We start from the raw sequence: 144,179 nt of genomic DNA on the forward strand, positions 1-144,179 counted from the left end.
AGCAAGGAGGTCTACAAACCTGACTCAGTTACACCAGCTCTGTCAGGAGGAATGGGCCAACATTCACCCAACTTATTATGAGAAGCTTGTGGAAGGCTACCCAAAACGTTTGACCCAAGTTAAACAATTTAAAGGCAATGCTACCAAATACTAATTGAGTGTATGTAAACTTCTGACCCACTGGGTATGTGATGAAAGAAATACAAGTTGAAATAATCATTCTCTCTACTATTATTCTGACGTTTTACATTCTTAAAATAAAGTGGTCATCCTAACTGACCTAAGACATGGAATTTTTATTCAGATTAAATGTCAGGAATTGTGAAAAACTTWGTTTAAATGTATTTAGCTAAGGTGTACGTAAACTTCCAACTTCAACTGTACTACATACATTAATGACTTTGACCTCCATATAGATCTTTTTAAGTTTTTCTGTAATCTGAGATTGTGTGACTTCTTTAATAACAGTGAAATTTACATGACTCCACTTGAAATGTCATCCTCAGTGAGATATACACATAGGTCTACCATGTTAATCAATAGACTTACCTGCCCTACTGTGAGCCAAGCAGGAGATAGAGCCATCAACCAAGCTAAGGTACCGGACAACTCTGAGAGAAACACATTTAGAGCAAAAAGTTCATTCATACCTCCCCCAAACGCAATGCATCCGTAGAAACCTTCTGCAGGATTGTTGAGAATTATGTAGGTGACAGACTGAAAGACAAACAGAAACACAAATCCTATGATAACCTGAGTAGAGACGAGAGAATGGCTCTTAAGGACTTACAATCAGATCCTTCTATTATCATAAAGAAAATTAACAAAYGAGGAGGAATTTGCATACAAAACAAATGTGACTATGTGAATGAATGTTGCCGACAACTATCTAAAGGTGACTTCTATCACAAACTGAATCATGACCCTACCCTAGAATTCCAGCATAATATCATATCTGGCAAGTGGTACCGGAGCACCAAGTCTAGGACCAAAAGGCTCCTCAACACCCCCCCCACCACCACCACCACCACCACCACCACCACCTGTACAGTGCTGCTACTCGCTGTTTGTTTGTTACCTATGCATAGTCACATCGCCCCCACCTACATATACAGATTACCTCAACTAGCCTGTACCCCTAAACACTGACTCGGTACCGGCGCCTCCTGTATATAGCCTCATTATTGTTATTCTTATTGTGTTACTTTTTATTATTTATTTTTATTTTAGCCTACTTGGTAAATATTTTCTACTTCTTGAACTGCACTGTTGGTTAAAGGCTTGTAAGTAAGCATTTCATGGTAAAGTCTACACTTATTGTATTCGGGGGCATGTGGCAAATAAAGTTTGATTTGATATCCACAGTGAAAATCTATTTGGAATCATAACAAATCACCCCAAAAATTATGTGAATTTCTATATGTGAAATTTCCTAAGATACCAACTTTTTATACAGTTTCTAAATTACACAAACAAGTGTCTCCTCCCACAGGTAGACCCATTGTAGCAGCAATTGACTCTGTGACGTCCAGTGGCAATTTTTAGAATGTAAACTTTGGTGGGGCAAAAAAAAAAGAAGTGGGATGCACGCCAGCAAATCCACTACACAACACTAAACAATACATTAATTGCACTATAACGGTGACAAACGGTGCCCACAAACTGTTAGGGCCTACATAAAGCTGTCCCAACAGCAGAGTCCCAACAGCAGTCCCAACACCTTACCACTGCTAGACCTGGCTTTCAGCTGAGCCTTGTCTGGCAGCGAAACAGTTCATTCAGCCTCATTTACTGCCTTTAAAAAAAACATAGCTGATATGGCTGACTTGCTTAAACAAATGTGGTTTCTACTGACAATTGAGATGTGCAAACTATGGCATAAGGGGACGACAAGCGGTTAAGAGGCAATCCGTAATTTCAATTAAGACATTCATGAGCGAGCGAGCGACGGAGATAGTCAATATAACTACTTGTTCAGCAGTTTTGAAATGTACAGCGACAGAATTCAGAACATGGGCTGTTCTTACAGTGTACTCCCTGTACAACAAGTCAGAACTGTAGGATAAATAAAGTGGGCATTTAAACAGACAATGAAAGCTCTTACAATATTCGATGATTACATTTCTCTAAAACAGGTTAAAGGCTACATGTGCACCACCAAGTTAGAACAGTAGCTGAAATTAAGAGGTGAAAATAGACCAAATTATTAGGGTGAGGCACATTGAACGGCTTTTGGGTCTTTGCGTGTCCCAAAAAATATATAACACTATTTGACACGTTAAATAAGCTTTTAATTTGACATGTCAAATAACACAATTCTATTATAGAATGTTGTGTGTGCTGAAGTTGCACCTACAAGCCAAGCGCCACCCCTACTATCAGTAGCACTGTCAAAGCTGTACCAAACAAGCACACAAATACCACAAAGGATGTGTGTACAATACCGCTTTGGTGAAAATAGACCAAATTATTAGGGTGAGGCACATGGGCTACTAACAGCTTAGTATACAACATACACTTAGTACTACTTTCTTAGCTACAGTATACATATCTTCCTGACATATTACATCATTTATGCAGCAGCATACAAGACATTATTGGACTCACCTTGTGAAGGTGGTGTGGTGGTCCTTTGTGGGCAAATTTTATCATCAAACTTTGTCATCAAAGTCTGGTATTCTCTGGATTTATGGTGGGAACTCTGAGAAAAAAACACAGCCACTCCATTGAATAGCAAGCTAACGTTAGTGGTTGCTTTGCAATGCTTGCAGTTAGCTACTGATTCCTTCCAAACGACTCATTGTTGAATTTGCAATTTCCAACTTGTGTAATCTTTATGTCCAATGGCCCGAAATCTATAATTTCTCTTCATTATTTCTCATCAAATGACAAGGATTAAAAAGGATTTGCCAGTAGATTGTCGACTTGATTCATGATGATGACTGCTAGCTAAGACTTTGAAAGTAAGATGTTGACATAATCAGTCCAATCAAAGCTACTGTACATATAACTTGATTTGATGTCATTTTATCTTTGAACAATGACCTTGAGCCTTCTTGGAATGGCACTCTATGGCAGCCCCCAAAGGGCTGAAATTTTGGATGTCTACCCTTACGAAGGACTTAAACTTGGCGATGACGTAGTGTCCCCATGAGTGACAGAACACTGAGCCAATCGCGGAACAATTCTCCTATTTCTGCTGGCTTGCCCCACCACCACAGAAAGCACTGAGCTAGGCTGAAACACCTGCATTTTGGAGCTGCCTTATTCAAGAAAATAAAAAAGAGACCATGTGTGTATGCAGCTTTATTAACATTGTTTGCAAACTGATATGTGACACGTATTAATGCCAAAATAACATGCATAACAGGCAAGCCCGCCCAAAATGTTTTGGCAAGTGGCAAGAAAAAGTATGTGAACCCTTTGGAAATACCTGGATTTCTGCATAAATTGGTCATCAAATTTGATCTGATCTTCATCTAGGTCAAAACAATAGACAAACACAGTCTGCTTAAACTAATAACACACAAACAATTATACGGTTTATACGTTTTCATGTCTTTATTGAACACACTGTGTAAACATTCACAGTGCAGGGTGGTAAAAGTATGCAAACCCTTGGATTTAATGCCAAAGGAGGTTGACCCTCCTTTGGCATCAATAACCTCAACCAAACATTTTCTGTAGTTGCGGATCAAACCTGCACAATGGTTAGGAGGAATTTTGGACCATTCCTCTTTACAAATCTGTTTCAGTTCAACAATATTCTTGGGATGTCTGGTGTGAACTGCTCTCTTGGGTCATGCCACAGCATCTCAATCGGGTTGAGGTCAGGACTCTGACTGGGCCACTCCAGAAGGCGTATTTTCTTCTGTTGAAGCCATTCTGTTGAAGCCATTCATGATTTACTTCTGTGTTTTGGGTCGTTGTCCTATTGCATAACCCAACTTCTGTTGAGCTTCAATCGGCGGAGAGATAGCCTAACATTCTCCTGCAAAATGTCTTGATAAACTTGAGAATTCATTTTTCCGTCGATGATAGCAAGCTGTCCAGGCCTTGAGGCAGCAAAGCAGCCCCAAACCATGATGCTCCCTCCACCATACTTTACAGTTGGGGTGAGGTTTTGATGTTGGTGTGCTGTGCCTATTTTTCTCCACACATACTGTTGTGTATTCCTTCCAAACAATTCAACTGTAGTTTCATCTGTCCACAGAATATTTTGCCAGTAGCGCAGTGGAACATCCAGGTGCACTTTTGTAAACTTCAAGCTGTTTTTTTTGGACAGCAGTGGCTTCTTCCGTGGTGTCCTCCCATGAACACCATTTTTGTTTAGTGTTTTACGTATCGTAGACTCGTCAACAGATATGTTAGTATGTTCCAGAGATTTCTGGAGCTAACACTAGGATTCTTCTTAACCTCATTGAGCATTATGCGCTGTGCTCTTGCAGTCATCTTTGCAGGATGGCCACTCCTAGGGAGAGTAGCAACAGTGCTGAACTTTCTCCATTTATAGACAATTTGTCTTACCGTGGACTGATGAACATCAAGGCTTTTAGAGTTACCTTTGTAACCCTTTCCAGCTTTATGCAAGTCAACAATTCTTAATCGTAGGTCTTCTGAGATCTTTTCTGTTCGAGGCATGGTTCACATTAGGCAATGCTTCTTGTGAATAGCAAATTCAAACTCAATTGTTGTGAGTGTTTTTAAAGTGCAAGGCAGTTCTAATCAACATCTCCAATCTCATCTCATTGATTGGACTCCAGGTTAGCTGACTCCTGACTCCAACTAGGTTTTGGGGAAGTCATTAGCCTAGGGGTTCACATACTTTTTCCAACCTACACTATGAATGTTTAAATGATATATTCAATATAGACAAGAAAAATACAATAATTTGTGTGTTATTAGTTTAAGCACATTATGTTTGTCTATTGTGTGACTTAGATGAATATCAGGTCAAATTTGATGACCAATTTATGCAGAAATCCAGGTAATTCCAAAGGGTTCACATACTTTTTCTTGCCACTGTATATTATTATTATTATTTATTTTGCTAAAAATGGGGTCTCCGCCCCACCTGCCCTGAATGACAGGTGGCCAKTCGTGACGTCCAACATTTCTACGTTTGTGGACCACCACATTAAACCAATGGTTGAGAATCTCCCATCTTATGTCAAAGACACCGGTCACATGATCTCATTGATAGAGGGCGTTGGAAGGATACCGGAGGGCACCCTGCTGGCAACTTTTGATGTGAGGAGCTTGTACACTAACAGCGTACACACTGGAGGCTTGCAGGTGCTACAACACTTCCTTCAGCAGAGAAACCCTACCCTTGCTCCATCCAATGATTGCATCTTGCAACTCACTGAACTGGTATTATTCAAAAACTACTTTGTATTTGAGTCAGACTTTTTCTTTCAAATTCGAGGTGTAGCCATGGGCTCCCCTTTTGCCTCTAACTATGGGAACCTGTATGTGGGACAATTTACAAAACAGAGACACACCACCTACTTTCTAAAATCATCCTATGGAAGAGATACATAGACAATGCATTTTTGCTCTGGGAAAGAAGTCAGCAGGAACTAAATGAATTCAAACTCTGTTAAACGAGAGCTCTGAATATCTCAAATTCACCATGCAGACTGATGAGAGAAAAATWAATTWCCTGGACTTACGGATCATCAAAGAGAATGATGCATTACATACAGACTTATACACAAAGCCCACAGACCGCAACACCATGCTACGGGCAGATAGTATGCATCTACTTCCCCTCAAGAATTGTATACCATATAGCCAGTTATGCAGGGTTAAATTAATTTGTGGCCATCTGTCAGATTTTGACAGCAATGCTAAGAAAATGACAGATAAATTCAAAATGAGAGGCTACAAGGACAAAACTCTTAATGCTGCAATGATGTATATATCTCAAAAACCAAGAGAGTAATTGCTAAAATCTAAACCAAAGAAAAACAACGCAAGTGTTTTGCACTAAGTACACCAAGTGTTCGGAGAAAATGAAAGCAATCCTAAAAAAGCACTTTTTTTTTTACTGTACTGTATAAGGATAATGAAATTGTAAGACTGACATGCTCATAACCTGTCATTGGATACAATTTTTTTTTWAATTGGGCATATCAAGTTATAGTCAAATACTGCATGGAAAATTATATTTACCATCTATTATTCAGCACTTCAAAAATAACTGTGTATCTAGAATTTTTTGCTATTGGATTAAATGTTAGTAAAGATTACTAAATGGTGAGCCTATCATTCATTATCTGATGTATTGGTGACTAAACAAAACACAAACACAAACACTTTTGAATCATCTGGCCATAGAACATTCTTCCAAGAGTCTTGATGGTTGATTATGCCTGACGAAAACCAAACGGTGCATTCCAGAGTAAGAACCTCATACCAACTGTCAAGCATGGTGGCGGTAGTGTGATGGTTTGGGGATGCTTTGCTGCCTCAGGACCTGGACGACTTGCCTTAATAGAAGGAACCATGAAAGCTAGACTTAGATGACAAAGTTTCATGACAAAATTTGCTCACAAAAAGGACCGCTGCGCCACCATCCTGTTCAAGCATTCACAGCACAACAAGGTGAGTCCAAAAATGTATTTTATGCTGCTGCATAAATTATGTAATATGTCAGGGAGATATGTATAATGTAGCTAAGAAATTAATACTAAGTTTATGTTGTGTACTAAGCTGTTAGTAGCCTATGTGCTTCACCCTAAGAATTGGGTCCCTTTCCCCCTCATAACTTAGCCTACAGTTCCGACTTGGTGGTGCACATGTAGCCTATAGCCTGTTTTAGAGAAATGTCATCAAATATTGTAAGAGTTTTCATAGTCTGTTTATATGCCCCCTTTATTTATCCTATGGTTTTAAGCTTGGAAAAGAGACCCTTAAACACAGACTTGGACCACACACCCTCTCCACCGAATAGCAGGCAGGGGAAGCAAAATAGGTATTGCTTTGCAACGCTTGCAGTTAGCAACTGATTCCTTCCAAACCACTCTTTGTTGAATTTGCGATTTCCAACTTGTTGTGTGATGTATGTCCAATGGCCGATGAGCATTGATACGTTTTATCTATAATTTCTCTTCATATGACAAGGATTGAAAAGGATTTGCCAGTAGATTGTCGATGTGATTCATGATGATGACTGCTTGTCAAGCTTGCTAGCTCAGATTTTGAAAGTATGATGTTGACATGATCCTTTCAATCAAAGCTACGGTAGATTTAACGTGATTTTACATAATTGTATCTTTGGCCAATGACCTTGAACCTTCTTAGATGGGCACTTCTAATGTAAATCTATGGCAGCACCCAAGGGGGCTTGAACTTTCAAGCTATCCCTGTAGATTTTGCAGTGACACGGTCCCCATGAGCGACAGAACACTGAGCCAATCACGGAGCAACTAGAGAAGATTACCAACCCCTATGCTCTGTATTTTCCGCGGCTGACCCTCCACCACAGAAAGCACCGAGCTGGACTGAAACACCTGCATTTTGGAGATGCATTATTTAAGAAAAGCAAAAAACACCATGTATGTATGCAGCTTTATTATGAAAATATATATATTTTTTACATTGTTTGTCTGCAAACTGATATGTGACACGTATTAATGTCAAAATAACATGCAAAAGCAACAACAACAAAAAATTGAGTGCGGCCTTGTTCTGGGCTCTGTGGGATGTCATACATACCAAACAGAAACAGCTATCAAATGGAGTCACATGCACAACTCTCCCCCAATTAAGTGATGACATACTAAAGCACCATATTAAGGTTGTTGTTCCCAAGACATATTACAAAGTCTAGTTATTATCAGAATTGTTTACAACAGGTAATTTTGCAACGCAAAAATGTGTAACTATTTACCATCTGGCCAGCTMGTAGTCCTAAAAACTGGAAATGAGTTACCTCTGGTTTGTTCAGCCATTCCTATGGGGAAAAATGTGGGTTTTCGGATAATGCGCCAAATAAGGTCTGAGTCGAACACAGGCTTATGAGATTTTATGTTTTATTCTATGAGATAATATCAATCAGTTAACACGACCATTATGAATTTACCAGACCTTATTTTCGGTGTAAAAAAAACTCCATTAATTTCCTCATAGGCTTTGTCAAACATTTCAATAACTAAGACCACATCCTTTCGTTTTAATGGGAACAAATGAGCGATGGGGGGCAGAGCCAAGCATGAGCTAGCGAGATCCTCTTGGCGCGTTCTAGCATCATCTGCATATTTCCGTTAGGGAACACCTACTCTGTGAGGTGCGCGTGTGCAATAACTCAATTCGCCTTTGCACTCCTCCGAAACAACGCGATTTTTTCAAACTTTTGCAATGGGTAAAGTCTACAAACCTGAGTCCACTCTGTTCATAACATATTGTAGTTATGGGAACATATAATTGTATTGAGATCAAATGTTCCATTGGTGAGAAAATGTGCAGAATTTCGGCCAAAATCCATCTAATTTCATCCTCTCCCACTGCCCGCCAGTGGGCTAGTATGAGTGGAAACTTCACATTTATACATCCAGTGAAATATCTGTTTCATTGTTGTATCTGTGGCTTTGTCCAACGAACAATGGCGGAATTAGTGCCTACAAAAAGACGCCATTACTAGGTTTATGGCTCTCTTTCGGGATGACGATATCTATTTTGCAATTTTTGAGATTGGACTGCCCTCTTGTGGATTTTCCGAAATAATTTCAAGACAAAATTCGAACGTCATAGTAATAACGTAGCCTGCAGTAAAATTGCAACATTATACGATTATAGTATCTTGGTATCATCTTCCCTCCTCTGCGCAAGGTCATGGGCAGGTCACAGTAACTGGTAGACTTGTGCTTGTAGCATTAAGGAGGGAAATGGTATAACCTTTTTTGTAAAGTTGTCATAAAACAGAATGGCAAATAATGGTGACAAATACATATTTACCCTCCAAAATTATAGTGGTAGCCTATAGTCCTAAATCAACATAAATGTATATGACGAATTCCCATAAAATAAAGAGCAGTATCATTCAAGACACCAAGTGGCATTTAATTAGAACAAAACAAAATATAAAAAAAAATGTTTAATGGCAATATTCTTAAGGTACAGAGCAATATTAATTATCAAAATGTTACATAAAATMATGCCCCAAAAAACCTTGTCTAGAGGTCATATTTTACTCAGACTTTACAGTTACTATGTTCATGAAACTATCAGACTAAAGTTATAATACAACAGGGAGACATCATTTGAATGTAATTTTAATTGGATTTTGTCCCATTTATACGGAAAAAAACTCCACAAGTTCAAACTTAATATGCTATATCACCACGGTGCTGATCTCAGACTCAGGCTCGGGTTCAGGCTCATCCTCGGGGTACAGTCTGCAGTATTTGTCAACCATGACTTCCAGGTCATGCTTAACATGAGAGTTTATGTGGAGCACGGCCAGACTCTTGCACCTGTGTTTGATAGGTGTGTCACTGAGATAAGTCTGCAGGCGTTTCCTGGATGTCTCAGAGCTGCCGCTGTCCTCCAGCATCAGAACAGGCAGGGTGGTCAGGACCTTCAGGAAGCAGTTGACGTTGGGGAAGAACTTGACGTCCGACAGCTGAAGTGTCTCGTGGATGGTGGAGGGCAGGCGGACCTCCTTGCTCCGGTGCTTCCATTTGATCTTCCAGCAATGCAGCTCAGCGGGCAGCGTGTCTGGGTTGGGGAGGTCCTTGCGATACACATCTGCATGGTTCTCCTCTGAGGTGTTGAACTTCATCTGGCCCATGATGGCAGGGACCAGTGACAGGCACTTGAGGGCTTTGAGGTTGCTCTGGGAGAAGATGTCGTCCACTTCATCGATGATGCCGCGGATCACCGGGACCGTCACATACTCCTTGAAGTAAGTCTCTGGCGGGATCTCGTCTGTGTCGGGCAATCGGTGCTTCCGGAGGAACAGACGAGGCACCTTCACAGGGATCTCCATGGTACCCGCCAAATTCACAGCCTCCTCAAACCAAAACTCATGGTAGACCTCGATGTTGTCYAAGACTTCATTCAGAGAGTGCAGGACAGCTGTTAGACTGTTGGCAGCGAAGAACACATCAAGGGCCTCCCCTTGCAGGTTTTTGCCGAAGGCTCGTGTGAAAGAAAGCGCATTTTTCAGGATGACCAAGGTGACAATAAACTCAAAGTCAGCCAGGGTCTCTGCGATTGAGTAGGCGTCCCCAGTCATAGCATCAGGGAACTTGACATTCTCATTGTCCCGAATGCAATCCATGCACAGCAGGAGGGACTCGAGCAGGTCCACAGTCAGTTCAAACACGTTGTGCTGCACTGTCCAGTTAGAGCTGCAGGCCTCCTTCAGCTCGGTTGCCTTCTCATAATTTCCCTGGTGGTAAACAGAGATGGCCTTCTCCAGCTCAGCCTGCAAGAATGGAGACTGCTTAAAGAAGATGCCAATCTTTCTCAGGGTTGCCATGACAACCTGAACACTGGGGAAGGGAAGGCTGTTGGCCAGGTGTATATTCAGTGCGCAGGTGGAACAAGGCGTGTGCATTGCCATGGGGTACTTTCCCATCAGTCCGACTGCCACAGCTTTCATCTTAGTGGCAAAGGTGCCGGTGGCTACATGGGCCTGGCCACGGCAGTCCTCCATCCTCAGCCCCCACCCGTCTGTCACTTGAGTCTCCAGCTTCTCTACCAGTGAGGCCTCGTCCCCCTCGAATGGCAGAAAGTCCAAGAACTCCTCCCTGAGAGTGTTGGACTGATCTACAAACCGCAGAAAGAGAGGCAGGTGTCTCTCCCCAGCGAACTCCACCAGGTCCCCTGTGACCAGTGAGAAGAAGCGACTCTCTCTCACCTCCATGAGGATCTCCTCTCTGACAGTGCCCTCACAGACGTCTAGGAGCTGGCTCTGCTGGGCCGTGGAGAGGTACTCCACATTCACTGCTGTGGCCTCAAACCGTCTCCTCAGAGCCTTATCTCCAGCATTAATGCGGTACTCCAGTAAGGCCTGGAAATTACTGGGATCTCTCTCCAGTCCTTCTGGGACATTGGTCTTCAATGGGATGTTCTGCTTTCCTAGCATGAAAACAATCTCAAACAGAGACCTCAGGTAATCTCGGAACTCCTTCTCCTCTGGGGATAGCTTGATTTCCTCCTCAGCGGCATCTTGACCCTCAGTTGCCTCAATGTCTTTCTTTGAGTGGAGCTGTTCAATGGAGGATGCCACTGCAAGGAAACAAAAAAATGAAATTCGATATAAGCTGATGTTTAAAAGGTGTATGGATACAACAATACTTTTAAACAAAAACAATGCAACTTACATCTTCTCTCTTTAATTCTCCTTATGTCTTCTTCAGTCTGTTAAAACAATTATTTGAAACATAAGACAATGTAACTATGTTAACTATTACATTGAAAACAGACCTACAGAAATATAGCCAGTAGTAGTTAACAGAATTTGTTTTTTTTTAAGCAACACAAGGATATAAAGTCCTAGTAAAAAAAGAAGCGATATTATACCAATTCTTTGATCCGCTTGCGATGTCTGCTATGAGGATTTTTGAGGTGGCTTGTTAAATCAAATATGGTTGGAATAGCAGTATCCTTCAGTACTGTTCTGTAAGGGCTCTGAAAAACAATAATGTCGACAAAACAAGTTATTCAAATACATGAATATCAAAACACACAGCTCCTAACCTATCAAATGTAAGATTAGGATAATCTCTAAAAAGACAGATTGTTCAGTGAGGTAGACATGTTTCAAAGAAAGACCTTTGTGGTTTGAAATGCACTTACTGTTTTACAAACCATAGCRGGGTCAAAGTGTTTGGCACACAGTCTGTAGTGTTTATTGAGTTGGTCTGATGTTTTCGCCTCCAGATCCGCCCGGCGACAGTTCTCAACCCAGAGCCTACATCTGAACAAACCAGAATAGGAGGGGTTAGGTGGAATMTTCTTATTGGCCTAGTTACCTGTAAACTATTAGTTTTAAAGAATCATGGTCCAGACTGAAGACGATGATTAATGTATTATTTAGGTGTGTTGGTGCTGGGGTGGTACCTAATGTATATGTCCAAAAGTTTCACTAGAGGTACGATGGATCTACACCACAAATGCCATGGGGGCTAACTTATCTGTACAACTCAGCTACAGGCGAATGTCAGCACTGTAAGCCACACACACCACTTGGCTCGCTGCAAGTGAGCTGGCTAGGTAGCCATTTTCCACATATTAAAGTTAGCTATGATGACTAGCGTGCTACTGAACACAACATAGCTACATTTAGCAAGGTAGGAGTTCATATTGTGACGGTCAGACGTTGTCATACCTTTCTGGATCTCTTGGAAACCTGAAAAAAGCCAAATCGGATTGAGTGCTCTTCCTGGTACAATTTGGAGCCGCGCAAAAATTGGGCATTGTGCATAAACGTTTATTCGATTTCAAATGAATTTAGTATTCAGACATATGCTTTGCGTTTGAATAATGTATATTACACAAGCTAGCTACCTGTTACTTTGAAATTAACCTAAAAGGCGCGCAACAGTGCTAAGCGTGGCCTGGAGGATTTGAGAAAGAGGAAACCGAACTGCTTCCGTTCAACAATGTACGTCACAATGATGTCTTGTCACGTGCTCATTTGTGTTATCTCTACGCACAGATCCAGGATCAGCTCTAACTAACAACCATTACACATTTACATTGTAAGGGTTAAAAGTAAAACGTACCTCGGATCAGTGTAAAAACCCGTGAACAGAGGCTTCCAGATGACCGTGCGTCTTCTACGTTACACTAACGATTTCGTTACACTCGTGTAAGAGGTACCCCAAATTTGCAAAAATATAGCTAGTTTGTCATGGCAATTGGACATATAGGAAATATAGTCAACTTTAAACGGCTACAGTTCGGATTCATGAGAAGAAAATAAACACTAATGTACTTGTAAACGAGCGTGAATAAACACAAAACACATACTTTATATGCTTCATCTGGCTCGTTGGTCTAGGGGTATGATTCTCGCTTAGGGTGCGAGAGGTCCCGGGTTCAAATCCCGGACGAGCCCTCTTTTTATGTGTAAAATTTAATGTGTCAACGTTGTGGATGGAAACATGGTGAATTCGCTATACATGTGCATGAGTTAAACCCAGCAAAAATAGAACTCACTGCGTCATAAAGTTATTGTTCAATCTCTGTTATTCTATGTAGTTGCACCAAATGTACCACTTTTCACTACGTTGTTGCTATGTTACAGCATTCAAATACTTGTATCTTACCATTACTCTTCAAATTTAAAAAGATGGGCTCGTCCGGGATTTGAACCCGGGACCTCTCGCACCCGAAGCGAGAATCATACCCCTAGACCAACGAGCCACAGCGTAAAACAAGCTGATCTACATGATTATAAAATAAGAAATTCCACGTGATAATTTGACTAACATTAAAGAGTTCATCAGGACACTTCAATTATAATACAAATAATTTACATCTCATCTACACCCATTACATGTAGCTTGCTGTTGTGTTGAGAATCACTCGGCTTTCTTACAACACTAGTACGATAACGTTGCCGGTTTGTTGTGCTGATCAGTGTATTAATGAGTGTGAATCGTAATTTTAGGCTACACAAAGGAGTTATGGTGTTAAACAGTTATTATTATTCAGCAGAAAAGTGTCCACTATCATGGTAATTTATTTGGTATTTGTGCAGGTATAAATAGCATTGAGACAATAGTGTATTCCTGGAAGAAATACATATTGGTGTGTGTGAAGATAAGTTGAGGAACAGAGGCTCACAACAGTTCAATTAACTTCTTTTTATATATCATACATAAGACTGTCTTAATATAATACAAAGGGCATTGTCATATACACAGCAAAGTCTTGACTAGATCTTACAATCTGTGGATACATGGACTTATCCTTTTCCCCATGCTGTTCAGTTTTATAGTGCATGTTGCATGTACAAAAAATTTGATGAAATAAAAAATAAAAATTGAAGGAAAYGGTATTCAAATGAAATCAGAGGACTTGCGCTTCTTTCTGTAGGGTGAGGGATGTCAACAAGTACTCAAATGTGTGAAACCCAAACATAACAGCCTTATTGAAAATGGAACCATTTTTTCCCCACCATGTGCTTCTCATACAACCAAAATGTAAGGTTTGTGGATGTACATGCACTTACAATATACCCTGTGAAAATTAAGGTTTGAAGATATAGCTTTCCCTGTTTGATTCAAACCCTACCTCATAGTGTTGTCCTGATGTAGTCAAGTACCTCTGACCAGAGACCATGATACACCACTGACTAAGAAAACTGAGATCTTGCCACTGAATGGTCACCAAATTGACAAACAATCATACCAGCAGGAGCAAGGTAGTGAGTTCTATACTTCCTTTATTAAAAAATATAAATATATACATAAATTCTATTTCAACTATTAAAAAGGGGCTGCATGTCATGACAACTGCTCTAGATCAAAGGTCATTCAGCATGATCTGAAACAGGCTCACACTTAAGAGTCACTCAAGTAAATTTTTTTAAATATTTTTTTAAACCTTTATTTTGGAATGTTTAGTACCAGTATGAGTGCCAGCAAAACCACTGTTACTTTCTGAATCTCAAAAATCATGAGGGGTATGAAAAATGATTGTGATTAAAATTTTAACATTTAGATAAAATCAAAATATCATTACAGGTAGCTTTGCATTTGAGTTTGTGGTTATACCAAACATGATTTGTCCTTGTGATGGTCTCTCCCCTGAATTATGATGACAATAGAATGGTGTCCTGCAGTCTGTGTGTGTTTAACTAAGAAGGCTGTTATGAGCAGGACTTTGGTCTTGTTACTTTTCCGGAGAAGACCAAAAAAAAAAAATGCATTAAAAAAAATAAGCACTTCAAAATCCCTGATATAAAATAAACTGAATGAAACATGTATTTTATTTACTGTCGAGTTCTACGGACATGCATGTCTGCCTAAGTTGAGCACCATCCTCAGGACATTAGCAAGAGGGCTGACTGGTACCCTTTCCATTTGAATAGGACCAYGCTCACAAGGTGCCCTGCCAAATAATTTTGAAACAATTGTCTGTACACTGCCAGGGTAATGAAACTAAAATAGTCTTGAGTTATGGCAGTAGCTAGCATGTCGACCAAATTATGTATGAAAGGCAGCGAAACCCTTAACGAATAGGCAGTTAACCCACTGTTCCTAGGCCGTCATTGAAAATAAGAATTTGTTCTTAAATGACTTGCCTAGTTAAATAAAGGTAAAAAAAAAAAAAAAAAAAATTGGTATACGTGGGGGAAAATGCAGAAATAGAATGCAGTTGTCTCCATTGAACCATGAGCTTTTAATTCTGCTACTCTGGAGCCTGCAGAGTAACTACCAATGTCGCTAAACATACTAAGGTTAAAAGAGAGACTCCACAAATTAATCAACCAAATAATATGGAAACAGGTTTGGTAAAACATTGCAACCTTAACTGTTAAAATATACAGTAGCTAAGTTCAACAACGGGTTCCCGTTTTGCTAGAGCAATATATTGCTGCTGTTTTGTATTGACGTTAAAATAAGATCTTGATAAACGGAGTCAAAAGTGGTGAACTGCTACATTATTGGTTACAGACACCTAATATGCTTTAAAAACAACTGCTTTGGTATAAAAAATATCCAAAGGGAAAATAAATTATTGTAAAATTCACAGCATAATTTGAGGAGGAAAAAAGGCAGTCACTTAACTCGTTTTTTTTCTTTTCAGTTTCCGTTTAAGATGGAGAATTTGTGCAGGTGTTCAGATGAAGAACTACATGCAGATTTGGGGGGGGGGGGTAAGCAAAGGAACTCTGGAAAAGATAGTTCTTTCCACTGTGAAATCCTTAATCTGTGAACAAGATTTTGAGGAAGTAATGTTTAGGAGATTGGTGTGTACAAGAAGACCCTGTAATGTGGGGCCCCATTCATGAGAAATCTTTGTAGAGAAAGGCCTCAGAAATCATTCTTAATTACCTTTTTCTATGATGTTTATTCTCCTTAAAGAATTAAGGGCTGTCTAGAGAAAAAAATAGAGGAAAGCCATGTTAATTCAAATGATAATGTCCAGCTCTGTCCCATTCCAAGTCCATGAGTCGTAAGGCCAAAGGGTTATCTGAGAACCAGCCACTGACTGAACCAGTCTTCCCCGCGCTGGGCCGGATCCTTTTCTTCTCCAGAGCCAATCTCTCATCGGTGCCAGGCCGGGCCCAGCTCACCAGGCCCCTGGACTTAATGGGGGCAGCGCTCCCCTCAGAACCTCCCAACATCTTTCACCTGCAGGGTATTCCCTCCACTGTCTGGGCCAGCGCACGCTATAGGAACTCCACTGCTATGTGCTCCCCTCTCACAGAGTTACACAATACCGACAGACAACACGAAATATCACTGCAAACACTTCCTCCTGGTCAAGCTACATGTTTTAAAAGCAGCTCTTTTGTGAAAATTCACTTTAAAAAGGGTAAAACAATCAACAACCTGTGGAACAAAAATGTCAGAAATTCCACAGTTTTAAATAAGAGGATGTGTTAGCATTTCATTACTGACAGCTACCTGTAAAACTGCTTCCAACTTTATCCCCAATGCTCACCAGAAGATTTTGCCACGTAATACCAGATGGTGGTTATTTGTTACATGAATTTTGTGAAATGGATTGAATTTTACTATGGTTATTTTGCAACATTACTATGTGTAATGATTGCAAAAGAAAAACGGAAACCACATTCTTTTAAAGGATCTTCTCTGTAGTAGCGGTTCAGTGATATTTCCCTTCTGACGTGAGCAGCTTTAGTTCGACACACCTGTAGTAAAAAACACCACCTTAAAAATGACGCACAGGGGGAACACACAGCCAAATGTCAGTGCAGTCACGAGCTGGCCATGGAACTCTGCTGCACACATACTCCAGTCATGGGAGACTCCTCCCGGTCCATGCCCTGCCTCATGCCCAGGTGGCCCTCTGGTAGGTAGTGAGCCGGCCCAGTGTTTGTGCCCATGGGGTACGCGGGGTGGGCGGCCATGCCAGTCTCCTGCCGGGGGTTCGAGAAGGCGCCCAACCCCATGCTCAGCCCGCCGTGGTGCCCAAAGGGCAGGTGGCGGAGCTGGTAGGCCTGGTTGCCATGGTTCCCAGTGGAAGAGGAAGATGTGGAGGAAGAGGAGGCAGAGGAAGACAGGGAGGTCATGGACAAATGGCCATGCACCACCTCCATGGAGTCCTGTGTGGAGGCGCTGTGTGTGGGGGAGGTGTAATGCCGTGGGCGGGGCCTTGTGGCCATCACCTGCGCGTGGTGATGATGGGGGTGGGAGTGGGGGTGCAGGGCCTTGGGGTGCTGAGGGGGGACATGGAAGGTGGTCTCCTGGACTGGGTGGGTCTCTCCGGCCACTGGCTCTGGTCCAATGCCGCCTCCCCTCACCAATGGGGGAGGGTAAGTCTTTCTTGCCTGTGAGGCCCACAGATACAGAAATCAAATCAATTAATGTCTCTCATACTGGCTCTGACTTTGCTGATAGCTACTTTGAGGAAACATGTACTTAATATGACTGATGTGGTTGTCCCACCTAGCTCTTAAGATGAATGCACTAACTCAGTCACTCTGGATAAGAGCGTCTGCTAAATGACTAAAATGTCAATACTCTTGTCAAATGCTACTTGGAAAATGTCATACCATTACATTCCCAGTGCATTTAAATAATATTGACTATATTAGGACTTACAACAGGTTGTCTATTGATTAATTAGCTTCTTCAAATGAATGACAAAGACATGTCACCTGTGGACAGAGGGTGTCACCATCGATGGCTGGCAGCACTGCCCCAAAGTGCCCTCCACTGTGTAGGTGGTGATGGGTGGGGTCGGACCTTGCTCTGCCACTGGTACTTGTCCCAGATGATCCTCCTGCAAGAGAGAGACGAGGGCACAACCTCAGCCCATCACATCTAAAAAATGACAACCTAACAAAGGTTTAAAATAGTATATATATTTTTTAAGCACCATCAACTGTTGGGTTTCCCACCAGTGCACTGAAAAGGCACCACTTTGAGATATGAGCCCACAACTACAATATTCCGAGGAGAGAAAGAGGGTCAATTGAGCCCGGGAGTGTTACCTGAGCTGGAGGAGGTGCTGGAGGTGGTTCCAGAGGACTGGGACTGCTCCAGCGCTGGGCTGGTAGACACGCTGCTGCTCGTGTTGGTCCCCTCGTCTGCAGTCTTCTTGAAGAAGCTGTGCTGTAGGGCGTAGTAGGGCTGTATGCGGCTCTTGGGGTCATAGTCCAACATCCGCAGGATCAGGTCCTTGAACTTCAAGTAGTCAGCGACGGCATGGCCAGACTCCCCCGCCCGCCGGCCACCTGGACCCCCGGCCTCCACACCCAGGATGGAGTGGAGCTTTCGAGAGGCTGGAGGCTTATACTGCTCAGAGGAAAGACGAGGGGGTGTCAGGTACTTGAACTCAAATACACAACACTACCAAAAGCCACTGTTAGGACACCATATTGAGAGWGGAACTGCAGAACCCTCACCCTTTTGCCATCTTTGGTCTTCTTAACGCTCCATGTGCCATCTGATAGCTTCTCAAAGAACTTCCTGGCTTTTGGGGCTAGGTCCATAATATGATTGGGGGGGATACCTAGAACTTCAACTATCTTATTCATCTGGTCCACCTGAGAATTATAGAACAGAACAAAATACTGCCATGGATTAATGTTAATTGCGTGTATCAAATTCATTTACTSAGAGTTGGCTACATTTAAAAAGATCTCCAGCTAGTCAGTCAAGCCTACTGTACCTCGTTGGCGCCACTGAAGAGGGGCTCTCCGGTGTGCATCTCTACCAGGATGCAGCCCAGGGACCACATGTCGATGGCCAGGTCATAGGGCATGCCCAGCAGCACCTCTGGGGAGCGGTAAAAACGACTCTGGATGTACTGGTATATCTGAGGAAGGAGAAAGAGTKAATCACAACCCATTCTTAAAGATAACATTACAGATATCAGCATTACAAGCTTGAGAACAGAATATACGTCAGAGGTATACAGAACATATGCAAGAAATGAGACTTGTGAAAGACAAGGTTAAACTCTTTTGGACCAAGACAATAAGTAGTAGATTAGCATACCCTCTGTCCCAGTTGGCAGGAGCTGCCAAAGTCCACTATCTTGATGGCGCTCCTCTTGGGGTTGCACAGCAGGATGTTCTCAGGCTTCAGGTCACAGTGGATGATGCTGAGCTCAGGCGTGGCCAGGAACAGCAGCGCAGTGCAAAGCTGCTGGGCAAACTTCCTGGTCAGGTTGAGAGAGACGCCACGGAAGTTGGTGTTCCGCAGCAGGTCGTATAGGTTGTACGAGAGCATCTCAAACACCAGGCAGAGGTGGTTCCGGAACATGAAGTGACGTTTCAGGTGAACTACATGATAGGAAAAGGAGACATTCTGCCAGTCAAGTTCGGCTGATACACATACAGGAGAGATTGGTGTAAAACATAACAGTACTCCATAATGGCTTGGACAACAGACAAGCACTAGAGTGCATTACCTATGTAGTATTTCATCTCAGTGTCATGTTTGTTCATGAGCTCTAGGAGACGCACTTCAATCTGGGCTTGATTGAGAAAAGCTTTTTTGTTCTTGATGATCTTGATGGCAACCCACTCCTGCTCTGCACGGTCATAAGCTTTTACAACCTACAGCAATCACAAGGAGAGAAAACACCAACACATACAGTACCAGTCMAAAGTTTTAGAACACCTAATCATTCAAGGGTTTTTCTTTATTTTTGCTATTTTCTACATTGTAGAATAATAGTGAAGACATCAAAACTATGAAATAACACATATGGAATCATATTTGAGATTCTTCAAAGTAGCCACCCTTTGCCTTGATGACAGCTTTGCACACTCTTGGCATTCTCTCAACCAGCTTCATGAGGTAGTCACCTTGAATGCATTTCAATTAACAGGTGTGCCTTGTTAAAAGTTAATTTGTTGAATTTCTAAATGCGTTTGAGCCAATCAGTTGTGTTGTGACAAGGCAGGGAGGTATACGGAAGATAGACATATTTGGTAAAAGACAAAGTCCATATTATGGCAAGAACAGCTCAAATTAGCAAAGAGAAATAACAGTCCATCACTACTTGGAAGACATAAAGGTCAGTCAATCCAGAAAAAGTCAAGAACTTTGACAGTTTCTTCAAGTGCAGTCGCATAAACCATCAAGTGCTATAAAGTGTACATCAAGTGTAAACTGGCGCTCATGAGGACCACCACGGGAAAGGAAGACCCTCTGCTGCAGGGGATAAGTTCATTAGTTACCAGCCTCAGATTGCAGCCCGAATAAATGCTTCAGAGTTCAAGTAACAGACACATCTCAACATCAACTGTTCAGGAGACTGCATGAATCAGGCCTTCATGGTCGAATTGCTGCAAAGAAACCACCACTAAAGAAGAGACTTGCTTGGGCCAAGAAACACGAGCAATGGACATTAGACCGGTGGAAATCTGTCCTTTGGTCTGATGAGTCCAAATTAGCGATTTTTGGTTCCAAKCCCAGTGTATTTGTGAGAKGCAGAGTAGGTGAACGGATGATCTCCGCATGTGTAGTTCCCACCATGAAGTATGGAGGAGGTGTGATGGTGCTTTGCTGGTAACACTGTCAGTGATTTATTTAGAATTCAAGGCACACTTAACCAGCATGGCTACTACAGCATTCTGCTGTGATATCCCATCTGCTTTGCGTTTAGTGGAAGTATCATTTGTTTTTCGACAGGACAATGACCCAACACACCTCCAGGCTGTGTAAGGGCTATTTGACCAAGAAGGAGAGTGATGGAGTGCTGCATCAGATGACCTGGCCTCCACAATCACCCGACATCAGCCCAATTGAGATGGTTTAGGATGAGTTGGACTGCAGAGTGAAGGAAAAGCAGCCAACAAGTGCTCAGCATAGGTGGAAACTCCTTCAAGACGGTTGGAAAAGRATTCCTTGTGAAGCTGGTTGAGAGAATGCCAAGCGTGTGCAAAGCTTTCATCAAGGCAAAGGGTGGCTACTTTGAAGAATCTAAAATATATTTTAATTTGTTTAACCCTTTTTTGGTTACCACATGATTCCATATGTGCCATTTCATAGTTTCGATGTCTTTACTATTATTCTACAATGTAAAAAATAGTAATAAAGAAAAACCCTTGAATGAGTAGGTGTGCCCAAACTTTTGACTGGTACTGCATTTTCTTATGTTTTAATCACACTAGCTACACAAGTGATCACGAGAATAATGTTGAATCATTTACAAAAGWGTACCTGTCCAAATGACCCTTTGCCGATCAATGAGTCAATCTCATAGCGGTCCATCCACTTTTCCCCATTCTTGACAATGTAATCGTAGTTGTCATCGTCATAGCCATCGTTGAAGACCTTCCTCTCTTTCTTGTGACTGGAGTCTTCACCCTGACCCGTTTGGTGCCGCCGCTTCTTTTTTGCATAATACACCTAGAGTCCAGGAAAGAACCGCAATACAGACATTAGCATATGTACGTCCTTATCTAACTGACTACACGAAAAATATTCAAAACTATACATTTTTATGCTGTGGCAATTGCAGTACATTAAACAGCAGAAACCAGTCTCACCTCATTGATCTGTTTATAGGTTTTGATAAGGTCTATGGAGAGCTTCCGCAGGGGAGCCAAAGTAGGGTCACGAAAGCACTGGGGCATGTGCCTCTGTAACAAATCACAAGAAAAGCATTAATATCTCAGACAAAAAAAAAAATGTGTATGAACTTTTCTTACAATTTGCAATCAAAATGATAGGCTACTTAAAGTTCTGATTTCTACTGGGCAAGTGTGTGTTAYAGTGTATGGCAAATTGAGAGGTTTGTGGGTTGCTTGTATACCGGGTTGGCAGTGAGCTGTTGCGTCTGGTCGCTGTACGGTAGGACCGCAGCAGTTTGGTCAGTGCTTGGCTGGTGGCGGTCACTGTACTGCTGGTGCGTATGGGGCATTGGAGCAGCCATCTGAAGACCAGCAGCGTGGAAAGAAAAAGAGGGCGCAAGCCGGACGGACGAAGGTTTGCATGCTGAAGTCTCTCCTCCTGAAAGAAGTCAACATTTACACGAGTTAATGCTGAAAATGTTGTATATATATATATATATATATTTAAACTTATACAAACTTTCCCTGAAGTAGTGAGAAATCAATTTGATTTTTCAGACTGATTACTCTATCAATGGCAGGTTTCCTGCAGTGACAAACTGATCTAAAATACCACATCAAGGGGTCTAGAAGTGTAGGCACACAGCGTTACTATGTAGTATGAATCTCAATGATTATCAACTGAAATTCGGAAATGGGATGTTGGTAAATTCTAACTAACATTTTACAGTCAGTGTAATTTCTCTCATATAATTGACATGAGTAGGAAGACATAGGCCTAACTCTTACTGTTAAATAGCGCTATTATTCAAATTATATATGGTATGTTTGTTGTATTAGCATKCATGAGAAGGTGCCGACAGAACAGCGGGAGGCTATAGAATATGTACTTTAAGATCAGGAATAAAAARGCAATATTTATACAGCCTGGGTAGTTAATCAACCTTCTCTTTATGTGAAATCAGAAAAGTATTACGTAGCTTGTTCATCTATCAGCATCTCACCAGACAACAATTCACTAGCGCTACACAGTAACCACTATTCAGAATCCCAGCAACAGCACCTAATTAGCATAGCCTATCACCACAGAGATACAGTGTGATTTGGCAAGCCCATCAATGCACAGGCCAATCACAACGCAGTATGCAAATAGCCTACTTTTGTTGCCAGGGCAGAGCAGCTCCCATTTTCCAATGAGAAAGCAAGAAATAAACAAGAAATAAAATTGAACTTTGGCACACTTAGAGGCCTCTTTCAGTACACTAGAGCCTGACAGCAAAATAGCAGCACAGCCTAAAACCTGCACTCCATCTGAGAGCACTAGAAACAGAGCTGACCCAGCTGTGGAGGAACAAATATATCCAGACTGATAGATATTATTAGGAGAACCTTGGAAATAAAGATGTACAGTAGCTACATTCCAGGAGAATCCAGTTTAGAATTATACAATTGTAATATGCCATTTCTGACACATCATACAATAATAAAACATGTATTAAGTATAACTGATCATGGGGGTGACCTCAGAATCTGACAAAAATCAAACAAGGTAGCCTAGAATAACCCCGTTTCTCACTATATGTAGTACAGTACTATTCCTTATAAATTGTGATTTATATTTCATGTATAATATTGTACATTTAATATTATATAGGCAATTATAGAATTATATCTGGGGCTGGTCAGTTCACCCTTGTCCTTTGTGTAACTGTTCAATAATAATGCTTGCCAGTTGTTGAAGCATCCTTCCAAGCTCACTAAATGCAAAAGATTCATCTGTAAGGATGACTGGCATTTCTTTCTTCTCCACTTTCTTGGCTGACATCTTGAGGTGCACCATGGTTTATTTTAAACTTCACTCCATTTAATGTAATCCCAACTCCAAATTGTAAATTGTCAGAAGACTGCCTCCTCCCCATCAAAGAGAAAATATTGCAGATATTGCAGCTAACCTGGATGCATCGTCTCCTGTAAAATTTCATATCATCCTGGGAGGAGAGTCCAGCAGCAAACCACAACCCACTATGAAGAACAAAAAGAGATAAGTATCATTGACTGTGCATTTCTGGTGGGATCTACTTTCCAATAGTACAAAAACTTTGGTGGAAAAAATAGGGAGGAAAAATACCAAAACATTGCAAAGGCAATGGATGACTCACACAATGTTTTTTAGAAAATATATATTGTAAATGTAACATTCTGTAACTCTAGAAAATAGAAAGCTCTAATCAATCCAACAAATCACATTTCCCAGTCAGTCTGGTTAATTTCAGTGAACCAATYACTCAAAGATTGTGTTCGGCATGTTGACAATTGACCATATAAATCTAAGCTGAATAAAGCTGTTGACTTTTTGCAAGAACAGTTCAGAAACATGGTTCACACCGAGACAGGTGCCATCCTAACAAGCAGGTCAAAACAGGTTGACCATTGTTTTGGACCTAGTAAAACTAGAGATCTCCTCTCATAATGTCTATACTCATTGTCAAAGCCATTAACTTGATATGCCTGTGATGAAGACGACCCGAATGCCTCAACAGCAACTAATTAATAAAATAAACAAAATATTACACTATGTAGACAGTCAGCTGAAGTATTATCAGGGTGTGAAGGGTTGCTAAATATGATATGCAGTATAAGCCTACATTACAATGCAAGTGGTTTGAATACAAACTGTACACCATTTAAATTATTCAGAACAGTGCATATAAAGTAGAAATAACGCATCCAATTGTTCCTCGAAGTAAAAACATGGTAATTGCTTGTAAAGCATAAACGATCATAAAATCCCCTGTTTTCAGGACCGTCTTCTGAACAGTTCCTTTCCTGGCTATTGAGTCGAGGCATGAACACAGGCCTAGTTACATTGATATACCGRTATAATACGAATTGTGTGTATGCATCTTCATATCTAACTATGTCTATCTTATGACATTATTTATTAAAAACGATTCCCTCAGTTTTGTTACATACTTGCACACTCAAATCGGGCTGTCATCAGTTCAAAATAAGGAATTGTCAACTGTTAGCTAACTACTCACAGGTGATGGAGTGGTTCTCGCCATGGTTGGACTTTGGAAAGGAAATCATCTGTTTAGTTTAGCCTTCTCAAGAGCAGAAATGTCAACGGCAAAGTCTGGCTTCGTCCACAATGACAAATACTACCTAGCTTGGTTGCTCATTAGCTAACGTTACCCTTCTAGCTTTGGTACGTTAAGGCAAGCCACCCGTTTCCTCTCGCCAGAGTGATTGCAGTGACGATGTGTTCTGCGAGCGAGCTGTATGGGCCTACTAGCAAGCTACGCGTTAGATGACCAGCTAGCTATGTGGCGAGCTTGCCAACTTGTTAGCAAGCCAATAACGTAAGATATGGGGCCTGAATTGTTAACTGGCTACCTTGTTACTGTTACCTTGCCCACACCTTTCTAACAGGTTAGCCATGTTAACGACCGTAGCTAGCTAACGAGCCTTGCTTGCCCATAAACCCTTAACGTTTGCTAGCTATTAACTTCCGTTAGCACTTCGACGTAACGTTAGCTAGCTATTAACTTACGTTAGCACTCTGACGTAACGTTAGTTAGCCGCTAGCTACAACTAAAGGTACAATGTTGTTAGCTCACTAGCTAGGTTTAAAACATGTTAGGTGTAGCTAGATCCAGAGCGCTAACGTTAGTTAGCAAATATGTACTGGCTAATGTTAGCGACATTCGGATGACATCCTCCGGCCAATGCAATGGTTGCTGATCGCTAGCTAGATAGTTTATTAGTTAGCTACCTTTATTACACAACACACACAGTCAGCTTCATATACGGGCTCACCTCTGATGGCACGATCTTCATTTAAAGTCAAATAACCTGTATGATAGGGCAACTTATCCAGCTTGAGCTTCTCCGCCCTCAGTCGTCGGATAAGTTAACGGTAGCAGTCAGTCAACTCAATTCCCGTAACGCGAAGGTGAAAAGTATCCCCCTCTGGCCAGCCAAGTAAAACTCCTTGACGATCAAATGCGTTCCCAACCAAGAAAATTAGTTATCCACCCAACTTCGACCTGCATCAGCTGATGACTAGCGCCAGCTAGCTCGTATGCTCGCTAGCTAGTTGACAAAACGAACGTGGCTACTGCTGTTGACTAGCTAAGGTTAGCTAACAAGATTCTGTAGCTAGGAATTCAATAGCTAAATAAAAGGTTGCTACATTCAGATTGTTCCGTTTTCTTGCAAGCTCACCACGGGAAACACGGACGTAGGCAATCATAACGAATAATAATCAAAATCCCCCAAAATATGAAACAAATATCATGCCCTAAAATATACGCTTATTTTGGACAATAATTTTAATGTCAATTTTCACAAAATGGCGCGCGTCCCAAACCTGCGCAGTGAACCGGCCCGGTAGACCAGAGACACTGACAACTATAAATGCYGCTCCCCCTAAATATATTTAAACTATGCTAAATCATTTGCTTCTTAATTGTCTAAATTCGATCCATTCGACGCATTGTCTTCAACACAAATGTCAATGGTATATCCAGTGATTGCATTATTCCGGCGGGAAGGGAGAACATTTGAAAATAATCCACAAAAAAACCTTCTGACAAAATGGCGACGGCCTGAGTTGTTACTATGACAACTGTCAATCAAATTATCCAATCCCCGGATGAACCAATGACGAGAATAATTCAACCATAGATTCAARGTTGCATGCTGTCATAACTTGTCAATCAATCAGTAATTCTAATGAAGAAATTGTTTCAATTTAACTATAACATTCTAAAGTAGAATAAAATCATCTAGATAGGATTTCTAAATTAAATGCATGAATAGGAATTTGCCAAACTTTCTTGCATGCATTTTTGAGGCAGTCATAAAACTGTATGTATGACTGCAAAAATAAATGAGTAGAAAATGAAATGCAAGACATGCAGACCTAGTCTTCTTCATTGTAAATAAGAATTTGTTCTTAACCAACTTGCCTAGTTAAATAAAGGTTAAATWAAAAATAAATWAAAAAACAGTCAGATTGACYTCATGATTCCTGAATATGAACAAGCTGTGTGATATTGTTGCATAGAACACAGCTATAAAATACATTCCTTATCAGGACAGAATTAAATTCAGTTTTTATTTTAGCGGCTGTTGTGCTTTACAGCAGAGACTAGAGGTATAAAGGGCACCCACATGTAGCCTATACTGTATGGCTGTCAGCTTAACGGTTCTCTAAGGTTCCATGAACTCAGTTTAGCAAAACCTGATGCTTGACATGAATTTACTAGTAACATTTACATGTGATAAGATATTCATAAATCAGATCAAACTACAGAAAGTAACCTGATTTAAATATCCAAGTGGGATCTTATTTGTAACATTTTTTATCTCTCTGAATGATGATGAAGCAAATCCATGTGCTATGTTCTTTGGCCAATGGATGGCAGCATACGTCCTTGCTATGTGCAGTTCTGGATTTCTGATTATCATGGTTTTGTATGATTCTGATTCTATATTGATTTATCAGAGTCATGCTATTAGTGTTGAGGAATGCTCAATAGTGGTCCAATTGTAAAATATGGATTTATGGATGATGAATAGAGATTGATTCTCTGGGATTTTGGTGTGTATATGTACCTATTCTCAATGATGACCGAAGGGCGATCATTTTTAGGATTTATTGTGAGTAGAATGACAGAGCCAACAAAACATTCTTTAACAACTTTCTTCAAAATGTAGGCTACACTTTATTTTAAACAAAAGTACAAAAACAAAAGCCAGTATTTACAATACTTGCATGGCAACATTTACCCTCTTTGGTCTTATTTCCAATTTGATGGTTTCAGATTAACTACAATGTAGGAAACAAACAGCCAGCTGACAGTATGAGATAACATGTGGTAAATCTCATAGAAATCCACAGAATGCTTACATTATAATTATTATTGTCAAATACCTGCAAGAAAGTACCATCAATTGTTCAGTACCTTTAAAACTAAGTGGTGGAATTTGTGAGAATAATTGAATATAACTAACAGAGATGCTAAATGTGTAACCTTGAACAATATAAATAGCGAAAAATAACCTAAACAAATCACAATTACATCCAGATCTGATATATTTACAGGTTCATTAAATGCTGCTCATAACCCTGACCTAAATTGTGAAGTATACAACTGCTGGACAACTTGTCTCTTTCCACATAAAAAATGACATGAAAGCACAGAAATAAACACTATGAACACAACTGAGATAACCACTACATTACAGAATATGTCTTATGTTCAAACTAAACACGACCCACTGATACACAAACAGATGGTAAGAGTGTAATGGATGCCTAACAGCATCACTCAATCTCCTGATACTTTTGATGGTAATAATGTTTAAAAAATAAATAAACAGGAACCATGAAACATGTCATGAAATAATTTGTACAACAGATCCTCTACTTCCTGCAATGCAAGGCGATGCATCTTGGTATAATGCTTAACTCATATTACCTTACAACACCCAAAGCTGTTTATGTAGCCTATACCCTTAGCCCTTTCATTAAAATTTTCTACAATTTATTTTCCCAGTGGAGACTACAAAAAATGGCAGTGAATGTGCCATTAAAAACAGACAAAATGCACTGACTGTGGTTGTGTAGATGGGTGTTTGGTTGTGTTGATGATATGGAACTGAGACGTAACTGCGGTGAAGACCTTCAGCTCTTCGGGATGCATTGAGAGTCAGGGAGGTATAGGCCAATGTACACATCCTTACAGAAAAGGCAACTGGTCCAGTAGTAATTCTACCAGCAATAATGTTAATTAAATCCAAGCCAAACACTCCAATTGTCATTTTTCTCAATTTGACCAAATCCCTCTTAACCAACACTTGAAACAAAAACTATTATAGTAGGAAAGTTAATGCATTTTATCTAGAGTGTAGACAATTTAGGCTTATGTACAACACATATCTGTTCATTTAGCCAGTTTTTTTCATTCAGTATTGAGAGGAAACAAAGTTTTGTGTATAAGTCCGAATCCAAATGGTCTTCATCCAATTCAATGCCCCCTTTCAAATTTTAACAGAAGTGTGCAAAATCTTCTAGTTGCTGCTTCCACACTGCAGAAAAATAAAAAGTCATGATGTTAACGGCATATTTTAATCTAAAACATAAGAAGCAAATATTATAATATTRAGTAGTAGATGTGTTTTTCAAAACAAGTTCTTTACCTTTTTTTTCTCTCATTCTTTAAACATTTATTTTCTTTACACCTCAACTTTCTGGCTGTTCTCCTCCAGCTTCTCTTCTATTTTCTCCTCCAGTTTCTTGCTCTCCTCAGTGGATCCATCCTCCTTCTCACCAGTCTTCCAGCTGCCTTGCCTTTTAACACAAATCAGATTGTTTAACACTAATCACAGCCCTCCAATAATAATACATATATCACCATAACATGCTATATAAGAATGGCATTTTGAATTGATGCACTTACTTGGATTTCTTCATGTACAGCCAGTATGCTAGACCCACAACTACAGTGGCCAGGAGCAGACCCACAATAACTCCCACCACCAACTTTGTCGTGTCACCCTCATCTGATGAGTCTGTAAAGGCACAAAGAGAGAGGAAAAACATCAGAAACTAGGAGAGAGAACACTGCAAATGAAGAGACTGCAAAAAATAAATTTCCGTACATGTGCATAAACAGGGTTGGGTAGGCTACTTTCTGAATGTAATCCTTTATTTCAATTTCTTTTGAGTATTTAGTAATTTGTATTTCACCGGCCTGAACTACTTCATCCAATGTATTTGGTAACAATATACTTAATGGGCATGTCATTTTTTCCCAAAAATAAATAAAATACAAAATACTTTCTATACCATTTTTTAAAATAGCGGTCCACAATGTTGTGTCCCCCTTTCACCCTACATTGGTATCAGAAGTCTGCTGGCACAATGGTGTGACAAGAGTGTCTGATAAATGACCAAAATGTAAATGTAAAATGAACACTTGCAAAATATTTATATTTGGTCATTTAGCAGACACACTTATCACAATACCTATGTAAGAATGCTGTTCATTGACTACAGCTCAGCATTCAACACCATAGTACCCTTCAAGCTCATCATAAAGCTGGAGGCCCTGGGTCTCAACCCCGCCCTGTGCAATTGGGTCCTGGACTTTCTGACCGGCCGCCCCCAGGTGGTGAAGGTAGGAAACAACATCTCCACTTCGCTGACCCTCAACACTGGGGTCCCACAAGGGTGTGTGCTCAGCCCCCTCCTGTACTCCCTGTTCACTCACGACTGTGTAGGCCATGCACGCCTCCAACTCAATCATCAAGTTTGCAGACGACACAACAGTAGTGGGCTTGATTACCAACAACGACAAGACAGCCTACAGGTAGGAGGTGAGGGCACTCGGGAGAGTGGTATCAGGAAAACAAACCACTCATTCAATGTCAACAAAACAAAGAAGATGATCATGGACTTCAGGAAACAGCAGAGGGAGCACCCCCCTATCCACATGGAAGGGACAGCAGCGGAGAAGGTGTAAAGTTAAGTTCCTTGTCGTACATATCACAGACAAACTGAAATGGTCCACCCACACAGACAGTAGGAGGCTGAAGAAATTTGGCTTGTCACCCAAAACCCTGACAAACTTTTACAGATGCACAATCGAGAGCATCCTGTTGGGCTGTATCCCAGCCTGGTACGGCAACTGCACCGCCTTCAACCGCAAGGCTCTCCAGAGGGTGGTGTGGTCTGCACAACGCARCACCGGGGGCAAACTACCTGCCTTCCGTGACACCTACAGCACCCAATGTCACAGGAAGGCCAAAAAGATCAAGGACAACAACCACCCGAGCCACTGCCTGTTCACACCACTACCATCGAGAAGGCGAGGTCTGTACAGGTGCATCAAAGCTGGGACCGAGAGACTGAAAAACAGCTTCTATCTCAAGGTCATCAGACTGCTAAACAGCAATCACTAACTCAGAGTGGCTGCTGCCTACACTGAGACCCAATCACTGGCCAATTTAATAAATGGATCACTAGTCACATTAAACAATGCCACTTTAATAATGTTTACATATCTTACATTACTCATATCATATGTACTGTATATACTGTATTTTATACCATCTATTGCACCTTGCCTATGCCACTCGGCCATCGCTCATCCATATATTTATTTGTACAGTCGTGGCCAAAAGTTTTGAGAATGACACAAATATTAATTTCCAGAACGTTTGCTGCTTCAGTGTCTTTAGATATTTTTGTCAGATGTTACTATTGAATACTGAAGTATAATTACAAGCATTTCATAAGTGTCAAAAGCCTTTATTGACAATTACAGGAAGTTGATGCAAAGAGTCAATATTTGCAGTGTTGACCCTTCTTTTTCAAGACCTCTGCAATCCGCCCTGGCATGCTGTCAATAAACTTCTGGGCCACATCCTGACTGATGGCAGCCCATTCTTGCATAATCAATGCTTGGAGTTTGTCAGAATTTGTGGGTTTTGTTTGTCCACCCGCCTCTTGAGGATTGACCACAAGTTCTCAATGGGATTAAGGTCTGGGGAGTTTCATGGCCATGGACCCACAATATCAATGTTTTGTTCCCCGAGCCACTTAGTTATCACTTTTGCCTTATGGCAAAGTGCTCCATCATGCTGGAACAGGCATTGTTCGTCACCAAACTGTTCCTGGATGGTTGGGAGAAGTTGCTCTCGGATGATGTGTTGGTACCATTCTTTAATCATGGCTGTGTTCTTAGGCAAAATTGTGAGTGAGCCCACTCCCTTGGCTGAGAAGCAACCTCACACATGAATGGTCTCAGGATGCTATACTGTTGACATGACACAGGACTGATGGTAGCGCTCACCTTGTCTTCTCCAGACAAGCTTTTTCCCGGATACCTCAAACTATCGGAAAGGGGATTCATCAGAGAAAATGACTTTACCCCAGTCCTCAGCAGTCCAATCCCTGTACCTTTTGCAGAATAGCAGTCTGTCCCTGATGTTTTTCAGAGAGAGAAGTGGCTTCTTTGCTGCCCTTCTTGACACCAGGCCATCCTCCAAAAGTCTTCACCTCACTGTGCGTGCAGATGCACTCACACCTGCCTGCTGCCATTCCTGAGCAAGCTCTGTACTGGTGGTGCCCCAATCCCGCAGCTGAATCAACTTTAGGAGACGGTCCTGGCGCTTGCTAGACTTTCTTGGGCGCCCTGAAGCCTTCTTCACAACAATTGAACCACTCCCCTTGAAGTTCTTGATGATCTGATAAATGGTTGATTTAGGTGCAATCTTACTGGCAGCAATATCCTTGCCTGTGAAGCCCTTTTTGTGCAAAGCAATGATGATGGCACGTGTTTCCTTGCAGGTAACCATGGTTGACAGAGGAAGAACAATGATTCCAAGCACCATCCTTTTTTTTAAGCTTCCAGTCTGTTATTCAAACTCAATCAGCATGACAGAGTCATCTCCAGCCTTGTCCTCATCAACACTCACACCTGTGTTAATGAGAGAATCACTGACATGATGTCAGCTGGTCCTTTTGTGGCAGGGCTGAAATGCAGTGGAAATGTTTTTGGGGGATTCAGTTCATTTGCATGGCAAAGAGGGACTTTGCAATTAATTGCAATTCATCTGATCACTCTTCATAACATTCTGGAGTATATGCAAATTGCCATCATACAAACTGAGGCAGCAGACTTTGTGAAAATTAATATTTGTGTCATTTTCAAAACTTTTGGCCACAACTGTAGAAGCACAAGCATTTCGCTACACTCCCATTAACATCTGCTAACCATGTGTATGTGACCAATACAATTTGATTTGATTGTGCCAGCAGACTTCTGATATCCACAGCGACTTACAATCAGTGCATTCAACTAAGGTTGATGAACAACAACAACATCTCACAGTAATGGCAAGTAAAATGCTCAGGTGGAACAAACTTAACTTGAGTCCCATGGTCACGCCGGTGCATTTTGGACTTCTAACTCTTTTTAAACATTGTGTGTTTGAGCTCCAGACTACTGCTGCATTAGATTCTTCTATTTCTTTTGCATCCGCTGATACTAACCATTAGTGTGTGTAATTAACAGGGGCTGTGCTAGAGTGGTGTTTGTGAGACAAGGGTGGATCCCAAAAGTGGTTCTTCTCACAAAAATGTCTGTAAAGTCAGAACGGTTTGAGCTACAAACTATTGACCCATCTATACAGACCACAGGAGAATMGTGGCACCTTCATTGGGGAGGACAGGCTTGTGGTAATGGCTGGAGCGGAATAGGTGGAATGGTATCAAATACATCGAGCACATGGTTTACATGTGCTTGATGCCGTTCCATTAGCTCCGATCCAGTCCTTATTATGAGCTGTCCTCCCCCTCAGCAGCCTCCACTGGCTGAGACTCTCACTAACACATTTTTCTCTATGATGCTCAAGCCATTGTTTTGTGTTCTACCTGTAGCCATGGTTGTCCTGAAAAGAAAKTGGTAAAACACTTCAATGTGAGGATAAATATGAGGGCAGTGCAAGCAGATTAATGAAAGCAGTGAATTTTAGCTTTTTCACTGTGGGAGTCCTAGGACCAATGGAGTTAAACGTGCCTTTTTTCAAGGCTGAATTAAATGTCATTATGAAAATAGAAAGGTGTCATAATGTATGTTTTCACAAACATCCTTTCTAAATGTAATCCAAGAGATAATCATCTACATTTTTGTTATTTGACAAACACTCTTATCCAGAGCGATGTACAGTAGTGAGTAGTGATTTTCATATTGGGCCCCCATGGGAATTGAACCAACYACCCTAGCAACACAAGTGCCATGCTCTACCAACTGAGCCACACAGGACCATATAGGTTTCCCAAAGTATCTGCAATCTGATTACAATATTTTAGCTGGTAACGTAACTAATTATAGTTTGGGGTTTTTGTAATCAGATTACATGTAACTGTTAAAAGTTACTGCCCAAACCAGTGTATAAATGTCAATAAATGGCCTCCAGAGTGGTGCAGTGGTCTAAGGCACAGTGCTACCTGTGCCACTAGAGATCTTGATTCGAGTCCAGGCTCTGTCGCAGCCAGCCGCGACCGGGAGACCCATGGGGCGGCYCACAATTTCCCCAGCGTCGTCCAGGTTAGGAGAGGGTTTGGCCGGCAGGGATGTTCTTGTCCCATCACGCAGTAGTGACTCCTGTGGCGGGCCAGGTGCAGTGCATGCTGACACGGTCGCCAGGTGTATGGTGTTTTTCTCCGACACATTGGTGCGGCTGACTTCCGGGTTAAGTGGGCATTATGTCAAGAAGCAGTGCGGTTTGGTTTCGGAGTACGCACGGCTCTCGACCGTATGGGAGTTGCAGCAATGGGACAAGACTGTAACTAACAATTGGATACCATGAAAAAGGGGTAAATATATATATTTTTTTAAGTGAATGAATACATATGAATGAATGAATGAATAAGGTATACACAAACATGCCACAAAATTAGATGGTTGTTATACAATTTGTAACCTTCTGTATTATGATTTAAATAAATGTATCACTGACTACATACGAACAGTATGCAAACCCAGTTTATCCCTAAGCCATGTGTGAAAATGTGATCTGTTCCTTGTGAACGGGTAATAAATACAATTTTGGCAAATGAAAGGATAGATAACATTGAGAGATTTTGTCAGGATGCTGGTGGCTCCACTCCTTCTGATCCTCAGAATGTATATGTTTATCTTAACAAATATTTCCAACATCCCCAGCACCACATCTTGTTGTTGAACAGATTTTCAGCAGTGGGGAAATTTCTGGCTGCTGTTAATCTGATATTGTGCTCTGAAGGGTATAATACACAATAACAGATTCCACTTTCTCTGGGAATCCTACATATTTTCTACAGAATCCCTCCTCTCCTCCCTCTTGCTACAGGAAATGATAAAGAAGACCATCACAACTTACCTTGTTTATCCATTCTCACCTCCTCAAATACTGAAATCAGATATAAAGGGATATTAACGTCCAACCCAGAAATCAATTAAGTATACTGTATAATGTCATTGGTCAGACAGTGCGTTATTGGCTATGTTAGACTCTAGCTTGAGTGTAACGCTGTGAGTTGTGTAGATTTTCCGGTCGCATGCAAACTGAGAACGTGACGCAGAGAGGGGAAAGGATAGAGTCCAGCATCCCGACAAACAGACCAAAAGTGAAGGAGTCGAATTAAAAAGGGACAAATGCTTTTCAAAACACACAAAGATGAGTGAGATATGGCTGTCTATACTGATTTATCTATTCAGATACTGCAGAAACCAAAGGGAGATTATTATTGCCAAGGAGCATGCATAGTATGCCCAGTATGCATACTAGCATGTTTTAGGTTGGCTAGAGACAAGAACTAGGTCCCCATGGCCAAGGTTCCCTCCATAAAACAGTTCCATATTATTTGACTAATCATCATGCATACAGACAGTGGGTGAGTTTGTTAGCGTCGGAAGAGGGTGATAGACCAGACCCACACAAGAATTAGTGAGTTACCCTTTAGAGAGGAAGGAAGGGGATAGGGCAGGGAATTGTAGGCCATACCACCACACTGTACTTACAGGTCGACACATTAATAGTCCTGGTGTCCTGGCCAAGCTCATTGGACACAGTGCAGACAACGGTCAGGTTGACTGTAGGCACAATGGTCAGCTTGTGTGTGATCTTTCCATTGACATAGGGACTCTCATCAGCCTGAAAATCAAATAGATGCAGTTAGTTAGTGTACAAAGGCTTATCTTATATCTTGTGTATCTGATAGAGATTTAACGATGGCAGAACATAGCTGCTTCCTCTTCAGTAATAGCACAAAGATGCCTATCATATAAATCTATTGCGAGGAATATATGGAATCTTATATTATTCCATGGCAGAATGAACATTGCTAGAATAAAATAAAATACGTGCATTTTATGTACTATCACTAGGAGGTGGTGTTGTATTTTTGTGAGGCTCAACCTACTCCTGATAAGGAGTATCTTCAGGGCATAGAGGGAGGTGACTAGAGAAACCCCCAGACACACAGGCAAACAGTGTGCGTCTGCTATGAAAAGAGCCTGCACTAAGCTTACATTTGATCTCTTATCCTATTTACTGTTTTAAAGAACTCTTTATCACACAATAAGAGATGAAAGACTAAACTTTGAATGCACTGGTGTGTTTGTCCCCAGATGCGCAGAAATGTGAGCTGTGACTAAATTACTGTGTGTGAGTGACTCAGCCTTAGAATAGTCATTGAAAGAGGTCAGTGCCACATTGGATTGGATTAGTCATGCAGACCCAATGGGTGTGTGCATGGTCATGAGCCATGACCACACACATGCACCCACACACAAAAAGAATACACACACACACACACACTGACAGCTGCACATCATCTCACGCTGGCTCATTGTGTAGCTGTGCTATCAGTGCACACACAGGTACGCCAAGAACAAAAAGCCTTTGTCTTCATGACAGACTAATGCATAATAAACGTGGTGTGCATCTGAGAGAAGGAAACCTATCTACAAAAACACTGAGCCCATCCATTTGGAAAGTGTCAGTCAGAAAAGTTTCAAGAATACAAGTTACTTAGGAAGTCACAAATAGTAACATAGTGAAAAATATTATGGGGGAAGTTTCTGTCTGTCTGAAATAGAGTGTGGAGAGTAAAAAACCACAAGCACTGATTCACTACAAAGACATCCAAAGGTTAATTGACTGTAAACCTCACAGATTTAGAGTTCCCTGGCTTCCTGACAGATTCCAATAAAAGGAAGCTTAAATGGACTCTTTTTATAAGGTCAGGAGCTGCTTTCATATTGGCAGTAACACATCCGGAAAGATGGCGAGGATTTGTGTGTTCCATTCCGTTCATGTGGTGACACGCCACACAAAAATGGGTGCATGGCACAAAGTGTTGCTTTGAGAGAATTCCAGATAGACTAATGATTTTGTGAGTCTTTGCTGCAATTCCAAGATAGATAAGGGTGTTGTGCTTTTTACAGTAACTGATGGATAAATACAGTATGTGTGATCTGTATAATGACTGTCTCTATGGGTGTGAAGTCTAATGGCGCCTCCTGTGTGTCAGTGGAGTGTCCTGGCGCCTTAGTGAAGATGTCTGTGTTTGTTCATACCGAGGTACCGTTGACGCTCCAGGCCACAGTGGGTTTGGGGGAGCCCTCAGCCTCGCAGGTAAGTACCTTATGCTGGCCGTCCTCGCCGCGCTGCTTGGCCACCCGCCGAATGACTGGAACACCTGCAAGAAGACGCACGGCCTCCTCAGCTACACCAGAACGAACAAGAAAATGATCACACCATGCCATGCCACAACACCACATGAGGTATGGACAACACAAACAAATATGGAGAAAGCCTCTCCCTCAAGTGAGACTGCCATCCACTGGGGAATCGGGATCTTTGAATAAAAATCTCTATCATTAGGAACAAGTACAAAAATCGATTTTTGTGAAACAGCGTTGAATGTGCCCAGTAACAACAGAAAAGCCATATCTGAGTAACTGTCACAAAGTTTTTACCTTCAACGACCAGCTCAAAAGAGGCTTTCTTGATGAGAGCACCCATGGTGACCACAACCTCATACTTTCCAGAATCAGAGTAGGTCAGCTTGTCAAATGTGGGACTACTGTCCAGCTTGCCATTGTCCTGAAATGAATGAACAAAACTGACAATTACCAGGCACTCTTATTCAGAGCAACAAGTTTAAGTGCCTTGCTCAAGGAAGTATCAACATATTTTTCACGCAGTCGGCTCAGGTATTTGAACCATCAACCTGTCGGCTACCTTCACCTACATTAAAAGGATGAAAAACACGGGAAGTCTTCTTATCGCTTTGAGAAGGTTTTATCACCCATTTCTAACCAAAAACATAAGTTTTGGCCTTATAATAACTTTGGTACTGTTTAGTCTTACCTTAGTCCAAGACACCTTAAGTTCTCCAGATGCATGGGTCTGCAGGGTCAGAGCCAAGCCTTCGCCAAAGCTCTTCATCACCTTCCCTGAGGGGCTCAAACTCATATCCAAGTCTGAAAGGGAGAAGGGAGGAGGACACACTGTAAACAGGCAGTTTAACAGTCTGGAGGAGACGGGGCCACAGCACTCCTGTTGAAAACCATATCAGCTCCCTACAGAAGCCCCAGCACCTCCTCATTGATCCAGCTTATTTAACGCATTAAAGGACCTGAGCTCTCCAAGCATTTTCACCTCACAGCGTGAGAGGAGATGCTCGGCTTCTATTCTCTATAACAAACCGTATGTCCTTTCCTGCTGAGGGATGAGGTTGCAAACGGAAATATACTCTGACAATGTTCCCCTTTGAGAAAACTAACCCTAATGAGGTTATACAGCCGGACATAAAATTAATTATGAATTAGATGATGAGAAATGCAATCTATAGCAGGAGGAAGTGGGCTATCATTATGGCTGGTATTTCTCATGAATTCATTGCTGGCCTAGCATCGTTAAAGAAATTGCTGGCAGTATCTCAGTTGAAGATAATACGTAACTTAATTGAAGAACGCATAATCAATAACTTAAACCATTGATCAAGATATCTGTAGATAAAGAGTGACTTACAATTGATGGTAATGTTCTTGGAGTCTTCCATCTTGGCATTGTCAATGATAGAACACTTGTATTCCCCTGTGCTTTCACGTGTGACATCAGTCACAGTATAGGAGTCAGAGTTCTCCACCTTCACCACCTTTCCCTTTAGGAACATAAGAATACATTTGGAAACTCTCAGATGGGCTTGAGTCTAGGTTAATGTAGCGCTTTAAAGACAGGGTGGATGGTGTAGGATGTGTAGAGTTTGACGAGGTATAGGTTTCGACTGGGTTAAAGAGGACAATAGTAGTAGAAGGCAAGTAATTAATGGGATCAGAGTAGGAACTAAGGGCATACAGTATGCCAGGTGGGGTTTCTGGTTGTGTGGGAGGATAGTGGAGTCATGTCATTGAGAGCTTGCCTGAATGTGGAAGTTGAAGCTGGTGGGAGGTGGGTTCCCGTCGGCCTTGCACTTCAGAGTCACYTTGGCTCCTTCCATTAGGGGCCCTTTCGAAAGGACATGCAGACTGATCCTCTCTGTGGGGTCTGTTGGGAGAGGACAGAGAGACAGAACAGGAGAGAGAGAACAGGAGCAAGAGAACAGCAGAGAGTGAACAGCAGAGAGGGAAAGAGCGAGAGAGAGAGAGAGAGAGAGAGAGAGAGAGAGAGAGAGAGAGAAAAGGGGTCAGAGAGGAGGAGGACACAGTCAGGCTGAGACCTGGCACAGTTTAAAAAAATGATTTCACCTTTATTTAACCAGGTAAGCTAGTTGAGAACAAGTTCTCATTTACAACTGCAACCTGGCCAAGATAAAGCAAAGCAGTGCGACACAAACAACAACACAGAGTTACACATGGAATAAACAAACATACAGTCAATAATACAATAGAAAAAGTCTATATACAGTGTGTGCAAATGAGGTAGGATAAGGGAGGTAAGGCAATAAATAGGCCATAGTGGCGAAATAATTACAATATAGCAATTAAACACTGGAGTGATAGATGTGCAGAAGATGAGTGTGCAAGTAGAGATACTGTGGTGCAAAGGAGCAAATAAATCAAATAAATAACAGTATGGGGATGAGGTAGTTGGATGGGCTATTTACAGATGGGCTGTGTACAGGTGCAGAAATATGTGAGCTGCTCTGACAGCTGGTGCTTAAAGCTAGTGAGGGAGATATGAGTCTCCAGCTTCAGTGATTTTTGCAATTCGTTCCAGTCATTGGCAGCAGAGAACTGGAAGGAAAGGCGGCCAAAGGAGGTGTTGGCTTTGGGGGTTACCAGTGAAATATACCTGCTGGAGCGCGTGCTACGGGTGGGTGTTGCTATGGTGACCAGTGAGCTGAGATAAGGCGGAGCTTTACCTAGAAAAGACTTATAGATGACCTGGAGCCAGTGGGTTTGGCAACGAATATGAAGTGAGGGCCAGCCAAGCCAACGAGAGCATACAGGTCACAGTGGTGGGTAGTATATGGGGCTTTGGTGACAAAACGGATGGCACTGTGATATACTGGATCCAATTTGCTGAGTAGAGTGTTGGAGGCTATTTTGTAAATGACATCGCCGAAGTCAAGGATCGGTAGGATAGTCAGTTTTACGAGGGTATGTTTGGCAGCACGAACGAAGGATGCTTTGTTGCGAAATAGGAAGCTGATTCTAGATTTAATTTAATTTTGGATTGGAGATGCTTAATGTGAGTCTGGAAGGAGAGTTTACAGTCTAACCAGACACCTAGGTATTTGTAGTTGTCCACATATTCTAAGTCAGAACCGTCCAGAGTAGTGATGCTGGACGGGCGGGCAGGTGTGGGCAGCGATCGGTTGAAGAGCATACATTTAGTTTTACTTGCATTTAAGAGCTGTTGGAGGCCATGGAAGGATTTGAATGGCATTGAATCTCATCTGGAGGTTGGTTAAAACAGTGTCCAAAGAAGGGCCAGAAGTATACAGAATGGTGTCGTCTGCGTAGAGGTGGATCAGAGAATCACCAGCAGCAAGTGCGATATCATTGATGTATACAGAGAAGACTCGGCCCAAGGATTGAACCCTGTGGCACCCCTATAGAGACTGCCAGAGGTTCGGACAACAGGCCCTCCGATTTGACACACTGAACTCTGTCTGAGAAGTAGTTGTGGTGAAGCAGGCGAGGCAGTCATTTGAGAAACCAAGGCTGTTGAGTCTGCCGATAAGAATGTGGTGATTGACAGTGACCCTGGACAGACAGGGCTTCTGAGACCATCACAGGGAGCAGACTAGCCAAGCTAGTGAAATCCTCAGGGCTGTACACTCCATTTCTGAGTGTGTCCCTGTGGCAATGGCTGCTTTTGAATGCAGCGGTGGAGCTGTTCGAATGGCAGTCACACCCCAAGGCTCTAGACAAAAAGCTCCTTTCAAACGTCAATGGTACTGCTCCAGACGAGCCAAATTGCCCACATTTCTTTAAAAACAGGATTCAAACAGCATCTGAGCCCTGTCCTATTTAAAGGGCCATCTAGAGCAAATAACACCGACTATGCTATTCCTTGAACGCTATGCTCCAAATCACTCCCACAACAGACTCATGCTCACCTCATTTTTAAATTAGTGCCATTACGGTGTCATTGTTGTTGTCTGTCTGGGCTGCAAGAAAAAAGCCATAGAGGCACAAATTATCCAACTATAACTTGAAAATAAAATAGCCATCAATCTGGTTGTCGATACACTAACTGCTGACTGCTGAGGCTGATAGCAGATCAAAAAGCCTTCCTAGGACAACCAGCGGTTAGGGAAGTTGTGTCGGTTAGTTGAGGCAGTTACGGTAGTTGGGGTAGCTTGGGTAGTAAGGGTAGTTGAGGCAGTTTGAGGTTGGTTTGGTCAGTTTAGGTCTTTGGGGCAGTTGGGCTAGTTTGGGTAGTTGGAGTAGTTTGGTGGCTCTCTGGTTACTTACAGGTGACAGTGAAGGAGACTGGAGGGGACAAGGTATTCAACGCCCCGCAGGTGAACAGAGCTGCTGTGTCTCCCTTCTCAGCTGTGTACTGCAGAGTGGAGGAGGTGGTGGTGAGGCCAGTGACTTCGTCCACCTTTACGTTGGAACTGATTATAATGCCTAAAAATCACAACAATACTGATTAGAAACAGACACATTTATGAGTATTGAAGAAAATYTGTAGCTCTAGAGGTGATATTTCACTGCTCGGTTCTTGTGGAATCTCACACCGAACAAGTGAAATGTGTGAATGTGCAATCTTCATTATTTACCACTTGTAAATAATCCATTAGAATTTCAATAACGTACCTTTCCCATCAGCCACCAGAGGTTTCTTGTTCTTGAACCATGTGATGCTGGCAGCTGGGTTGGCATCAGAGGTGCTGCATTGCCCTAGCTGTGCAGATGATAAAACAAAGTGAGGAAAAAAAGCTGCAAAATCCTCTTTTAGAACAATCCACAAGGGCACACGAAAGGTTGGAAAATCCTTATGTTATGAAAGTAGCCCAGTAAAATTCCAATATTTTTGTTGCTAAATTTATCAAATATCTATGCAAACTATCTCTCATCTGTGTTGGCTTTACTGCATTTGTGAACTCCCCTCATGTAGCATGAAATGCCCAAAGCATTTTAAACCCCCCCTTAGATCCCATGGTTGTTTTAATTGGAGGGATATTCTGCTGTTTACTAATTCATCAGGATCACTTCAAATCTCTCATCATTCCAGCAGCACCGTCCTTCTTTAGTTTGCCTCAAGATACTTCATCTGCAATGAAGGATTTCCCTTGATATTCCTGCTTAATATAATGTAGGCATAAGCAAAGCACATGATGAACCTACCTGGGTTGGTTTGCCAATCTCCAACTCCGTGGCTAGGGCTGTGATCTCCACTCCGGTTGGAGCCTCTGTAGAACACAGTTCATAACATTAACTAGCTGTAGGCATCTCAGAGAGCACTCACTATCACCAGGGCTAACCATAATAATATCACACAGCACAGCATTGAATTGTACCTCAAAGGCCCATTCCATAGCATGCATTAGTATGGCTGCACTATTGCCCTTATGTACCCACTGTGGATAAGGAGTTTGACTGGGTATTCTGAGATGTCAGCCCCAGCCACCACCATGCAAGTAAAAGTCTTCTCGTCCTTCAGTGTTGCTGCAGCAATCAGCAGGCTGGAGTTTTCGGCCATGCTGACACGGTCCTTGTACTTGTCAGTGGCTATGACGGAGGCGTCCTGGTCTTTAAGCTGGGTCAGCAGGTCTCCATCGTCCTGTAAATATAAAACAGTTTGGGTTTTAAAAACTTAGCTAATGGAGCTGCACTACTTTAAGACTGTCTTGGTATAAAAACCATTGAACAAAACATGCACCCACTAATGGTGCAGGAGCTAAATAGACAATTTGTGACTTATTAATAGCTATTTTAGAATATCAACCACACTGTTGCTGCTGTGGAAGTTTGAAGGTGTAAAGAGGACATGTATACATATAGTATACAAAATATTATATCTCCTTGTGGTCTTCACAGTGGAAATACACTTAAAGGTGTATATGTGTGTCCAGACAGGGTGGGGTTCAGATATGTGTTTGTCTCAGTCTCTATCAGTCTCTCCAACATTAGCCCAGTGAACTTTAGGCAGGAACACCTGCTCTTTCCATGACATAGACTGACCAGGTGAATTCAGGTGAAAGCTATGATCCCTTATTGATGTAACTTGTTAAATCCACTTCAACAAGTGTAGTTAAAAGGGGGGAAATAGGTTAAAGAAGGATTTTTAAGCCTTGATACAAGTGAGACATTGATTGTGTGTGTGCCATTCAGAGGGTGATTTTGATTTTATTTTATTAGGATCTTTTAGTCTTTATTTGGACTAATCTTCCAAGAGTCCTTAAACATTAAAATACAGTTTATAATACAATCACATTTTCACATCTAACACACTGTTACAAACAACAGACATATAACACTGACATATTGACCAGATAAATACTCTTACTGTAACGCTCGTCTTCCTCCTCTTCTGAGGAGGAATAGTAGGAAGTATCGGAGGACCAATGCGCAGCGTGGTGAGTATTCATTTTAATAAGAATACTTAAACAACGAACAAAACAATAAACCGACAAACGAACGAAAACGTAACAGTCCCGTAATAGTGAACACAAACACAGGAACAGGAACAATCACCCACAACACACAAAGACAAAACAGGCTACCTAAATATGGCTCCCAATCAGAGACAACGACTAACACCTGCCTCTGATTAAGAACCATATCAGGCCAAACACATAGAAACAGACAAACCAGACATACAACATAGAATGCCCACTCATATCACACCCTGACCAAACAAAACATAGAAACATACAACGCAAACTATGGTCAGGGCGTGACACTTACAGTCTGAAAAGATAGATTTGTTCCTTCATCTACCATAGCCCTGCACAACCTACCCATTTATTATATTTAAATGGTTCTAAAATATATATATATTGAAAGGTTTCTGGTTTGCTCAGATAAATTATTCAATTTCTTTATTACTCTGAATCTAAATGTTATTTAGCATATTTCTCTTTTCTGCCGGGATAACACATAGATGGTGGACAATCTATTCCTAGTATTGACTGAATGTCTGTCTCTTACTAACTGAATACTTTTGTGAATGGAGTTTGGCCGTTTTAAATGGTGTACATTGTGAAATAAAATAAGCATGTTTTTTTATTGATTGATGACCACCCAAGAGCATTGTGCATGACTACAACAGAAGAATCATATCTCCACCTTAAAACCTTCTTGCTGCTTTGTTCTGTCCAATCTGCAGCCTCCTAATCTCACCTGCTGATTAGGAGATGATTGTGGACTTCAGAAAACAGCAGAGGGTGCACCCCCCTATCTACATCGACGGGACCGCAGTGGAAAAGGTGGAAAGCTTCAAGTCCCTTGGCGTACACATCACTGACAAACTGAAATGGACCACCCATACAGACAGTGTGGTGAAGAAGGCAAAACAGAGCCTCTTCAACCTCAGGAGGCTAAAGAAATTTGGCTTGTCACCTAAAACCCTCACAAACTTTTGCAGATGCACAATTGAAAGCATCCTGTCGGGCTGTATCACCGCCTGGTATGGCAACTGCACCGCCCGCAACCACAAGGCTCTCCAGAGGGTGGTGCGGTCTGCCCAATACATTACCGGGGGCAAACTACCCACCCTCCAGGACACCTACAGCACCCGATGTCACAGGAAGGCCAAAAAGATCATCAAGGACATCAACCACCCGAGCCACTGCTTGTTCACCCCGCTATCATCCAGGCGAGGTCAGTACAGGTGCATCAAAGATGGGACCAAGAAACTGAAAAACAGCTTCTATCTCAAGGCCATCAGACTGTTAAACAGCCATCACTAGCACATTAGAGGCTGCTGCCTATAGGCATAGACTAGAAATCACTGGCCACTTTAAGGAATGGAACACTAATCACTTTAATAGTGTTTACAAATCTGGCATTACTCATCTCGTATGTATATKATGTTTTCTATACTATTCTACGGTATCTCATTCACTTAATAATGTTTTTCATATCTTGCATTACTCATCTCATATGTATATATTGTATTCTATACTATTCTACTGTATCTTAGTCCGTTCCGCTCTGACATCGCTCATCCATATGTATATAGTCTTAATTCATTCCTACTTAGATTTGTGTGTATTGGGTATATGTTGTGTAATTTGTTAGATATTACTTGTTAGATATTACTGCACTGTTGGAACTAGAAGCACAAGCATTTCGTTACATCTGCAATAACATCTGCTAATCACGTGTGTGTGACCAATAACATTGGATTTGATTTGATGATGCATTTCCCCAGACCACAGAACAGTAGTTCACCTAACTCCCAATTAATGCTTGGGTTGTTAGCTTAAGAATCTTTCCCGGTAAATATTTAGCTATCCTTCTGATCATGCATGGAGTTTTTTATTTTTTACATATATTAGTTATATGAGACGACCATGATAAGCAGTTGTTTAGCTGCACACCAAGTAGTTTGGTTTCTGCCACTTCCTCAATTCGTACTCCCCCAAGCTTAATTGCATTCCCATGCTGTGTTGGCCTTTTCCTGGTGGAACAGACCAACATAACTTTGGTTTTCTTGGCATTCAAAACAAGTTTGTTCCGGAAAACCCACTACCTGATATTTCCAAGATCTACTTGTAGCTTGCTGTACCGATTGTTTGCTGTACCGATTGTCTTGCTGTATAAATTGTAGTATCATCTGCAAATATAGTAGCGTGAGTTTCAGATAAAGCATAAGGAAGGTCGTTGATATATATTAAGTAAACAAGTGGCCCAAGGCAGCTGCCCTGCGGTATTCCACAGTTTAAACCATGAGGGGAAGAAAACGACCCATTGATATACTGTAGGTGGACTGTTTCCTGTCAGTTAGATATGACTGTACCCAATTCAATGCTGCCCCCTTAAACCCATAATGCAATATTTTTGTCCCAGTTATTTAGTGATCCACTAAATCAAATGCTGCACTGAAATCTAAAAATAGTACACCAACAAACCTGCCATTATCCATAGCATTCATGTCAACCAATGCAGTGGTAGTGGAATGTTTTTTGTGATAAGCATGCTGATCATCTGTGACCAGATCATTATTTTCCAGATGCTCCCAAATTTGTCTACACACAATAGTAGACTGGCTATTGGCAGGAGTAATGGGTTCTTTGCTGTCTTTCGGATTGGACACAGTTTAGCATTCTTCCAAACATTTGGAAATTTCCCCTTTTCCAGTGACCAATTAAATATGTATTTCAGTGGAGCTGCAATCTGGGGAGCAGTATAGTAAAGTCAAAAATTGTCCATAAGATCATCATCTGTAGATTAACCATAGGTAATGACTTTAATAGGTTTAACACCTCCTCTACAGACACCAATGGTAGACTAAAATAAGTTTTTTTTGCTCATAATACGATCATCAATCCATTGGCTTGTTTGCAAGAATGGGTGTTTACATTATCTCTCAGTAAATGAGTTTTCTCTGTAAAAAAAAATCTGCAAAATGATTGGCAATATCAGCTGGTTCTGTTATTGTTCTCCCGTCAACCTCCACACTAGATGGGCATGATGAAATAGATTTACCAAGTAAGCCCATAACTGTATTCCATACCTTTTTWAAATAATTTTTACAATCAATAAAAGCATGTTTGTAAAATATATATTTTCTCTTACGATTTAATTTAACTGCATAATTACGTGGTGTTCTAGGGAGTTTTTCCTAACCACCGTGCTTCTACACCTGCATTGCTTGCTGTTTGGGGTTTTAGGCTGTGTTTCTGTACAGCACTTTGATATATCAGCTGATGTAAGAAGGGCTATATAAATAAATTTGATTTGATTTGATCTATAATTAAGTTCACCAATTTCAAGTTTTTGGGCAAGACAAAAGATTTAAGTGCCTATGAACGGGATATGGTATCGGTTTGAGTATGTCAAGAACTGCAACGCTGCTGGGTTTTTCACGCTTCTTGATACACACAGTTTCCTGTGTGTATCAAGAATGGTCCACCACCCAAAGGACATCCAGCCAACTTGACACAACTGTGGGAAGCATTGGAGTCAACATGGGCCAGCATCCCCGTGGAACACTTTCGACACCTTTTAGAATCCATGCCCCAACGAATTGAGGCTGTTCTAAGGGCAATTGGGGGAGCAACAAAATATTTGGAAGGTGTTCTTAATGTTTTGATACACTCAGTGTATATGAACAACTTACGTATTTCCATTTGGTCATGAACAGGTCCTTTGGTTTGGGGGCTCCATTGTTGCATGGCACCTCAATGGTCTCTCCATACAGGCCGATAACTGTATCCATACCGCTCACTGAGAGAGAGTGAAAAACACATGGTTATTTACTCAGTCAGTGGGAAAATTTGATTATATTTAACACAGCCCGAGATCTATTTACATTCAAATGGATTCAGGTCTTACTGATTTTTGTGGGGAATTCCAGCTCATCTTCATAAATATATCTAATCTAACAGGTTGTTAATTGACAGGTGTCTGTCTACCTTATAGCACATTAACGAAATGCACAAGGGTAGCCAACGTTTGAAATTGCTTATTTACAGCCACTTTACTTCACAACCTTTCCCGCCCCCAATATGTTGCTGTGGAGACAAAGTCCAGCATGAGAGAGAGAAAAAACAGGGGACTGAGGGGAGGGATAGTCACACAGGCATAGAGAGAGAAAAAAGAGGTCCTCCATGGTTCAACTGATTACAAGGTGTTGCTCAGCTAGCCATAAACAGCACTCACATTTCAGCCTTTCCAGAGTTCAGGTCAGGGTTAGGGGGTGTGTAGGAAAGGAAATGACATAGGAGAGCCATGGAACCAATAAAACCCCTTGAACGGAGGCTAAAGGACGGCAATTAACATACTGTACCTGCTAGATTTACTGGTAAAAAGCCTTAACCCCATACGTAAACAATTAACTAAGTACTCAACTGTCCAGATCCATTTTACATTCAAACCTAAATTGATCACCTCCATTGCAACATCAGGGGATCTAATCTTCTCAACAAAAGCAGCAGCAGCAGGGTATGCTATCTGTATAGACGCTCGCTACACTGTTTACACATGCCACTTCAATATAGTGTTGTTTTTTCCCCAATGAAAAACACATAAATATTTATTTTTTTGGCAGAGTTGAAGTTCCTGTCAGCAAGCAGTAAGTAACCATTAGAAGTGTTTTCATTTGCTTCCCATGCACCGTTGAATTTGAATCCCTTTTGAATGGGAGTAAATGCTTTTACCATGGTTACCATGGAGTCCACACAGATCTGTCCAGAGTGACCAGTGGCATCCTGCATCCTGTACTGTATGTGCACACCAGATCTAATAGCCCAACGTGTGATTTTCTACACTCAATACCCATTCTGTTACACGTCAAACTGAACACAGTAATAGAACTTGGTAGATCTGCAAATACTGGACAGTGACAAAGGGAGTTACAAGGATTTACAAAAACACAACCTTATTCAATATAAATGTTTAACCAAAAGTCTAAAATCCAAGTTCTAAATATTACACCCCCACAAAACCATACAGTATAATCTCAAACAAAGCAGTTGTGAAGTTATCCTATTTCCATTGGATAATAACTACTCCTTGTAACTCATATTCAAATATGTATTTTTGAATAGTCAAATAAAGCCATGTTCACCCTCTTGGAGAACTTTAAATGAGTTTGTAAAAAAAAAATACTATCTGTCCAGACTGCAATGGACCACAATGGGAACGAATCACAGTGTGCTAAATTACACGATTACAGAGGATAAAGCTCCTGCTGCCTGTTGAGATAAGGTAATCCAAGAGTAGGTGACCATCAACATGACACAATGGTAACCATGAACTGAATAATCAGCCATTTAAATTACTGTCACGATCGTCGTATGGTGGAAGAGAGGAGGACCAAAGCGCAGCGTGGTTAGAATACATTCTTCTCGTTTAATGACACGAAACGAAGAAACCTTTAACAAACTAAACAAAAAACAACAAACGACGAACGTGAAGCTATATAAACAATGTGCTAACATGCAACATAGACATAGACAATAACCCACGAAATACCAATGAATATGGCTGCCTAAATATGGCTCCCAATCAGAGACAATGCTCAACAGCTGCCTCTAATTGAGAACCAATCTAGGCAGCCATAGACATACAAACACCTGACTAGACACTGCCCCATAAACATACAAAACCCCTAGACAATACAAAACACATACATCCCATGTCACACCCTGACCTAACTAAAATAATAAGAAAAACAAAGATAACTAAGGCCAGGCCGCAAAACCTGACACTGAAGGGGAGGGTCCGGGTGGGCCTTCTTACGGCGGCGGCTCGGGTGCGGGACGTGGACCCCACTCCACCATAGTCATTATCCGCTTTGGTGGCGCCTCTGGAGCGGGACCCTTGCAGCGAGTCCCGGCCTGAAGACCCTCGTAAAGGGCGTCACTGACGGAGGGGCAGTTCCGGACTGAGGGGCGGCTCCGGACTGGCGGGCGGCTCTGGCACCTGACTGGCGGGCGCTCTGGCAGCTCTGACTGGGGGCGGCTCTGGCAGCTCCTGCCTGGCGGGCGCTCTGGCAGCTCCTGACTGGCGGGCGGTTCTGGCAGCTCCTGACTGGCGGGCGGCTCTGGCAGCTCTTGACTGGCGGGCGGCTCTAGCGGCTCAGGACAGACGGGCGGCTTTGATGGCAGGACAGACGGGCGGCTTTGACGGCTCAGGACAGCGGGCGGCTCTGACGGCTCAGGACAGACGGGCGGCTCTGATGGCTCAGGACAGACGGGCGGCTCAGGCGGCGCTGGGCAGACGGGCGGCGCAGGCGGTGCTGGGCAAGACGGGCAGCGCAGGTGGCGCTGGGCAGACGGCAGCGCTGGGCAGACGGGCAGCGCAGGCGGCGCTGGGCAGACGGCAGACTCTGGCCTGCTGAGGCGCACAGTAGGCCTGGTGCGTGGTGCCGGAACTGGTGGTACCGGGCTAAGGACACGCACCTCAAGGCTAGTGGGGAGCAGGAACAGGGATACTGGACCTGGAGGCGCACAGTAGGCCTGGTGCGTGGTGCCGGAACTGGTAGTACGGGCTGGGACACGCACCTCAAGGCTAGTGCGGGGAGGAGGAACAGGGCGTACTGGACTCTGGAGACGCACAGGAAGCTTGGTGCGTGGTGTTGGCACTGGTGGTACTGGGCTGGTGCGAGGGACTGCCACAGGCGGACTGGTGCGTGGAGAAGGCACCGGATAGACCGGACCGTGGAGGCGCACTACAGGTCTCGAGCACCGAGCCTGCCCAACCCTACCTGGCTGAATACTCCCGTGGCCATGCCAGTGCGGCGAGGTGGAATCACCGCACCTGGGCTATGAACACGTATGGGAGACAATACGTAGGGCTGGTGCATGTACCCCGGCCCAAGGAGACGCACTGGTGACCAGATGCGTAGAGCCGGTTTCATGGCACCTGGCTCGATGCCCACCCTAGCCCGGCCGATACGAGGTGCTGGAATGTACCGCACCGGGCTATGCACACGTACCGGGGACACCGTGCGCATCTCTGCATAACACGGTGCCTGCCTGGTCGCTCTCTCTCCACGGTAAGCACGGGGAGTTGGCTCAGGTCTCCTACCTGGCTTAACACCACTCCCCGTGTGCCCCCCCCCAATACCACCGCCTCTCCGCTTTCGCTGCCTCCAGCTCAGCTTTGGGGCGGCGATACTCACCAGCCTGTTTCCATGGTCCCTTTCCGTCTAGTATTTCCTCCCATGTCCAGAAATCCTGACCTCGCTGTCTCTCCTGCTCCTGCCCGTTACCACGCTGCTTGGTCCTTGGTTGGTGGGTTATTCTGTCACGATCGTCGTATGGTGGAAGAGAGGAGGACCAAAGCGCAGCGTGGTTAGAATACKTTCTTCTCGTTTAATGACACGAAACGAAGAACACTTTACAAACTAAACAAAAACCCGACGAACGTGAAGCTATATAAACAATGTGCTAACATGCAACATAGACATAGACAATAACCCACGAAATAATGAATATGACTGCCTAAATATGGCTCCCAATCAGAGACAATGCTCAACAGCTGCCTCTAATTGAGAACCAATCTAGGCAGCCATAGACATACAAACACCTAGACTAGACACTGCCCCATAAACATACAAAAACCCCTAGACAATACAAAACACATACATCCCCCATGTCACACCCTGACCTAACTAAAATAATAAAGAAAACAAAAATAACTAAGGCCAGGGCGTGACAATTACTAGCCTTAAAACCCCACTATGTTTTTATTACAAATGACGTGTGCACTCCATTTAATGTTTAGTTTCAAAAACAGAACATTAGTAGTAGAACGGTGTGTAGAACTACTTAAGAAGTAAGGCATAAGAACCCAGGGATTATCGCCTCGGGCCTAAGAACAACCTTTAGTCAGGAGTTATCACACGATAATCCCCTGGTTCAAGAGCCTTATTGCTTTCATAAAACGGTTGCCAACATATTTATACAAATATTAAATAAATGTTTTCATTAAAAACATTATTTTAACGAGTTAAATCTTTTTTGCATTTTGAAGTTGCTACCCAAGTGGGCTGGTCATTAGATATTTTCTCATGTTTTGAACCAGTCCCTAATTCTAATATTTCTATTCATTCGGCATTGCTATGCTAAACAAATCACTGGCATATACAGTGCCTTCAGAAAGTATTCATTTCCCTTGACTTATTTCACATTTTGTTGTGTCACAGCCTGAATTCAAAATTGATAAAATATTTTTTTCTACAGACAACACTCCATAATGACAAAGTGAAAACATTTTTAGCAAATTTATTGAAAATGAAATACAGAAATATCAAATTTCCATAAGTATTCACACCCCTGAATCAATACTTTGTAGAAGTACCTTTGGCAGAGATTACAACTGTGAGTCTTTCTAGGTAAGTCTCTAAGAGTTTTGCACACCTGGATTGTACAATATTTGTCCAATATTATTTTCAAAATTCTTCAAGCTCTGTCAAATTGATTGTTGACCATTGCTAGACAACCATTTTCAAGTGTTGCCATACATTTTTAAGCAGATTTAAGTCAAAACTGTAACTCGGCCACTCAGGAACATTCACTGTCTTCTTGGTAAGCAAATCCAGTCTAGATTTTGCCTGCTGAAAGGTACATTAATCTCCCAATGTCTGGTGGAAAGCAGACTGAACCAAGTTTTCCTCTAGGATTTTGCCTGTGTTTTGCTGCATTCCGTATCTTTTTTATCCTGAAAAACTCTCTAGTCCTTAACAATTACAGACATACCCATAACATGATGCTTGAAAATATGGAAAGTTGTACTCAGTAATGTGTTGTATTGGATTTTCCCCATACATAACACTTTGTATTCAGAAGAAAAAAAACGAATTGGTTTGACACATATTTTGCAGTATTACTTTAGTGCCTTGTTGCAAAAATGATGCATGTTTCTGTACAGGCTTCCTTCTTTTCACTCTGTCAATTAGGATATTGTGGAGTAACGATAATGCTGATCTATCCTCAGTTTTCTCCTATCACAGCAATTAAACTCTGTAACTGTTTTAAAGTCACCATTGGCCTCATGGTGAAATCCCTGAGTGGTTTCCTTCCTCCCAAGCAACTGAATTAGGAAGGACACCTGTATCTTTGTAGTGACTGGGTATATTGATACACCATCAAACGTGTAATTAAAAACTTCACCATGCTCAAAGGGATATTCAATGTCTGCTTTTTTTATTTTGACCCATTTACCCATAGGTGCCTTTCTTTGCGAGGCATTGGAAAACCACCCTGGTCTTTGTGTGGTTAAATCTGTGTTTAAAAATCAGCGCTCGACTGAGGGACCTTATGGATAATTGTATGTGTGTAGTACAGAGATGAGGTTGTAATTAAAAAATTATGTTAAACACTTTTTCTGCACACAAAGTGAATATGTACAACTTATTGTTTGACTTTTGAGATGGTTTGGAATGAGATGGACTGCAGAGTCCTCTAGCATAGCGATGCAGTGCCTTAGACCGCTGCGCCACTTGGGAGGCCATCTTGCTAGTTAACTATAGCTAACTAAGCATTCATTTCGTTGCCTTTAACTTGCTGTGCATAGATCTCCCCCGAAACATGAATATTTGAGCCAATATGAACATGTCTAATTAGATAACTTTCTTTGAAGTAGCCTACCTTAACCATTTGATCCCTGATTTATTGAATGAGGGAATAACTTTATAAAGACAAAAGTATTTGGTTGTAATGTTGGAAAAGCCTAGCCTGCACACCCAGGAGCTCTCCAGATGGAGGGTTGACCACATGTTGACAACATGTGACTAACAGTGCAGTTCTAAATATATTCTATGTTATTAATTACACGTTGGATATATTTATATATGTATATGCACTGAGAGTACAAAACAGTAAGGACACTGTCATAGTATTGAGTTGCACCCCTTTGTCGGGGCATGGGCTCTACAAGGAGTCGAAAGCGTTCCACAGGGATGCTGGCCCATGTTGACTCCAATGCTTCCCACTGTTATCATTTTGGCTGGATGTCCTTTGGGTGGTGGACCATTCTTGACACAAACCGGTGCCCCTGACACCTACTACCATACCCCATTCAAAGCGCAATTAAATATTTTGTCTTGCCCATTCACCCCCTGAATGGTACACATACACAATCCATGTCTCAATTGTCTCAAGGATTAAAAATCCTTCTTTAACCTGTCTCCCCTCCTTCATCTACAGTGATTTGAAGTGGATTTACCAAGTGACATCAATAAGGGATTATAGCTTTCACCTGGATTCACCTGGTCAGTCTATGTCATGGAATGTTTTGTACACTCAGTGTATATGTATGTGTACGGTTCCCAGTAGATATTGTTGGCTTCCAGCGATGTCCCTTTGTATGTATGTTACTGCTTTATGAGTGAGTTAGTTAGCATGTTCTAAATGCAATGGTTGCATTAGCTCCCTGCTAATTCACAGTTATTTCCATGCTAACAGACAAATCACAAATCTACAGCCATCAACATATTGTTGTTCTGCACATCTAATGTGCTTCCTTGTGTCTATCGTCAGAATAAACACCAATCAACTGGGGCTGCTGACTGGACAGTTTTTTCTAAAAACGCAATGGAAGAGAGTTACGAAGTACGGWCACATCTGTTACACTGGTGCCGAGACCAGTCTTCTTGTCTTCGCGGGGCAGCTGTTACATGAGCATAGTGTCACAACCATACTGTAACACATTATCCGGTAACACTTTACTTGACACCCAGCGTCATAACATGYTATGACACGGTCATTACCATGTCATAATATACTCAAAACACTGTCATGACCCTTATCTTTACACCTGAGTTACGTTCAACAAGGGAAATAGTTTGGCTAACGTTAGTTAACATATTCCATTTGTTTTGTGTTAGCCGCAACCGTTCGCTAACATTAGCTTACAGTCTGAGAAGATAGTGTGCGGTGAACGTAAGTGTCTGTTTCAGGTCTAAACTGCCGCTAAAAATAATCAAGTGGCTTTTTACTATATTTAGTAGGAATAGCWAAGTAATTTTCAGTTTGAATATTGTCGCTAAAAAGCCACAGTAACACTTACAAAAAGTAGCTGTTTGATGTTCACCGTAACATTTTGCAATGTTCATTTCAAATCGCTCAACTGAAATTGTTACTCTTGCAACATGTTCGCTGCAAAAAGAAGCCTTTTTGAACTCGCCTGTGTTGTGACATATTTAAGCAATAAGGCCCAAGGGGTGTGGTATATGGCCTTTTATATTACAGTTAACATTTACATTTAAGTCATTTAGCAGACGCTCTTATCCAGAGCGACTTACAAATTGGAAAGTTCATACATATTCATCCTGGTCCCCCCGTGGGGAATGAACCCACAACCCTGGCGTTGCAAGCGCCATGCTCTACCAACTGAGCCACACGGGATCTAAGTTAGTTAAGGGCTGCTATTAAGCACAACGCAACGCGGAGTGCCTGGATACAGTCCCTAGCCGTGGTATATTGGCAATATACCACAAACCCCCGAGGTGCCTTACTGCTATTATAAACTGGTTACCAACGTAATTAGAGCAGTAAAAATAAATGTTTTGTCATACCCGTGGTATACGGTCTGATATACAGCAGCTGTCAGTCAATCAACATTCAGGGCTCAAACCACCCAGTTTATAAATTGTATTATTTTATGGCTAGGTATGACACCTACATAAAATAGTGTTTTTTCCCTGCCAAGAAGTTTCCTTTCATTTGAAAGTTTGTTTTATAAGTCTTTTGTTGTAATTAATTCTTTACAGTCATGTTTTTTTCAGCTTATTTTAAATAACTTGTAGAAAATACACTTTATGACACTGTCATAAAGCATTATGACCATCCTCTGTTACTTTACTTGGACTAAGAAAATGCACTTTATGACACTGTCAAGAAGTATTATGACCATCATTAACCAGATTGGCCTATCACATACATGCTAGAGGTCGACCGATTGTGATTTTTCAACGCCGATACCAATACCGATTATTGGGGGACCAAAATAAGCCGATACCGATTAATCAGCCAATTTTTATATATATATATTTGTAATAAATGACAATTACCACAATACTGAATGAACAATGAACACTTATTTTAACTTAATATAATACATAAATAAAATKAATTTAGTCTCAAAAAAATAATGAAACATGTTCAATTTGGTTTAAATAATGCAAAAACACAGTGTTGGAGAAGAAAGTAAAAGTGCAATATGTGCCATGTAAAAAAGCTAACGTTTATGTTCCTTGCTCAGAACATGAGAACATATGAAAGCTGGTGGATCCTTTAACATAAGTCTTCAATATTCCCAGCTTCTTAGGGATCGGCGTCCCGTCAACGGGACAGTTGTAAATCATGCAGCGCCTTGTGTCACCATCGCAGATTTTAGAGAAACAACAAATGTCGGTACATATAAGGGTCTTATATCGGCTGAAAGCTTAAATTCTTGTTAATATGTCCAATTTACAGTAGCTACTACTGTGAAAAAATGCCATGCTATTGTTAGAGGAGAGCTCCTGACAACAAAACACTTTTTTTCACCACGATAGGTTATAAATAAATAAATTCACCTCTGAAGGTAAAATGTGTACTTCCATTATGAAATCTTGCTCTGAATAATCATCCAAAGGGTCCCAGAGATAACATGAAGTGTCGTTTTATTTGATAAAATCCCCTTTCATATCCTAAAAAGGTCCATATAGCATGCACAATCGATTTTGTATTTCCACTCGTTCAATTTGCGAAGAAAGGAATCGGAAAGGAAAATCGAACCCTAAACGTTGTTTCAACCAGTCAAATAACGTTCGTATGTATTTCTCAGAGATCCTAGAACATAACTAGACTTCACTATATCATTAGGGGTGCAGTATATCCTATAGGACATCATATTTGTTCAGAGAGCCACGCCTTCATGGCACGCCGATGATGTGGGCGGTCTTCACTTGAACGACTCTAACTTCGTCAAATAAGCACCAATTGGGGTCAACAAAGCTAGCTAGATAGCCAATGAGCTGGGCTTTAAGGGAGTATCCGGAAACCCTGTATATGTCAAAAAATGTAGCTACTAACCTTGTATGATAGCATGCCTTTTCCTTTTGGACAAAAATTATAAGAATATTCAGAGTTATGAAGTTATGAAAACTGGTTGTTTTGCAAATGTTGAACTTATAATATGGCTACTAATACTGGAAAAGCTWAATCAAAGTCGAAGTATACAGATTTGACGATATTCTTGCAGAAAAATGTAATATGAATGCAAATGTATCCTTCACGATTTGCCCAAATGTACCTGGGTGACTTCACACTAAATGTCATGTAGTTCGCTCATTCCTCAAGTTATCTGTCTGAAACTTTGCACATACACTACTGCRATCTTGTGGACACCATCGGAATTACAACCAATGTGATGGCTAGAACTGGGAKCTTTCTCTTGCATTTCAAAGATGGTCGTTTTTTTCTTGATATTTTCTTATACCAGATATATTGTGTTATATTCTCCAACATTCAATTCACATTTCCACAAACTGCAAAGTGTTTCCTTTCAAATGGTACCAAGAATATGCATATCCTTGCCTCAGGGCCTGAGCTACAGGCAGATAGATTTGGTATGTCATTTTAGGCWAAAKAWWWTTWWAAAGGGGCCTATCCCGAAGTTTTAGGTTGTAGTTATTATAGGAATTATAGAACTATTTCTCTCTATACCATTTCTATTTCATATACCTTTGACTATTTGATGTTCTTATATGCACTTTAGTATTGCCAGCCTAATCTCTGGAGTTGATAGGCATGAAGTCATAAACAGCGCTGTGCCTCCCAGCATTGCTAAGAGCTGCTGTTTGAACGTATCCTTACAAGCCTGCTGCTGCCTACCACCGCTCAGTCAGACTGCTCTATCAAATATCAAAATCATATACCTAATTATAATATAATAAACACACAGAAATACGAGCCTTTGGTCATTAATATGGTCAAATCCAGAAACTCTCATTTCGAAATCAAAACGTTTATTCTTTCAGTGAAATATGGAACCGTTCCGTATTTTATCGAARGGGTGGCAWCCCTAAGTCTAAATATTACTGTTACATTGCACAACCTCCAATGTTATGTCATAATTATGTCAAATTCTGGCAAATMAATTACGGTCTTTGTTAGGAATAAATGGCCTTTCAACAGTTCGCAACGAGCCGGCGGCCAAAACTGCTGCATCTACCCTGACTCTGCTTGCACTGAACGCAAGAGAAGTGACACAATTTCCCTAGATAATATTGCCTGCTAACATGAATTTCTTTTAACTACATATGCAGGTTTAAAAATATATACTTGAGTATTGATTTTAAGAAAGACATTGATGTTTATGATTAGGTACATTATTGCAACGATTGTGCTTTTTTCGCGAATGCGCTTTTGTTAAATCATCAAGTTGAAGTAGGCTGTGATTCTATGATAAATCAACAGGCACCGCATTGATTATATACAACGCAGAACAACCTAGTTAACCTAGTAATATCATCAACCATGTGWAGTTAACTAGTGATTATGTGAAGATTGATTGTTTTTTATAAGATAAGTTTAATGCTAGCCAGCAACTTACCTTGGTTCCTTGCAGCCACAAGGTCTTTTTGATGCTGCACTCGCGTAACAGGTGGTCAGCCTGCCACGCAGTCTCCTCGTGGATTGCAATGTAATCGGCCATAATCGGCGCCCAAAAAGGCTGATTACCGATTGTTATGAAAACTTGAAATCGGCCCTAATTAATCGGCCATGCCAATTACAATGATCATTTAACATGGTCAATTTCAGAAAATGTTAAAATAACATAAACATACTGTAGACAAATAGGCTATGGTGTAATGGAATGTTTTGCCTTGTGTGGTAGGTTTTGTTGTATTTGACACTCTTATGTAGGTGTAATAACCAGCCATAATATAACACAATATGTCACAACAGGTCTAGATATATGTGTCATGACAGTGTTATGACCATATTATGACAAGTTATGTCACGTTAAGTCAGCTGTTATGACATATTATGACATGGTTATGTCCTCTGAAGATTTAAATGCCCATTGCAGTCAAACATTTGATTTCCTGTGTTTTATATACATTTCCCCACTACGAGGTTGGAATAATACTATGAAATTGTGAAAATGCTGATAATACCCTTTTATTGTAAAAACTGTTTGAAAAGGCCGGCTGAAATTTCAGCCTGTTTTGGTGAGATAGAGTTTTGGCCTGCCTGGTGACATCACCATGAGGAAAATTAGTTAATAGACCTATAACAAAGAGAGTTCCAAACCTCTCTGCCAATAACAGCTCATTTTCAGTTTTCCCCTCCCACTCAGACCACTCCCAGACAGTCCTAGCAAAATTATTGCATGAGAAATTTATATTTTTGTTTCTTTTTGATAATTTTAATTGAAAATATTCACAGTATGTTACTTAATTGTTACCCAGAAATTATTTGATATTAAAATAAAAACAGCTGCATTGGACTTTTAATAWGTTCAGATCACCAGTTCTGATGTGAAATCATCCAAGTAAAATCCTCAGGTTCAAATGAGTTAATACTGCATACAGTGGAAATGAGTTAATACAGACAGACAGACAGACAGACAGACAGACAGACAGACAGACAGACAGACAGACAGACAGACGACAGGACAGGACAGAGACAGAGACAGGACAGAGACAGCAGACAACAGACAGACAGGACAGACAAGACAGACAGACACAGACAGACAGACAGACAGAAGACAGACAGACAGACAGACAGACAGACAGACAGAGACAGACAGAGACAGACGACAGAGCAGACAGACAGCAGAGACAGACAGACAGACAGGACAGACAGGACAGGACAGACAGCAGACAACAAAGGAACAGAGGAGGAAACCCCCAGACAGAAGACAGACAGACAGACAGACAGACAGCGGCACCACAGGACGGGAGATACTTTCATGTTCCTGATTAAGGTGGCTATGTCCCTGAGGAGAGACAGCTGAAGATAGCTCCGATACGCGCTCACTGGGGAAATCAGCTCCCCCCCCACCACACCCCGCCTGCACTCCTCTCCTTTGCCTCTCTCTGTTGTTCCTCTTCCTCTCTATCTCTCTCTCTTTCTGTGCCACACACCTCTTCGGCGAGAGATACAAAAATAAGCTCACACTTATTAAGTGCTGAAACTGATGGGCTGTGCAATGAATGGTGATCCCGTGGCGCCTGTCCACAAAGGCACCATGGCAAATAGCTGGGAATGCAGGGGTTAGAGAGCAGCTAGGAGAACCACTAGATCAATACTGGTTGCAGAAAGGCCAGACTCCTACAGTGTACACTACTTGTATAGGCAGCAGAAATAAAAGGAAACTTAACTTTGCATGACAGTTTTCTTTTCCTTCCATGTATTCGTGAATTATTAAGCAAGCACCACGGAATTTTGAATCCCATATCCCTGGAGTCTCTTGKGAGAGCACAGAGAACAGTAATTTAACAAACTCTTTCATCTAGAATCTGAAGAAACAAAACAATACAGAGCAGTTTAGCCTAGCCTACCATTTCCTCACAGCTGTTCAGTACTATGAGCTAACTAATGTAACTAGATTGGAATGTGAGGCTGAGGATAAAAGCTGAGCTACTGTATGTTTGTCTTGTCCATACTGTATCAATGGGGTTCAGTCACTGATTCATCAAGCTCATTGTAAGTCAGTTACAATGGCAGGGTTTCATATGCTAATTTGCACAATGATTCCAAGTCAATGTTATTCAACTGATTCCTGTTCTTAGGAAACATTTTTGACATGCATAGAGCAACCAGTTGAACAGGTTTGTGACACACAGCTGCACATCTCACTCTTTCTTTCTATCTCCCTCTCTCTGTCTCACTCTCTGAGGAAGGGGTGTAATCATCTCGCTGATGGATGACTGACAGCACACTTGCACAACAACCTTATCGCACAGGGCCCTTTTTGTTCAACGCACCATGCCACTATATCATGGGAGCACCCGACCATCTGTGTTGTGTTCTTTAGTGTCCATTCTTCTTGCCCGATGCTGTCCACTGACAAGCTACATGTTGTTCTGCCTGATTCTGTCCCCTGACAAGCTACATGTTGTTCTGCCTGATGCTGTCCTCATGACAAGCTCACATTGTTCTGCTGATGCTTGGTTCCCGACAAGCTAAATGTTGTTCTGCCTGATGCTGTCCTCCTGAACATAGCTTCATTTGTTCATGCCTGATTCTGTACCGCTGCAAGCTGACATGGTTGTTCCTGCCGATCCGTCTATGACACCTACATTGTTCTGCTGATCTGTTCCCTGACAAGCTACATTTTTCCTGAATGCTGTCTGCATGACAAGCTAACATGTTTGTCCTGCTCGATTGCTTGTTCCTGACAAGCTACATGTTTTTCTGCCTGATGCTGTCGTCCTGACAAGCTACATGTGTTCTGCCTGATTCTGTACCTGACAAGCTACATGTTGTTCGACCTGATGCTGTGTCATGACAAGCTACATGTTTTGCTGCCTGATTCGGTCCCTGACAAGCTACAAGTTGTTCTGCCTGAATCTGTCCTCATGACAAGCACATGTTGTCCCCTGATGCGTTCCCTGACAAGCTACATGTTGTTCTCTGATGCTGTCCCCAAGCTACATTTGTTCTGCCTGATTGCTGTCCCTGACAAGCTACATGATGTGTTCTGCTGATGCTGTCCCCTGACAAGCTACATGTGTTCTGTGATGCTGTCCCCTGACAAGCTACATGTTGTTCTGCCTGATGCTGTCCCTGACAAGCTACATGTTGTTCTGCCTGATGCTGTCCCCTGACAAGCTACATGTTGTTCTGCCTGATGCTGTCCCTGACAAGCTACATGTTGTTCTGCCTGATTCTGTCACCCTGAACAACTACATGTTGTTCTGCAGACTACATCCAGTCCAACTAGGTTAATGATTAGACATGACAGGTAAAGGCAACTGAACCATAGCAGGCCTGCGCGGCCTTTCTTTAAATTACTATAGCGCCGCGAACGCCTTGTTTTCTAACAATCATCAAATAAACTTATTTATATAGCCTTCGTACATCAGCTGATATCTCAAAGTGCTGTACAGAAACCCAGCCTAAAACCCCAAAAGTAAAGCAATGCAGCTGTAGAAGCACGGTGCGTAGGAAAACCTCCCTAGAAAGGCCAAAACTAGGAAGAAACCTAGAGAGAACCAGGCTATGGAGGGGTGCCAGTCCTCTTCTGGCTGTGCCGGGTGGAGATATTAAACAGAACATGGCCAAGATGTTCAAATGTTCATAAATGACCAGCATGGTCAAATAATAATAATCACAGTAGTTGTTGAGGGTGCAGCAAGTCAGCACCTCAGGAGTAAATGTCAGTTGGCTTTTCATAGCCGATCATTAAGAGTATCTCTACCGCTCCTGCGGTCTCTAGAGAGTTGAAAACAGCAAACAATAATATCTGTGTCACTATCGCAAAATTGACTTGCTAGTGTAACGGTTCTCGCTCTGTTCGTCTGAGGAGTAGCATGATCGGACCAATACGCAGCGTGGTAAGTGTCCATTTTAATTTATTAAAATGAACACTGAAAACTACAAAATAACAAAGTGAATAATACCGAAAACCGAACAGTCCTGAAATGTGAAACAAACACTACAAACACACATGACAAACAAGGCTACCTAAATATGGCTCCCAATCAAGAGACACGACTGACACCCTGCCTCTGATTGAGAACCAACTAGCCCAACACATAGAAATCTAACACAAACAAAACATAGAAAACAAATAGAATGCCACCCCAAACTCACGCCTGACCAAACTAAAATAAAGACCACTTCCACCATAGTCTCGACCCACTTCTGTGACACTTAGGAGCGGCGACCCTCGTCACGACCCTGATTGGAGACCCTAGTAAAAGGCACCACTGACTGAGGCGTAGCCTCCGACAGGAGGGCGCTCGGCACTCCGGACAGGAGGCGACTCCGGCAGCTCCGGACAGGAGCCGCTCCGGCAGTTCTGCGACTGACGGCGCTCGCGTCCGGACGGGCTCGGCAGGCCTGACGGACGGGCGGCTCCTGACTGACGGCGGCTAGGACAGAGGGGTCTCAGGCGCTCAGTTGACAGCGGCGCTCAGGCGGCTCAGGCAGCTCAGGACAGACGGCAGCTCAGGACAGACGGGCAGCTTCAGGACAGACGGGCAGCTCAGGACAACGGGCCTCAGGAAGACGGCGGAGGACAGAGGCGTCTGGCGGCTCAGGACAGACGGCGGCTCAGGCAGCTCAGGACAGAGGGCGGCTCTGGCGGCTCAGACAGACGGGCGGCTCTGGCCTGGAGAGAGAACCTGGAGGGAGGAGACGGAGAGACACGCTGGTGCGTGGTGCCACAGGACCACCAGGCTGGGGAGACTACAGGAGGCGGTGCTTGGAGAGGCACCGAAGGACTCGGGCTGTGTGGAGCACTGGAGCTCTGGTGCGCAGCCTTGGCACCACTCCCCGTAGGCTGGATGACTACTCTAGCCGGACCCTCCAGAGTGCAGGCACAGGTTGAACCGGCTGTGGGTGAGCAACTGGAGATCTGGTGCATACTACGCCCACCTCTCCCTTAGGCTCAATCCCACATTCGCCCGGCACGAGCGGAGCGCAGGCATAGGACGCACTGCACCCTCCCAGCGCCCCGAGACACAGCACGCAGAGCCGCGCAGATACCCTGACCGAAACGGCGTACCGGAGACCAGACACGCTGAGCCGCACAATACCCCTGGCTGGATGCCCACACTCGCATGACACTTTCGGGGCTGTCCTATAGCGCACCAGGCTATGGCGCGTACTGGCGACACCGTGCGCTTAACCGCATAACACAGTGCCTGACCAGTAACGCGCTGTTTACAATAAGCACAAGGAGTGGGCTCAGGTCTCCAACCTGACTCCGCCACACTCCCCGTGTGCCACCCCCCCAAAAACATCTGGGGCTGCCTCTCGTCCTGTCGCGCTGCCGTGCTATCTCCTCATATCGCCGCCGCTCATCTTTCGCTGCCTCCAGTTCTTTCTTGGGGCGACGATATTCCCCAGCCTGTGCCAGGTCCCTTACCGTCCAATATCTCCTCCCATGTCTATGAGTCCATAATCCTCTGCTCCAATTTACCACGCTGCTTGGTCCGGCGTTGGTGGGTACTGTAACGGTTCTCGTCTCTCTTCGTCTGAGGAGTAGCAAGGATCGACCAATACGCAGCGTGGTAAGTGTCCATTTTTTATTAAAACTGAACACTGAAAACTACAAATAACAAAGTGAATAATACCGAAAACGAAACAGTCCTGAAATGTGAAACAAACACTACAACAGGAAACAATCACCCACAACACACAATGAAAAACAGGCTACCTAAATATGGCTCCCAATCAGAGACAACACTGACACCTGCCTCTATTGAGAACCATACTAGGCCCAACACATAGAAATCTAACACAGAACAAAACTAGAGAAAACAACATAGAATGCCCACCCCAACTCACGCCCTGAACCAACTAAAAATAAAGAGATAACAAAGGAACTAAGGTCAGAACGTGACAGCTAGCAACCTGTTGTCGTATTCACGTGGCTGTTGTCACCAACCAGAAACTGGATACAGGGTATTCTGTCATTGGACTTTTCCAGTTTTTTTTTAACTTCATTACTCAAAATGACGGCGCAGAAGGGGACACGACTGTTCACTGTAAAATAAGCTGCATCTATGTTGGTGATGTGTGGCTCAGTTGGTAGAGCATGGTACTTGCAACACCAGAGTTGTGGGTTCGATTTGCATGGGGGACCAGTAAAGAGAGAAAAAAAATTATGAAATGTCTACACTCCCTACAGGAAATTGATCTGGACATGTCCTTGCACTTTGAAAAGTAATGAGGTGAGTGAAGTAAGTAAACAACAGATATATGTTTGGTGTTGTCGATGTTTGATGCTGTGAAACCTGGGCAATAACACTCCGATTAGCAAATCCTGTCATGTTAACTTGGTTGGTACAGGTGAGCACATTAGCGGCAGAGCTCGAATGATTGCTCTCTGTCTCATGGAAGTAGTTGCAGTGTTTAGCTGTATATTGTCAGCGAACTAGTTGGTTGTTTTGTCTTGTTTCTACCGATGTAATTCATTTGGAAACAGCCCAAGTTAGTCTGTCAGGCAAGAAAAGTTGTGTGTTGCGGTAAATTAGGGCTGCGCTCACAAAGTGTCAAACTCAGTTGACACTTTCACTAGCTAGCCATACAGACGACCAGCTAACTAGCCACCGGAATGAAGGCTTGAGTCATTTGTTTTTATTTGTTGGGTTTAGGTTATGGTTTGTCATGTTTGCTAGGTGCAGATATTCATAGGCTATACATTGCTTTGTTTACCTATTATTTGACAGCTCAGCTGTCGTGTTAGGGTAGTAGATGCCCGTGCAGAGCTCATATTATGAGTTGGATATTTGTTTATAGTTAACAAGTTGCTTGTTTAGGCTAGTTTCTACCGATGCATTTCATTTGGAAACTGTCCCAGTTTAGTAACTAATCAGCTAACACTGGCAAACTCTGTAGTTAGTCTGTCAGACAAAAAAAGGAAGAGTTAATTGGAGGGGAGAGAGCGAGAGAGAGTGTGTGTGTGGGGGAGGGGGGGGGAATATGAGGCGTGTAACTGTATCACACAATTTATTATGGAAAGACCTTATTAGGAAGATAGTATGTGTATGGTTGTGAAAAAGAAAGAGGAAGGAGTAGAGCGAGAGGAGAGTGAAGGGAGAGAGGAAGAGGAGAATAAAGAGGAGGGAGAGGAGACTGGAGGGAGACAGATATGGAGAGGAGGAGGGAGAGTATGAAGCAGAGGGAGAGTACAGAGCAGAGGGAGAGGAGGAAGCAGAGGGAGAGGAGGAGGAAGAGGGAGATTACACCTGAGAGGGGAGCCTACGTATCCATGGAGTGTGTCTCACCCTTGTACCACACAGCCTGGGCCATAAGTGATAGTGGCAGGGGTTTTGGAGTTGTTTTTAAAAGTGGTAGGAACTTATATCTGTTCCAGAGCTTGTAATGGATTACAACAAGAAAATGGGAGGGGGTTGACCATCTTGACCAACTGAGGAGCTATTACAATGTTGGACACACAGGCAGAAAATTATGGAAGTATGTGTTTTGGGGGATGCTCAACATTGCCATCATAAATGCATACATTGTGTCGGGGACCCTGCAAAGGCCCCTTCCCAGAAACTGCAGGCTTTGGTCACTGAAGGCATTCACAATGCAGCTTGTGCATTCACTTTGTGATATGGCTACAGTGGTAGGAAGAGGGGAGCCAAGCTTGTGGCACCAGGGTGTGTAGACTGAGTTGTAACTCATTTGAAAGCAGGTGAAGTTTGAAGGGCGATAGAGAGGGTGTGTGGTCTGCATCCGAAGTGGACGCAGGGCAAAGAGTTGGAGATGTGTAGAAACATCCTTTGTGTGCTCTACGTGTTCTGAGCCACTTTGCAGGATGGGGCAGTGCTTCCAGAAGTTCCATGACATGTTGTAGACTAAACACTAAAGTGACCGTGTGAAATATTTTGTCCTACAAATATTTGATTGTTTCTGAACTGTTGTGTTTTGTGTCTTCTCTCTTTATCTGCCTCTATCTAATACTTGTTGCATTCACTGAATTGTTGTCACAGTAGGCTGCTATTTCTACATTTTGTGTCAGGCCTGGTCTGTACTAAATATTATTGAGAGAGGTTACCTACATTCTGAAATAGTTGTTCACATTTTTACATTATTACAGAAGTAAGAATTGTTGTCAATCAAATCGTCTACTTTGTGTCGGTTTTCAAATACTTTCTGAAAATTGGTCACATTTTGGATAATTGTATTTATATGTAAATAATATTTAAAAGTATAATATATTATACTTGGTACATGTTGAGTGAGTCATTTAATCAAATGTACTACAATGAAATACTCTAGGGTTTTTTGTTGTGTTGAGTGTTAATCCTTTTTTGATAGTGAGTGTCTTCACACAATGGAAGACAAAATTTGTGTTATTATTATTGACATGAATGTGGTATCAGGTTGTGCTCTTTAAAAGTAAGTTAACTTGTAATTGTCATTTGTTCTTTGTTTTTGAGCTATGTCTGTTTGTTTGAAACGTGAGAGAAAATGAGCTTTATCTTGTAAATTCTCAGTAATCTACAGCAGTATTCTACAATTCTATTGGGGACTAAATTAAGCTGGGGTTTTATCAATTCAGGTCATCAATTCTATGTCTGAGGGGATTATGACAGAAACATTTCGTACTGAGATTCTGAGACGCAGAAAAATGAGGAGGAACCCAAGGTTTCTTTCTCACTTTCAAAGCTAGGCTATATATTTTGCAATCAATTATTTATTGAAAAGGGTACATTTTAATGTTCATGTAGTTTCTTTAACACTGAGACCAAAACAAGTGTTTCCCCGGGCTCTGTTGAACTGTGCAATGATGAATCACTCCTCTATAGGAGATGTGACTTACTGTAGATTCCACAGATATTAGAGTCAATCATGTATGATGACAAAACCTCCAGATGGATATCATATATTAGATCAATATCTGGCCATCTTTCACTGACTATGAAAAATCCGGAGAATAAAAAAAAAAAAATATGTTTTCACAAATGTAGTGCCTTTATCTAGTCCTGTATTAGCTAGCTGTCTGTAACCCAGGCAACAATTATTTTTCAGGACCCCCAACCCCAAACTACTTCCCGCGGCTATGACCTTGTTTAGTGATTGTAATGCCTATGGGGTCTGGATGAACACAGAGGGTTCATGTGAATTCATAAAAGGTAAATAAACCAAGTGCAGAGTGCAATCTATCTGCAACATTGGCTTTATTTTTTACACAGAGCTAGTGTAGCAACACTTAGGCCTACAGCCCCATTTTCAAAACAACTGACAGAAATGCCAAATTTGCAGCCTCTATGACGAGTAGTAAAGAATATGTTGTTGATGATGCAAGAAGGGCATTGTAAGAAACACAGTCCTTGTGAGTTCCTGTGTACCAGAAGAAGAAAATACCAGAAAGGAAAGATGCAGCTATAGTGAATACTCTATTCACTGGCCACACCAAAAAATGGTTGTGTTACAGTGACAGTCACTCCAGAAAAGTACAAAACATATTGAACATGCAGCTCTTAGAGGAGAAGGGGCATATAAATTGAGTTCTCTACTTCAGCTGAAAAGGGACTTCTCCTGAGCTGCTGTGCCTGTTTGTGATGACTGGTGAGATCTTGATGTAAATAAGTAAACACTGAGGATAATAGCGAATGATATTGCCATTCCTATTTTCCATATCTTCAATTTAAGCCTGCTAGAAAGTGCGTGACCTCAGGCCTGGAGGGAAGCAAAAGTTATTCCCCTACCAAAGAATAGTAAAGCCCCCTTACCTGGCTCAAATAGCCAACCAATCAGCCTGTTACCAACCCGTAGTAAACTTTTGGAAAAAATGGTGTTTGAGATCAAATGCTATTTTACAGTAAACAAATTGACAACAGACTTTCAGCACGCTTATTGGGAAGGACATTCAACAAGCACAGCACTGACTGATGATTGGCTGAGATAAATTGATGATAAAAAGATTGTGGGGGCTGTTTTGTTAGACTTCAGTGCAGCTTTTGACATTATCCATCATAATCTGTTGCTGAAAAAAACGGATGTGTTATGGCTTTACTCCCCTTGCTATATTGTGGACAAAGAGTTACCTGTCTAACAGAACACAGAGGGTGTTCTTTAATGGAAGCCTCCAACAAAATTCAGGTATAACCAGGAATTCCCCAGGGCAGCTGTCTAGGCCCCTTACTTTTTTCAATCTTTACTAACGACATGCCACTGGCTTTGAGTAAAGCTAGTGTGTCTATGTATGAGGATGACTCAGCACTATACACGTCAGCTACCACAGCGACTGAAATGACAGCAACACTTAACAAAGAGCATAAGTTAGTCCTAAATATTTCAAAAGCATTGTATTTGGGACAAATCATTCACTAAACCCTAAACCTCAACTAAATATTGTAATGAATAAAGTGGAAATAAGAGCAAGTTGAGGAGACTAAACTGCTTGGAGTAACCCTGGATTGTAAACTGCCATGGTGTCACCTGTCTTTGTGCTTGTCTCCACCCCCTCCAGGTGTCACCCATCTTCCTCATATCCCCAGTGAATTTATACCTGTGTTCTCCGTTTGTATGTTGCCAGTTCGTTTTGTCTTGTCAGGTCTTACCAGCGTGTTTCCCGTTTCCCTGCTTTCTCAAGTTCTGTTTCCTAGTTTCCCCGGTTCTGACCATTTCTGCCTGCACTGACCATGAGCCTTAGATTTTAAAAAACAGAAAAAAATACACCTTATGGAACAGCGGGGACTATACGCCTGCCGTTCTGTACCTGCCTGACTCTGACCTGTTTACGAACCTCTGCCTGACCTGACCCCGAGCCTGCCTGCTGTTCTGTACCTTATTGACTCTGCCCTGGATTACGGACCTCTGCCTTTGACCTGTCTTTTGCCTCCCCCTGCTTGGGCCAATAAACATCTGTGACTCTAGCTGTCTGCATCTGAGTCTTATCCTGAGTTCTGATACATGGTCAAAACATATTGATACAAAAGTAGCTAGGATGGGGAGAGGTCTGTCTATAATAAAGCGCTGCTCTGCATTCTTAACAGCACTATCATCAAGGCAGGTCCTACAGGCGCTAGTTTTGTCACACCTGGACTACTGTTCAGTCGTGTGGTCAGGTGCAAAAAAGAGGGACTTAGGAAAATTGCAAATGGCTCATAACAGGGCAGCACGGCTGGCCCTTGGTTTTACACAGAGAGCTAACACTGATGAACGTGACAGAAGATCCCACCACACACGGACCAAGCAGCATGTTCAAGAGGAGCAGGGACTGGTCCGGGAGAAAAGAGAGTGGAGGACATCCTGGACCTGGGAGGGGTAATGGCAGGGGACAAGACCCTGCCATAGAAGCAGGCGGAGGCAGTGAAAGAGGAACGGCGACGATACGAGGGACACGGCTAGCACGGAAGCCCGAGAGGCAGCTCCCACCTTTTTTTGGGGGGGGGGGGCACACGGGGAGATTGGCTGAGGTGGGTTTAGACCTGAGCCACCTCCCCGTGCTTACAGTGGGGAGCGTGTGACTGGTCAGGCACCGTGTTATGCAGTGATGCGCACGGTGTTTCCAGTGCGCATTCATAGCCCGGTGCGCTCTTTTCCAGCTCCCCGCATTTGCCGCGCTAGAATGGGCATCCAGCCAGGACGAGTTTTGCCGGCTCACGCTCCTGGTCTCCAGTACACCTCTTCGGACCAGGAAATCCTGCGCCGGCTCTACGTACTGTATCGCCAGTACGCCTTCACAGCCCAGTGCGTCCTGTGCCAGAGCTAAAGTGAGCATCCAGCCAGGACGCATTGTGCCAGCTCTACGCTCCAGACCTCCAGTGCGCCTCCCACAGTCCAGTACGTCCTGTGCCTCCTCTCCGCACTGGCCCTGAGGTGCGTGGTCCATCAGCCCGGTGCCACCTGTACCGGTCCCACGCATCAGGTCTCCAGTGCGCCTCCACAGTCCAGTACGTCCTGTGCCTCCTCTCCGCACTCGCCCTGAGGTGCGTGTCATCAGCCCGGTGCCACCTGTACCGGTCCCACGCATCAGGTCTCCGGTGCGCATCCACAGTCCAGTATGTCCTGTGCCTCTTCCCCGCACTCGCCCTGAGGTGCGTGTCATCAGCCCGGTGCCACCTATGCCGGTCCCACGCATCAGGTCTCCAGTGCGCCTCCACAGTCCAGAGCTTCCGGCGACAGTTCCCAGTCCAGAGCTTCTGGCGACAGTTCCCAGTCCAGAGCTTCCGGCGACAGTTCCCAGTCCAGAGCTTCCGGCGATGTTTCACAGTCCGGAACCTCCAACGACGGGCCACAGTCCGGAACCTCCAACGACGGTCCACTGTCCGGAACCTCCTGAGACGGTCCACAGTCCGGAACCTCCTGATACGGTCTACAGTCCGGAACCTCCTGAGACGGTCTACAGTCCGGAACCTCCTACGACGGTCCACAGTCCGGAGCCTCCAGCGACGGTCCCCAGTCCGGGCTCTGTGCAGGCCAGTCAAGTTCTTCCACACCGATCTCGAAAAATGATTTCTGTATGGACCTCGCTTTGTGCACGGAGGCATTGTTATGCTAAAACAGGGAACTGTTGCCACAAAGTTGGAAGCACAGAATAATCTAGAATGTCATTGTATGCTGTAGCGTTAAGATTTCCCTTCACTGGAACTAAGGGCCCTTGCCTGAACCATGAAAAACAGTCCCAGATCATTATTCCTCCACCACCAAACTTTACAGTTGGCACTATGCATTCGTCCAGGTAGCGTTCTTCTGGCATCCGCCAAACCCAGACTCATCCGCCGGACTGGTAGATGGTGAAGCCTGATTCACCACTCCAGAGAACGCATTTCCACCTCCCCAGAGTCCAATGGCGGCGAGCTTTACACCACTCTAGCTGACGTTTGGCATTGCGCATGGGGATCTTAGGCTACGCGCTTCAGAACTTGGCGGTCCCGTTCTGTGTGCTTGTGTTGCCTACCATATTGTGGTTGAGCCGTTGTTGCCCCTAGACATTACCACTTCACAATAACATCACTTACAGTTGACCGGGACAGCTCTAGCATGGCAGAAATTTGACAGTGCCTGTGACGGTGCCACGTTAAAAGTCACTGAGCTCTTCAGTACGGGCCATTCTACTGACATTGTTCGTCTTTTGAGATTGCATGGCTGTGTGCTCGATTTTATTCAACTGTCAGCAAGAGGTGTGGCTGAAATAGCCAAATCCACTCATTTGAAGTGGTGTCCACAGAGTGTATGTGAAAACAGCGCGTTTCTATGAACTGTGGTTAAAACGATAACAAGAAAGGTCCTAAAAAACGTTTGTCTGTGACATCAAAAGGTAGGATTAAAAGTACAAATAAAACTGTGATTTTCAAAACCTGCAACGAGTTTCTAGCATGAGGGAGGGTGTTTTCTTGCTCTCCACATCACTGCGAATCTCATAGTGTTTGAAAATGACTGTTTTTAAAATGTTTTAACTTTTTATGATGTCATCGGGTAAAACTTTTTAACTTTATATTATTTTCTACAAAGCATAGAAATGCGCCGTTTTCACATATGTAGACAGTGACACTGGTATTGTACTGGAGATAATGAAAATGATGTTGAAAAGCGGTGGAATTGCCCTTTAACACATTTATTGTATCACCCTACAACACAGGCACCAGCAACACCTGCTGAAAAGTCTATTCTAGATTCTCCATCACCAGAGTTCATTTTGAAGAGTAAACACAAAGAGGCAGACAATACGAAGCCTCTCTCTGTCGCTTGTCTCCTCTGAGCCCTAAGCCATCGCCAGGTGATGCAAACAAATTACCCAGCAGTCTGTGCATTGTTTGTGAACAGGTGCCTCATTTTCCTCCATTGCCCTCCCATGAGAGAAGCCTTCCACATCCCAGTGTCACAGAGAAGAAAACAGGCCTTGATATTCACACAGGTTCCAGCTCAATAGCATTCAAGCTCAGGAGTCACTGAAAATAAAAAATGTATGTTACTGATCTTTATTGCCAACAGTAAATGCCTAAAATAGCTCAGTTGATTTTACAGTGATGAAACGAGGAAAGCATTGGCAGATCATTTCAGTAAATGATTAATACTTACATTTTCCATTTGCAACCTGCAATCTATCCTATGCTCATTTAAAGAAGGCTTTGAATCTTGCTGACAGCGCAATCGAGAGAGAAAATCTTGTATCTCTAACTTCCAATTAACTGAAATTGTTTAATTAAAAATGTTCACATGCTAGAGCAGAGCACTCACTTAGAAAGAGGAATATCTGGGGATGCTGTTTACCTTGGAGCTGAGAGTAATTAGGAATAAATCCTTACCATAAAGCTGAATCATTTTTTATTTATTTTTATGTATAGTTTAGTTTGATAATTGTGTTTTATAGGGGATAGTTCACTCCCAAATGACATTTGGCAGCTACCTATATTAGTATAGTTGGATTTATGTAAGAATACAGACAGAGTTCAAATTTGGGACACTACAAAGCTATATCTATGCTGTGCTATGCCATTATGTCTAAGGACTGATGTGCCATACTGCAGTACAAAAGAGAGGACATTAGGGTGAATGAGGGTGTGTTCGCGTACGTACGTATGTATGTATGCATGTATGTATGTGGACGAGACAGACAGGAAGAGACAAAGCACATTATAAGAAAAAAGAAAAGCCACCAAATTAGAAAGGCCAGCATGGTTGGCCTGAAATTGATTTTGTGGGAATCATTAGCCTTTCAAATGTCCTCTTCTACGCACTCAAACCCGACGCAAGCTCCGGTAAAGTATCTTAAAAAACCTAATAAATTATCTCTGTGGATGAGCAGGGAGGGTACAGGAACTGCTTTCAGAAACAGCAGCCTTCTGTTGGGTTACGGGATAAGTGCACTCTGAAATCACATCCATTATGTTGTGAATGATGTATTTGAAGGGGGCGGCCGGGGAGGGGACCCCAGGGGATGGGTGGTTAAGGGACGTCTCTCCAGATAAGGGAGGGCCAGATCATGGGAGGTGTAGGGGGTGGGTACCAAAGACCCTCCCCTTATTGATTAAGGGGACCTTAAGATCCATATGTTTTGCTGCAGGCCTTATAGTAAGATACTGTTGCTATGTGTCTAAACTCTGCCACTATAGGTTGCACAAGCTATCTATATTAGTCTTTGTGGTTAAGCCCTGGCTGTTGTGAGAGTGCGCTTGCAGGCTAGGCCTGAGTCAGACCGAAACTAGATAAAGAGATGTAACCACTGTCTGGTTTTGATATTTTGATCTTGTGAGACAGTGGACAATTCTAATAAATTCAGAGAAACTACTGTACTAGGTTGTCTTATAAGGTAACCTCAGTTTATTGATACACACATACATTGACGTAGGTGATCATACCACTAGGGAGTGATCACATCTATAAAATCAGCTGTGCCCTTAGGTGGGGTGCAGAACTTACTCGGAAACATGCGTGCTATGTTCCTGTTGTCAACTTCTGTCTGCAATTGTCTGAATGCTAATTTCACCAATGAGCCAATGATTGACAAGGAACAAGGAACAAACCCCAACAGAGGCTCACAGTACTGACCCCAAAGATCCACCAACATCTCCCATTAACGGCGTGCCATTAATGCCACATCAGGCCATTAACAAAGCACAGCTACACTGCTTCCCCTGTGGTCCATTAACTCCTAATCTAATTCACTGCATCCAGATTTTTAGCAATGACTTCATTCTGCTGCTTCTGCAGAAACTGAGATTACCTCAGTCTAGTAGTCTATGGGTTACGTACTGTATATTACGGAAGCACTTAATGTAACTTTGAACTAGTCAGACGACAGAGTGAAAGAACAGTGTGGGAGGGCTAATGGAGCTTCTTGATTACCAAGTCAGAACCACGTTTTGGAGTCTCGACTTTGAATGAACTTGATGACAAATCAGACATTCTTACCTCAGTGTTATTTCTTTCCAGCTTATTCACTAAACATCTGCTCAACAGCTGTGTCGACATGTGACCTTTGAAGAACATGTTTCTTCTAATTGCTGCAGAAATTGAATTGATTCCGCCATGTCTATGGAAAAGACAAAGTGGTGAATTGGGAGCATAAACAGTGTGAGGGTCTTTCTATTCTTTACAAAGACATTAGCCTCCTCACAGGTAAATCATTACATAGCACACTGGTCCATTCTGACAGGCTTGGTATGACTGCGCTCTGACAAAAGTGTTATTAAGGCAACTTCAAAATGGTCTTGGCACCCGAAGACAACATTCTTGACATCAAAGTGTTCCTACTCTCAACACACCTCTTCAACAGGTTTTGCATCAGACAGCACGTTTTTTTTTTTTTTTTTGCATACGGCCAGCCATAAAATTCTTATCCTATCCTTCCCTGCCTGAGGCAAAGCTAGCACACAAGCAGCAGAGCATGAGCACAATTTCTAGGCCCAGTCCTCTCTCAGACTGGGTTCGTTTGACATTCAATTTACCATTCAGTTCAATTTCATTAGTAGCCCTGGGGGTTTCTAACAATGTCCCTGTAACAAACCACTTCACAAGCAAGCCTGGACACCCAACACCCTTGTGGCAAGCCTATTATATCAACAATGACAAGGAAAGGCACTTTGGAGTAGTCAGATTAAAACAGAGAAGAACCAAAGCTATAGGCTGCTCTTAACCCATTGCCTTTCGTGTAAGAATGACTGGTGTTTAACCTGCATTCAAACATCTAGTACGTTTCAGTTACAGGCACTACTCCTAAAGCATCCCCTGCAGGGCTCATTACTACCCCCTTCCTCTCTCTCTCTCTCTCTCTCTCTCTCTCTCTCTCTCTCTCTCTCTCTCTCTCTCTCTTCTCCCCCAGGACCTGGCTCTTTGAACATTTGCATTCCATGGGTGCTGGAGGGGCCCCTTGTATTTATGCTATCTACATATGGTAGCAGGCTGTTCCGGTAGATACCGATCACACTTGGTGCCACAAAATACCTATGTTGAGCGTAAACTAAACCTTTTCTATAGCCTCGATCATGCTAGCAGCCCTACTCCTGCCCTGGCTGTGTGGATGGGGGTGTGTGTGGAGGGAGTTAGGTGATACGACCCCAAGGCTGATCACTTATATTTATGTGTAAACAAAACACCATCCAGCTATTGATCTGAAAGTGCTTCATTAGACGGTGTAAGAAGCAGGAGCTGACATTTCCCCGATGCAAAATGAATGATTAATGGGTGTATACACTCAACCGAACCTACAGTTTCATTGTTTGTTTGTACTTTGCGCTATCAATAATGTATGTCTTATTATGTTGTAAAAAAGCTAATACAAATATGTCTATTTGTTCAACTGACTGCCGGCAATGGCTTTCATCTTGTGTAATTGCCATAGCGGTGCTTGATGCTTCCTCATGATCCCAGTAAGTAGTGCACTGTGTTGTGGAACATCTAATGACAGAACTGACCTTTCAACCCTTCACTGTGAAACAGACCAGGCCTGTCTTCCATTCCAATAAGGTCCGCAGCCTGGTTGGTATTAAGAGGGCATTAGCTGTGAATTCGGAGAGTTTGTGTTCTGCTTGACATTCTAAACACTGGGGGTTTGAGGTCACTCAGAAGGCAACACAGATAACATGAATGAACACACGGAATGCAGATAATACACACAGATGATTAAATACCTGCATGGGCATCCTGTCTGTGTATTTTAAAATGTTATGCCCACCAACCAACGTCACATGTTTTGGAGAACTGCTGTGACAGGTTGAAAATGTGTCCAAAGTCTAAGGCTATGTCAGAGACTCCAGCCACCCAAGTCATAGGCTGTTCTCTCTGTTACTGCACTGCAAGTAGTACCAGAGTGCCAAGTCTGGGTGTCACAAATATCACCGAAGGTGGCTCCCCTTCCCGTTCGGGTGGCGCTCGGCGGTCGTCGTCACCGGTCTACTAGCTGCCACCGATCCCTTTTTCCCTTTTCGTTTGGTTTTGTCTAATTGTTTTCACCTGTTCCTTGTTGGGGTTGTTGGGTTGGTGTTATTTAAGTTCGATTAGCCCGCTTGTGTTTGTGCGGGCTTGTTTCTGTTAATTAAGAGGTGTTCTTTATTATTGTGGGTTTTCCGCTGTCCGGTTAGATACCAGTGTGTACTTAGGTGGAGTGTATTACGCCTGTGTTTCGGCGTCACCTCTTGTACGTTTTCGGTTGGACATTAAAGCGTGTTTTTTCCCGTATCATCTGCTCCCTGCGCCTGACTCCACACCCATTCCCTCTTTGAGCGTTACACTGGGACCCAAAATCTCCTGAACAGTTTCTACCCCAAAGCCATATAGGACTGCTGAACAGTTCATCCAATGGCTACCTACACACACACACACACCACACACACACACACACACACACACACACACACACACACACACACACACACAACACACACACACACACACACACACACACACACACACACACACACACACACACACACTTTTTGTTTATTATATATCCTGTTTATGATATATCCTGATTGCCTAGTCACTCTACCCCTACCTATATGTACATACTGACTTACCTCAATTACCTCAACTACTTCGTACCCCTGCACATTGACTCAGTACTGGTACTCCTTGTATATAGTCTCTATATAGTTACGATTTCCTTTTTTATTTAGCAAATATTTCTCTTACTTTTTAACACTGCATTGTTGGAAAAGGCCTCGAAAGTAAGCATTTCACTGTAAAGTCTACACCTGTTGTATTCGGTGCATGTGACCAATAATATTTGATTTGACTTATGAGGGGGATATCACACTCCTGTTGCTATCAATTCCAAAAGGAAGATGTCTTGTCTCGAGTGTCTTCCTTGCAGAAATAATATTGTTTACTCTGCTTTAGTAAATGTATAACAAGGGAAGTAGGTCACACTTTATTTGTATAACGCAGATTTTGCATCTTTAGATGCTCTACAGATAGTTTGTTGATATTATGACTCTCTGTTGATAAGCATCTGCTTGCTAAGATTACAGTTAGGGTAAGGTTTAGAATAAGGGTTAGGGTAAGGGTTAAGGTTAGGGCTAGGGTTCAGTTTATAGTTAGGATAAGGGTCACGGTTAGGGTTAGAAGATAGTTAGTAAAAATGTTACTGATATACTGTGGACAGTCGGTAGAGCATCTACAGATGCACTATCTAAATAAAGTGGACCGGGAAGTAACATTCAACGTGCAGAACAAAACAGAGAAAGCTTTTGTGTTGGACTTGGCACACTCTTTGGCACCCCCCATTCTAGGGTTCTGGGCTAGGCTGCCAAAGGTTCTGCCTGTTGACCCTGAGGTCAATGTTGAGCCATGGATCTAGAATAGAGTGCAGTGATCTCCCCCTTCACTCCCTCAGAGAGATTAACACAGAGATTAAGGAGAAAGGGAGAGAGGGAACACTGTGCTGGTCCAATAACAGACTGAGCACACAGTCCAGTGACTAACATGGATGCCTCCAGGACAGCATGAGTTGAAAACCCAATGCCCTACTGAACTCAACTATTACTACAACTATTACTACACTGTTATCACTGTCTCCACGCCTGGCCTCGCTGGCAAAGAGCGACACTTACAATTATACAACTTTTTTTTTTAATTAAAAAGTATTTTTCAAACTGGTTGAGCAGGATGCAGCCTGTAAAACTCGGGAGGCAGTAGGTTTTAATACCTGTCGTTTTCTAACCACCACACTGCAGTGCTTGAGCGCTCTCCCAACATAATCATAATATGCAGATGTAGTTTTCAATTTAAGTAGGCTTTCAGTCAATTAAAGTGTGCAATGCAAAGCTGTTCCCCAACAGACAACTGTACAGAAAAGATAATGAATTTACTATCAACCTTCATAAGATGTGATTAAATCCTCAAGAGGCTGTATTCCACTAAGTATGTAATAAGCATTTCTGTGCAGGGATTTTGGCGGGATTACAGTAAGCATAAAATGGTAAGTGTACTACATACAGTAAATATTCAAATGTGGCCGTGTGAAAAATTATAATATAAGTATGCTTTTGACCCATTATTATAAAAAGTGGCATTGTCACAAAAATCCATGTGAGAAATTGCATACGTTCAAATGTCATTCAAGCACTTCGAGAAAATTGCATACTTCAGCCACACTTCCCCTCACAATTACAAGACAAAATTGCTTATTTAAGTTCACTGCCCACTGCTGACAAATGTTCCCTTTTTTAAAGGCTTGAAAACACAGGGAGTATTATAAAACTAAAATGAATACATTTATACACAGAGTGGGGTAGAGAACATGACTTGTTTAAAAAGGTAATGTTCTGGTAAGATTATTATGTTCTTCAGAAACAAACGAGAGAAGTTGAACACTTGTATTTACTTTTCAAATCAATCAATTGTTAGAACTGTCACCTCACATCGAGTATTACCATTCACTTAGGTGTCCCTCGTTTATGAGAATTCATTCTCAGGTGTAACATATTTTCATTCGTTTTACTACAAATGACTCAATGGCCATTACATTTTCTCCTTCCATCATCACACGAGAGCAGCCATATATCAACATAAGTGCTTTAAACCATTTAGCCTGGTGCCATGCGCCTTCCACTAGTATCCCCTCCTGTCTGTCTGTACAGAACATATTCCAACATTGGTGCTTTTGAACAGGAGGTTTGCCAATTTTCCTGATAATGAGCTGATTTGCCTTCACTATCACCAGCAGCAGAAAGACACGATAACTTCACAGGAGCCTGTCGATAAGCAACATTTCAGCTGTATGACTCATATCATTCCAACAGAATGAATCCACGCAGGAAACATCTCCTGATTAAAGAGTCCGTTGGCTTGGAGAGCTCTTGGGCTGGATCCTCACACTTTGAATAGTCAAATGAAAAACCTGCCCTAGAACATTCCGTACGTACAGAACAACAGCCTCTCAACAGTCCACACGGACAAAAGAACAAGCAACAGCAACATTCTGTGTGGGGATCACAATATGAGACAACACTCTATGAAGCATGGACATCAATAAAGAATGTATATGAGAACCCGGAAAAGTACTGTCTGGTGCCAAAGGGTGACAAAGCGATCCAATTACTGGTGAGGCCATCTGGAGACATTACTGTCTGGGTAAATGTGCATGTAATGGCAGACAGGGGTAGTGATGCTCTCCACTGTGATGCATTGCCTGTGTCAGATCTGCTTATAGGCAAACACACAATGGCAAGGTCTGGAGCATGGGACAGGTAATCCAGAAAATTCCTCAGAGAGAGAGAGGGGGAATGCCATACCCAGTCATACATACAACACATAAACTAATATGACTAGTCAATTGTTATGCATTTTCCATTGTGAGAATCTCTTATTGCATAACCCGGAGGATTTAAATGAAATCACTATCATTACATTAGGAAAAGAGAAATCCTCTCCTCGTTGTATCTACTGCAGGTGAGAATGTAAACACATTCATAATGGGTTATGGCACCTCCATTACTCAAAATGAAACACCTGGAAGTTTATTTTACAACTGCTTTGCTCTCATATACTGGGCTGGCACTTCGAATAATGACCATTTATTTGACACGGAACTATGCAGCTGAATTTGTTTGTGATTCCTTTAGAAAACATAATTCCTTCTCTCTAACATGAAAGGTGATTCTAAAGCAAAAGACTCATCATTGTTGTAACGGCAGCCTTCCTCCTCTTCGTCTGAAGAGGAGGTGTAGCAGGGATCGGACCAAGACGCAGCGTAGTAGGTGTCCAAGTTTTAATAATAAATGACTGAACATGAACACAATACAAAATAACAAACGTGGCAAAACCGAAACAGTCCTATCTGGTGCAGAGAACACAAAGACAGAAGACAACCACCCACAAACCCCAACACAAAACAAGCCACCTAAATATGGTTCCCAATCAGAGACAATGACTAACACCTGCCTCTGATTGAGAACCATATCAGGCCATACATAGAAATAGACAAACTAGACACACAACATAGAATGCCCACCCTAACACCTGCCTCTGATTGAGAACCATATCAGGCCATACATAGAAATAGACAAACTAGACACACAACATAGAATGCCCACCCAGCTCACGTCCTGACCAACACTAAAACAAAGAAAACACAAAAGAACTATGGTCAGAACGTGACAATTGTAGAACAGATTCTAGTGTTTCATTGCAAATTCCTGTGATGCGTCTTAAGCTGTCTCACTGCTTAACACAGCGTTTCCCAAACTCGGTCCTGGGGGCCCCAAAGAGTGCACATTTGGTTTTTGCCCTAACACTACAAAGCGAATTCAAATTATCAAAGCTTTTCAAATAAAATCAAATGTTATTTGTCACATTCACCAAATACAACAGGTGTAGACCTTACTGTGAAATGCTTACTTACAAACCCTTAACCAAGAATGCAGTTTAAGAAATAGAGTTAAGAAAATATTGAATAAATAAACGAAAGTAATTTTTTAAATAAAAAGTAACACAAAAAAATAACAATAACGAGGCTATATACAGGGGGTACTGGTACCAAGTCAATGTGCGGGGGTACGGGTTAGTCGAGGTAATTTGTACATGTAGGTAGGGGTGAAGTGACAATGCATAGATAAYCTTGATGATTAGTTTGATAATTAGTTGATTATTTGAACCAGCTATGTAGAGCTATGGCAAAAACCAAAACGTACATCCCTTGGAGTCCCAAGGACCGAGTTTGGGAAACCCTGGTTTAACAGCTCCGATGGGAGTTAAAGTACTTTTCAGAATTCTCTGCAGGAACATGGGGCTACTTGACCTCTCAAGATGGGTCCCATTAGACAATTAGGTTCTCCATCTAAATGGTGCACAATAGGCTTTTCGCCTACCCACTAATGTCTGACAATGGAAGGGTTAGAATACAGCTACTGCACAGTAGCAACTAGCTAATGAAACACCTCACAGTTTTACATGGCATTCATTATCAACGGCATCCACACAGTGACACATTTACTAGAGCACCAATTTACTTAATTGAAAGTGAAGTGGTTCAACATCTAAGATAATAGAGCTGGTGTGAAGAATTCTGAGTACTTAGATTTAATTTAAAAAATACACTGTACTGTACATACCTTCTATATAAACAGTAGATTTCAGTGGTCGTTCACAAGGCAGTTTTATGAGAATCAACCAGTGACTGACCAGTAAATATGTCTAGTTCTCAACCTCACCAGACACCTTTCAACGTACTTTTATCATATGGTAAAAATAATAATTCAGATTTATGTTTAGAATATATAAAAGATGAACTAAAATGTATTGTTACAAATGATCACAAAAGCCTTGGTTCTAGATTTTTCATGTATGCATCAGGTGAAGGAACTCCATACATCCGAGGCTAATACAAGGCTTTGAATTCCAGGCAGCGAGAGCGCCACAGCCAGATAAGTATCAGCATAAATACCACTCTCTTACAAAGTCCTTTACCACCTGGGATTTACAGCCAGGAATCCAACGCATGAGAGGAAGCATGCATTTGAAACTTCCTGAGCAACATGTTTAGGACCTTGAAGAATACTTTAAAGCAACTAAGAAAGAGTACACCCTGTACTCTTGACATGTGAGTGGGCTGAAGAAAAAGGGTTGAATATGATATTCTGTATTTTTACGAGTTTATATACCCTGGCATGAAAAATGACAGGCGTTTTAATCTCCAGAAAGCAGAGATATGCAATGACTGAGTGTCTGTCCCTGTTGAAAGTGAGGCGCTCTCTGGGTTTGAATGAGAACTCCTGCAAGTTCATCTGAAGCAGCATGTAATCATAGATAGCTCCAGGCTCCGTAGTGTGCCGCCTTCTCAGAAGGATAGATGAGGGACATCAACAGTGCACAAAGAACTAGCTTTTATAAAGGCTAGAATGGGGGCCCACTGAGGTCAAATGCAGACACAAAACACTTATGTTTGGATCCCTGGGGCAGGATACTTCATGGAGCTACACTAAATATGACATTGTGTTTTCATGGCTGAAAATTGCAAAATAAAGTTTGAATGAATAGAGACCGGTCACTATTGATGGACTGTTTCTGACCAAAAAGCGATTTAAAAGTGAATGGGAAAGTGAAAATTGCATGACATTTTATTGCACACTGCTTCTTATTTCTGCTTCATCTTTTGGACAATGACATTGTCATCTCAATAGACCGCTCTGAATTGCAGAGTCAAAAATAGGTGTGATACAATAGTACCACCTGCTTCAGCCCTGACTCCATGTAAATAGGTGGCAATATAATCACTTTATGGGTGTGTACATTTTGGCAGTTTCCCCACTGACCTTTAGTGGGTCTGGTTGAGTTCCTAGTGCTTGGGAGCTCTCTTATTGAGAGCTCTTAATAGGCTCTCAATAATGGGAAACACTATTTCGGCTTTTTCTCTTTTCAGATTCCATCAGGCAATGTGAGGAAAACAAGACAAGATACATTTTCTTCTATGAGTTCTGAGAACAAAGAGCTTGGGAACACCTCCCCTTCCTCTTCATGCAGCTAATGAACTATTCTAATTAAATCACACCTAGTGAAAAGCTTTCCAAGGAATATTTCAACTAGGATTGTTGTGTCATTCACTATGGGCCATGTCATTAGCTTTCATATGGACCAGACCTATTTTCCCCCAGTAGGCTTGGATTGCCTTGCGCATATGAGAGGTGGGAGAACAGGGGGAAGATACTCAATGCCCTCCCAGGGGGGTGCACTGTTCCATCTTCATGACAAAGAGAGGAGACGGCAGGAGAAGTCAGCATCAATACTGTCGGGGGGAGTCCGCAGGAAACCAGAGAAAGCAGGGGGGATAATGTGAATAACAAAACAGAGAAACAACCTCACTTTTTTGTCCCAAAACAGGGGTAGAGCTGTTTCCAGTGCGCTGTAGGCTTTCCCCAAAACCAAAGATACCCTCATGCATTTCAATGGGTGCATTTCGGCATAAGGGACCAGGGACCAGTCATCTCACTCCTGTTATTAAAGGCTTTCTCAAAAATGTAGTCACTCCCTTCATATAACAAATAAATATATTTTTTGTGTGTGAATAGCAGGAGTGCTATGATGAAGAAAGATTGCTGAGAGATAATGGGGAGTAGAATACATATGCGGACTCGAAGGCTGGCATCTCCATTCAATGAAATACCAGGGTGTTCTGTGCCATTCTCCAACATTTTTACATTATAGCTTTCACGCAGGAATGTGTGACTGGAAATGTAATCTATATGTAAAACATGTCATATATCTTAAGCTGTCTAATAAAACCCAACCCAGGCCTTTCTAACCTGTCTAACCAGTGACAATACAAGCAGAGTTGTGAGTGTTCTGGATAAGGGGAGGATTAAGGGGAAATCTCAATCATGAATGTTGAAACAGAACGTATCTCCCGCTCCTTTCTAAAACTGGGACGAGCTAATCATACTAGCTAGTGTAATTGAGACTCCCTTGGCTGTTTTACTGATACCCTCATGTGTAAAACTGTCACAGGCAGACAAAATGTTTTTTTCACCAGTGAGTCATTGTTTGAGACTGATTACACTGGCCACACAAGCCCTTTCATTTTCCTTAAGCAAAGCTGTGTGTCCAGTCACTGTGAATACTCTTTTATACATTGCGGAAATACACTGTTCTCTGTGTTGGCTTAAATGTTCTCATTGCACCCTGAAAATAGCTCTGTAGTGCTGAAACATTTTCTCACGACAGATCATGTCGGAGAATCCTGAGCTCTTAACAGAAAGTGCCGATACTTTTCTCTAAACTAAGTGAATACTGAGAATTTAACATTTCAGGGGAGAAATCAGAGATTGAACCAGAGTGAATGAATCTAGTATGCTAGATGTGTGCATATCATAGCCTATTCTCACTCATGTACACTCCTAGAAAAAAAGTGCTGTCTACAACCTAAAAGGGTTCTTCGGCTGGCCCCATAAGAGATCACTTTGAAGAAACCTTTTTGGCTCCAGGAAGAATCCTTTTAGGTTCAATATAGAACCCTTTCCACAGAACCAAAAAGGGTTCTCCTATGAGGACAGCCAAAGAACCCTTTTGGAACCCTTTTTCCTAAAAGTGTAGGGATGATTTATAGAGTTTTAATTCATGGAGCTGTATGCTCTCCCTCTCACCTGTGATATTAGCTGTAACGGGAAAGCTCCACTTCAAATAGCTGGGTAAACGTTGGCCAGTTCACCAGCAGTTATCGTAATGATATGTAGACATAAAGACACTGAATTTTGGTCCTACTAACGACTGGGAACACACAGAGAGCAGGGCCATTGCAACCACTACAGGTCCCTCAGTAGGATCCTGGACCCTCCACCTAGTCAACTGTCTCTGTACACATTGTCCTCCCAATTAAATAAAAACCACCTGCGGGCCAAATTTGGCCCACGGGCCGCCATTTGGGGAACCCTGACCTATTGGCTAGCTCACCCTCATCCACAGCATTTGGGTAAAAGGATAGGTTCCATTTGTCACTCACCCCTTTTCTCGAGAGGCCTCAAAGTGGATTAAAACTAAATTAGTCTCTGTGACCCTAATCTGGATTGAATTATAAAGAGGCAGAGCCACAATAGTGCAGTTGGTTTACTAGAATGAATATGTCCTCCCACTCCCAGATTGCCCAAAATATGATGCCCCTTATCGAAATATACAAGTTATTTTCTTTTTTCACCAGTTGTTTTCTAGCACTTCAATGATATAGTGGAAAGACTGAGAAAGCAAGAGACACCCTCAAAGAATGAGACCATTTAACATTGCTCATTGCAATTTCCTATGACATACATAAAATGTCAGTTCAAACACAACACTGACTGTCCCACAGTGGCTTTGAAGGAAATTAAGAGCTGTTAGTGCGAGTTGAAAATTTGCAAAGCTGGATAAAGGTGGTATGCTTATTGGGTATGATGTGTGATTGAGGCCATTTCCAGTAATTCATATCTAAATGAGGGGTAGGAAATGAATTCAGAAAAGGAGAGAAAGACACTCATAGGAATAAATATATAGTCTTGTATACCAAACTGTTGATACTGTCTCATTAAAAACATCCATATTTGCAGTATTATGATGTAGGATGGTGACATTTTCTGCAAAGATATTACAGGAATGATTTACAGATTGAAGACCTGTAAATGCAAGTGTAGAGCACACAAAATGATGATGTCATCCTGAGTGACACCCACTCTCCTCAGAGCTAAGTGTGGCATTTTCAGCATAGCAGTGGCACTTTATTTATATTCTAATCTATATTTATCTATATTCTATCACCTCCCTGTAACACTGTCATGAAACTTGTCATCAGCATTAAAAAAAATKATATTTAACCTTTATTTAACTGTAGAACATCAAGTTAATAACGATATTACAATTGCATTATCTGATATCACTGTCTTGCCCCACATACACTCTCCTTTGTAAATAGGATCTGGATCATAAACATCTACGATTAAGGATGAAGAGTTTCATGTTATTGTGCTTTCCATCCATGAAACGACATTTTGCATGAAGGGCCACATTGTATAAGGAGTCAACGGGAGATAGAACAACCACAAACATCTAGACAAACCCGCCTCTAAACAAGACGTGACGTGCACAGTCACACAAATTAACATGCGCAAATCCCAAGTGCAAACTGAGAACACAAATCGCTCCAGTCTTTCTCTACACCAATCAACTGAACATTTATCTATCATGTCAGGACAAAAACTGGTTACGGAGAGTGAGAAAGTGGATGAACATATTTCAATGAGGTTTCACTCAGACAATGAAACCTTGTGGTCCCCATGCGAACAGGGGCCAGATTAGTCCATTAGCAAATGAAGAGCCCTACTTGCTTGACGAGTAATACCAGGTGTGATACTGAGTGTTGTCTATTCCAGGGAGGGTAGGATGAGGGTGGGGGAGGAGTGGAGGAAAGCAGGGAACAAAAAAACAAATGCATCTACGCAGACTATTTGTTCTAAAAGTCTTTCAGGGCCCTGTTTTTCCAGCACTATCTGGTCTAGGCCGAGGGTCACAGCTCTCAGTGTTTGAGCCAGAGGAACTGCATTTAACAACCTCCGCTTCCCTCTAAAACAACGGAATCAGAATCACCTTTATTCACCAAGTACGTTTACACATACTCAGAATGTGACTTGGTGATATGGTGCTGCTAGTGATAGACAACATTTAGAGCCAGAATACCGACAGTGGAGTTTAAACAAAGTTTACATATGGTACATTATATACAACTAGATAGATTGAGGATAAACATATAAGAGAATGTGCAGTCGGTAAACAAATATATGATGGGTATACAGTTGATATACAGTGGATGTACAGTATCAGTATGAATATATCTAAATGCAGAGAGATGAACAGAGTGCAATGCAGTATAGTGCAGTTATTRTGTGTACAGTTCAGAGATGGCTTGATCCCGTGTGCAGCATAGAGTGCATAGTCCTTTTGTTTCTATGGGCCCAATGGCCGGTTGGTGAGGGCCACAGCCCGGGGAAAGAAACTGTTCAGGTTGCGGGAGGTTTTGAGCATGATTGGCCTGAACCGCTTGCCAGAGGAGAATTTTTGGAATAAAAGATCAACAGTGTATCTAATTACTGACTGATGGTGTCTATTCTGAAAACTACCTTCACAAACTGAGCACTTAGTTTAAAACCTCCAATTCAACATTTACAAGGTGGCATGAGTGATAGATGAAATATGTGGTGTTTAGACTAAGGGATTTTGTGATTTGATGAAGATGAATAACTAGATGGTTGCCTAGTGCTTCTTAAAATGACACTGCATATGAAGTTGTAATGAGTAACCAGCACATTGAAAAGTCATCATCAATCCTCCATAGAACAAGCAAACAGACACATGGTTTCACCATTTATGGAGGACTGACGGCCAAACTGCCAGCATCATGTTTACTCATCAAATGTTGGTGTGGAGGGCTATAAACCTAAATTACAGCCCCACCCTAAAGGCCTTCAAATTCCACTGTTTTAAAAACTGCTGCAATTGGCAACAGAACTACAACACACAGTCCAACTAGAAAAACTGTTAACACGTGACATGCTATTATTATAGGGGAGGCTCTTTTTTCCAACCAGTTCAAGTACAAACGCCTGAGAGCGGGTGACAGTGACAAGGGAGGCACACTGTAATTTACAATGACAGGCATGTCAAGTGACAGTGTCAGACAGAGGAGGACCTAAGTCTGATCACCCACCTCCCTTCCCAATCTGGTCTCAGAGCATTTCGTATTATTCTGTATGTAATTCCGAGACGAGCCATTTAGTATGATATGTTATGTTTGGTATGGTTACATAAGACAGATGGTTGCTTAAGACAAAAACAAAGGGAGGTTGGTTGGTCGGGCATATAACGCAAACGTCTAGCAACCCAAAGGTTGTGGGTTCYAATCTCATCACGGACAACTTATTTTTTTTTATAGCTAATTAGCAACTTTTCAACTACTTACTACTTTTAAGCTACTTTGCAACTACTTAGCATGTTAATTAACCCTTCCCCTAACCTTTACCCTTTTAGCAAATTATTCCCCTAAACCTAACCCCTCAGCGCATGTGACAAATAACATTTGATTTGATTTTGACTCCTAATCTTAAACCTAACCCCTAGCCTAGCTAACGCCACCTAGCTAGAATTCGTAACAAATCATCCATTTGGCAAATTCGTAACATATTGAAAGTTTGCAAATTCGTAACATATAATAGTAATTGTAATTCGTAACATATATGAAATGGGTGATGGACATCCATAAATTAATACATACCATACGAAATGTAACATATCATACTAAATGGAGTGTCTCTGATTTACGTAAAAAATAATACGAAATGCTTTGAGAACAGGTTTTTCCCTCTCCCAAAGGACTATTGAGAGCTCCACTGCAGTTTGGTTAAATGTTGAGTCTGAATGCTTAAACACATGGTGCATACTTGTTGGATTGGAAAAAAAAGCTTTCTTTAACGACATTTACAGAATGTAAAAAAGCCTAACTTTAATCTGCAAGGTGTTCCTGCCTCGTGGGGAAACAAGTGTGCGCGTTTGAGTGCGTAATGTATATGTTTGGGAATGAACGTTTACCACACACGTTTATCACACAAATTATTGTGAAAAGTTGGTTTACTGTTGTAATTATTGAAATAAAATGAGAGGACATCGCTCCCAAATTGAGAGCGCATGACTATCACCTGGCGAAACATACTCAACACTCCCACGAAGTGTGGCCAGAGGTTGTACACACTTAATGCGCTATACAACTTGTAGTTACGCAGTAGTTATGCTATGAGCAATAATGGTAGAGTTGCAAAATAACGTTCTAACCATGACTATAACTAGCTATAACTCTGTATTCACAAACCTCAGTGTAAATCAAAATTGCTAATCGAATGACAAGTATTTTCACTTCAGATGTATCGTCTACAAACTCATCACCACCATGCAGTTCCCATGATGTGTTTGTTAAAAATTATGACAAAATMTATCAGTTTTCTTTTAAACAATGTAAGATATGATGCATGATAGGCTGAATACAGTACCTTGGTAGACAAGAGCGACGAGGAGGGCACACAGACAGCTGGAAAAATGCATCCTGGCGAAAGCCAGATATCCTTGCCCTGCTGTTCCTAAAGGTCGATAATATGTTTGTTATTATCGATCAGCTAACTTATTTCCGTAAACTTCAGGGTTAAATATTCACTAACTGTGTGCAGTTACTGCTGTATAACATGTGCTCTCTCACTTGCATTGGCAAACAAATGTGGGAGCGCATCGAGTGAGCGACGACGGGAAGCTCTGTAGGGTAGGATTTTACAGCAACTCCGCCCAGGATCTACCACAATTTGTGGATCCCACTCCGCACTGCATTACACACACGCGCGTACACGCACACGCACACGCACACACACCACACACAACACACACACACACACCACACACCACACACACACACACACACCACACACACCACACACACCACACACACACACACACAGACTAGCGGTTAGAGTGTTGGGCCAGTAACGAAAAAGTTGCTAGTTAGAATATCTGAGCCAACAATTTGAAAAATCTGTTGATGTGCCCTTGAGCAAGGCACTTAACCCTACTTGCTCCAGGGTCGCTGTTGATAATGGCAGACCCTGTCCGTGACCCCACGCTCAGAGGGTCTCAGGGAGAGTGGGATATGCAAAAAACACATTTTGAAATGAATACACATTTGTACATGTGTGAAGTAAGACAAGTATAAGCATACACAGTGGCCAAAATAATCCACTGGGCACAGATGTAATTTCAACYTCTAGTTTTGATTTACATTTGGTTGAGTTGTCAACTAATGTGAATTCAATGTGAAATAAAAAAATGTGTCACCATGTCATTGGATTTAGGTTAAAAAACAAGAATTTCCCCTATCAATAAGTTTTCCACGTTGATTCAACATCATTACAGTGAACGTTGATTCAGCCAGTTTCTGCCCAGTGGGAGGCTCAAGGTGGCTCTTCATAGTTTAAATTCATAACTGCAGCGCACTGTTATTTTACATTGCCCCTTTGCATTGCAAGAGATAGTTTGAATAAAATACCAGTGGAATTTGCAACCTTTGGATTGCTAGACTGTCGTGGATTACACCCACGCATCCTCTCCGACCAACCTCCCTACTTTTGTTTCTGTCTAAAGTAACTAGACCATAAGTAGATATCATACATCTTGGAGCTGCTCAGAAACAAGTATAGTATGTTTCGTATGGCTCTGAGGCCAGGCTGGATGTGAAAAGGGTGGGGTGTGGGCTAGCACTAAAGTCTCCACTGCAGCCAGTTTCTATTGTGACTCCTCATAGCTAAGGTGCTGTTTTATGTGCCACCCAAGTTTTTAATGCTAATGACTGAAATAAAATGCATGATGTGGGCGGCAGGTAGTCTAGAAGTTAAGAGCGTTGGGCCAGTAACCGAAAGGTTGCTGGTTGAAATCCCCGAGCCCGCTATGTGAAAAATCTGCCAATGTCTGCTCTATGTCGCTCTGGATAAGAGTGTCTGCTAAATTACTAAAATGTAAAATGCATGATGTCTAGATTACATCGCTCCTCCCTTACTGAATCCTGATTTCAGTTGCTGATGGCAGAGAGAGACAGTAGGTGTTCAAACTAGCGCCTCACTAACATCCTGATTAGAGGCTCAGCATTGTGCAACGTCAGGTGTTAAACTTTAATCCTGTGTTGATTAAAATGAGGACAGAGGTATCTTAAAGGTTGGAGAGGATGTGAGCAGTCAGTACTTGTGTTTGGGTAGGTAGTACTATACAGTCAATACTCCCACTAGACTCAGACTGTGCTGCTGCTGGCTTTACTTGTTTTCAAATCAAATTATATTTGTCACATGCGCCAAATACAACAGGTGTAGACCTTACTGTGAAATGCTTACTTATACAAGCCCTTAACCAACAATGCAGTTCAAGAAATAGAGTTAAGAAAATATTTGCTAAATAAACAAAATAAAAAAATAAAATAAAAATGAACACAAATTACTTAACAATAACGAGGCTATATACAGGAGGTACCGAGTCAATGAGCGGGGTTAGTCGAGGTAATATGTACAAGGCTGAGGTGTGCTGCTGCTGCAGTTAACTGAGATGGCAGTGGGTTTTAGATGGTTTCTGTGACTCAGAGTTTATTTCTGTGTCTGTTGAGCTTCATATCTACCTTGAAGCCTCTGCCAGTGACTCCATCAAAGCACCAATTTCATGAGGTTGTGCTCTGATCAGACGAGCAGAGCATAATTTCTAATGCTGCTAGACATTCAGAGGTGAGACTGAGAATCAGAAGTGAGTGAGATTATGGAGTTTGCATTTGACAAAACCAGACATTGTGAACTTAGCTCTCACTGTGCTGTTAACTGAGTGGTCAAGCTTGGGTAAAAAGCCGATTTGTGGGGGTGAAAATGTATCTAACCGGAGAAGGATTTCAAGTACAATGGTTTTGTAAGGATGTACTGCGTGCACTGGTTGTGAAAAACTAAATGCAATTTGATTAGGAGTGAACCACAAAGCAATATTCTGTGAGAGTGATATGCCTGACTGCACAGGAAGAAAAAGATAACTATTTATTTKTTTTCCACACGGGTGAGAATGATTCGGTCAGAATGGTGACAAAGCCTTAGACTTCGTTCGGCATTCAATTACCAAACAAAAACAGGTTGGTATAATTGGCACTTGAGCTGGGATCTCAGGAGACCCATAAACCAGCTAGGGTAGGCAAGGCTAAAGCAAATAACTCCAAGACTGAACATCTGAAAGAAGTGATGGCCAACATATATAGTTGAGATAGTTGAACAAGAACATTAAAAACTTTATCTCTAAGAGTCTCTAACTCCACATACTATACAAGATTGCAAGATAATGCAGTTTTTTTTATTGTGTTACAGATTACAAATGACATATTATGCAAATCCTAGCAAATGTAGCTTTGTTAGTTCTAAAAGGTGCACACAAAATAGTACAATACTAAATCAATCAAATATATTTATAAAGCCCTTTTTACACCATCAATTGTCACAAAGTGCTCATACAAATACTCCACCTAAAACCACAAAGACCAAGCAATGCAGATGCACAGTGGCTAGGAAAATATATATTTTTGTTTAGGAGGGAAAGAATGATAATGAATACCCAGTAATTTAGTAGTAATATTTAGTATGCACTGGAAAGCATTTGCTATCCACAGAGCTAAATAATAAGGTTTCACAGGGAATAATGAATTTCAGCATATCATGTCATATCTGAGCCCCTGTACCGATGCTCACATCTTTTATTTGATGAAAGAGAATGTTCTCGCCTTGACATCTTTTGAGACATCTTGTGACATTGCCTTTGCTATCAGGGTGAATAAAAATAACCTTGCGTTTCTATGAATTCGTAGAATAAAACTAGTTATATATAGGGGCAGTCAACATACCTACACAGTGAATCTTTCATGGGTTGAAATCATTACATTGCTGGGGAGTTTTTATTACTTATTTTGAGGGTCTTAAGTGACTGTAACATAATGATATATTGATTACCTAAGTGCATTTTATCATCTCATGCTCTGAATAGGCTATATAAGGCATTGAGCAGGACAGCAGAGTGACATTTTAATGAAACATGGTGKATTAATTACACCATCATAGCCTTGATAGTAATCCTGCTTCTGTCTCTGTGTTCCGTTGTGGAGAAGCAGCATGTATGATATGACACAGGGCATGCTGTCCCCTGGCTGGGCCTTGGGGACATGATATTGCAGGTCCCATGAAGCAGGAGGCCTAGGTCACATCTCCTCCAGGGGCCAGTGGTGGAGTGATTAGTCTCCCAGTGAATAGGCTCTGTGACAAGMCCGTGGAACAGAGCGGACGGAGAACACAGTGACCCTGACATTCTCTCTGTGCTGTGTCCATGGGAGATGAGGATCCACTTAATGGCCGGCCCTGTGTCAGCCAGCAGCAGAGCCTCCAATCGATGATTGCTTCACTAGTTAATCTGATTGAGTGTGCGAGCGGCCAGTGGTCGATGGCAGGTTAGCTCTGCCTCTGCGAAGAGTCAGTGTCGGAATCGATGTTATTGTTCTCTGTAGAGTTAAACTTTTTTTCAGAACTCATCCTCCTCATAGTTCCAGATCTCTGTGTTTGATCCCCTTCAAGTCCTCCATCATTATATTAAGGTAATCAATAAAAATGGGTTATTGATGCTATCTATTAAAGCAACAAGGCAGGTTGCATCTTTATTGTAGTTAGGCCCGTCATATTGTTTCAATTGGGCTAATTATTCCCAGCCTCTATTACTCAGTCTGTGGCATTCACTGTGTAGTCTGCCATGCATGCTGCTGTGTTGTGCTGTGCTGTGTTGTGCTGTTTGTTTGGTACCTGTTATATCCCTAAATGTTACTCGCTGGTAGCTAGAGAGGTGGAGAAATTATTCATAAAGACATCGGCCTGTCTGCTAGGATTCAGGCAGCTGTCAGGCATCACTAATGTTTATGCTCACCCAAACCTGCAATTATTTGTTGGTTTGTCAGCTAATGATGCCTCTGGAATCAACCGTACTTATGTTTTCTCCGCCTGCAGGCTTACAATCAGAAAGCAAACCCAGAAAAGAAACAAATGATAACTTTTGAAAATTGTGTGTTTAATGAGGTGAGATTTATAGACATAGCCGCGGGAAAGTAGGGGTTCTGAGGGTGCTGCAGCACCCACTGAGAAATCTGAATAAAACATGTTTTTTTCTTTACAAAAGTAGTGCACTGGGCCTTTACTAGTCCTGTATTAGCGTACCGATATAGCCGTCTGTAGCACGGGCAAAAAAATAAATCTGGTCCAGAGAAAAAATTGACAGCAGAACATCTTACCGGCTATGTTTATAGATACCTAATTACGCTTTTCTCCCAATGTGCACCATGTGCACAATGGTCCGAAGCGTTTCATTAATCCAACTGTTTGTATAACATCACAAGCTAATGCAATGGATGCAGACAATGATACAGGTTAATTATGGATTGTGTTTAAATGTATATATACTGTATTTTTTTTTTTAAACAGGCAAACTGGAAAATCATTTAATGTTGKACTTTCCTCTCTTTGATGTGAGGCCAGATCAAATCCCACATTAATTTAGGAGTCTAGTCCAATTTATAGTTATTGCACTGGAACACTACAGTATCTTGATTATTGGATTTTGATATGTAATTGTAAACATTGTGTCTATCATGGGGATGGTTTGGGCTTGCTCACAGACCTGCAATAACCTATGCATCTGCCAAGCTGCCAAAGAGTATGGATCTCCAACTTTGCAATGTTGTCTTGCCTCGAACAAGTCTGGGACTGTGGACCTTTTTGCTGATTCATTTTACTCAGTCTCCAAAGACAGCAGACTTTCCAAAATGTGGTGAAAGATGTTAACAAACAATAATAGTTTACTATTTTAATACTACTTTACTTACTACACTTTAGGTATCAGGGTATTAATTACTTCATCATCAGTTTTATATGCTTATTATTCACTGTAGTGTAGCTTTATAACAATTGAAAGCATTGGAAAACCTTAGCCTGCTAATCCTCTGACCCAGCTGTGTTTGACTTTAGAGGTAAATATGTTGTAATAGTCCTCTTTCTGTTCCCCATCATTCGCTACAGATCCAAATTCAAACAAAGCAGAAATCTTTGTGAGAAAGAAAGCAGGTTGATATTCGATTAGCCATTTAATCTTTAAAGCAAAAGCTGGAGATATATAGCAGAAAAGGCAAGATAAAACCTGATAGATTTGAGTGAAAAGGACATGTCAAGAATATCAAAGAGATGACATAGAAATCCAACATTAAAGACACTATTTTTCAACCACAGARGAAGGAGCTAGATCTACGGATACCATTTTTGGGCTAGGGGTTGAAAGAGCTGTCATTACATCAAAAAGTATTTTCTCTGGAGTAGTTTTTGAACCACTTTGTTTTGGCCTGTACTTTCCCATATTTCCAGGCTTTAAATAAATTCAATGAACCCCTTTCAAATTCCAATGTACTGGATTCTGTAGAAAGGGAATCCATACATGCCATGTTAGGCAAGGGTAGCTAGCCTATATTCTTTTGCCTCAAATCAAGAATTTTTTATTTTTTTTATTGCTTTGGTGCAATTTTCACAAGTATGTGGTAACATTTTCACCGCTCTTAGTACAAAACTCYAAACAGATCATCAAAAAGGCAGATTATTCAAAATTCTAAGCACATTTTCAATTGACTAAGCACAACACACAAAATCATATAGTCACTTCTTCACCAAACTTAATCAGTGTTTCATCTAGAAATATACAGTTGAAGTTGGAAGTTTACATACACTTAGTTTGGAGTCATTAAAACTCGTTTTTCAACCACTCCACAAATTTCTTGTTAACAAACTATAGTTTTGGCAAGTCGGTTAGGACATCTACTTTGTGCATGACACAAGTAAATTTTCCAACAATTGTTTACAGACAGATTATTTCACTTATAATTCACTGTATCACAATTCCAGTGGGTCAGAAGTTCACATACACTAAGTTGACTGTGCCTTTAAACAGCTTGGAAAATTCCAGAAAATGATGTCATGGCTTTAGAAGCTTCTGATAGGCTAATTGACATAATTTGAGTCAATTGGAGGTGTACCTGTGGATGTATTTCAAGGCCTACCTTCAAACTCAGTGCCTCTTTGCTTGACATCATGGGAAAATCTGTCACGTCCTGACCAGAGTTCTTATGTGTTGTGCTTGTTTTAGTGTTGGTCAGGACGTGAGCTGGGTGGGCATTCTATGTTGTGTGTCTAGTTTGTCTGTTTCTGTGTTCAGCCTAATATGGTTCTCAATCAGAGGCAGCTGTCAATCGTTGTCCCTGATTGAGAATCATATATAGGTGGCTTGTTTTGTGTTGGGATTTTGTGGGTGGTTGTTTCCTGTGTCAGTGTTTGTGCCACACGGGACTGTGACGGTTAGTACGTTTGTTGTTTTYTATTTTGTCTAGTTTTCTTGTTATTAAATCATGGAAACTTACCACGCTGTACATTGGTCCTCCGATCTTTCTCGCCTCTCCTCGTCCGATGAGGAGGACAAAATAGACTGCKGTTACAAAATCAAAAGAAATCAGCCAAGACCTCAGAAAAAAATTGTAGACCTTGTAGGAAAAAGGGGGAGGCTTGCAAGCTGAAGAACACCATCCCAACCGTGAAGCACAGGGCTTGCAGKATCATGGTGTGGGGGTGCTTTTCTGCTAAGGACAACAAAGTCAAGGTATTGGAGTGGCCATCACAAAGCCCTGACCTCAATCCTATAGAAAATMTGTGGGCAGAACTGAAAACGTGTGTGCAAGCTAGGAGGCCTACAAACCCGACTCAATTTCACAAGCTCTGCCAGGAGGAATGGGCCAAAATTCACCCAACTTATTGTGGGAAGCTTGTGGAAGGCTACCTGAAACGTTTGACCCAAGTTAAACAATTTAAAGGCAATGCTACCAAATACTAATACCATTCTCTCTACTATTATTCTGACATTTCACATTCTTAAAATAAAGTGGTGATCCTAACTGACCTAAGACAGGGAATTATTACTAGGATTAAATGTCAGGAATTGTGAAACTGAGTTTAAATGTATTTGGCTAAACTTCCGACTTCAACTGTATGTTTATATTAAGTACTTGCCTTTCACAATGCAGAGCTCACMTAACTTTTGATATGATTCTCTTATCAATGGTTAAAATACATTTTACTATTACTGAATCCGACTGTTCTTAATTGGTCATCAATTAACCGTTTGGTAAACCTATAGATTTTAAACTGGCTTGTCTACTACAGATTTTGAGAACTAATAATGATGAAATAATAATAATGAACYAATAATTAAAATGTATGTTTGTAAAGTATAAACATATAAAGTATGATATATATATACTGCAATGTACTATTATGATGATTATTCTGATTTTACTTCAAAGTAAGTTTTCGAAAATCTGATATTGTCAAAATCAGAGATGTACTGTATGTAACAGCCTTATTCTAAAATGGATTAAATMAAAAATCTTCCTCATAAATCTACACACAATACCCCATAATGACAAAGTGAAAACAGGTTTGACTTTTTAAAATAAAAAATAATATTTGTACTATTTTCTACATTGTAGAATAATAGTGAAGACATCAAAACTATGAAATAAKACATATGGAATCATGTAGTAACCAGAAATGTCTTAAACGACTCAAAATATATTTTATATTTAGTAGCCACCCTTTGCCTTGACAGAATATATTTTATATTTAGTAGCCACCCTTTGCCTTGACAGCTTTGCACACTCTTGGCATTCTCTCAACCAGCTTCATGAGTTAGTCACCTGAAATGTATTTCAATTAACACGTGTGCCTTAAAAGTTAATTTGTGGAATTTATTTCCTTCTTAATGCATTTGAGCCAATCAGTTGTGTTGTGACAAGGTACAGTAAGGTTGGTATACAGACGATAGCCCTATTTGGTAAAAGACCAAGTCCATATTATGTAAAGAGCAGCTCAAATAAGCAAAGAGAAATGACAGTCCATCATTAATTTAAGATATGAAGGTCAGTCATTCCAGAAAATTTCAAGAATTTTGAACGTTTCTTCAAGTGCAGTCGCAAAAACCTTCAAGCGCTATGATGAAACTGGCTATCATGAGGACCCCCACAGGAATGGAAGACCCAGAGTTGCCTCTGCTGCAGAGGATAAGTTCATTAGAGTTAACTGCGCCCAAATAAATGCTTCACAGAGTTCAAGTAACAGACACATCTCAACATCAACTGTTCAGAGGAGACTGTGTGAATCAGAAATTCATGGTCGAATTTCTGCAAAGAAACCACTACTAAAGGACACCAATAAGAAGAAGAGACTTGTTTGGGCCAAGAAACACGAGCAATGGACATTAGACCGGTGGAAATCTGTCGTTTGGTCTGAGTCCAAATTTGAGATTTTGGGTTCCAACCACCGTGTCTTTGTGAGACGCAGAGTAGGTGAACGGAGGATCTCTGCATGTGTGGTTCCCACTGTGAAGCATGGAGGAGGAGGTGTGATGGTGTAGGGTTGCTTTGCTGGTGACACTGTTAAAGATTTATTTAAAATTCAAAGCATACTTAACCAGTATGGCTACTACAGCATTCTGCAGCGATATGCCCTCCCATCTGGTCTGTGCTTAGTGGGACTATCATTTGTTTTTCAACAGGTCAATGACCCAACACATCTCCAGGCTGTGTAAGGGCTATTTGACCAAGAAGGAGAATGATGGAGTGCTGCATCAGATGACCTGGCCTCCACAATCACCCAACCTCAGCCCAATTGAGATGGTTTGGGATGAGTTGGACCGCAGAGTGAAGGAAAAGCAGCCAACAAGTGCTCAGCATGTAGGCCGTCATTGTAAATAAGAATTTGTTCTTAACTGACTTTCCTAGTTAAATAAAGGTTAAATAAAAAAGCATATGTGGGAACTCCTTCAAGACTGTTGGAAAAGCATTCCAGGTGAAACTGGTTGATAGAATTCCATGAGTGTGCAAAGTTGTCAAGGCAGGTACCCTAGTGGTTAGAACGTTGGGCCAGTAACCGAAWGGTTGCTCGATCGAATCCCCCTGCTGACAAGGTACAAATCTGTCGTTCTGCTCCTGAACAAGGCAGTTAACCCACTGTTCCTAGGCCTTTATTGTAAATAAGAATTTGTTCTTAACTGWCTTGCCTGGTTAAATATAGAGGCGAAGGGTGGCAACTTTGAAGAATATAAAATATATTTTGATTTTTTAAACACTTTTTTGGTTACTACATGATATGTGTTATTTCATAGTTTTGATGTCTTCACTATTATTCTACAATGTAGAAAATAGTAAAAATMAAGAAAAACCCTTGAATGAGTAAGTGTGTCCCACATTTTGACTGGTACTGTACATGTACAAATTACCTCGCACATTGACTCGGTACCGCTACCCCCTGTAAATASCCTCGTTATTGTTGRTTTATTGTGTTACTTAAAAAAACAGTTTTTACTTTAGTTTATTTAGTAAATATTGTCTTYKCTCTATTTTCTTAAAAAGGCATTGTTGGTTAAGGTCTTGTAAGTAAGCATTTCACCTGTTGTATTCTGCACGAGACAAWWWWWWWTTGATTTGATTTGATTGTTCAAATAACAAAATTGAGAAGATATCATTGTGTTGTTTTTTTGCAATTAAATTAATGTCCTCATCACAGTAAACTTAGATTTTGTATCTGGTTGTGTATTGAAAGATGTCTTCAAGCAAAATTAATACACAATAAAACGTTTTGAATATGAGACTTGCTGCATTACAAGGGTTACCAGTTTGGAGTTTTGTACTGAGTTTTTAAAATTCACCACATACTTATGAAAATAGCACCAAAACGATAAAAACAACTGTATTTATATGATTGAGTTGATTAACATTCTTGCCGTATAAGTGATCCTTCCCTTGATAACTGAGGTGCACTATGGTACCATGATGATATGGGCAAGAAAACGTACGTGAAAGGCAATTTACATTCAACATTTTAGCTTATTAAGCATTTGAACTCTCATGGCTCTAGCTCTCATGGAACAACTGAAGTTATGTAATGGTTTAGGTAACCGCGATTCCAAAGTTGCAAAGTCAAACCAAAAAAGTCAGGCAAAAGTAATTTGTTACTGTCGTGACAAGAGTGGTGACAAGAACCTGTGGAGAGCATGTTGTCCAGCCCCAGAGGGATGATTGTACAGAACTCCTGTCCTCCAACCCCCTCTCTCAATTTACAGCCAGGTAACACCTGATCCGGTTCAACTTTCTGTCAACGGCTCAATCATCAAACATAACTGATTAATAGATTGGTTCAACAGAGGTAGTTCACTCTAAGGTTGGCCAAGTGGGCAAAGCAAAACAGCAGAGAAGGTAAGCCCTATGACATTTGAATCTGGGGGATTTGTGTGGCTTAAGCCCCCAAGACCTGTTACTGGTAGAACTACCAGTTTTGTTTTTCTACAACAGTCATGTGGAAGAGAGGAGCCAGAGTCTGTTTGGTTTTAAAGATGGCCCAGGCCAGGCTGACGTCATCTTTCTCTCTCTGACTCCCCTGGGCGCTGAATAACAACATGGTGGCCAGTACCTTAACGCTCTGACTGCCCTGGGCGCTAAAGTAAGGAACATGGTGGCCAGTACCTTAATGCTCTGACTGCCCTGGGTGCTGAATCACAACATGGTGGCCAGTACCTTAACACTCTGACTGGCCCTGGGCGCTGAATAACAAATGGTGGCCAGTACCCTTAATGCTCTGACTGCCCTGGTTGCTGAATAACAACATGGTGGCCCAGTACCTTAACGCTCTGACTCCCTGGGCGCTGAATACAACATGGTGGCCAGTACCTTAACGCTCTGACTCCCCTGGTTGCTGAATAACAACATGTGGCCAGTACCTTTGCTCTGACTGCCCTGGTGCTGAATAACAACATGGTGGCCAGTACCTTAACGCTCTGACTGCCCTGGTTGCTGAATAACAACATGGTGGCCAGTACCTTAACAGCTCTGACTGCCCTGGTTGCTGAATAACAACATGGGGCCAGTACCTTAACACTCTGACTGCCCTGGGCGCTGAATAACAACATGGTGGCCAGTACCTTAACGCTCTGACTGCCCTGGGCACTGAATAACAACATGGTGGCCAGTGCTTTAATGCTCTGACTGCCCTGGGTGCTGAATAACAACATGTTGGCCAGTACCTTAATGCTCTGACTGCCCTGGGCTCTGAATAACAACATAATGGCCAGTACCTTAATGCTCTGACTGCTAAACTAAGATTAACATGGCAATGAATACTGTTTGGAAAAAACTACACCCCTGACTCATGCGGAGAGCCCATGAGCCCATGATTGGTCTAAAAGAGACGGTTCAGCATGCGATGTGCACATAACGTGTGTGTACAGCAAATATTCTGTGTGGTGATATATTTATGTTTACGAGTAAACACAAGCTGCAGGTTACACTTTGAAACTTAGCATTGTATAAGCCTTGAGATACTGTTTCCAATCAAATCGAATTTTATTTGTAACATGCGCTGAATTGTTACGGCTGTCCTCGCTGACAGAAGGTGTGGACCAAAACGCAGAGTGGTTAGTGTTCATTCTTTTAATGAAAGTCAACAAAACACTACAAAATACAAAAACAATCAACGTGACAAAACCGAAACCGTCCTGTGTGGCAACAAAACCTCCACAGGAACAAACACCCACAAAACACAAGTGAAACCCTGGCTGCCTAAGTATGATTCTCAATCAGGGACAACGATTGACAGCTGTCTCTGATTGAGAATCATACCAGGCCGAACACAAAATCCCAACATAGAAAATCAACCATAGACAACCCACCCAACTCACGCCCTGACCAACTAAAATAAATACAAAACAAAGGAAAACAGGTCAGGAACGTGACAGAACCCCCCCCTTAAGGTGCGAACTCCGGGCGCACCAGCACAAAGTCTAGGGGAGGGTCTGGGTGGGCGTCTGTCCACGGTGGCGGCTCTGGCGCTGGTCGTGGTCCCCACCCCACCATAGTCAACCGCCGCTTCCGTGGCCTCCTCCCAATATCCACCCTCCATGTCAATCCCACTATTCTGGCTGGTCCTGGCTGGACGGCTCTGAAGGCTCGGGACAGACGGGCAGCTCAGGACAGACGGGCAGCTCTGACGGCTCGGGACAGACGGGCAGCGCTGGGCAGGCAGACAGTTCAGGCAGCGCTGGGCAGGCAAGCAGCGCAGGCGGCGTTGGGCAGACGGCCGACTCTGACCTGCTGAGGCGCACAGTAGGCCTGGTGCGTGGTGCCGGAACTGGAGGCACTGGGCTGGGGTGGGAAGGTGGCGCCGGATATACCGGACCGTGAAGGAGGACACGCGCTCTTGAGCACCGAGCCTCCCCAACCTTACCAGGTTGAATGGTCCCCATAGCCCTGCCAGTGCGGCGAGGTGGAATAGCCCGCACTGGGCTAAGCACGCGTACTGGGGACACCGTGCGCTTTACCGCATAACACGGTGTCTGACCAGTACAACGCCCTCTCACTCCACGGTAAGCCCGGGGAGTTGGCTCAGGTATCCAACCCGGCTTCGCCACACTCCCCTTTAGCTCCCCCCCAAGAKATTTTTGGGTGAGCCTCTCGGGCTTCCGTGCTAGCCGCATACCCTCATACCTCCGGTTCCTCTCTCCGGTTGCCTCTGCTCTCRTCGCTGCCTCCAGCTGTTCCCATGTCCATTCCTCTGTCTGTCTTTGCTGCTGGGCTGCCCTTCTCCACTCCGCTTGGTCCGTTTGTGGTGGGTGTTTCTGTTACGGCTGTCCTCGCTGACAGAAGGTGTGGACCAAAACGCAGAGTGGTTAGTGTTCATTCTTTTAATGAAAGTCAACAAAACACTAAAATAAATACAAAACAAAGGAAAACAGGTCAGGAACGTGACATGAATACAACAGGTGTAGTAGACCTTACTGTGAAATGCTTACTTACAAGCCCTTAACCAACAATACAGTTCAATAAAGTGAAGTAAAAAATGATAAAAAGTAACACAATAAAATAACAATAACGAGGKTATATACAGGGGGCATAGATAATAGACAGCGCGTAGCAGCAGTGGAAAAACAAATTGGGGGTGGGGGGAAGTGTCAATGTAAATAGTCCGGGTGGCCATTTGATTAATTGTTCAGCAGTCTTATGGCTTGGGGGTAGAAGCTGTAAATGAGCCTTTTGGTCCTAGACTTGGCGCTCCAGTACAGTTTTAATTATTATTATAATATTTTTTTAAACCTTTATTTAACTAGGCAAGTCAGTTAAGAACAAATTCTTATTTACAATGACAGCCTACCGTCTTGGATGGCAGAAAGCTGGTCCCAGTGATGTACTGGGCCGTACGCACCACCCTCTGGAGCGCCTTACGGTCAGATGCCGAGCAGTTGCCATACCAGTGATGCAACCAGTCAGGATGCTCTCAATGGTGCAGCTGTAAAACTTTTTGAGGATCTGGGGACCCATGCAAAATCTTTTCAATCTCCTGAGGGGGAAAAGGTGTTGTTGTACCCTCCTCATGACGGTCTTGGTGTGTTTACTTTGAAGTTCATTGCTTGAGTTATTTTAGAAAACCTGGGAATTTATTAGAGTGCAGTGCCTCCTAGCTCAAACATATTTTGAGATCCCGAGACACATATGTTGACAACCCCCCTTATTTTGGAGATCAAGATGGAATTAATCTTGTTAAGTGCTTGCTGCAGATTTTAATTACCTTTGGTAGAAAAGGTTTCAGTGCAGGAACACATGGGGGGGGTTTCTAAGTAATTCAGCACTTGACTGAGCAAGCCCCTGTGTCCCTGCTCTGGTGCCTTCTCACTCCTCACAACCTCCACTGCCTCCCCCAATGGCCTATTTGAAACAATTTAACTTTGGGCCTAATTTTTTATCCTTTGTTGCATTAATTTCATATGGAGATTATCTAATTGTGCCATTCAAAACTAATCTGTTCTAGTGAAACACAATCTTTATGAAATGGATTACCTGTTTCAAGAGGAGATGATTTGTCTCTGAGAAAGTAGCAGGTAACAGTAAAGCCCATCTTTGCAATATTTTTCTCCCTATAGCAATGCCTTTGATAAGCCTTGTGATGGTACGGTGGATTTGAAGCAGGATATGTAAATGTTTGATGACTAGGTCTATTGTAAGAATCCAGACAGTATAAGACATCTGAAAAGAATCAATTCATTTCTATGTAGCCTGTAGTCACATAAATTCTTGTCTGTAAGTATTCTACATGGGGGGTACACGGTTTATTTTATTTGGTGTTCTTTTTCAACTGTTGTTTTGTGCAATTTTGTTTCATCTCACACCGGGTACTTTCATTCATAGGGAAATATGTTCTGATATTAAAATAGCTGACAAAGAAGTGGAATCCAATATTTTCTCCCGATTATGGTTGAGGATTGTTTGCTGCATGAAAACAACTTGAATCTGTCAATTCCAATATCTAACAACCTGTGATGTTTTTCTCAAAAGGAACTAAATCTATTTGAACCCTCTTTAATTCTTTGACTCAGGTCTTGGTAAATGTGTTGGAGAGTGTGATACTACTGTGATTTGAATGTACTTGTACCAATGGGGATCTGATTCCTACTCTATACAACACCAAAGTATCATGACACAAGGCGAGACCCAGATGCAGACAAAGGAGGCAGATGGTTGGAGTCTTACAATGTTTATTAATCCAAAAGGAGTAGGCAAGAGAATGGTTGTGGACAGGCAAAAGTTCAATACAAGATCAGAGTCCAGGAGGTACAGAGTGGCAGACAGGCTTGTGGTCAAGGCAGGCAGAAAGGTCAGGCAGGTGGGTACAGAGTCCAGAAACAGGCAAGGGTCAAAACCGGGAGGACTAGAAAAAGGAGAATAGCAAAAAGCAGGAGAACGGGAAAAACGCTGGTTGACTTGGAAAACATTACAAGACGAACTGGCACAGAGAGAGACAGGAAAAACAAGGATAAAATACACTTATAAAATAAGCGACACTTGGAGGGGGTGGAAACAATCACAGGGACAGGTGAAGCAGATCAGGGTGTGCACAAGAGGCCCATGGCCAGCCCCATGGTAAAGTGCACAAAACTGATGCATTTTGTGCCTGCCACCCAATACTTTACATCCATGCATTCACAAATCAAGTCTTCTCTTGAGTTGGGCTCGGGGATGGAACAACTGTTGAACATCTGAGCTTGTGATTGTTTGTGGGGGAAGGGTGGGGTGTGTGTGGTGTGTGTGTGTGTGTGTGTGTGTGTGTGTGTGTGTGTTGTGTGTGTGTGTGTGTGTGTGTTGTGTGTTGTGGTTGTGTGTGTGTGTGTGTGTGTGGTGTGTTTTGTTGGTGTGTGCGCGGTTATGTAACCCATATCTGTTGCTATTGGGTAATGAGTGTTAGGGACAATACTGGATGAATCACAATAATTGTTTGCAGAAATAATAATTGCTTTCCAAAAATGTAATTTTAATGTAATGCTAATCCTGGTTATAGGTAACAATGCTTCGTATGAACTGCCAGCATTATTACGCATATTATTTGTTAATTGTGAAGTAAATTAAGATATGCAAGATTTATTTATATGTGTATATATATATTTTTTTTAAACATTATTTAACTAGGCAAATCATTAAGAACAAAATCTTATTTTCAATGACAGCCTAGGAACAGTGGGTTAACTGCCTTGTTCAGGGGAAGAATGACAGCTGTTTACCTTGTCAGCTCAGGATTTGACCTTGGGACCTTTTGGTTACAAGTCCAACACTCTAACCACTAGGCTACCTGCCACCCAGTAAAAAATTGAAGTCGGAAGTTTACATACACTTAGGTTGGTGTCATTAAAACTCGTTTTTCAACCACTCACAAATTTCTTGTTAACAAACTATAGTTTTGGCAAGTCGGTTAGGACATCTACTTTGTGCATGACACAAGTCATTTTTTCCAACAATTGTTTACAGACAGATTATTTCACTTATAATTCACTGTATCACAATTCCAGTGGGTCAGAAGTGTACATACACTAAGTTGACTGTGCCTTTAAACAGCTTGGACAATTCCAGAAAATGATGCTTCTGATAGGCTAATCGACATAATTGAGTCAATGAGGTGTACCTGTGGATGTATTTCAAGGCCTACCTTCAAACTCAGTGCCTCTTTGCTTGATCATGGAAAATCAAAAGAAATCAGCCAAGACCTCAGAAAAAAATTGTAGACCTCCACAAGTCTGGTTCATCATTGGGAGCAATTTCCAAACGCCTGAAGGTGCCACGTTCATCTGTACAAACAATAGTACGGGAGTATAAACACCATGGGACCACGCAGCCGTCATACCGCTCAGGAAGGAGACGCGTTCTATCTCCTAGAGATGAACGTACTTTGGTGCGAAAAGTGCAAATCAATTCCAGAACAACAGCAAAGGACCTTGTGAAGATGCTGCAGGAAACAGGTACAAAAGCAACTATATTCCACAGTAAAACAAGTCCTATATCGACATAACCTGAAAGGCTGCTCAGCAAGGAAGAAACCACTGCTCCAAAACCGCCATAAAAAAGCCAGACTACAGTTTGCAACTGCACATGGGGACAAAGATCGCACTTTTTGGAGAAATGTCCTCTGGTCTGATGAAACAAAAATAGAACTGTTTGGCCATAATGACCATCGTTATATTTGGAGAAAAAGGGGAGGCTTGCAAGCCGAAGAACACCATCCCACCGTGAAGTACAGGGGTGGCGGCATCATGTTGTGGGGGTGCTTTGCTGCATGGGACTGGTGCACTTCACAAAATAGATGGCCTCATAAGGAAGGACAATTATGTGATATATTGAAGCAACATCTCAAGACATCAGTCAGGAAGTTAAAGCTTGGTCACAAATGGGTCTTCAAATGGACAATGACCCCAAGCATACTTTCAAAGTTGTGGAAAATGGCATAAGGACAACAAAGTCAAGGTATTGGAGTGGCCATCACAAAGCACTGACCCATCCTATAGAAAATGTATGGGCAGAACTTGTGCGAGCAAGGAGGCCTACAAACCTGACTCAGTTACACCAGCTTTGCCAGGGGGAATGGGCCAGAAGCTTGTGGAAGGCTACCCGAATGTTTGACCCAAGTTAAACAATTTAAAGGCAATGCTACCAAATACCAATTGAATGTTTGTAAACTGCTGACCTACTGGGAATGATGAAATAAAAGATTAAATAAATTGTTATTTCTACTATTATTCTGACATTCACATTCTTAAAATAAGTGGTGATCCTAACTGACCTAAGACAGGAATTTTTTACTGGGATTAAATGTAAGGAATTGTGAAAAACTGAGTTTAAATGTATTTGGCTCAGGTGTATGTAAACTTCCGACTTCAACTCTATATTTATTTTTTTTATTTCACCTTTATTTAACCAGGTAGGCTAGTTGAGAACAAGTTCTCATTTGCAACTGCGACCTGGCCAAGATAAAGCATAGCAGTGTGAACAGACAACACAGAGTTACACATGGAGTAAACAGTAAACAAGTCAATAACATGGTAGAAAAAAAAGAGAAATATAATATATATAATATAATATATATACAGTACCAGTCAAAAGTTTGGACACACCTACTCTTTCAAGGGTTTTTCTTTATTTTTGATGTCTTCACTATTATTATACAGTGTAGAAACCAGTACAAATAAAGAAAAACCCTTGAATGAGTAGGTGTGTCCATACTTTTGACTGGTACTGTATATTTTTTTACTAACTGTATACAATACAATCGAGGTGAGTGCATTGGAAATGCTTTTGGCAGTTAATCTGCTTCTGTTCTGTGGGTGGCAAAATTTGCTCTTTTTAAAGGATTGGTCCCAATCTCTCAAAGGGAAAGGGAAAAGGGGATACCTAGTCAGTCGTACAACTGAATGCCTTCAACTGAAATGTGTCTTCCGCATTAACCCAACCCCTCTGAATCAGAGAGGTGCGGGGGTCTGCCATAATTGACATCCACGTCTTCGGCGCCCGGGGAACAGTGGCCCTAGGATACAGGTGGACAGGGGTGGTCTGCCAGTCCCTGGGACGACAATCCAACTTGGGATCGGGGGAGGTTTTAGCGGMTGGAATAGTGGAGAAAATTGGAGGTTTACTCAGTAGCAGTGCAAATAATTAATTATTGCCAGTTAAAAATGTAATAGCTTAGCAGATAATAAGAAAAGACGATGAGTATTTTTGATCCGAATGTGCAAATTGTTCAAACAGATCTGGGTAGATGGATTCTTTTAAATATTTTATTGGACCATAAACAGATTTGACTCATGAATCTATACGGTCCAAATAATGATGATCCAAGCTCCTTTCAAAACATATGTAATAATTGATCAAGCCTACAAGCAATACAAGACTCTATTATTATGGTGGGAGATTATAATATGGTTTTAATTAAAGACCTCAAAGGACTGTAAAGGAAATCACTATCACCTATATGCACTTAAGAAAATTACAAATATCATGGATATAATGGAACTAGTGGATATATGGACTCTTAAATATTCTGACCTAGTGAGATATATATGGCGGAGGCTCAATCAAGCTAGTCATCTTGACTACTTTCTTATGTCATTCTCACTGGCACCAAAAGTTTAAAAAGTGTTGATAGGGGACAGAATTCAGTCAGACCATGAAACAATTGGCATATACATTACTCTTACAGAATGTCCATGTGGGAGAGGGTATTGGATATGTAATCAAAGCCTATTTATTGGATGTCAACTTGTTTTTTACCAGGACAGAATAAATTATAACTGACTTTTTCCATCTTTAAAACAAAAGCAATTTAAGTCAAAATAATTCATATAAAGAAAGGAAATAGAGGGACTAACAGTACAGATAGATAGCAAAAAAAACTGTACCATATAGGCACAGAATACATTAGAGGAAAAACACTAATAAATAGAGGAACTTATTCAAGAAAGAACAAGTGTAATATATTATAAAAAGCAGACTGGATGGAATATGGTGAAAAATGCAAAACATTTCTTCATCTTCAGCATAGAAATGCTACCAAAAAGAATTTACTGAAACTTACAAATGACGGGGTCACCCATGATTCACCAAACAATATTTTGAAAGATGAAGCAAAGTACTTTAAGCATATATTTTTGTTTCAGTCTCCATCTCCACAAAACAAAGTTAATTGTAAGGATTTGTTTCCTATTAATAATGTAAAATTGACAGCTGTACAGAAAATTACAGTGTCGGGAAGCAAGTTCAGGGAGTGAATACATTTAATGAATGAACGAAACATAATACAAAACAAGAAACATGAACAATGTGCAGACATGAAACTGAAACAGAAACAATAATGCCTGGGGAAGGAACCAAAGGGAGTGACATAAATAGGGCAGGTAATCAAGGAGGTGATGGAGTCCAGGTGAGTGTCATTAGGCGCTGATGCGGGTGACAGGTGTGCGCAATAATCAGCAGCCTGGTGACCTAGAGGCCGGGGAGTGAGCACACATGACAGTACCCCGTCCCTGATGCGCGGCCCCTGCCGCAGGACGCCGACCAATATTACGATCCCGGGAATCAGGAGCGGACCGGTCACCTCTGCTGAGGCACAGGAATCTGTCGATCCGGCTGAGGAGCGGGAGCATCGCGAAATAGAGCGCCGGAGAGAGAGCACACGTGACATTATTAATCCTAATCAGACAGGTTTTTTACATGGATGATACATTGGAGATAATATAAGACAAGTACTGGAAACAATAGAACACTATGAAAAATCTGGGGYAAAAAGGCCTGGTATTCATAGCTGACTTTGAAAATACTTTTAATTGTTTTATTTTATTTTATTTCACCTTTATTTAACCAGGTAGGCTAGTTGAGAACAAGTTCTCATTTACAACTGCGACCTGGCCATAATAAAGCAAAGCAGTGCAACACAAACAACAACACAGAGTTACACATGGAATAAACAAGCATACAGTCAATAACACAATAGAAAAAAAGAAAGTCTATATATGCAAATGGCGTGAGGAGGTAAGGCAATAAATAGGCCATAGTAGCGAAGTAATTACAATTTAGCAAATTAACACTGGAGTGATAGATGAGCAAATGATGATGTACAAGTAGAAATAGTGGTGTGCAAAAGAGCAGAAAAGTAAATAAAAACAATATGGGGATGAGGTAGGTAGATTGGATGGGCTATTTACAGATGGGCTATGTACAGCTGCAGCGATCGGTTAGCTGCTCTGATAGCTGATGTTTAAAGTTAGTGAGGGAAATATAAGTCTCCAGCTTCAACGATTTTTGCAATTCGTTCCAGTAATTGGCAGGAAGGAAAGGCGGCCAAAGGAGGTGTTGGCTTTGGGGATGACCAGTGAGATATACCTGCTGGAGCGCGTGCTACGGGTGGGTGTTGTTATTGTGACCAGTGAGCTGAGATAAGGCGGCGCTTTACCTAGCATAGACTGAAAGATTACCTGGAGCCAGTGGGTCTGGGACGAATATGTAGCGAGGGCCAGCCGACTAGAGCATACAGGTTGCAGTGGTGGGTGGTATAAGGGGCTTTGGTGACAAAACGGATGGCACTGTGATAGACTGCATCCAGTTTGCTGAGTAGAGTATTGGAAGCTATTTTGTAAATGACATCGCCGAAGTATAGGATCGGTAGGATAGTCAGTTTTACGAGGGTAAGTTTGGCGGCGTGAGTGAAGGAGGCTTTGTTGCGAAATAGGAAGCCGATTCTAGATTTAATTTTGGATTGGAGATGTTTAATATGAGTCTGGAAGAAGAGTTTACAGTCTAYCCAGACACCTAGGTATTTGTAGTTGTCCACATATTCTAAGTCAGAACCGTCCAGGGTAGTGATGCTGGTCGGGCGGGCGGGTGTGGGCAGCGAATGGTTGAAAAGCATGCATTTGGTTTTACTAGCATTTAAGAACAGTTGGAGGCCATGGAAGGAGTGTTGTATGGCATTGAAGCTCGTTTGGAGATTAGTTAACACAGTGTCCAAAGAAGGGCCAGATGTACACAGAATGGTGTTGTCTGCGTAGAGCTGGATCAGGGAATCACCCGCAGCAAGAGCGACATCGTTGATATATACAGAGAAAAGAGTCGGCCCGAGAATTGAACCCTGTGGTACCCCCATAGAGACTGCCAGACGTCCGGACAATAGGCCCTCCGATTTGACACACTGATCTCTGTCTGAGAAGTAGTTGGTGAACCAGGCGAGGCAGTCAGTTGAGAAAGCAAGGCTGTTGAGTCTGCCGTTAAGAATGCGGTGATTGACAGAGTCGAAAGCCTTGGCCAGGTTGATGAAGACAGCTGCACAGTACTGTCTTTTATCGATGGCYGATATGATATCGTTTAGTACCTTGAGCGTGGCTGAGGTGTACCCGTGACCGGCTCGGAAACCGGATTGCACAGCGAAAAAGGTATGGTGGGATTCAAAATGGTCAGTGATCTGTTTATTAACTTGGCTTTTCGAAGACTTTAGAAATGCAGGGCAGCATGGATATAGGTCTATAACAGTTTGGGTCTAGAGTGTCCCCCCCTTTGAAGAGGGGGATGACCGCGGCAGCGTTCCAATCTGTAGGGATCTCGGACGATACGAAAGAGAGGTTGAACAGACTGGTAATAGAAGTTGCAACAATGGCAGTGGATAATTTTAGAAAGAGAGGGTCCAGATTGTCTAGCCCAGCTGATTTGCACGGGTCCAGATTTTGCAGCTCTTTCAGAACATCTGCTGTCTGGATTTGGGTGAAGGAGAAGCGGTGGAGGCTTGGGCAAGTAGCTGCGGGGGGTGCGGAGCTATTGGCCGGGGTAGCCAGGAGGAAAGCATGGCCAGCCGTAGAGAAATGCTTATTGAAATTCTCGATTATCGTGGATTTATCGGTGGTGACAGTGTTACCTAGCCTCAGTGCAGTGGGCAGCTGGGAGGAGGTGCTCTTATTCTCCATGGACTTTATAGTGTTCCAAATCTTTTTGGAGTTAGAGCTACAGGATGTAAATTTATGTTTGAAAAAGCTAGCCTTTGCTTTCCTGACTGACATCCCTGAAAAGTTGCATATCGCGGGGACTATTCGATGCTAGTGCAGTCCGCCACAGGATGTTTTTGTGCTAGTCGAGGGCAGTTAGGTCTTGTGGGAACCAAGGGCTATAACTGTTCTTAGTTCTAAATTTTTTGAAAGTGGCATGCTTATTTAAGATGGTGAGGAAATTACTTTTAAAGAACGACCAGGCATCCTCAACTGACGGGATGAGGTCAATATCCTTCCAGGATACCCGGGCCAGGTCGATTAGAATGGCCTGCTCGCAGAAGTGTTTAATGGAGCGTTTGACAGTGATGAGGGGTGGTCGTTTGACTGCGGACCCATAGCGGATGCAGGCAATGAGGCAGTGATCGCTGAGATCCTGATTGAAAACAGCAGAGGTGTATTTGGAGGGCAAGTTGGTCAGGATAATATCTATGAGGGTGCCCATGTTTACGGATTTAGGGTTGTACCTGGTGGGTTCCTTGATAATTTGTGTGAGATTGAGGGCATCTAGCTTAGATTGTAGGACTGCCGGGGTGTTAAGCATATCCCAGTTTAGGTCACCTAACAGAACGAACTCTGAAGATAGATGGGGGGCAATCAATTCACATTCACACAGGGCACAGCTGGGAGCTGTGGGGGGTCTATAACAGGCGGCAACAGTGAGAGACTTATTTCGGGAGAGATTCATTTTTAAAATTAGAAGCTCGAACTGTTTGGACATAGACCTGGAAAGTATGACAGAACTTTGCAGGCTATCTCTGGAGTAGATTGCAACTCCTTTGGCAGTTCTATCTTGATGGAAAATGTTGTAGTTGGGTATGGAAATCTCCACATTTTTGGTGGCCTTCCTAAGGCAGGATTCAGATAAAGTACGACTGGAATTTATATTTAAATGCCTGGAATATTTCAATTTTGGAGAATCTCTTATACAATGGGTTAAAGTTATGCATAGTAAACCTAGTATCATTGCTCAGAAAAAGACCAAGATGCAGACACAGGAGGCGAATAGTTAGAATCTCAGATATTTATTAMAACACAGGGAGCAGGCAAATGACAGGTCGAGGGCAGCCAGAGGTTCATAAACTAGGTCAAAGTCAGGCAGGTACAGGATGACAGGCAGGCTTAGGGTCAGGACAGGCAGAAAGTTCAGAACCGGGAAGACTATAAACAAATCTTGAGAACAGGAAAATGGCAAGACGAACTGGCAACAGACAAACAGAAAATGCAAGTATAAGTACACAGGAGATAATGGGGGAAAATGGAAGACACCTGGTGGGGGGTGGAGACAAGCCCAAGACAGGTGAAACAGATCAGGGTGTGACACCTAGCTGTAAAATAGTAAATACTTCTCGAACGTATTAAACTGTAAAACAAGTTTGTCCACTATCAGCATATCTATTTATTATGAAACGTTAGCTATTAAAATCAGATCCAACAATAATATCAAGGGCCTAGAAATCCACGGCTTAAAAACAAAGGTGTCATTGTAAAATGATGATTCATGTTTGCTTTTAAACCCACAGCCTCATAGATGATCTAGATACTTTTTCTAACCTCTCTGGATTACATGATGAGTGTACTATATTTCGTATTGGATCACTAAAAAAGACAACTTTTACATTACTGTGTAGTTCACCAATAAAATGGTCTGACGGTGAAGTGGACATACTCGGTATTCATATCCCGAAAGAAATTATCTCACTACAATATATTTTAATTTAATTTAATATAGAAAATTCCTGTCTATTTGTGGTAAAATCACCTTGATTAACTCTTTAGTCATATCCCAATTTACCAATATGCTTATGGCCTTGCCTACAGCTAGCGACTTAAATAATAATATTCAATTTTATTTGGAACGGCAAGCCAGAGAAAATCAAACGGGCCTATTTAAATAATTAATATGAATTCGGAAGGCAGAAATTATTCAATATTAAAGCATTAGATCTCTCACTAAAGGCTTCAGTAATACAGAAGTTATACTTAGATACAAACTAGMTCTCTAGCAGATTAGTACGAATGTCCCAACCGATGTTCAAGAATGGCCTATATCCCTTTATTCAAATTGCAACCTCTCACTTTTGGTTATTTGAAAATGAAATAATCTCCAAAAATATCGTTATTTTTAAAACAAGCCATAGAAAGTTGGTTGCAATTTCAGTTTAATCCACCAGAAAAGACAAAACAAATATAGGAAGAAATATTATGGTTAAACTCAAATATACTAATTGATTGATAAAAAAACTATATTTAGGTATAATCTAAAAAGGTATAATCTTTGTAAATTTGATCATAAATAGGACTGGTGGAGTTATGTCACACACAACAAAATTACACAAAATTACAACCAACTATTTGCAGCATTACCGCAAAATGGAAGATGCAAGTGGATTAAAGACCAAATTTGCTAAAGGAAATTGTGATAAATAAATATGTATACCAGTTTCATTTAAGGACAAAATAATTGACAGCTGTGCCATATACTGTAGATTGCAAAATAATTGTGAAGAGATTTTCAATGTACCGTTTCCATGGCACATGGTTTATGAACTGATACACAATTTAAATGATTATACAAAATTCTTGCAACCAATAGAATGTTATATACACTGGGGCAAAAAAGTATTTAGTCAGCCACCAATTGTGCAAGTTCTCCCACTTAAAAAGATGAGAGAGGCCTGTAATTTTCATCATAGGTACACTTCAACTATGAAAGACAAAATGAGAAAAAAAATCCAGAAAATCACATTGTAGGATTTTTAATGAATTTATTTGCAAATTATGGTGGAAAATAAGTATTTGGTCAATAACAAAAATGTATCTCAATACTTTGTTATATACCCTTTGTTGGCAATGACAGAGGTCAAATGTTTTCTGTAAGTCTTCACAAGGTTACTTGCACAATTGGTGGCTGACTAAATACTTTTTTGCCCCACTGTATATGGGGGATACAACCTTCCCAGCTCTGCAGATTTTGCTGCAAAAAACAGAATCATTAGATAATATGTTTTGATACTTTCCATATCTAGCTTGCTTTTGGTCGCAGGTTCAGGAATGGCTGAAGAATTGCAGAATTTACCTGGAGTTAACTCTGCAAATAGCACTGCTGGGTGATTTAAAAAGTAATAGTCAATCGATCAATAATATAATAATACTCTTAGCAAAAATGTTTATCTTTAATTTACAATATGTAGAATCTATGAGAATAGAAACATTTAGAACTTTTGTGAAACATCACAGCACAGTTGAAACATATATGACAAATAGAAACTGTATGGTGTTCAGAGATGGATGGGAGAGGTTGAGTGGAGCTGAAGGATGGGACTAAAAACAAACAAAAGATAACTATTGTAAAATATACTGTGTCCGTAAAATGTATATAGTATGTATAAGCTGGAAGTAGAAGCCTATGTGTTGTTGTCCATTAGTTTACTCCAATTAGGGAAGGGATGGCAGGGTTAGGGGAAAATAATAAAAGACAATACATAAAAAATATATATATTGTATATCATTTATATATATTTCCCCCAAAAATACGGGGGATTGGAAATTATGCAGAACATTACATTGATGGAAGCCACAATGTATCTGAAATATTAAAGCTGATCTACCATCTACATAAAAAAATAACATGTTTTAATTAAATATAAAAAATACGACTTTATATCAATATAATGGAAGATCAGGTGTAGTCTTCAAAGGCCTCCATGTTCTCTACACATCAGCATCACACCAATGGCCCGACATACTACAGTAACAAAATAGTCTTGTGTTAGTGGATGCCTACACATGAATGTATGATGAATTATGTACAATAATGTCTGTACTGGGAGACAATTACCATTTTATCGGCAATTTATTCAGATTAAAAATAGTGGTTTGACTTTTTACTCCTCAATAAATGAAAATGTTACGGATTGACTTAGCATAACCAAACTGATGTGTGTCAATTAAAACATTTCGGGGGAAATTCAGAGGAAGATTAATTTCACCAAGCTTCAGAGGCCAATTTATTCTGTGCATAATAAATGGGTTCATCCAATCGTCTTGTGTATTTTGCCTGTGTTTTTGTTTTGCCACATAACGATATGCGGCCTGCAGCAAGGAACTCATGATTTCACCTTCTGAGAATGCTAAGGTGAAGAAGGGAAATGACAAACCTATCTGTAACACAACTTGAACGTGCTTTGCACTTGCATTCATAACACATTAACAATTCATGACACCATAATACTCCATTTCTATTACGGAATTCTCATCGTATTATTGTTTTATTATCATAGATCACTGCAAATGACCCCATATTGCACATTTTCCATCTTGCTATTGAACAAACACAAAGAATATCATTCAGGTCTGTGTGCAAACTGGAATGAACAGTTAATGGTTCCACCATGCGCCCACCATGCATGCCATCTGCTTCCTATTGCAATGTTGAATCTTTACTTGAGGAACAACTGTTTTTGTGGACCATTTCCATGGCCACATTCAACTTGAGGGCAACAAATACAGAACCACCAACATTTATCATATAAGCGAGAGGTACTGGAAATATGAACATTTTGAAATGGAGAGAAGGGAATTGAAAAAGAGTTGGAAATGAAAGCTTGTAAAAGCTCTCAGAGGCATTTTCAGTGCCCACAGACCAGCAGCATTGCTTGTGTCCACGGAAATATAGGTCAGGATTTCAAGGTGTGTCTGTTACATTGAGGCATGCTTGCTTTCCAAACTGTCTTCTCTTCAGGGAAAATAGACAAGAGGCTTATTGTCTGTCCGCACCGCAGCACAATGCTGCTTCAGAGGTGAAGGTTAATGCCATTATTCAGTGATGCCATCCACTATTCTCACCCAGAGAATCTGCCTGGACTGATAATGAGTGGGTTGGCCCATCTCTGATGACAAAAAAACAAACAATTTAGAAGAAGGCTCTTTTCCGTCTCTCCTCAGAAGCATCCTGGTGCCTGGCCCACAGAAAGCCACTCCTCATTCATCTTTCTGCCCACCATGGCAACTGTCACAAGGGCAACAAACCATTAATCTGAGCCATACGTGGACAGCATAACATCCCTGTCACATTCCCAAGACCACCTTCCAATGCCTTTGCTGAGGGTGATTTTGAATGCTTGACATTCACAGAAATACCACAGAAGCTGATGCGCTCAGTTGCCCTGTCTCGTTTCCCTTGTCCATATAGTAAGACATCACAGTGGAGGTGAAAAATACATAGCAGGCTATGTTTAGCTATATCATAGCACTCTCGTATAACAATAATTCTCTCTCAGTTTGAATGATTACACATGTTAATAGCGTATTTACTAATCGCTACAATGTGCCTTCCTTGCCCAAGGCCACAACAGCAGTGCAAGCCCATGAAATTAGCCCCAGTAAACCTCTTGTTACTGGTTAATTTTCCTTGTTGGTACTGCAGCTTCCTGCGATGACAAACCCACTGTGTTCTAGTATTATTCAGACTGCGTCTGGTTCCTACTCCTGACTCCATGAAGCCTTCTGGCACTTTCTCTCTGTCTAAACAGAACAGGGCTCTAATCCCGTCAGCACCGGCCATATTCCACGACAAGGTCAGAGGTCAGGCCTTCAGCCTTCCCACAATCCCACGAGCCGGTATCCGCTTTCTATTCAAAGATGAGAACCCATGTCCAGAGGTCTGTCTTTGACAATGAGGCTTTTGTAAGTCAGTCCATCATGCCTCTACAGCCATGATCTATCCACTACAATCAAACACGTGCATGCACACACATATATGCACAAACCCACTCACACATACCAAAATACGCATGCACACACCCACATACCCCAACCTTGTAAACAAAATGAAATAGAAAGCTGAAGATATACACCTAAAATTCTCCAAAACTCTTGACTGCAGAGTATAAAACATTTAAATAATACACTGAGGTTCATTAGATCTTCTGAACCTAAACTCACGCTGCTTACTTAATCCACCTGAGTTTGAAAGGATCTACCTGCCTTTTCACTCTCCTTAAATACAACATTGATGAACTAATTAAAGAACAGATTATTTCTCTCTGCACCTTCTCTCTTTGTGCTTCATCAAAGGATTTGCCAAATCCATTTAATGTTTAAAGTGGAACTTTCGGGAACACACCTTCATCCCATTATTCATTCATTTTAATTTTGTGACCAATTTTCTACTCCCACCACCACAGCTCAGTGTAGAATGAAAAGGCTGAAACGATCTTGATGTTTCCACTCTCAGAGAGACAGAGACACCAAATTGAAGTCATTGACGGCTGGTGTCTGGGGCTTCAGGGCGAAGACTGACTGACACCTACCGAAGGTAACAGCACAGTCATGCTCTGTTTATGCTGGCCGTTGAATCCTTCATAACCCATGTAACCAAATGAGCCACGCTGAATATATTCATGACTACCTCTGTTGTTTAGAACCCCAGCCACAAGTACACAACCACAACAACAGCCACAGCAAAACGAATGAGACAGGGCCACACCCCTCTCTTAAACTACATCTCCCAGCAGACCTTCTCAGGTAAGGCCCTTAGAAAATGAGAGAAAACATGTCTGAAAGGGTATAAATCTTTAATCAAACGGTGGTGATGTGCCTTGCCTCCAGCACTCACACCCCAATCCGGGTGATGTAGAGAGCTTAGATGTTTCTCCCCAACAAACATGATGATGAATCCCCTATTTTCAGGGATGTGTCATGGGAAAGGTGTATCTGTGTGTTTTGGGATTCCAGCTCCTCAGTTCCCACAGGGATCTCATCTTCCCATTGTATTCAAATCAGGGTGGAGCACAGTTGGTAGACAAGCTCATTTTTCAGTGTTTTACTCCTCATTTAACGATCTGAAACCTCAATCTCCCTGATGGTTTTCATGAACATCTTTAAAGAGAGTAGTTTTAGTCAGTTCTCTGCAGGTTGTTTTTGTGGTTTTACCGTGGGATTTGAAGGATATCATCATCTGAAAATGTCTCTCCCTGAACCTAGACTCTTTTTGAAAATACTAAAAAAGAAACACCATACCTACCAAGCAATGTTCCCTTTAATTTTTTCCGGCACTGAGACAATTTCAGGTCTGCTGAGTGCAAACTTGAACGTTGTGAAAATTCTGTGCAACTTCCAGCATGCGTTCACTGTGAACACTGAGGCTGTACCCACTTTAAGTGACAGTTTTAACAGTGGCCACATAGGCTAATGTGGCTATTTGATCATAATGTAGACCTACCAGAGTGGACTACCATCAAAAACAATGGAGAAAATGCATCCCATAACATTTTAACATGGAAATAGCTGTTCTCTCATTCAGCCTACAGCACCAGCCAATGTGTGGTCTTCAATGTAGGCCTACATGCCATGAGACTTTTGATTGACATGAACCTGTTTATCTCCTTCAGATAAGGTGACTGAAAATGTTGTTGTGTTGTTATTACGGAGAATCAGACAAATTATGCAACCCTCTGCTTGTTGGCTTCTGAGCTTATTCAAGCCTGTCTCAAAATACAACCCTGCCCGTTTAAGACGAAAAAAGCTCTTTACCTGACTTGCTTTTTAAAGATGTCTAGAAATGTACACGTTTTATGCTCTTGTAGGACGCAATCACTCCACTATTGCTGACTACAAATGATCTATAACTGGGCTAATAATGCACTAACTAGCAAAGGATATGAACAAAATATGCACACATGGCTACATGCACCTCTCAAAAGAAGCACATCTACTTATGACCACAGCTGTAAACACAGTCCAGTTCAAAGTAAATGGCACAGATCTATATATGGCAATGGTTTATTTGCATATAGGCCTACTGCAGCTCTGATTGGTTATGCCACACTGGTCTGTGTAGAGGAATAGAATCCTACTCCAATGCGTTCTGCCTACAACAAAATCTCTTGCATAGTTCATTTTGTTTCGGTATGTTGCATTGAAAGTGGCTAATATTGCGTTGATTCGATCACAAATGCCACATTGAAGGGACATGTTGATAGTGTTAACTAACAGGGAAAACTCTAGAAAGTTGAGGGAAGTTCAATCTCGTGCTTCCCTCCATGGGCTGATATTCTTCTGCACTCTGCGCAGCAGTCCCAGGGAAGCTGCTCAGCAGTCTCGCAGCTTAGAGGGAACATTGCTCACAAGAGAAGAGAGAATCTGAGTTTACTRCCGACATGCACCACTACAATATGTCATTTAGCCACTTCATAGATATCTCTAGCTAATCCAAGAGGTCTGCTGAAGCTTCACATAATGATACGAGATCTCTGGGGCTTAATGGCAGCAGCCTTATCTACTTTAGCTCACTTTACACTCATAGATAAAGAGGATTCTTCGGCTGTCTCCATAGGAGGACCATTTGAAAAACCCTTCTTGGTTCTAGATAAAAAAACTTTTGGTTCCAGGTAGAACCCTTTTGTCTTTTGTGTATTTCTTTGGTTATTTCCATGGAAATATTTCCATGGAAATAACCAAAAAGGGTTCTCCTATGGGGACAGCCGAAGAACCCTTTCGGAACCCTTTTTTCACCAATGAAAACCATGCTCTACAGATGTCTCATTTATTGTCTTGCAGATGGATGCGTTAAGTAAAATTATGCTTAAGCTCTCATTTATTTATAAAAATACTTTGTTAGATGAACTTATCAAAGGTTGAAAGAGAGTGGGTGGGTGGGAGAGAGGCTATGTGAATAATAAATAAGAAAGAGTTAGTGAGGGGGCAACTCACCCCTGCGGGCAGAAGAATGATTGCGAAGAAAATAAGTAATAGCACATGCATTTATTTTTGCACCTGAAATGAGGAGTCAGAAATGAGGTAGGGCACATTAAGCACCTCCACTCTTTCACATTCTATCAGAAGGAGTAACGGGAGTCGGTCTGGGAAAACATGGAGCTGCATTTCAAAGGCTTTGCAAACAACAGGGCATTGAAAACTACACAGGGCATTGAAAACTACACAGGGCATTGAAAACTACACAGGGCATTGAAAACTAACAGAGCATTGACAACTACACAGGGCATTGAAAACTACACAGGGCATTGAAAACTACACAGGGCATTGAAAACTAACAGAGCATTGAAAACTTACAAACAGACATTATTTTGATAGTCCATCTGTAGATGCTCTACAGCAGGGCTCTCTAACCCTATTTCTGGAGAGCTACCGTCCTGTAGGTTTTTGTTCCAATCCTAATCTAGCGCACCTGTTTCTAATAATTAGCTGGTTGATAAAGTGAATCAGGTTAGTTACAACTGGGGTTGGAGTGAAAACCTACAGGAGGGTATCTCTCCAGGAACAYGGTTGGAGAGCTCTGCTCTACAAACTATCTACAGCTCTGCTCTACAAACTATCTATCAGTAACATGTCAACTAACTATCTAGTAACCATAACCCTAGCTCTAACCCTAACCTTAATCCTTATCCCAACCCCAAACTTAACCCTTACCCTAACCCTTATTCTAACCCTAACCTTAGCAAGCAGTTGCTTATCAACAGATAGTTTGTAAAATAGTATAAAAATCCGGACTATCCATTAAAGTGTGACCGACAGTATTAACAAATAATGAACAAATACATTAAAACTACAACAGCATAAGGAAAACAATGAAACTCAATTAAATGTTTTGCTAATGTCTGAGACTGAGTGAATAGGCCCATATATTATGGATTGCATTTAAACCATGGACCAGGCAGCTATTCTTACATTTTGTCCAAAATCCTATCCAGCCAAAGCTGGCAGCCTGACTCAATCGTAATATGGCAATTACTCTAAATGACAGTTCTGACATTTCAGGACAACCTGAGACCATCATTTGAGAAACCCAAAGGATAKATTTTTGCAGGGGTTTCTGCCTCTACCATTAGAATATATATTTGTTTATTTAACTATGCTAAAAACAAATTCTTATTTACAATGACAGCCTAGGAACAGTGGGTTAACTGCCTTATTCAGGGACAGAAAGACATATTTTTACATTGTCAGCTCGGGGATTCGATCTAGCAACCTTTTGGTTACTGACCCAACACTCTAATCACTAGGCTACCTGCCACCCCATATCACCACAGCTTCACCACCATAAGCTTCAGCAGCCATAAGACTGTTGAACAATTAATCAAATCAAATCAAATGTTATTGGTCACATACACATGGTTAGCAGATGTTAATGCGAGTGTAGCAAAATGCATCTGTAAAAGTTTGTGAGTGTTTTAGGTGACAAGCCAAATTTCTTCAGCCTCCTGAGGTTGAAGAGGCGCTGTTGCACCTTCTTCACCACGCTGTCTGTGTGGGTGGACTATTTCAGTTTGTCCGTGATGTGTACGCTGAGGAACTTAAAACTTTCCACCTTCTCCACTACTATCCCGTCGATGTGGATTGGGTGCTCCCTCTGCTGTTTCCTGAAGTCCACGATCATCTCCTTTGTTTTGTTGACGTTGAGTAAGAGATTATTTTCCAGATATCACACTCCGAGGGTCATCACCTCCTCCCTGTAGGCCGTCTCGTCGTTGGTGGTAATCAAGCATACCACTGTAGTGTCGTTTGCAAACTTGATGATTGAGTTGGAGGCGCGCATGGCCACGCAGTCATGGGTGAACAGGCAGTACAGGAGAGGGATGAGAACGCACCCTTGTGGGGCCCCAGTGTTGAGGATCAGTGGGGTGGAGATGTTGTTTCCTACCTTCACCACCTGGGGGCGGCCCGTCAGAAAGTCCAGCACCCAGTTGCACGGGGCGACGTCGAGGCCCAGGGTCTCGAGCTTAATGATGAGTTTGGAGGGTACTATGGTATTAAATGCTGAGCTGTAGTCAATGAACAGCYTTCTTACATAGGTATTCCTCTAGTCCAGATGGGATAGGGCAGTGTGCAGTGTGATGGCGATTGCATCGTCAGTGGACCTATTGGAGCGGTAAGCAAATTGGAGTGGGTCTAGGGTATCAGTTAGGGTGGAGGTGATATGCTCCTGGACTAGTCTCAAAGCACTTCATGGTGACAGAAGTGAGTGCAACGGGGRGGTAGTCATTTAGTTCAGCTACCTTAGCTTTCTTGGGAACAGGAACAATGATGGCCATCTTGAAGTATGTGGGGACAGCAGACTGGGATAGGGATTGATTGAATATGTTGGTAAACACACCAACCAGCTGGTCTGCTCATGCTCTGAGGACGCGGCTAGGGATGCCGGCAGCCTTGCAAGGGTTAACACGTTTAAATGTTTTACTCACGTTGGCCACGGAGAAGAAGAGCCCGCAGGCTTTGGTAGCAGGCCGTGTCAGTGGCACTGTATTGTCCTCAAAGCGAGCAAAGGAGTTGTTTAATTTGTCTGGGAGCAAGACGTCGATGTCTGCGACGGGGATGGTTTTCTTTTTGTAATCCGTGATTGACTGTAGACCCTGCCACAAACGTCTCATGTTTGAGTCGTTGAATTGCGACTTTACTTTGTCTCTATACTGACGCTTTGCTTGTTTGATTGCCTTGCGGAGGGAATAGCTGCACTGGTTAGGGAATGTTTTAATAGTCACAGTGGGTACGACATCTCCAATGCACTTGCTAATGAACTCACTCACCGAGTCAGTGTATACGTCAATGTGGTTCTCTGAGGCTATCCGGAACATATTCCAGTCCACGTGATCGAAGCAATCCTGAAGCGTGGAATCCGATTGGTCAGACCAGCATTGAACGGACTTAAGCACAGGCGTTTCCTGTTTTAGTTTCAGTCTATAGGCTAGGAGCAACAAAATGGAGTCATGGTCAGATTTGCCGAAGGCAGGGCGGGGGAGGGCTTTGTATGCATCGCGGAAGTTCGAGTAGCAATGATCCAGAATGCTAGCAGCCCGTGTCGCGCATTCGATATGCTGGTAGAATTTAGGAAGTCTCGTTCTCAGGTTAGCTTTATTAAAATCCCCGGATACAATAAATGCAGCCTCAGAATGTATGGTTTCCAGTTTACATAGAGTCCAGTGAAGTTCTTTCAGGGCCGACGAGGTATCTGCTTGGAGGGGGGATATACACGGCTGTGACTATAATTGAAGAGAATTCTCTTGGAAGATAATGCGGTCGGCATTTGATTGTAAGGAATTCTAAGTCAGGTGAACAAAAGGACTTAAATTCCTGTATGTTGTTGTGATTACACCATGAGTCGTTAATCATAAGGCATACACCCCCGCCCTTCTTCTTACCAGAGAGATGTTTGTTTCTGTCGGTGCGATGCATGACGAAACCGGGTGGCTGTACCGACTCTGACAACATATGAGCCATGTTTCCGTGAAACAGAGACAGTTACAATCTCTGATGTCTCTCTGGAAGGCAACTCCTGCCCTATTTTCATCCACCTTGTTGTCTAGAAATTGGACATTGGCGAGTAATATGCTCGGGAGCGGTGGGTGGTGTGCTCGCCTTCTGAGTCTGACCAGTAGGCTGCTCCGTCCACCTCTCCTGCGGCGACCGCGTTATTTTGGGTCGGCCTCTGGGATAAGATCGCATGTCCAGGGTGGAGGTCTGAACAAAGGATCCGCTTCGGGAAAGACGTATTCCTGGTTGTAATGATGGTAAGTTTTCATCACTTTTATATCCAATAGTTCTTCCCGGCTGCATGTCATAACACTTGAGATTTCCTGGGCTAACAATGTAAGAAATAATACATAAAATAATACATAAAAAACAAATAACTGCATAGTTTCCTAAGGACCTGAAGCGAGGTGATCATCTCTGTCGGCGCCAATCAAATGGCCCCCCGGACTATTTACATTGAGACCCCCCCCTTTGTTTTTACACTGCTGCTACTCACTGTTTATTATCTATGCATAGTCACTTTATCCCTACCTACATGTACCTTGACTAACCTGTACCTCAGGACATTGAATCGGTACTGGTACCCCCTGTATATAGCCTCATTATTGTTACTTATTGTGTTATTTTTTATTTTATTTAGTAAATATTTTCTTAACTCTATTTCTTGAACTGCATTGTTGGTTAAGGGCTTGTAAGTAAGCATTTCACGGTACTGTCTACACCTGTTGTAGTCTGTGCATGTGACAAATAACATTTGATTTGATTTGCACTTAACTCATTACAATTTGCTCTGCAGGTCCTCGCCTTGAGAGTTGACACTTGACTGCACTGAGGGGGGATTTCTCCCAATGCTGTTTGCCAGCACTTTATGCCTGATCAGCTCGCCAGTTCCCCTTTCATCTGTCTGTCTGTCTGTCTGTCTGTCTGTCTGTCTGTCTGTCTGTCTGTCTGTGAGTTTGGGTCACAGTATGCTATGTACCACATGCATAATGAAACAGGTTGGTTTAGCTTAGCAGGCCCACACCCCAGGCAGTCTGCCCCCAGTTTGGGGATGTCTGGCTCCCTCCATAAATTATGAAAGGTGATCCTGCCCCTCAGGTCTCCCAGCGGCTCACACAAGGATTTGTGCACGTTCACCCATCTTAGCCAGAGTGTCAGAGGGCATTTGTGTTGTGTGAGTGCACCAAGGGTGTCTCTGATAATGCCATGTGGGGGTGGCTGGCCTACCTCCCCCTACGCCCCCATGTAGACTGCATTAGTGTTGGGTCAGCAGGGCTAAGTGGGCATGCGTTCCTCCAGTAGAGTAGGTGTGGTTGCAGAGAGACAGCCAGCCACACACTCCACACTAATGGTCCCACTCTCTACTCTCTGCTGATTGCACCACACAACATTTTCCTTTCAACCACTCCCCCTCCCATCCTCCCTACTCCACTCTGTTGACTACTAACTCCGGGATTGCAAAAATCATGGGGTCTGCCATAATATATGTGCTGGCTTGACAATGTCAGCACTTTATCTGTTCTGCATACTTCCCTTTTGCTGACAATATGACCACTTAGGAGGTTGTAAGGGATGCACCAGAATCTTTTAAAAGGAAACATATGTTTTTGTAAAAGCCATGAGCCGTGAGTGTTGATAAAGCAAAAGCTAAGACTTTACTATGTGCACATCTGACAAATACATTCTTAAGAAAATGTTGCTTCTCTCAAATTAAGGTTGGTGCTCTTCAGTGCTCCCCCACTCCCTCAGCCCCCTCTCTGCCTTAGCCCCTCCCTGCTTTCTGTCTGCCTGGCTGTGCATTATTGATGGGGTTGAAATTAAATGTGCCTTTGTTCCATGAGAGACAGACACAAGGCGTGTTCCCTTCACTTACACTCACAGGGTAGACAGGAGGAGCCTTCTGCCCCCTATCCCGGCATGCAGCGGGCGCTTCATCCATCACATTAAGAGGTGCCGCATCAATCATTAACAAGTAGCCCAATGTTGAGAGAATGGTGGCTAGCTTGCCAAATATGTTAAGATGAAGCAGGTCAGGGTGATGATGATCTTACCCATTTCAGAAGATGTATTTAAGACTATATGGGATATCAAGATGGGAACAGGGGAATGGATTTCATAGAGAGAGAGAGAGAGAGAAGGAGATCAACACTGTTCAAGTTTATTCTGAAATAAGTAAAAGTCTCAAACCAGACTCAATAGATGAGCTTCACAATGCTTTAAAGGGGGTTTGGTGGACTCCTGATGAGTTGTGAATCTGACACTCAAATCCTGTTTCTTGGGTGGCCACCACTTCACCTAGAAATTCCACAGGAGTTTTCTTTACTCTACTCTTCTGTAGGTACCTATAGTTTGATAATAGTCTAGTAACCTCTTAAAATATGTGTAATACGTTTGTGTAACGGTCAAAAAGACAAGCAGGGCTATTCCTCGAAAGTAGTATTACCCCTCCTTTTGGGGGGATTTTACATACTTTTTGTCTTTCTTTGTCTGCTGTACTGTTTGCATAAAGACAGAGCCAGACCCAACCCTCTTGTTGTCTCATATCCACATACCTGCTGAAAATAGGGAGACAATTTGAGAAATTCCAAATCTAAACCAGGTTCTTGGGTCATAAGATTAGAAATCCCCTTTGCATGACCATAAACTTTTTGCCTTTATCTTCTAACACTTCTCCTGGTTAAAACATGTATTTGTGAGTCTAGGCTCTGTATCTAAAGAGATGCCCACGGTGACCTACAGAGCAACTGGTCAGGTTTCTCTTTGAAAGAGATGTCAGTCACACACATGTGGCACACACACCTCAGACACGTGAGCACATATGCACAAATACACACATACATGCATGATTGTGCACACACCCAATCCTCTTTATCTCTGTTATGAGTCTTTCAAACATCTAAATCTGGTGTACTAGTGTCTCTGGGGTCACATCTAATGTGTCATCTAATGCATCTTCAGCTGGTAATATCTGTTCGAAGGGCCATGCATTTTACCTGCCTGGTATCCATGCCAACATTAACACTCTTTTCAATTCTGTCAGAATACAGAGCTCTATGACAGACAGAGACCTTGGCAATGTGTCTGTAAAGAAAGAAAGAGAAGGCTTTGTTGATTTAATACGTGAAATTGATAGACTCACTCTTCATATGGCTGACCTGAATTACAGTAGGCCAGGTCTATCAATCCTTCATACTTGTCCTGTCTGACCAATTCAAACACAGTCCATGCAAACGGTTGCTCAGCAATAGAATCCCCAAAATAATGTACAGCTGAATCGGTGTAATATTACCCTTAATGTCACACCCTGATCTGTTTCACCTGTCTTGGTGATTGTCTCCACCCACCTCCAGGTGTCTCCTCTTTTCTCCATTAGTCCGCGGTGTATTTATCCCTGTGTTTCCTGTATCTCTGTGCCAGTTCGTCTTGTTTTGCCAAGTCAACCAGCGTTTCTCCTAGCTCCTATTTTTTCCCAGTCTCTGTTAATTTCCTATCCKTCCTGGTTTTGACGCTTGCCTGTCCTGACACTGAATCCGCCTGCCTGACCACTCTGCCTGTTCTGACCTCGAGCCTGCCTATCGCCTGGTACTGTTTGGACTCTGACCTGGTTTATGAACTCTCGCCTATCCCCGACCTGCCTTTTGCTTACCCCATTTTGGTTTAATAAACATCGGAGCTCAACCATCTGCCTCCTGTGTCTGCATTTGGGTCTCGCCTTGTGCTCTTATACTTAAAGACGGATCAATAGATTCATTAGTCCCACCCCACTGGGCACACACTGGTTGAATCAACTTTGTTTCCACGTCATTTCAATGAAATTACGTGGAACAGATGTGAAATAGATGTTGAATGGAAGTCTGTGCCCAGAGAGACAGATCTTGAGATAGTGATTGTTTCTTGTTTCTTTCATTCAAGCCATCATTCTGTGGTGAGTGTGGCTCAAAAAAGATGTATACCCTAAAACCACATAAGATTTTCTCCCACATTGGCAAAATTCAATCTCAACTGAATGCATGATTTATTTATATTCTGTACTGTATATAAAGCAACAAGAATCCGTGGAAGGCAAGGCACTGGTTGCAGGCAGCTGGTTTCCCCAACAATACTAACAGGCACTTACCTAAAACAAACCACATCATGAGCATGCATTATTGTGTTACTGTAATGGTTATGTGTTCCATCTGGGCTGTCAAGTTAGGCCCAGATAAATACAGTAGCAACAGAAGCAGAGCAACCAAACAGAACACAGAGTTCCAAACCAACCACTCCCCAGACTAGATCCAGAGTATTAACATTTTAGAGAACCATCTGTAGCTAAAGGTTAATATCCACACTATTAGAGAAGCACACGCCTGTCCTTGTTATTTTAATTCACCTATAAAGAAGCCCTCATAAAGAGAGGGGAGATTTATGCCTAACACACAATTACACTAATCATTACGGAGATTACTTACACAACTGATTTATCTTCTGCTGTTTCAAAATGGGTCTTCCTGTCACAGAGTTTGTCATGGCCTACTTAAAAGGCCAAGGACATTGCCTCGACCTTTCCCCCCTATTTCAGGCAGATCACTTTTCATAGGGTCACACAACATATTCACCTTGTATTTTTTAGGACACCATTATCAAACAAAGCCAGACCACTCACTTTACCTGTGAAGAATATGGTGCTAAGATTACTTTGAAGAGACATCACTAGTGAATCATGATATACAGTGCCTTCGGAAAGTATTCAGACCCCTTGACTTATTTTGTTAGGTTACAGCCTTATTCTAAAATTGATTAAATAGTTTTTTCCCCCTCCTCAATCTTTACACAATACCCTATAATGACAAAGCAAAAACAGATTTTTAGAAATGTTTGCTAAATTATTAATTAAAAAACCCTGAAATATCAAATTTTTATAACTATTCAGATCCTTTACTGAAGCACCTTTGGCAGCAATTACAGCCTCGAGTCTTCTTAGGTATGACGCTACAAGCTTGGCACACCTGTATTTGGGGAGTTTCTCCCATTCTTCTCTGCAGATCCTCTCAAATTCTGTCAGGTTGGATGGGGAGCGTTGCTTCACAGCTATTTTCAGGTCTCTTCAGAGATGTTCGATCAGGTTCAACTCCTGGCTCTGGCTGGGCCCCTCAAGGACATTCAGAGACTTGTTCCAAAGCCACTCCTGCGTTGTCTTGGCTGTGTGCTTAGGGTTGTTGTCCTGTTGGAAGGTGAAACTTCGCCCCAGTCTGAGGTCCTGAGCACTCTGGAGCAGGTTTTCATTAAGGATCTCTCTGTACTTTGCTCCTTTCATCTTTGCCTCGATCCTGACTAGTCTCCCAGTCCCTGCCACTGAAAAACATCCCACAGCATGATGCTGCCACCCCCATGCTTCACCGTAGGAATGGTGCCAGGTTTCCTCCAGACGTGAAGCTTGGCATTCAGGCCAAAGAGTTCAATCTTGGTTTCATCAGAACAGAGCATCTTGCTACTCATGGTCTGAGAGTCTTTAGGTGCCTTTTGGCAAACTCCAAGCGGGCTGTCATGTGCCATTTACTGAGGAGTGGCTTCAGTCTGGCCACTCTACCATAAAGGCCTGATTGGTGGAGTGATCCAGAGATGGTTGTCCTTCTGGAAGTTTCTCCCATCTCCACAGAGGAACTCTGGAGCTCTGTCAGATTGACCATCGGGTTCCTGGTCACCTCCCTGACCAAGGCCCTTCCCCCAAAATAATATATATATTTTTTTTCGCTTTGTCATTATGAGGTATTGTGTGTAGATTGCTGAGGATTTGTTTTTATTTAATCCTTTTTAGAATAAGGCTGTAACGTAACAAAATGTGGAAAAACTCAAGGGGTCTGAAGACTTTCCAAAAGCACTGTAAATGCTCTAATTTACTGGAGGGCCAGTTAAACAATAAAGGCACTCTCTACCACTGCATTGCAGACAGCACAAGCTTATCTTTGAGGATTCCTCCATATCACTATATCCTTCGTTAGTTAGAGTAGTAGTATATCATAGACTCACCAACATTAACCCTATGCTGAAAAACTGAAAATGGTGGTTAGATACCCCCTAGTGGGAAGATGCTGGAAGAGCAGCATGTACTGTACTGTACTTAGAAGGAACATCATCCTATGACAGATGAACAAATCGACCAAATGTTTACTGTATGGTAATGAATAGGCAGTCTGTGTTTACATTCCATCAAATAGGCTCTTTAATTTCTCCATTTTTTTTGTCGTCCTACATTTTTTAATTACAAATTGGATTAGGGTCAGTTCCATTTCAACCCAGACGTAGGAGGTCCATTTGTTATTGGCAATCATTTTGAGTGAGTTTTGAACGTTTCAATTAACAGAATTTTCATTAATTTTCTGATATTCACATGAAATAGAACTGACCACAACTCTGCAACAAGACCAGCATCTCTGGCTTCAAGTAGAGTAGCCTAGCCTGTTCCAATTCATCCCAAAGGTGTTTGATGGGGTTGAGGCCAGGGCTCTGTGCAGGCCAGTCAAGTTCTTCCACACCAATCTCGTCAAACCATCTCTGTATGGACCTCGCTTTGTGCACAGGGGCATTGTCATGCTGAAACAGGAAAGGGCCTTCCACAAACTGTTGCCACAAAGTTGYAAGCACAGAATCGTCTAGAATGTAATTGTATGCTGTAGCATTAAGATTTCCCTTCATTTGAACTGAGGGGCCTAGCCCGAAACATGAAAAACATCCCCAGACCATTATTCCTCCACCACCAAACTTTACAGTTGGCACTATGCATTGGGACAGGTAGCGTTCTTCTGGCATCCGCAAAACCCAGATTCATCCGTCGGACTGGCAGATGGTGAAGCGTGATTCACCACTCCAGAGAACGCGTTTCCACAGCTCCAGAGTCCAATGGAGGCGAGCTTTACACCTCTCCAGCCGACAATTGGATTCCGCATAATGATCTTAGGCTTGTGTGTGGCTGATCGGCCATGGAAACCCATTTCATGAAGCTCCAGACGAACAGTTCTTGTGCTGATGTTGCTTCCAGAGGCTGTTTTGAACTCGGTAGTGAGAACGGCACTCCACGGTACCGTTCTGTGAGCTTGTGTGGCCTACCACTTCGTGGCTGAGACATTATTGCTCCTAGACCTTCCACTTCACAATAACATCGCTTACAGCAGCTCTAGCAGGGTAGAAATTTGACAAACTGACTTGTTGGAAAGATGGCATCCTATGACGGTGCCATGTTGTTTTTGCTATGGAGATTGCATGGCTGTAAGCTCAATTTTATTCACCTGTCAAGAACAGATGTGGCTGAAATAGCTGAATCCACTAATTTGAAGGTCTACATACTTTCATGTGTCTACATACTTTTGGCGGTGTAGTGTATATACACAACTAAAACCATTCACTGCATGGAAATATACAAAGGTTTCAGATAACAGTTTCCACAACATAGATTTTAAGCATCAATCCAAAAGTAAAGCCACAGAAACCCACCTGATTATCCATGAAACAAGAATCACACAAGCCTGAAAATTAGAGGTCGTCATATGTGTAAGATTATTTTAAAAACTCCTATTTTAGGAAGGGAAAGTTTGCAGTCCTTAGTCTCACTTCCTTTGGATATAAAGGTCATGACTTAATTAAATAACAAAATTAATCTTAACATTAACTTTTAGTAATCTTTCTGGAATACAGATTTTTTTTTAAAGTACACATAACACTTTCACTCATCCTTATGGCATCTGAGATCACTTGATTGCAAGGTACACTCATTTYCAACCAATCTTTAATTACATATAACATGCAACAAAAATCAAGATTACAATAATATAAAGTTTTGAATTCAACTTTAAAATGCAGCTCTGGATTGTACATACACATTACACTATCCATGTTGCCTATCCAACTAAAGATTAGGTTTCTTACAGGGTCAGTAGTCAACTATCTGTGTTTACCATAGTCACGTTTATCCTACTTGTTAACACAGTTATTAACTAGGAGAGCCATAAGGCTTTAAACCAATGAGAATATTCATGTTACCACCCCTGAAACAGTTTCTCAAGTGATCCAAAGAAACGTAAACGACSCCAAAACGATAGTCAAGGTTGAGTGAGTAGAAGAGAACACTACTTTCACACCTCCACTAGTATTGAAATGCTACCCTGTCAATCTCATGTCATGTCTCTATCTCCTGATGACCAAAGGGCTTTGGCATGGTAGTCTTAGATACTGGCATTAGCTTAACCACTTCAGTTTYCAGTAGAAGGTTGCACCCATCAGTGGAGCAGCCACACCAACCACAATGAGAACTGCTACGGCAATCCCCAGGCCAACAGACGCACCCAAGCTGCTCCCTTGGCCACCAGAAAGCGCTGTGCACAAAGGGGAGAGGGAGCAACATGACACATTACACCAACAGCCAGTGGAAAAGCTTCTTCCCATCTGAGCAACACTGACCTTCCTGTTAGAATGATGTCAACAACTTTAAAAGCGAAAGATTTGCTGTCACTAATTGGTCATATGATAGTAGAGTTAACTTGATAAAGAAAYACGGACCCTCTTCTTTGGAAGTAAGAGAAACTGAAACCCCCCCCCCAGAAAAACAGTATTCATAAGATTATTCCAAATAAATTGGCATTATATGTTAGTATTGGAAATGGAATTGGAAAACAATAGATAGGCCTAATGAACATGAGGATGGTAAAATTATCATTACATTAACAAATGTGTTTTAGGAAAGATATGACGTCCTATTATGAGTATATTGCTATATAGAATATAGGTACATAGAGAGTGGACATACAGCTCTCTGCCATGGTCTTGATGGGTCCTGAGGTGAGGGTAGAGGTAACATAGAAAACAAAAATCCGGAACACTGAAATTAGTATCGTATATTACGTTTGGCACGTATGTTACGTATGGAATGTATTATTTTGGATGTCCATCATCCATTTCGTATGATATGTTACGAATTATAATTACTATGATATGTTACAAAAATAGGACTATTTGGGTTGCTAGACATTTGCGTTGTATGCCTACCTATCCACCTCGACCAACTGGACTCCTTTCATTTTTTGCCTTAAGTAACCTTCCCTCTCATATAACCATACCAAACAGTGTCCCTCGTTTACTATGTTATGTCTAGTGTATGAGACCGGGCTGTAAACTTAGACAGGCGAAATGTGACTTCTGGAGGATACCCTTTAGTAGGGGTCATTTTCTAACTTTTTTACTTTAATTTGTAAATCTCTCAACAATTAAAGCTGTGACATCTGTTGTGGATGGATTGAGCCTAAAGTTGTGTGGTCAGATCAATGGTACTGTACCTTGAAGGTGCTGCAAGTGGTGCAATCACAGAGTAGAAACGGGCCTTCTGGCTGTCTCCATTCTCCAGCATGGTGGTCATCTGATTAATGGAGCAGCTTTACAAAAAAGGTGAACCTCACCTCACAATTGCCCATTTGCACACAGGCAGGACAACACACTGCTAGATACAGAAAGATTATTAATGATTGAATATGGCCCCTTGGTGCCTAGACAAAGTGGCTACTCCTCCCTTTTGCATTGAGCTTACTAGATAAAGAGGAACCTGGATATAGATAGTTKAATTATCTAGTGAGCAGGTGCACTGTGTCTGAATGCAAAGGAGGCCAGATGTTTTATCAAGCCCAGTATTACAATATATAGACTTATATATAGACTTTCTTTTTTTTCTATTGTGTTATTGACTGTACGCTTGTTTATTCGCAGGTCGCAGTTGTAAATGAAAACTTGTTCTCAACTAGCTTACCTGGTTAAATAAAGGTGATATAAAAATAAAAAACAATGAATACTCATTTGATATGAACCGGGCAACTAACACTTTTTCAATATTTGATTGAAGATTGTTTTTTTGTTGTTTTTTTTACTTACGATACAAAGAGATGAAAGAATGTTGAGATGGAGAGCAGCGGGGAGACGGACACATAACATCAGTCCAGAAGCACATGGTATCTGTAGAGAAAGAGTGAGGTCAGACAATTCAGATCACAACTAGAACCCTTTATACACATTCTAAAACTGTTTGACTATTCATTATTACTAAGGCTAAGAGGGAACACAACAAGAAGGTTCTTACTGGCAAGTCAGGTTAGCAGCTAAAACCTGAATGAAGACATTAGTCCTCAATAACCAGAGAAGGGATAACCAGGGGTGTGGTATTGTTTGCATCCTGGTGAAGGAAGAAAGGAAGATGGCACTATTATAAAAGCACACTTGCATAAGATCTGACATATGATCAGACATGTTTACACATGTTGGTATAGGTTTACAGTTATTTTATAAGGTGGCAGCACATTGGCAAATTGGCTCTTTGCCATGTCGCAGCCGTGCATATATGAATGGGGGTGTTACGTAGGTGCTGGTTGTGTTGTCCTAACCTTAACAGGGCATTGCTCAGAGCACTGATGAAGCTACCATTGTTGTTCTTCACAGCAATGGAGGAGGCTGACCTGAAGAGGGGAAAAGAGAAAGGTCAGACAGAGTACCTAGATCCAGTGTAGCTGACTGATTACTACAGCAGGACCCAGGCTAACACTCTCCCCACAGAAAGATCAACTGCTTTGAACTGTGTTTGAACTGTGTAATATCATGCTGCAAACAAAACAACTGTATGGGTGCTCAGTTTCAATTGCAGAGCAGTGTCTGATTTTCATATGTAAGCGATATATCCAGTAAATCTTTTCACTTACATGTCCACCAGGGTGTTCTTGACGAGGTACTCCAGAGGGTAAGCACAGGAGTAAAAGTACTTGAGCTCAGCATTATAGGTGACCGTTCCAATGTTGGGGTCGTATGATCGGACTACCCCGCTCACATTGACCGTCTGGAGGCTGGAGAAGTCTGAGAATATCCCTGTTCCTGGAGCACATGTTGACGATGTGGCTTTGAAGGTTGCTGGTGCAATAGTGTGTAGAAAATAGCATTTTTCTCTGTCAGAAGGCAAACCATAAAATGAGATCTCTCATTCCCTTGAAGTTTCTTTTAGACTGAAAGCCATCACCTGTTCTTTAGCGTAAATGGGCTTTCAATTTAGTGTTACTTTCAAGCTCGTGATAAGGTAAGTTTCAAATGTTTTAAAAGTTTCACAGGAGTCAAAACCTCTCAGAGAAACATACATTCTCTGCTCCCTCATTCCCCTCAGTCAAGGTCAGTGGTGCTGCGAGCCTTCCCTCTATCACAACACTCCTCCAGGGCAGAGGAAAGCATACATAAACATTATCCTATTAATAATCACCAAGAAGACACTCCCGCAGGCGTCCCCTTGGCAAAGGGGAAAGCTGAATCTCAGGACAGGAGGAATCACTCTGGTGTTCAGAGTTCCCTTACAGATTGTGTTATCCATGATGTGGTTCAGGATCAACAGACTAGATGGCAGGGCAGATTTGAATAGCCAGGTCAATGGAGGAGGTCCCCCAGACCACTGAGATGTCTGTGTATTCTGATAGATGCAGGAAGACACTGAGTAAGATTAAAAACGTTCAAATGTATTCTGAGCTAATGTATACAGATAAACCACTATAGTTTAAGTGTCCCTGCTCTGAAGCAATCTAGCTATTTCAGACATGATTCAAATAACAATTTAACAAGACTATAACCCTAACCACCTCAAACCCTTTTTTTGTGTATTTTACCCCCTTTTTGCAATCCAATTACGATCCAATTATGATCTTGTCTCATCGATGCAACTCCCCAAAGGGCTCGGGAGAGGCGAAGGTCGAGTCATGCATCCTCCGAAACATAACTCGCCAAACCGCGCTTCTTAACACCCACCRGCTTAACCCAGAAGCCAGCTGCACCAATGTGTCGGAGGAAACACCGTTCAACTGACGACCGAAGTCAGCCTGAAGGCGCCTGGCCCGCCACAAGTAGTCGCTAGAGCGCGATGAGCCAAGTAAAGCCCCCACCGGCCAAACCCTCCCCTAACACGGCCGGTTGTGACACAGCCCAGGATCGGATTTGGGTCTGTAATGACGCCTCAAGCACTGCGATGCAGTGCCTTAGACCGCCGTGCCACTCGGAAGGCCCACCTCAAATCCTTTATCATAAACACTGTCTTGGATGAAGCTGAGATGGTTAGGATTAGCTACAGTAAACAAGAGTTGAAATGTAGAAGTGATGTAGTTACTATACCTGGTTGTCTGGCATAAGCCCCACATTCAGCAGGGGTGAGGGCCTGATCATGGCCCACAATGCACAGGGAAGTCAGGATGAGGAAGCTGCATAAAGCCATCTCACCAATCTGTCCTCGCTGAAGATCTGCAGAAAAACACACAGATGTCAATGTCAAGCACAAAATTCAATTTATAGACTAGCATAAAATGCTATGGGATGACTCCATATTCCTAGATGTGTACAATCTGTAGTACATTTACTGTCGACACGTTGTATGTATAGGGACCAGGACTAGTTATATAGTTCTCATACAACCTTGTGATTGGTTGGAAACAGGGTCATTGCCATCTTGGTGGGGTTGTCTAAGGTAGTGGGAACCATTCACTTTTGTGGATAAAGCACTGTGGGTCTTATCCTGGAGGCAAATTCATGAAACCCTACACAGTCCCCTTCAAAGTTATATGGTAAACATAGGGCAGGTGGCTTTGTGACTTTGTGTGTGATCCTGCTCCCCTTTGTATGCTTATATGAAACATAATAATCAAGTAAGTATATGGTTCATGGTCTTTAGGGACCACACACACAATGTGAGGGGCGTCTTGTTGTTTCCTTTAAGTTCTAATACGATTTAGGTGACCCACACCTAGTTTTCAACCACTTTTAAGGGAAGGGGCTTCAGCACTATAGTATATGAGCATTAACATTTGATTTAAAAAAAATGTTGGGTGAGTAATTAACATAACATTAAAAATGTAATCTTTAAAGCCCTATGCTAATCACGTGAATCCCTTTGTTGATATGATCATTTCAAATTACATCACATTACAGTGAGCAAGTACTGATTACAGTTATCAGAAACACTTTGAACAAATTAAATTCTTCCTGTGTTGGGGAAAGTACTAATATTATACAGAGCATGTCTGAATAATGTAAAGCACCCGCCCAGACACATATTCATAATGAACCTATGAAAAAAAGATCATGTGACTCCAATTCAAATAAAACCAAATATGATATGTAAATGTAACCAAAAACGTTACCAAGAAACGTGCCCTGTGTGACTTTGAAGAGTGAGTCCACATACTTATTATGCATCATGTCTATATCTAGTGTCTATATCTAGTCTTCTTCTTCGGTCTGGAACCAGTAGTGGGACTGAAAGGAACTGCATGAAGGTCAGTGGTAACCTGATCTTGTCAGGTCAGCCACCAGGGAAGGGAAAACATTTATTCGGATTAATAAATAACAATAATAATAATAATACATTTAATTTGTATAGCGCTTTTCATACAGAGTTATCCCAAAGTTCAAATTTGATTAGAGTCATATTAGAGCACATGGGTGGTTACCATGGTCCCTTGTGACGTGCACAAAACCATGGAGAGGATTATGGACACACACACGACATGGTCATTGTCATGACGTGTACACTTAAACATACCAGGGTCTTTCTGCCTTTTTTCACAGATCATGTGTTTTCTTGTCACTACAAAAAACTAAATGCAGCCTGGGTTTGGACCTGGCAGTGACCTGAACTTGGGTTGAATATTGTCCATGGAAAAACAAAACATAATCGCTTATCAAAGATAGTAAATCTAGAGGGTGATGACTGCTCTCATTTCTCTCCTCTCAGTCATCAACAGCCATTGTGGACAGAGAATATAATGTATAATAGCTGCTGAAATATGGGATTAGCACAATAAAGGGCCCAGATTGCAGGATGGGTTACATTTCGACAATTGGCATGTTATAGTTAGACATGTTATAGCCGGTCACTGGGATCATATTCCTCTAATATGGAGGTATATAAATCATGATCCTCATATAATTGAATTACAATTGCTGGAATTCAAACAAAAATAGCAATATTTATGCTGTATCTTTGTTTATAAACTGCCTGCACATTTATTCTGAAAACTGGAAACTTTCTACAATGTTCAAAAACCTTCTGTGATTTTATTTGACCTTGGGTAAAAGACAAAATCAGGTCCGATTGAACTCTAGCTTGAAGTCTCAAACACGCCACAACATCAGTGTTAGAATTATACTAATACACCATGAAGGCCAGTAAATAATATCATTAGGCAGACTGATATGTAAAATATTTATTTGAAAAATAACCCCCCCCCCTATCAACATGATTATAAATTTAAACACATAATACGAAATTAAGTAATTATAGTAAATGGATTATTGCTTTCTTTTTTAAACTTTCCACATCAAATAGCACATTCCCTAAAAAGGGAAAAAACACATCATCCTCAAATAAAATAAGCACAGGGTGAAATCCTGACTTGACCAAGTTATTAGAGATTTCTTTAATTAAGCATTGATGGCAAAAACTTTCACAAACATTCAAGTTATGTGGAAGTCAGGATTTCAGCCATACTTCATACCAATAAGTACTATACATACGGTATATAAATATTCATCATGATCATACATATAGAATGATGAATCACTTCTTCAATTCTCCTCACATGTTAGTACTATACTGAAGCCTACCTTTTCTCAGGTTAAAATAGACAGTGTGTTATAAAAATATCTACAAGTAATGTTTTGGTGTTGGCCTTTGTAGAGGACAGTATCAGTCATCCCCAGGTGTCAGGGTTATTTGAATGACCCTTTATTTCTTTAATGTAACTGACCCCATGCCAAGCAATGGATGACAAAAAGACACTAAGGTATTGAAAAAATGGGAAATCAGCCTCACATAGTGACCTGGGCCAGTTTTATTACACACTACCTGTAAAAAACAATACACTGGTCTATCAATGGATCAGAACAAAACAAGGAAAACAGTACACAACATTATTATTATTGAACATATACTGTTCCCCTGTACACAAAGTAGGAATGAACTATTTACAGTATCAATATGCGCTTGAGTATGTGTATGTACATGTACACGTGAATGTGTGACAGCGTTTGGCATGACAGTGACTGTTACAGCTGCCGGATAAGAGTAAGTTAGCGAAATGGAAAGTACACATTCAAGGAAGGTAGAGTAGCTAAGTAAACCTTTCAGAAAATACAGGTCCCGATCTACAATAACTGTCCCTATTATGTATTGATGTATTTACTTGGTAGGTACATAGGCACATAGTGAATCTTTTGCTCGTGGCTAAACCTCTTACTCTAGAATCATTGTTTGAGATCACAGTTATCTCTACTGTGAGTTTATTAGTTATCTCTACAGTGCAAATACATACTGTAGGGTATTAGTTATAGTTAGATGGATAAAAAAATGAGGGGGAGAATGAGTCAGAGATATTGAGAATGAGAGAGAGAGAGAGGGAGAGAGCACACCCACGAGAGGTTTATTTGAAACCAGGGTTCCATGCTCCTGAGGGTGTGGCTGTAGGGAGGCGGGGTCTGCGGAGGAGGCGGAGCGAGAGCAGGAAGAAGCCCAGACTGAACACGCCTAGAATGACCACACCTGACAGCAGAGCACTGGTCACTGGGTTCAACGGGAGGGAGGGGCCACTTGATGCAGCTGGATTACCACACACAAACACACAAAGAGTAAGTATGGGCAGACACAAATACTCACTGATATAGGCTAAAACCACAGTTAATGGTTAAGAAACACAAAAGGGAAGTGAAACTTGTGAGTTAACCATTACTATCATCATTTCTGCTGTAAATCCAAGGGTGTCATATTTTCTTTTGAAGGTAGTGAATGTATAAAGAATGTAAATATATAGCACAGAAAAATTGTCTTTTGACATTACAAAGTTTATAGATTAAATAAATATATCACTTGTCAAGGCATTGCACAAGCAGTGACAAAGTGAGAGAGCTTACTGAGTTGTGAGTTATTCATTGGAGTTTCATCTGTAAAGAAACAAAATCAATCATTGATGCTTTCAGAGTTTCAACATTATTGAGGAACACAACCATGCATTTTAATACAAATGTACTGAATAACCATTGAGTATACTGTCAAATCCCACCTCATTTTATTCTCACATAACCCTCCATCAGTAGATTTCAAGACTATACAATATATAATCGAAAGGGATTCTCGTGTATAGGCTACATCACATCATACAGTTTTAATACTTACTCTACAACTATATCACGGATATCAAAATAATCTAATTGAAGTCAGACAAAACTACAGTCTAAGTTGAAGTGGGTATGGATGAAGAGGTATCCTGCGTACCAATCCTGGTGATGATGGGTCCAGCAGTGATGATGGCATCCCCAGACGACGGCCTAGACTCCAGGCTATCCTCTACGTCCCTCCTACGCCGATGGCCACAGATCTTCCAATATTATATTAATATAAAATCACATACATATACTCCTTTATATGAATCTGTATTCAATAGGGAATAGTGAATAGTGCTAAGGTATTTAAATTTTTAGTGGACTATGTGAAGCTTCATATTGATCAGAAGTCAAGAAATATGGTACTTTGGTGTTAATATGGTGTTTTCTGATATTTGCAGAGCATTGAAGTTCCCCCTGTTGACTGTACTGATGTTGAACACATCATTTGGTAAGATGTCAAATGTTCTTACCGGCATGAGCAGGACACAGTCATCTACCCGACACAGCTTGGTGACACAGTGCAGAAACACAGTGGACATCTTCTGGTGTCTGTGTTTGACAAAACGGAACACTTCGAAGGCAAAACGACCCATCTGACTCTTCCCATTCTCAAAAACAGTCGTCTGTGGGTCTTTATGGCAGCTGTTTGGAAAGAGCATCGCATGTGCACAAGCATGCACACAAGCACGAACACACACAAAATGCACTGAAACGTCTAGACCTGTTTTAACTGCTCAATGAGAAAAGTGTCCTATCATTCACCATGAGAACCCATTGTAAGGGGCTCTATGATAAGTGGTTGAGGATGAATGGGTAATGGGACACTTTTGTCATTTATCTTGGCATCATTTGAGAAAAAGCGTGAATACCCAAAGAAAAGGTCGTAACGCAGTTCATCGTTGGGATTCCCTGAGGGAGTGGTGTAACAGTAGTCCATCAAGATATTCCATCTAGGGAGAGACAAAACAGTACGGGGCTGATACAGGATAGAGATCTAACCACACAACACAACACAACACAACAGGACCGATCAGACATTCTTAGCACCACCACTGGCGCCTTCACATAGTCATAGAGGACAGCTGAATGGCAATGAACCAAAGAGGATAGAACTGAATTGGTATGGGGCATAGAGGATAGGTCTTAAATGATAGCGTATGTGTATGACATACTGTGTATAGCATAGCGCAGTTGTACTTGACTACTATATCAATTCTATGCCATCCAGGTAATGTGGGAGAAGGTTACAGCGATTCCATTTTTTTTAACCAGCACTTATAATGTCATAATCATAGGTTTCTGTTCACATCATGTTGGAAATCTTTGTGCTTCTAAGATCATATCCCCATGTGTATTGTGAATAATAGAAACTAGAACAAAAAATATAACTTTTTCATATCTGAAGATCTCCTTATCTTTTACCGTTTGTCCAGGTTTGTGGCTTTCACTGCAGAAAACACTCTGGTTTTCAAAGCCAGTCCGGCCATTGGGATAGAGAGTTGTTGGTTGTAGGTTGAGTCCTGCACCAAAAGGAGTTTGGCCGTGAATCAAAAAGTTGCCTATTTTTATGATACTGTATGTCTATTTCTACCTAATAAAACTGTCTCATCATTTGTTTAGTATTTTGAGCATGTTCTAGTTATTATTTGACATTGAATTCCTACTATGAGGGCCCTGTTATGAAGTCCTTGTGTGCACTAAAAAACACTGATGTTGTGTACTCACATTGTAAAGGATCATACTCAATGTGCTCACAAAGGTACCGTTGCTGTCCTTCACTGATATTGCAGCAGATGACCTAGAAAAGGTTCAAATTAATTAGTACAGTTTAGTACAAGTTTTTTTGTATTTTATTAGGATCCCCATTAGCTGTTGTGAAAGCAGCAGCTGCTCTTCCTGGGGTCCAGACAAAACAAGAAACATGCCATAATGCAGAACATTAATAGACAAGAACAGCTCAAGGACAGAACTACATCAATTTTAAAAAAGGCACAAAAGACACAAACTATCGAGGTCAATATGAAATTGCTGACTGACTTCAAATGTCAAATTCATCTTTCAAATGTCAAATTCATCTATCAAAAATACTGAAATATCTCTACTTATTCAATACTTCAATTTTATTCAAAATAAGCCCTTCAGGTGTTTATTGCAGGCACCTACGATGCCAGCTGTGAGTTGTTGACCAGGTATTCCAGGGGGTAGCTGCAGCTGAATTTGTACAGCAGGCCGGGCAGATAGCTGATGATGGATGGCGGGTCTGGAGTGTCGATGTACCCTGAGATATTACCAATCTGCACCAGCGACATGTTCCCGTAGGCATTAGCCCCGTAGGCTGTTGTCACCTGAGGACAGGGACATTGTCTCTAAATACACAATCTAGTACAACTCCTACCTTAGCCTCAAGCAAGACGTGCGCCAAAAATATAAAACACATTAGATTCTGGTGGTCATACTAATACAAACCTGTGTAAGTATAAAACATAACAGTAGGTGTGTGTGTGTGTGTTCGTCCATCTGTGTGTGTGTATTCCTTACCACCAGGCTATTGCCGCAGGCCTCCAGTGTGCTGAGGCTGATGCTGAACAGTACTGCCGTGGGGAACGTGTTGTTATTGATGAAGCCCCGGCAGTGGGTATCGCCATGGCGACCATTGAGTGCAAGGTCTGCAACGGTGTAGCCGGAGAACAGCACCGGGCAGAAGTTAATCTTCAGGGTCATGGTCTGAACCCCGCAGTACACGCTGATGTCGCGCTCTGCTAAAGAGAGTGAGAGATAGAGAGAGAGAGAGAGAGAGAGACAAAAAGACAAAGAGAAAAATAGACAACGAGATAAAAGGGTAAACAGCAATTCTAACAACGATTCTCAGAACTAAGAATAAGTTAAAATGATTTGAGAGAATTTACATAGAGATGAAATGACTGTCATGCTCACCGGGAAACCTACTGTGGTAGTTGGCATCACAGTTGTATCCATTAAACTGTGCCAAGACTGAAGTGGTCCTACCCATCAGCAGGAGGATCAAACATATCCGCTCCATTTTAACACCTAGAGAGCAAGGTTCACACATTTCCAACCTTCAGAATGTTAACAACGTATAACCTTCAAAATATCTAGGGTGTTGCATGAATGTCTGTAACTGTACTGTACTCAAATTRTTTAAAAGCCTTTTCAAATCCCCTAAAGTCCTCCAACACCTCTCATTTAGACCTCCTCTTACCATAAACCCTCTTGCCTTGGTCCCCTTATTGCCCCTCTTTCCAAAACTCAATACCCCAGCCCCTTTACTCGAATCCCCTAAATACTCTAACAAGTCCCTTCTTTCCAAGACCCCCCAACCCCTTTTAATCCGGTTCCCATCTTTTTCTGATCCCTTTGCCCTGGGCCCAAGCCCATCTTACCCTGGTCTGTGTAGTTGGTAGCTCACCGGTGCTCCATGTGGTATCGGCTGCAGCAAAAAAACGAATGGACAGGCCAGCTCTCTCCACAAAATGTGTGTGCCAACGTGCGTGCGTGAGCGCATATGTGTGTGCCCACACAGAGATAGAGAGAAATGGGGACTCATTATGGAAACACTTCAATAAAAAGTGCTTCCCAGCAGAACATGGGAAACTCCATCAGAGGTGAATGGCCTGGACAAATCTTTTCACGGTGCTCGAAACCTGAGCGGGCTTGCAGGGTTCCCACTCATCTCCCCTTGGTCTGATCTCCGTCTGTCATCCCACACAAACGGCCACCTCAGCAGGGGGCCAGGCCTGGGAATTAAGCTGTCATCAGGTGCTGAGGAGAGCGGGCCTCGGCCTACATTCACATGGACATAAAAGTCAACTCACGTCTGGTCTGCATGGTCTAATGCAGGGCTGTGTGTAGGTAATTGTGATGCGCAGGGTATCACTTAGGGTAAATTTAATTCTGTGATTTAAACTGAAGAGTTTATGGTGTAATTTGGACCTACTTAGACTTGGAAGTTTTGTTTTGAAGGTTGTTTACATGAACTTATATTACTTTTGATTAATAAAACTTTAAGCTGCAAAGCTCTAAATTAACTTTAGTCATTGGTAGCACTGGTGCTCCCAACTGAAAAAAGTTAGGAGCACACCAAACAGTATTTAGGAGCACTAGAAAAGTGATTGATTAGATATGGACTACATAAGCCCATCTCCTATCCAGGAGCCTCTTTCCTTTCTTCCAGTGCCATCTTAAACCACACAGGTTAAGTTACCAGGTTATTAGCCAGCAAGGTAACATGACTGGATGTTTTGTTATCAAACAAATACTTAGCGACCCATGAGTAGTTTAAAATGGTAGGCAACATGGTATATGAATTTATAATGACCACAATTTAAAAATCTATCTCAGGTAATATGAGTTATACATTTTGAATGGTTTCCAGGGGTGGAATCCCAAAATAAATGTGTAAAGTGGTAAAACAAATGTTGTTAATTGTGCAAGACATTTTATAAGTAAAAGGTTAAGTAGCGTATAGTTTTTAAATGTTTCCATGCTTTTCGGCTATTTCAGTCAGACCCATTGCTGACAGGTGTATAAAATCGAGCACACAGCCATGCAATCTCCATAGACAAACATTGGCAGTAGAATAGCCTTACTGAATAGGATGCCACCTTTCCAACAAGTCAGTTTGCAGAATCTTTGCCATGCTAGAGCTGCCTCGGTCAACTGTAAGTGCTGTTATTGTGAAGTGGAAACGCCAAGGAGCAACAACGGCTCAGCCGTGAAGTGGTAGGCCGCACA

The 144,179-nt window shown here is 41.9% G+C and overlaps 4 protein-coding genes, 2 non-coding genes and 1 pseudogene across 9 annotated transcripts; 1 reads left to right on the forward strand and 6 right to left on the reverse strand.

Moving 5' to 3' along the window:
- Nucleotides 1-9,089: 9,089 nt before the first annotated feature.
- On the reverse strand, nucleotides 9,090-12,603 carry LOC111958236 (52 kDa repressor of the inhibitor of the protein kinase). The gene is made up of 5 exons (XM_023979458.2): nucleotides 12,344-12,603; nucleotides 11,812-11,932; nucleotides 11,536-11,643; nucleotides 11,337-11,373; nucleotides 9,090-11,241 (listed from the first exon to the last, which is right to left on the reverse strand). The coding sequence occupies exons 1-5, from the start codon at nucleotides 12,430-12,432 to the stop codon at nucleotides 9,338-9,340; spliced, it is 2,259 nt and encodes a 752-aa protein (XP_023835226.1). The 5' UTR covers nucleotides 12,433-12,603; the 3' UTR covers nucleotides 9,090-9,337.
- A 400-nt stretch (nucleotides 12,604-13,003) lies between these two features.
- On the forward strand, nucleotides 13,004-13,075 carry trnap-agg (transfer RNA proline (anticodon AGG)). Its single transcript has one exon. It is a non-coding gene; the product is annotated as a tRNA-Pro (tRNA).
- A 236-nt stretch (nucleotides 13,076-13,311) lies between these two features.
- On the reverse strand, nucleotides 13,312-13,383 carry trnap-cgg (transfer RNA proline (anticodon CGG)). Its single transcript has one exon. It is a non-coding gene; the product is annotated as a tRNA-Pro (tRNA).
- Nucleotides 13,384-13,811: 428 nt separating this feature from the next.
- LOC111958243 (dual specificity tyrosine-phosphorylation-regulated kinase 1A) lies at nucleotides 13,812-26,294 on the reverse strand. Of its 4 annotated transcripts, none has more exons than XM_023979469.2 (12): nucleotides 25,508-26,294; nucleotides 23,641-23,710; nucleotides 21,931-22,127; nucleotides 21,665-21,757; nucleotides 21,336-21,524; nucleotides 19,576-19,723; nucleotides 19,161-19,447; nucleotides 18,832-18,978; nucleotides 18,566-18,706; nucleotides 18,152-18,455; nucleotides 17,816-17,940; nucleotides 13,812-17,485 (listed from the first exon to the last, which is right to left on the reverse strand). In XM_023979469.2, exons 2-12 carry the CDS (start codon nucleotides 23,648-23,650, stop codon nucleotides 16,913-16,915), a joined length of 2,214 nt encoding a protein of 737 aa, XP_023835237.1. In that variant the 5' UTR covers nucleotides 23,651-23,710; nucleotides 25,508-26,294; the 3' UTR covers nucleotides 13,812-16,912. The 4 variants fall into 4 exon arrangements, with proteins under 4 accessions (XP_023835237.1, XP_023835245.1, XP_023835255.1 ...); XM_023979477.2 differs by lacking the exon at nucleotides 25,508-26,294 and adding an exon at nucleotides 24,730-25,488; XM_023979487.2 differs by lacking the exon at nucleotides 23,641-23,710.
- A 1,773-nt stretch (nucleotides 26,295-28,067) lies between these two features.
- Nucleotides 28,068-88,720, reverse strand: LOC111958264 (CD166 antigen homolog A). Its single transcript, XM_023979505.1, has 16 exons — nucleotides 88,451-88,720; nucleotides 47,003-47,109; nucleotides 42,295-42,496; nucleotides 42,061-42,125; nucleotides 41,530-41,617; nucleotides 41,182-41,340; nucleotides 38,679-38,803; nucleotides 38,288-38,420; nucleotides 37,625-37,737; nucleotides 37,231-37,357; nucleotides 36,829-36,950; nucleotides 35,269-35,401; nucleotides 34,628-34,657; nucleotides 29,158-29,269; nucleotides 28,898-29,048; nucleotides 28,068-28,786 (listed from the first exon to the last, which is right to left on the reverse strand). The coding sequence occupies exons 1-15, from the start codon at nucleotides 88,500-88,502 to the stop codon at nucleotides 28,934-28,936; spliced, it is 1,683 nt and encodes a 560-aa protein (XP_023835273.1). The 5' UTR covers nucleotides 88,503-88,720; the 3' UTR covers nucleotides 28,068-28,786; nucleotides 28,898-28,933.
- A 43,514-nt stretch (nucleotides 88,721-132,234) lies between these two features.
- LOC111957446 (zona pellucida-like domain-containing protein 1) lies at nucleotides 132,235-135,486 on the reverse strand (annotated as a pseudogene).
- A 2,176-nt stretch (nucleotides 135,487-137,662) lies between these two features.
- Nucleotides 137,663-142,953, reverse strand: LOC111958290 (zona pellucida-like domain-containing protein 1). The gene is made up of 11 exons (XM_023979523.2): nucleotides 142,829-142,953; nucleotides 142,362-142,475; nucleotides 141,966-142,186; nucleotides 141,591-141,772; nucleotides 141,153-141,225; nucleotides 140,850-140,947; nucleotides 140,297-140,377; nucleotides 139,898-140,069; nucleotides 139,537-139,639; nucleotides 139,176-139,205; nucleotides 137,663-138,864 (listed from the first exon to the last, which is right to left on the reverse strand). The coding sequence occupies exons 2-11, from the start codon at nucleotides 142,465-142,467 to the stop codon at nucleotides 138,689-138,691; spliced, it is 1,242 nt and encodes a 413-aa protein (XP_023835291.1). The 5' UTR covers nucleotides 142,468-142,475; nucleotides 142,829-142,953; the 3' UTR covers nucleotides 137,663-138,688.
- Nucleotides 142,954-144,179: the final 1,226 nt, after the last annotated feature.

Source organism: Salvelinus sp. IW2-2015, linkage group LG4p (genome assembly GCF_002910315.2).
Source record: "Salvelinus sp. IW2-2015 linkage group LG4p, ASM291031v2, whole genome shotgun sequence".
NCBI lineage: Eukaryota > Metazoa > Chordata > Actinopteri > Salmoniformes > Salmonidae > Salvelinus > Salvelinus sp. IW2-2015.

What these genes read in the sequence shown, in the direction of transcription:
- LOC111958243 (XM_023979469.2), bottom strand. An exon ending in AACAGCTCACTGCCAACCCG is followed by an intron (nt 21,758 to 21,930) that starts GTATACAAGCAA and finishes GATTTGTTACAG; the next exon opens with AGGCACATGCCCCAGTGCTT. An exon ending in TGAGATGAAATACTACATAG is followed by an intron (nt 19,448 to 19,575) that starts GTAATGCACTCT and finishes CCTATCATGTAG; the next exon opens with TTCACCTGAAACGTCACTTC.
- LOC111958290 (XM_023979523.2), bottom strand. Translation starts at nt 142,467, where the DNA reads ATGGAGCGGATATGTTTGATCCTCCTGCTGATGGGTAGGACCACTTCA. An exon ending in CTACCACAGTAGGTTTCCCG is followed by an intron (nt 142,187 to 142,361) that starts GTGAGCATGACA and finishes CACTCTCTTTAG; the next exon opens with CAGAGCGCGACATCAGCGTG. An exon ending in GCCACAAACCTGGACAAACG is followed by an intron (nt 140,378 to 140,849) that starts GTAAAAGATAAG and finishes GTCTCTCCCTAG; the next exon opens with ATGGAATATCTTGATGGACT.